Here is a 144,048-nt window from a genome sequence, read left to right on the forward strand (position 1 = left end):
TTAGTTGTATCATTTTTTGAAAACATTGTTGCTTATCTTATTCAAATAATCGACACTATTTGTGTTTTTTTTGTAAATAGTATTGTTGAGACCCTAACTGAGCTTATCGACATTAGTTGTATCATTTTTGTAAACATTGTTGATTATCTTATTCAAATAATCGACACTATTTGTGTTTTTTGTAAATAGTATTGTTGAGACCCTAACTGAGCTTATCGACATTAGTTGTATCATTTTGAAAACATTGTTGATTATCTTATTCAAATAATCGACACTATTTGTGTTTTTTTGTAAATAGTATTGTTGAGACCCTAACTGAGCTTATCGACATTAGTTGTATCATTTTTGAAAACATTGTTGCTTATCTTATTCAAATAATCGACACTATTTGTGTTTTTTTGTAAATAGTATTGTTGAGACCCTAACTGAGCTTATCGACATTAGTTGTATCATTTTGAAAACTATTTGTGTTTTTTTGTAAATAGTATTGTTGAGACCCTAACTGAGCTTATCGACATTAGTTGTATCATTTTTGTAAACATTGTTGATTATCTTATTCAAATAATCGACACTATTTGTGTGTTTTTTGTAAATAGTATTGTTGAGACCCTAACTGAGCTTATCGACATTAGTTTATCATTTTTGAAAACATTGTTGATTATCTTATTCTAATAATCGATAGGTTACATCATTGTCGTACATGTAATTGCACATAGTTATATTAACTTGAATGTACGACTTAACAGAGATTAGGTGCAAATTAAACCTTTTATAGTTAAACAAATATAATTCTCAAATTATCTTTTCTCAAATTAATATCAGTACCGAAAAATAAGATATTGAGATAAATTATAATTTATTCATCTGTTTACATTTCAGTTTTAGAAGATATGATACATAAAACACAAAAACGATTGTGTTGGAATTAGTTTAATTCAACATTGATATCGGAATAAATACAAGAGGAAATGAAAGTGCAAGGTTTTGGTATTTTATACAACTGCAATAGGATACAGGTTAGGTAAGCCTCTGTTTATATAGAGAACAGGTAGAACAATCATTCGAAAGTACAGCTATTTTCAACAGGAAGCAACTATTCGTTTTTACAGCTATAGTTTACAACTTTTATTAATAATCACTTGTAATCACACCTTTCTTAAGAGTAATATAAGACAAAAATTAACTTTGCAATAGACAACAATAAGACGGCTTTTCAGCAACGACTGTAAGGCAAGTTTAATACAAAGTGTGATTACAGTCAGATAGCACAAGCCATAACTCTGTCTTAAGTACCACACTCGGTTGGCAGCGCTGATAAACGTGTTATGAATCCATCGACTAGTTTATCATAAAATTAAATACTGGTAGATAAGTAACCGTGACACATAATTAGCTATTTAAATGCATTATTTGTTTCACAAAGGACTAACATATTTAATCGTTTATGAAGAGTTATAATCATAATCAATCATTGACTGCATTTAAATAATTACGAACATTTGAAAACCTAAAAAAATAGAAGAAACAGAATATTTGAAATAAATTACTGTCATGAGGTATTTGGTAAAGATCAACATATTTCAGATAAATATTTAAAGCTGTGTGAGATGTTTCGTTATAATGCGATCAGTTTTTTAAAATGCGAGTCGTATACTCGGTTCCAACAACAACAATTTCTCTCATGAATGTATTTTACCTTACGCTAAGTTAAAACAACAACAACGATTTATTGATGGGTAACCACTAGGTTTTCACTACCTTCCTTACTGCGTTTTTATGGACCCGTTAAGAATTTTATGCAATTGTGGATTAATAAATATATATATACCTTTTTTGTCTTCTCACAAAATACCTCGGTTTGACTGCTGTAAGTCAAGACTGAGCCTTTACCTATCAAAACACTGCGTGTTTTCAAATCGACAATATTTTTAGTTTTTACTGCGTGTTTTCAAATCGACAATATTAAGTAAAATATAATCTACTAATAGTGTTACAATTAGCTAATAAACACCTTCCTTACTGCGTGTTTTCAAATCGACAATATTAAGTAAAATATAATCTACTAATAGTGTTACAATTAGCTAATAAACACCTTCCTTACTACGTGTTTTCAAATCGACAATATTAAGTAAAATATAATCTACTAATAGTGTTACAATTAGCTAATAAACACCTTCCTTACTGCGTGTTTTCAAATCGACAATATAAGTAAAATATAATCTACTAATAGTGTTACAATTAGCTAATAAACACCTTCCTTACTGCGTGTTTTCAAATCGACAATATTAAGTAAAATATAATCTACTAATAGTGTTACAATTAGCTAATAAACACCTTCCTTACTGCGTGTTTTCAAATCGACAATATTAAGTAAAATATAATCTACTAATAGTGTTACAATTAGCTAATAAGCACCTTCCTTACTGCGTGTTTTCAAATCGACAATATTAAGTAAAATATAATCTACTAATAGTGTTACAATTAGCTAATAAACACCTTCCTTACTGCGTGTTTTCAAATCGACAATATTAAGCAAAATATAATCTACTAATAGTGTTACAATTAGCTAATAAACACCTTCCTCACTGCGTGTTTTCAAATCGACAATATTAAGTAAAATCTCGTTCGCTATTGTCTGGTTTCTATAAAGAACGCCTGTGAAAACAAAACTGGACTCAGAAATGTTAAAAATATACATACAATGATATTTTTTCATAACATAATTTTTTATACTTCAGTAAATGTATGCATGTTGATACGTTTTAATGCAGTTATTTGAAAAGTATCACCGATATTACAGACAAACAGAAGCAATCAAAATAATACATCCTTACGAATCTATTTTAATCACTGTGAACAAGACAAGATAAAGTGATTTAGTAAAGGCCTATATGATGAACAAAATACACTCGCTGACTAGCTGCAAAGAAATTGAGATTGTGAAACATGTAACTTCTTAAAGCACTTTATCCGTATATCAACTCGCCTTGACTTGCTTTATCATAATTAATCTTTAAAACTATCTTTCTTAAGTCACTTCTATCATATTTGCTAGCGCTATTGTACATTTTGACGAAACTAGATTGACACTGATACCGCAATCATTGTTTAATTGGAGCCTCTACTAATGACTAGTTCCTAAAATTAGTACTAGAGGTTAAATATAAGGAGCAAATTTCAGTAGATTTCACAAAAAAGGTTCCGAACACCATAACACAACAATTTAACAGGACAGTAGGAGAACAGTAAACTATGATGGTGTTATTTGAATAAAATATGTAACACTCACTTAAAAACTACATTTTTTTGTATATATTTCACAAAAATGGTAATAGTAGGTTAAGTTAGTCCAAAAAACATCACTAACAGCGAGGCTACTCAACTGATAAAACAGTGCATTGTAATTCTCATAATTTAAAACAGTATACAAGCTATTTTCACTGCTGGTTTGATTTTAGTTCTGATCTATACAAGCTATATTCACTGCTGGTTTGATTTTAGTTCTGATCTATTTATGAAGTTCGCTATATATGAATCGCAATAAACTATGAACATTATAGTAATTTAGAAATTAAAGTATACATAAAAAAAAATGAATGAAGTTCAAAGTATTTAGTTTGGCACTTTATTTAAGTTATGTAAACACACGTAATCTGCAAGGAAGTGACGAATACATGGAAACTTATATATGTGTTCTATGTTAAGAACTGCAAACCAAACAGCAGATTAGTAGGAAAACTTCGTTATTAAAAATAACGATTTGGATGGATAAAAAATATTTAATTACGTTCTATGTTTTTTTTTCAGTAAAAAATGACATTGTTAGATTTAATATCATTCTCTATGGAATGTTTTATAATAAGTTACTTGATGTAAATGTATTTTAATCGTGTTTAAAAAAAATAAGTCCGGATATGAAAAGAAAGCGTATGATTCTTATCTGTAAAACCTACGAGAAATGTAACAATATATTGGAAGTGAGAACTATTTTTTTTGTAATTTGTTTTTCCTGTGCGATAAGGCTTAAACACCTACTCAAGACTATTTCTTAACAAACAACAACAAAAAATGAAACACTATCAGGTACAATTGATATTAAATAAATATTGAGCTTTGAATAAAACGTTTAATCCTGAAAATGTATATCAAAGGAATGCTGAATGACTAGCATGAACAGTAAAAAACGTAACATCATAAATTATTCATACGCAACGGCAAAGAGCCAAAGAAGCCAAATAATAATGTTATAAAATCAGGGCTAGCAGGCTAAGAACCACGTGGTGGATATAACAGAAAACAAAAATGTCTGTTTTTGATTTCTACAGCACAGAATTTCTAATAGTTACGTGCGATACATCCATATATTTATTAACCTTTTACACAAACATATATATATATATATATATATGTGTGTGTTTGTATATATACATATATTTCAATACATAATTTAAATGTGTTGTATTTATTGGCTTTTAAATCTGTCTATACACTTACTTAAATAAAGCCTGAATTACACACTTAATATACATGTGTTTTTACACAATTACAATGATGGTAAATGTAAGTTAGAGAAAATATAGCAGGTACGTTAAACACAACAAACTAGATATCTTATGTACACACACGTGTTTATAGACATTTAAAGTTCAGTGTGTAACAAGTATACTAGCCACAATTAACAACCCTTTCACATTCTTCATTCATCTATATTTTACAGAGTTTCCCAAAGTAAATCTTTATAATAAATATGTGCGATATGCTTATATATCCTGCTACAGACGAGATAACATTTGAGTGACACGCAAAACTCTGTACATTTTAAATATCACCACATGAAAGAAATATATATATTACCTTCAAATATGCCACAGTATCAGATGTAACATTGTATCAATAAATTGTGTTGTTTTTTTAACATATGAGCAAGTCAAGAAAGATGTTGGATATGAGATGCAGGTAAAATTATGACTTTTAATTTATCCAAATTCATCACTTTTTACTTATTACTTCTAATTATCACCCTTTGTCCTACGACTAACACACACACACAAACAGTAGCCCATTTAGTACTGCGTTGTGGAATGGTACACAGTTTACTTCGTTCTGATGTCGTGGTTTCTTTTGTTATCAACTGTTCTCTCCAAGATTCCGAAACACTTATTGAAGTCATTCTGTCACATTTCAGTTTACTACTTTTTCCGTGACTACTACTTAAGTTCTCTCTTCTGGGAATCTCTACGTTTTGGTCCTTGGTCTGTAAATGAGGAATGTGTGTTTGACCTTTAACGTGTTGGAGTTTTTCTGGTGTTAGAATATTTCTCTGACGGTGCCGCAAAATTTTCCGTATCCACTGCTTTGGTTTAGCGAAGGTACGGGTGAGACTTATGTAGAAACTTTACCTGAAATGCTTATGCCTGTCCGTAAGGGTAAAATCGCTGTTGCTAAGAGACTTGTCATTACAATTAGTAGTTTGCACGCAGCATAGCTGTCTGGCCTGATAAAGAATTGAAAAATAAAACTGTTTTTAAACATGTGCAATAATTATGTTTATACAGAAATACACTGTTAACACAGATTAGTCGTTACATATTATCTTCAAATACACTGTTAACACAGATTAGTCGTTACTTATTATCTTCAAATACACTGTTAACACAGATTAGTCGTTACATATTATCTTCAAATACACTGTTAACACAGATTAGTGATTACATATTATCCTGATGTTTGACTTGGAAATAGATCATAAGTCTAAAGAAAGTAAAATAACTCGTTCATGTGTGTTATTTTAGATTTATTCTATTATTGGAGTTATTTTACAGTAATCGAAATAATACAAATTCATTCAGATTATTGTTACATTCCATATTCTTAAGTCAATGACATATCTTATGTAAAGAATTTACTTAAATGATACATTTTGTTCATGAGTTGCATAGGTAATACAGGCCTAGGCATGTTAATTTAAACTTCATAAACATTGTTTTGGTTTCAGTAACAAATTTTTCCATGAAAATTCCGAAAATAATACAACGCTAAAATCAGGGGTTCGATTCCCCTCGGTGGGCTGAGCAGATAGCCCGATTTAGCTTTGCTATAAGAAAAACACCTAAGAAAAAAAAAACACATTTTATGACATGAGGATTTTTTTTATATAAATCAGTGGCTTACATGCATGTTTATTATAAATTATTTTAATAATTTTTACAGTAAATAACCTTCTACTTTTTATGCCATTACGATAACGTTTAAAAGAACATTAAACTTTACAAAGAAATACGACATTAGGACACAAAGTAAAGAAAAGAAGCAGAAGGAATAGTGCATGCTACTGTATTTATGCTGGTTTAATGTCTGGTTAAGTGTTTAATAATAGTTTATAATGAACAGACCGTTATGTTTAACTTTGTTTAACGCAGGAGTTTATTACCTTAATAGAAATGTATTGTAATGAACAAACGTTGGGCACAATTAAACGCAAACAAACACACAGACACATACACAACAAATATAACAGCCATGACATGAAACAAAACAATAACATTTTGCCATTGTTTCACACGAGAGTGCACGAAAAGATGTTTATTGTTTTCATTGTTTGATGCGATAAATTTTATAATAATTGTGCAACAAAGATTGAGTTCTTATTAAATCTTCATGGTAAAAGATAGTGAAAAAAATCTATTGGGATTTTGTTTGTCTGGAAATTGAAAGAACTACAAGCAAATATGTTTTTTAATGTAAAAGTTTGACAATTTATATGTTTATGTGCAAGAATTTTAAGGTTCGTTGCGCCCTCTATTAAGTAATTACTCTGTTAAAAAAAAATGTTGTACATAATTTCCAAAGAATTTTTATCCTCTCAGTATTTTCGTTGATAGTAGATCACATAAGAAATTAATTGAAAGCTCTGTTTGTGATGTAATTAATAGGTTTATTGGACATGAAGACGTTTCTTTCACCTCTAGTATGTTGTTGTTGTTGTTTTGAATTAAGCAGAAAGCTACACAATGGGCTATCTGTGCTCTGCTCACCACGGTTATCGAAACCCGGATTTTAGCGTTGACATACCGCTGAGCCTTTGGGAGGCCTTCTAGTATACCTAAACTAGACCAAAAGTAAGGCATCAGGTAAGTACAAAACTGTCTCATTCTCAGTGATCAAGTTCCTATTCATTGTTTACAGAAAACAGGATACGTTCAGTTATCTTTGGGATCTTGTTTGTTTTACAGAAAACACAATAAGTATTATACTATATATATGGGTTGCTTGCTATTTGTACACTTATTCATTGATAACACAGGCCTGCGAATTTAAACTTCATAAAAGTTGTTTTTACTTTAATAATGGATTTTCCATAATTTAGCTAGGCAGATTTTAAAAATAATATTCACTTTTTTCTATCAAGTAAGGAGTATTTTTTTGTTTTACAAATCGGGATGAAAAAAATTCTTACTTAGATCAAATTATTATATCTTTTATCACAAGGAATACGTTTTGTTCTTTTTGTTATGACTGGGTTACAGAACGACCGATAAGACTCTCACGTCGCGATTGGTCTGAAGAAATCTTGATATAGTTTTCGGATTCAGTGTATAGGGATTACCGTACACCATGTAAAAATACCAAAACAATAGAATCATCGCAAGCCTGTGTATAATTGATTATGTCAACTCCTTACCTCACATTTCTCTCATCATTGTATTCAGTTAGTAACACCACTTAGGTTAAGACGTACCACTAGAGGGCACTATAATTATTATTAAATATTGTTAGAGTTCCTTCCATGCATGGATAGGCATCATGTCTTGGTGGTTAGAGCACAAGACTTGCAACCTGCGGGTCACGGATTCGAATTCATATCAGCGAATACACCAGGGGATCGTCATAACGTAACGGTCAATCCCACTATTCATTAGAAATGAAGATCAGATCAATACTTAACGGCAGGTGGTATTAGTTAGCTTCTTTACTTCTAGTCTGTCACTACTAAATTACAAACGGTTAGCGCAGGTAGCCTTCAAGTAAATTCGCGCGAAATTCAAACCAGACCTTTCCCTCCGCAAAATACCATAAATAATAAAATACATTTTTGCGTAAAAGTATTGAAGAAAAAATATACAAAAAAACAAATAGTAAACAGATCTTGTAGGAAGCGGTTTTGATATAAAATGCCTATACTATTGTTTTTAAGAGTCACGGCGTAGGTAAACTGATATGTAGATTTATACACGAACTGTTCTTTACTCGTACGTTAAAATACTTTTCTTGTATATGCAGGGTGGTGGCCATCTTGAATTGGCATTGTCAAGTGGTTAGGGCGCTCGACTCGTAATCTAAAAGTCACAAGTTCGAATCCATGTTCCACCAAACATGCTCGCCCTTTTAGCCGAGGGTGCATTATAAAGTGGCAGTCACTCCAACTATGAATTGGTAAAAGAGTAGCCCAAGAGTTGGCAATGGGTGGTATTGATCAGCTGCCTTCCCGTTACTTGGTCACTGCTACGTTAGGACAGCTAGCACAGATAGTTCTCGTATAACTTTAGTCCTAATTCAAAACAAACCAAACTCTCAGCCATCTTATCGGAGCCTTCACCTTTCAACAATGTTTTAAGTAATACAAATTCATTTGTCTGTGAAACACTGCTCTTAAACAGTTGTGTAGGCAGCAGTCGTAACAATAACTGACGTGTGGTATTAAAGTTATTTACTATATAGAGATGTCACTTAAGCGAATTAATAATGCTCAGAGCGTTGTTTTCAGATGAAAACTCCAATAAGATGACCGAGAACTGACAACAAGAAAATAAAAGTATTTTAACGTGGAAAATAAACCGTGTATAATTTTTACGTCTATTATTGTTGTGAATATGAATTATGGATAAGTTGTTTCACAGAAAATGTTGGATATTGTACAGTATTGATTTATTTAAGATTAACAATAGAAATTTACTTTATGTGACACATAGTTGTTGTTGTTTTTCAGATACTTGTAACATGTTTAGTGGTGGCGGTTGTTATAAATATCGGATGTTAAGCAACAATATTATAATACACTAAAAGGAACACGAAAGAAACAGAAAAATATTAAAGAATGCTAGAACATAGAGAAATGAACAGTGTCTGAGGCCATGAACTTAAGATGGAAAGTAAAATAACTGTTGTTTGCCAAACTGATGTCATTGCTTTAACAACAGATGTCAGTAGTTGTTATGACTTTTATCCTATCATCTGCTTTAAAGCAGTGTTTGTGGTATTCGGTATATTGTTCTTTTATGAAGGTTCTGGTAAGAGGATGGACAGCTCATAAATAAGTGTTTTAAAGTAGAGAACAATCAACACAATGTGTTGATTTTATTACAATTATTGTAAGTATGAATTAGGGATTCAGCAGGAAATACTGATTAGTGTATACTATTTATTTATTTTGAGTAACAAGTTAAAATCCAAAATACGTTAACGATACGAAATTACCTCATGTAGCACACAAATGTCTGTCTTCATTTACACTAAAAGAAGTTGCAAGAAGAGAAGAACTAGAAATGGTGCTAAAATATAGAGAAGAGCAGTGTGCAAGTAGTGAAATGGAGATAAAAGTAAAAATAATTGTGCTTTACCCAAGTGATCTGTAAGTCTTACTGCTCACCAAGCGTTGGGTGTTCTTACCCTGTAACAGGATGTCCAGAAAAATAAGGTTTTAGGTATTTAAAAACAGCTTAAAATATGTGCAGTTACGATGAAAATACAAGGTTTACAGGCTCATGATATTATGCCAAGTAATTAATAAATTGTGTGAAGAATATTATGAAAAATGACAATTTTTGTTTTGTTTTTACAAAATGATTAAACTTCATCAAAAGTTAGATATAGGTAGCGCTTTGCAAGTAACCAGTGGTTTAATGTTTTATTCGGTTAGCAGTAATAGATACAGAGATAAATACTATTTATATTATTTGTATACAACGGAATTTATTACGATAAATATTTTCATTGCGTTATATAATAGTAATTAAAGTAAATACTTGAAATATACAGTTATATAATAGTGCATTCAAGTTTAATAAATATTAAGAAACCATCTACGTACTTTCCTTTCCATACAGCCAATAGGAATTAGCTAACATGACGTCAACTAACATGGAACTGAGAAAAAATTATGAACCACCCACGTACGACAGACAACATTTATTATAATCAAGTAGTTTTCACAGGATTACATCGTTACACCCAGTTGTTGAAGAAACAACAACAGAAAAAAACAAACGAAAACAATAAAAGAAATAGCTAATGTGAGAAGTAATTATGTCATGACGAACATTGAAAATGTTTACTAATCCCAAAATCAAAGACACGACAAGAAAACATGAATAAAACATTAAACACAACTCCATAACTACGTTTATTAGAATATTAGCTAATTACTTAATAGCTAACAAAGATTCTCTACTACTGTGGAAAAAATCAAAGGAAGAGGCTTCCGAACTAGGATGAAATAATAGATAATAGATAAAAACTAGATAAAATTAAAGGAAATAGATAAATAAATAGCCTTTCTTTTCTCTTTGTTAACTGAATTAATCATTTCTGTTGTTGAGAATTATCATCCTTTTTAACTTACGAAAGACGTGGTTAACAATGTCATTTATGGAACAAAAAACGATCAAAGTTAGTTTTAAATACAAGCATTTCACTTAGAATATTAGGAACGGCTAACGCAGGCATTTCTCCAGTAGCCTTGAAATAAACTCCACAAACAAGCTAACAAACCCTAAGCATTGACTAAAGATAGACCATATTTATAGTTGACTACTTAGAAGTTTTCTTATAGGAAACAGACAATAAAATAAATATAAAGATCACGTAAAAATTTACCTCATAGTTGCAGGAAATACAGGAGTCGCGATTGGCAGGGACTGGTACCCTTAACTGATACAACTGCTCCTTGTACGTACAGCCTCGACCGTGGTAGACATTTGTTGTGACATTACCACTGCTTTCATCACTAGTGAAAGTTTTTGAGCTGCAAACGTCATCTTCACAACGGAAGCAACAATCACCATCGTATCTAGCAGGATGATCACACGTCACTGGTGGACACTCTTGATCCCAACAGTCAACTTCTCCAAACTACAGTAATAACAAACAAACAACAAATTTTAAGGTAGAGAATGGGATATACACATGCTCTGCTTACCACGAATATCGAAAACCCGGGTTTTAGCGCTATAAGCCACAAAGAAAAAGTACTCTAAATACGGGGTTTACAAAAACAGTGTCGTAGTTCACGATTTTATTTTTGCGTTTTATTTAATAGAAACATCTTAAGAGAAACCCATCATCTTCCTGTTATGTCTTCCTGCATTCCTAAACTATAACAAAGTAGTGTTAACTTAAAATGGTAAAAATAAACGCGCAACAATTTATAATAAGAGTTCAGAGATGGCCCAAAGTACAGCTTTTAGTCTTAACCTCAGTAACACTGGAAAATCACCTTCAGAGCTATTTGTGAACAGAAGGCTGACAAAAGTCTAGGAGACATTTTATTTTGTTTTTTACTTACTAAACATTCGCAAACTTGACATTGATAAACCCAACGTTCTCCATTACGAAATATTCTTGGCACTTCCTGGTGACGACAGAAAGTAGTGACGTCACACTGCGGGCAGCACTCTAGATCAATGTCAGTCCTGCTACAATCACACGTCTGTTTTTGGCATGTGACGACACCACTATTACACGAACACTCCGTGCAAGTCGATCCTGCTGCTGCTAGCCAGGTCTCGCCATCTCGTGTTTCGGTTCCATGATACATACAATCTGGAATGAACATCGCAACATTTTCATCTACGTCATATAAATTTTCTTCTTTGAGCATATCGACTAAAATACAAATGTATAACGGAAGCGGAAATAAACCTATTTACTTACTCGCCTCATTTTAACTCTCAAGTTAAGATATTCTGAATGTTATTCTTAGAATACAAACAATGATCTTCAACTTCTTACGCTATGGATAACAACTCATGTCGTAGCGCAAATCAAAAATATAAATATGCGATAAACAATTATTAATATTTTGCCAAACAAAATTCAATAAGGTGTTGAATTAAATACACTTTTCTGAGAACCAAAACCCGGAAATGTAGGCAATTACAAAAAATAATCATTCGCTCCAAGCATTCTTTAGTTTTCTCTTCGTTCTGACTTCGTATTTTAACGCTCTACCATTTGGCAAGATGTAAACTCACTTAGGGAACACGTGGAATTTTCTTTACAGTCACACTTATAACCTCCTTCTTTATTGACACAGACAGTTGAATGGTGGCACGTGTGAGAGTTGCTGGTGCATTCGTTGATGTCTAAGGAGAGAGATGGTTTAATAAAGTTAGGTGTATGAACATACAAAACAATCTAACACGAACATGACCATACAAAACAGTAAGTAACCAAAACATGACCATACAAATCAGTCTAAGTAAGCCAAACATGACCATACAAATCAGTCTAAGTAACCCAAACATGCACGTACAAATCGGTTTAACTAACACGAACATGCACATACAAAACAGTTTAACGAACCCAAACATTCACATACAAAACAGTTTAACGAACCCAAAACATTTTCAAGATGCTGAGGCTGAAGCCTAGATATTGCTAAGTTTATGATAACACTTGTTTATTTGCAAACAGAAGCTTGTCATACATTTATTGCTACCGTACTGTTATACTTTGTTACTACAACAACACTAAATTTCCAGTAAAGTAGATCACTTCTTGAAGTCACGTACCTTGACACACAACGCCTCGATAATTGTCAGTTAGTTTGTTCTCGTAGCCTGGTCGACAAAGGCAGTAATACCATCCGGGCATATTAATACACTCTGAATCAGGATGACATTCGTGGATTCTCAGATTACACTCATCAATGTCTGGAATGTTACAAATAACTATTGAAGAAACGTTTTCTTTATGCAGAGCTATAGTTTGAAGTACAGTTTATCACTAACCACCGAAAAACATAACTTATGTTTCTCAAAAACGTCCTTTAGTTGCAAATTTTTGAAATAGAACAACGTAATAAGAAAAGTGTTTGTTACAATAGAAGAGTGCTTTTAAAATAGAACAACGTAATAAGAAAAGTGTTTGTTACAATAGAAGAGTGCTTTTAAAATAGAACAACGTAATAAGAAAAGTGTTTGTTACAATAGAAGAGTGCTTTTGAAATAGAACAACGTAATAAGAAAAGTGTTTGTTACAATAGAAGAGTGCTTTTGAAATAGAACAACGTAATAAGAAAAGTGTTTGTTACAATAGAAGAGTGCTTTGAAATAGAACAACGTAATAAGAAAAGTGTTTGTTACAATAGAAGAGTGCTTTTGAAATAGAACAACGTAATAAGAAAAGTGTTTGTTACAATAGAAGAGTGCTTTTGAAATAGAACAACGTAATAAGAAAAGTGTTTGTTACAATAGAAGAGTGCTTTGAAATAGAACAACGTAATAAGAAAAGTGTTTGTCACAATAGAAGAGTACTTTTGAAATAGAACAACGTAATAAGAAAAGTGTTTGTTACTATAGAAGAGTACTTTTGAAATAAAACAACGTAATAAGAAAAGTGTTTGTTACAATAGAAGAGTGCTTTTGAAATAGAACAACGTAATAAGAAAAGTGTTTGTTACAATAGAAGAGTGCTTTTGAAATAGAACAACGTAATAAGAAAAGTGTTTGTCACAATAGAAGAGTACTTTTGAAATAGAACAACGTAATAAGAAAAGTGTTTGTTACAATAGAAGAGTACTTTTGAAATAAAACAACGTAATAAGAAAAGTGTTTGTTACAATAGAAGAGTGCTTTTGAAATAGAACAACGTAATAAGAAACGTGTTTGTTACAACAGAAGAGTAATTTTGAATGGTTGTCTTTTTGGCTTCCAGTTGTTTAAAAAAATATTTTTGTGTAATTTTCTTAATCAGAAATTTTAATCTCCCGATGTGCTAATTAAAATAAGATAAAATAAATTTCTAAAAGTGATTTTGGTATTATTTTGTTTTTTAGTCTAATAATAGGAAACTTACCAAGCTCACAACTAGGACCCGTGTAGCCATGACGACATGAGCAAATTCCTGGTGCCACGCACTGACCACCGTTTAAACAAGTCTCGTTGCATACAGCTAAACAAAGAACAAGTCATTTGATTAAAAACTTAACAATCAGCATGTTCAGTATTAGGTATTAAGTAAAGTGAAGCATGAATGTGACATTCATGGTATATCCATAATAAATAATTGTTTCAACGACCGATTTTTCGGCCAAATATTTTCCTTGTTTATGTTTATTTCAAATGTTTCATTTAACGCCAGATATTCAGTCATAACAATGTTAGTTTAAACTTTAAAGCAACATATGGTTATGTGAAAAGTAGAAATCATTGTTCATTTGAGATTGTCTAGGATTTAGTAAGTTTTCAGAAGAGGAAAAACAATATTTATAAAAGCTTTTTAGCCCAAGAAGTCTGAGATGGAATTAGATTTGTTTGAAACGTAAGACAATTTAATCTAAATTCAATTTTGAAATAGTGAAATTGTTTGCAATATCTAAATATTGTAGTTTAATTTATTGAAATTTTACCCAACGATACTAAAATACACAGTAATGAGTTTATCATTATTTTACGGCCCAGCATGGCCAGGTGGTTAAGGCGCTCGACTCGTAATCGGAGGGTTGCGGCTCAAATCTCCGTCACACCAAACATGATCGTCCCTTTTAGTGTTGAGGTAGTTATAACGTTGCAGTCAATCCTATTATTCGTTGGTAAAAGAGTAGCACAAGAGTTGGGGGTGGGTGGTGATGACTAGCTGCCTTCCCTCTAGCCTTACACTGCTAAATTAGGAACGACAAGCGCAGATAGCTCTTGTGTAGCTTTACGCGAAATTCAGAAACAAACAATCACGGAAAGAAAAAAAAATTCCATTACGAGTATTGGTACGAACCAATGATATGAGCTGTTCTATTTACTTACGTCTGCAGGAATGTCCACTTCCGATGTACCCCTCCATACACTGGCAGTGATAGCTTCCATCAGTGTTCTTGCAAATGGCATTTACATCACAACTGTGTCGACCAGTAACACATTCGTCCTCATCTAAACGGAGCAACCAATTACAATTATTTATGTTACTAAGAGTAATTTTCATGATGTAATATTATATTTTTTAAAAACTTATAGAGTTTTGTTTAATGATTTAGACGAGATATTGTTATCAATAATATAATCATTCAGACAATTATTCTGGTCCTTACTGTATATATTATTATAATTTTCACAACAGCCGTTATATCAAACTTTTTGGTTTTATACGAAAGAACTAGCCAACTTTTCTTTGTGTGTGTATGGAATTAGCAGGATTTGAATCTTCAGTTCTATGGTTCTATATATGGGCACTCTAACCACTTGGCTAGTGGGCTATGATCATTTGGAATTAAGCACAAAGCCTACACAATGGGCTATTTGTACTCTGCCCACTACGGGTATTCGAAATCCCGTTTCTAGCGGTGCGAGTCTGTAGACATATTGCTGTGCCACAGGGAGTCGCCCTATTGACTGCCTATTGGGTCATATCAAGAGAAGTGTCATTTTGTTGCAAGTACAAGCCTTCATAGCTGATTAATGTTTGTCTTAACTTTGCTAGAGAATAATAACACCTTGGGTTTACCTGCGCAGTAGTAATCATCTTCTCGTTTGTAACCAGGAAGACACTCACAGGAGTAACTGCTAGGTAAGTTAACACACCGAGTGTTTTCTCTACAATAGTGGCCTTTGTGTCCACCTTTCTGGAGGCATTCATCGACATCTAAGGAGAAATGAGCTTAGATTTTTAAACAACTGTAAATATTGTGGAAAATATATTATATTAAAGACTGGTTCACAGGAAAAATGTAGTTATAAACTTATTTATAAACAAAAATGATCAAAGAGAACTACAATAAACAAAACAAAGTGGGTTTCTAATATTAATATTACCTTAAACTATGTCTTACAACATTTATATGAATCATACAAGTTGATTTGGTATCTGAAAAATAAATCTAATTAAACGTTTACTTCATCGTTATTGATGTTTAAAAATGGGTGAATTTTAGTGTTCAAAACAAACGTAGTAGCCTTGAATAGTGTTTTAAAATAGTGAATTCAATGTACTTTAATAACACTATATGCAGGAAATATGAAGTAACTATTTAAGTAAGTGGATATTCATGTTTGGAAATACGAACAAATAATTTAATATGTAATTTAACATAGTAACGTGTGACATGGTTATACGAAGTAAACATTTTTTAGAATCTAATATCGTTTAAACGTTGAACAAGAAAGAGATACACAAGTTAATAATTTGTTTACCTATAACACACTACCCTCACCCACTTACAAAGCCTTATGAATTTAAACGGATTCTTTGGAGTTATTTTTGTTCCTTCCGTTTTGGTCTATTGAACTTATGGCCCGGCATGGCGAGGCGGGTTAAGGCGTTAGACTCGTAATCTGAGGGTCGCAGGTTCGAATCCTGATCGCACCAAATATGCTCGCCCTTTCATCCGTGGGGGCGTTAAAATATGACGATCAATCCCATTATTCGTTGGTAAAATAGAAGCCAAAGAGTTGGCGGTGGGAGGTAATGACTAGCTGCCTTCCCTCTAGTCTTACACTGCAAAATTAGGGACGGCTACCGCAGATCGCCCTCAAGTAGCTTTGCGCGAAATTAAAAAAAACAACAACAAACTATTGAACTTTGTTATGTTATATAGTTTCATCACTACTTCCAATTTATAATAAATGCTTCTATTTTATTAAAATACAAACTTTAAATGTTAAAAAAGACAAATAAAGTTTGAAGCAGTTCACGGTAAAAAATACACTAAATGTAATGCCTTGATTATTCAATATAAATAAATATGTTCGTCAGTATACCTTCACAATCTCTTCCATTTCCCTGGTATCCTTCATTGCAATAACACGTGTAGTTCGTATGTAGGTTAAAACAAGTGGCATTCACGTGGCAGTCGTGGCCTTGTGAGCAGTAGTCTGTGTCTAAATTTAAAATAAGAAATCTGCTGTCAGAACCTTAACTGAATCTGCAGTCTGACGCTATAGAGCTGAAACCCAAACTTTCGAAACAGTAGTTTCGTTGTTACCAAAACATGTTATATAAACACCTAGATTAAACATTAGATTTCAGAGGTTGACTTGCATCCATTTACCATGTTAACTAAAAATCTGCAGTTTTAATTATTAATGGTTCCACAAATACCACTCCTACGTAAGACAGTTATGATGAAAATATCTTGACTTTAGTAGGTTTTAATAATTCTCTGTCTTATAATAACAAACCTTTGCAAGTTGGGCAACACTTCCCTTCTATGTAAATATAATCTTCAACTAGACAAGGCAGTGTTGGACATTTCTGAAGCTTTTCGCAGTTCATGTTACCATTCTGTAAAGACAAAATCGAGCGAAAAAGTTTAGTTTAAAGTGACACACAAAGTAACAACAAACATTAGTGACACAAAGAAATGTCGCATATAAATTAAAATTAATAATTGTTAATCCTGTAACCATGAGTAAGCAAAATAACTAATATTTAGATGGTTGAGTGTTTGTAATTATTCACATAATTACACCATAGTTTATCTATGCTCTGCCCAACCATGGGTATCGAAACCCGGTTTATAGCATTGTAAATCCACAGACATACTCGCTATGCCACTGGAGGGTACTAATATTTGAACATTGTTTTTAATAAGTCTTGTCAGACGTTTTTAAGATTATAATATTATTTTTTTTCTTATCTTTCTCATGATTATTTGCAAAGATAGATTATTAATTCAGCCCGTAACTAAGTAAGCATTTAAAACGGTTAATAACTAAATAACACACACTCACACACAGATAGTAGATTACTGTTAACCTTAATACGTCATGAGGCTATCGAAACTGCACACTAACAAACGTGTTTCGATAGGCTTCCATGATTGGAAAGAGGAGAAGCCTTGCTATAGCAGGTGTTAAGTTAAACATGATAAGTACTTACATTGCAATAGCATTTCTGACATGGTCTTCGGTTCTCTTCCTCTCCATGGTCGTACAATTTTCCATCAATTAGGCACTTTTCTTATTGAAAAAAAAACAACAAATATTTCTCGTCAAACATAGTTCAAAATCGTATATTTTTATCTCGCTACACAAAAAAGAATTACTAGTTGCCCACCCGTTATTTATATCTTTTATCTCGTTAGCTAATATCTAGGTTGCGATATTCTGAAATTAGCAGTTAGATTCAACATGATTTAGAAGTTGTCAGGAAGAAACGAAGACGTGACACGAAGTTCCAGAACTCACGACTAACATTTGCTGTGGAAAACAAATTACGGATCTTCATATGACCGAGGCTTCATATGGATCTTCATATGAGACTTTATTGTATAACTGTTTTGTAATATTACTTAAGAATTTCTAATAACGTTTGCTTTTTTTAACTCTCATAATATAATTTAAATTTCAATAAGATATAAACAATGATTGTTTGCACTCATTGTTGACCGTCTTTACAATAGCTGTATTATGAGTCTATCACTCAATTAGTTACGGAAAAATGATTTATATTAAAGTACTTACTTAAACACGTGGGGCAACAGTGTCCTGGAAGTTGAACAGGATTTTTACATGGCACTGGATTACAGGACTTACGGTGGCACGTAGTGTTTCCTTTCTAATAAGAACACGAAACAGAAACGTTTCGAGTATAGTGACACTCAAAAAGGTACTTCAAACCTATCGACAATTATATAAAGTCACAGTAGTTCTGTTTGAAATACAATAATCGGGAGGTTCAATATGGGGTTTCTCACTTCACTAATAATTATAAAAATTCGCAAATATATAAATTCTCCATTTAAAAACTGAAACAAAATCTATTGTTATATCTGTTTAGACACTACACTTAACTTTTGTGACAATATTAACTGGGTGCTTCATCACCTAACTTCTTAATGTTTTTACGACAACAATAATATTTCGTTTCTCTGTAAGGTTACTTGTAAAGCACCTACTTCTTAAAAACAAGTAATACGCAATAGAATACACATTGGAAGATTAAATTTTTTTTCTTTGTATTATAACATAATAAACACACACATAGATATCTTAGTATACTACAAATTAAAAAAAAATATTTTCTTGGTATTATAACGTATAATAAACACACACATAGATATCGTAGTATACTACAAATTTACAAATTATTGTAAATTTGTATTATAACGTATAATAAACACACACAGATATCGTAGTATACTACAGATTTACAAATTATTGTTTTCTTTGTATTATAACGTATAATAAACACACACATAGATATCTTAGTATACTACAAACTTACAAATTATTGTTTTCTTTGTATTATAACGTATAATAAAACACACATAGATATCTTAGTATACTACAAACTTACAAATTATTGTTTTCTTTGTATTATAACGTATAATAAAACACAGATATCTTTGTATACTACAAATTTAAAAATTATTGTTTTCTTTGTATTATAACGTATAATAAAACACACAGATATATCTTAGTATACTACAAATTTAAAAATTATTGTTTTCTTTGTATTATAACGTATAATAAAACACACAGATATATCTTAGTATACTACAAATTTAAAAATTATTGTTTTCTTTGTATTATAACGTATAATAAAACACACATAGATATATCTTAGTATACTACAAATTTAAAAATTATTGTTTTCTTTGTATTATAACGTATAATAAAACACACATAGATATCTTTGTATACTACAAATTTAAAAATTATTGTTTTCTTTGTATTATAACGTATAATAAACACACACATAGATATCGTAGTATACTACAAATTTAAAAAGGCAGTTATTTAAAGATACGACCAAAACTAACAGCAATCTTAAAAATTAGGTATCTCGTGTGGTGACATAATACTGAGAAATAAAGTGTGGCTATTAAGCCTCATACGGTGCGTAGTCTGTGTTATACGTTTTGTTAATTAGAAATAATGGAAACATGGAGAAAGAAAATGGCCGAGTTTAACCAGGACTTACCACACATGAACAACTTTCACAGTCCACTTCCCATGAGGAACCGTCCAGACGAACACTTCCATTCACATGACAGTTTATCCTACATTCACATTCCTCCACAGCTGAAAGCCTCGTTTCTGCTTGGACTAACTGGAAGAGAGTGGATAATGCTCTGAATACAACATAGAATATTATTATCTAAGCAGAAGTAAATATAAATGTCTGGACTTCAAATATTTTCTGAAGAATTACCATACGTTTTAGACAAAATATATTAAAAAAGTAATATATATAGAGAGAAAGAAACAAAATTAAGTCAAATAGTGTTACATTAAATATTTGTACTCCAGTGAAGAAACACAGTGGTTACAATTGGACAGCAAGGGTTTTAAAATACCTAGCTTAAGCCTTGTGTACAGTTGTTAATTTAAACACACGTTTATTGGGGAAAGAAACACAAAAAAATGGAATATTTTTTACTGTAAGTAGAACCAAGTGACTAGAGAAGTTTATTATTTATAACTTTATTTTTTACCGAGTATGAAGAGGGCTGAGTTATCAGTATTATTTCCAATTGTTAATTTTATAAATGAACTTATTTGGTACTATGGTTTTTAATTTTGTGTTTCATTGCTTGTATAGTTTGATTAAGATACATTAAGTTCACTATTTTAAAACAGTATCCAAGGCTACTACGTTTGTTTTGAACACTAAAATTTACCCATTTCTTAACATAAATAACATAATTAACATTAAACATAATTTAGATGTCTTTTTGAGCTAAACATTTAATTAGGTATTTATTTTTTGGATACCAAATCAAGTTATAGAATTAATATAAATGTTGTGCGAGGTAGTTTAAGGTAATATTAATGTTAGAAATACACTTCCTTCTATGGACATCATTATAAAAGGGAAAACATTCTCGGTGATTTCTGGGAAATATATATATATATATTATAAAATAAAATAAATTATACTTAGAACCTACTTTTTCTTCTAATGTTTTCATGTGCTTTTCTAAGTTCAGGACCGACATCTGTAGCTTTCTAAACTGGCCACAAGTCGGACAGTCTGGTAAAAATAAAACAATTGGGTAAAAGGAACCATCTGACCATGACCAGTCTTTCAAATGACTTAGTTAGCTTGAAGTACATCAATTTTCCATTTATAAATTGTACTAACATTGAAAGAAAAAGTGATTTTCACCTTTATCTATCAAAAATTCTGTTAAGAAACATCGATGTATCTTCAGGTTATAAAATAGGATTTGAATCTATTAAGAAGTTTAGGATCAACGAATAACTAAAGTTATTCCATTAACAACTTTCAATCAATTTTGTAATGTGATGTTTAATCTGATTTTCTGATGTCATTGTTAAGTAACGAGCGTAGTAAAAAACGTTCTTTTCTTCTATTTGTGACTTAATTTTACTATGAATTATTTCTACGCTTTCGCTATTTTTTAAAATGATTAAAAAAGATATAATAATTTGTTTGTTTATTAAACAATTCCATGACAAGAAAAACGCTACTTGTATTTTGAAATAATGTGTAAATATAGACATGTCAAAAAACAAGTGTTAACGTGAATACAATAATATATATGTATAAAATCACAAAAGAAATTATAAAGACAATGACCGCCAACTGTAAGAGATGATAGTAAGGAAAATGTGGTACGTACCACCATCAGATAATTAAACAAACTAATGTGGTACGTACTACCATCAGATAATTAAACAAACTAATGTGGTACTACCATCAGGTACTTAAACAAACTAATGTGGTACGTACCACCATCAGATAATTAAACAAACTAATGTGGTACGTACCACCATCAGATAATTAAACAAACTAATGTGGTACGTACCACCATCAGATAATTAAACAAACTAATGTGGTACATACTACCATCAGGTACTTAAACAAACTAATGTGGTACGTACTACCATCAGATAATTAAACAAACTAATGTGGTACGTATTACCATCAGATAATTAAACAAACTAATGTGGTACGTACTACCATCAGATAATTAAACAAACTAATGTGGTACGTATTACCATCAGATAATTAAACAAACTAATGTGGTACGTACCACCATCAGATAATTAAACAAACTAATGTGGTACGTACTACCATCAGATAATTAAACAAACTAATGTGGTACTACCATCAGGTACTTAAACAAACTAATGTGGTACGTACCACCATCAGATAATTAAACAAACTAATGTGGTACGTACCACCATCAGATAATTAAACAAACTAATGTGGTACGTACTACCATCACATAATTAAACAAACTAATGTGGTACATACTACCATCAGGTACTTAAACAAACTAATGTGGTACGTACTACCATCAGATAATTAAACAAACTAATGTGGTACGTATTACCATCAGATAATTAAACAAACTAATGTGGTACGTACTACCATCAGGTAATTAAACAAACTAATGTGGTACGAACTACCATAAGATAATTAAACAAACTAATGTGGTACGTACTACCATCAGATAATTAAACAAACTAATGTGGTACGTACCACCATCAGATAATTAAACAAACTAATGTGGTACGTACTACCATCACATAATTAAACAAACTAATGTGGTACATACTACCATCAGGTAATTAAACAAACTAATGTGGTACGAACTACCATCAGATAATTAAACAAACTAATGTGGTACATACTACCATCAGATAATTAAACAAACTAAATCTAAAACTACATAGTTCACTATACCTGTATCAAGATGAGGACACTGTACAATATATCCATGAGATTTTCCAATAATTTTGGCATCTTGTAAAATTCCCTGAAAAGCAAATTATTATTATTATTTAGCATATTTATCTGCAATATTTCCTCTAATGTACGACATTTAAATTAAAACGAAAGATACTTGGGTTTTGTCTTTGTTTATAGCATTACATCAATGTTTCACTACAATACGAACACCTCCTGTGTATAATAAAACAACTGTTGAAAACAGATACACGTTTTACGTACAAATTTCATTTAATTCATTAAAGTATAATATAAAGAATTAGTTTACGGTTCACTTTGTGACATTCAGTATATTTCTATGTACGTTTTATTAAACGCGACTAACATTTGAACAACATGTAAATTACGCTCACATATCTGCTATGAATTGTAAAGGACATTACGGACAAGCGTTCTTTACTTGTACTTGATAGATTAGTGGAAACATGTTTTTCTTCGTCCTTTCTCATAAATGAATACTAGTCATTAATTATCGAAACTAAACTTAATACACGAAACATCTGGAAGGTTTGCAAAGTAAAAAAATGTATATGTGTATATTTTCACTACGAGGTAGCGCTTAAACTGAATACTTACGTAGTGGCTTATAGATAAAATAAACTGCTTTCGTTTGCGCGTTTCCGAGACACAATGAATTAATAAATCGTGATGAATAATTAATTTTAAATTAATCTTAAGTATACACGTATAAGAAGGTTATATATACTTTTAACAACAGATCACAGTACTAGGTATTTAATGTTTTCCAACCTGGAATAAAAATTGGTGTGAATTTCTTTGCCCAAGCCACAACGAGGTGTTCCTTGAGGAAACATTTCGATCAACATCAGATATGACCTGTTTATAAATACGATTACAATCCACAAACAAATCGACAGCATTGCCACTAACTGATAACGCCACCTGATGCCATTTGTCATCAGCTAAGCGGTAAGGAAATGTTTCAACATAAACCATATTATTGTTGGTATAATGTAGTCGTATTTCGTCTTTTCTTCCACTGCTCTGTATTTCCAGAAATCTAAGACAAAAAAAGAAAAACTATTAAAAAAACAAACAAAAGTTGAAAATAGTGCTTCTCGTCATCTATACATTTTGATAAATTTGGAATTTTGCTTAATATTTAGAAAAATTTATTTGAAACTATAAAGTGATATCCATACAGTGAAAACGATGAAATTAACCAGATTAGGCTTAAATTATTAACATCATAATACGTATAACGTGAAAGGTAAGTAACGTATTCTTAGATTAATTGTTTAGCGAATGGTGAGATATTGTTAAAACTTGACATTTAATTCACAAACTGCCATTTATAAGATCAGCCAATCATCTTCAAGGTGTGTGTTTTCTTCTTTATCCTGCCTAACAGTCAATCAACGGATCTATATACATCACTCACGTTTATGAGTATACGTCATTATCTGAAGCTAAAGAGCATACTACATGTACTGAAAATTAATTATATATATCTACACTGGTTGGGTCTTATTGAAACTTTTTGGAATATATATTCTTGTTGCAGCTGCCTTACTTTATAATTCATGAGATTAGATGTTTTTTGAAAAAAGATTCAGAAATTCCATTTTTAAGTATTTGATATAAATACATCAGAAATCATGTTAGGTTGAGGTTAAATGCTTCAGATAGATTAAAATAAAAGTTAATTTTTGTACAGTGGTTCTCATTTTTTCGTTGCCAAAAAAAACCCAAAAAAAAAACAACAAAACATCAGTGGTAAAGGGAAGATTGGTGTTACTTTTTATGTGACTTGCATTTTGTACCAGTCTGTGACCACGTGGAGGATCCTCGTGGACCACACTTTGAGAACCGCCAATTTATTACACATATAAACTCTTTATTTTGGGCTTAACTATTTTTATTAGAAACAATATAAGGAAAATATTTGTAAAACTTACAAAACCTTTTGGTGAGAATGAAGTTAGAAACAGGCCATGCATGGCCAGGTGGTTAAGGCACTCAACTCGTAATTCGAGGGTCGCAGGTTCGAATCCCCATCACACCAAACATGCTCGCCCTTTCAGTCGTTGGTTAGTTATAACGTGACGGTCAATCACACTATTTCTTGGTAAAAGAGTAGCCCAAAAGTTGGCGGTGGGTATGGATGACTAGCTGCCTTCCTTCTAGTCTTACACTGCTAAATTAGGGATTTCTAGCGCAGATAGCACTAGTGTAGCTTTGCGCAAAATTTAAAAACAAACAAACCCAGAAACGATTTCTTAGATCGACGGTAAACCCAGTAGAGGGTGTCTTCAAATTTAGTTTGTTTGTTAAGCACAAGGCTACACAATTGGCTACCTGTTCTCTGCCAACCACAGGTATTGAAACCCGGTTTCTAGCATTGTAAATCCGTAGGCAAATCGATTTTTATTTTCGGATTTAACGCTTATGTATATTTGTCAGATGTTTTTTATGTCGTTTCCCTCAGAATCAAATTAATGGTTTTAACCTTATCTGTTGTTTCCCTCCGAATCAAATTAATGGTTTTAAGCTTACCTGTCGTTTCCCTCCGAAAATCCAAACAACGTTCCTGTATTTCTTCTTTCTTGCTTGAGTGTAACCATGAACGTAAATTCGTTGCTTGTAGCAAGAAGTCGAGCTGCCTTCCTGGAAAGTTCTTGCGACAGAATGAGTTGTCTAGAAACTCCTGGATCAGTAACAACAAAATCAGTTACGTAGAGAGACTACTACCAAGTATCAAAGTTAACCTGATTCCGGACAAAGCAAACCCACAACTAATATTAGTAATTAAACGATGAAAGTTAGTTTGTAGATTTTTTTAAAAAAAATCAAGGGTTACAATGATTGAAAATTCGAAACTTGTAAAATGTATGAACATTATACAATCAAATTAAGGACTTTGATAATTTTAATTCCACACCAATTACTTAAAAGTAGTTTTAGTGGACTTTGATAATTTTAATACCACACCAATTACTTAAAAGTAGTTTTAGTTAATTTTATAAATTTTATCATGTAAAAAAATGAACGAAAATTAAAGATTTTCACTCTGCTGTCATGGTGCGCAAACAGTTGGGCGCACCCTCTATAGGAGCATATAAATAATACCTGAAACTACAAATTTAGAAACAAAGGCATTTTATACACTACCGTACAGTACTAGTAAATAATACAGCAACAACAATTAAAATAGGGAAATGACATGTGCAGTGTACACACAGAGAAGTTATATAGGGCGTAGGAGGGCGACACTAAATAAAGGTTTGCGCACCACTGGTCTAATGAGGTAGATCCTGGTAAACATACGATAAACTCGAAGTATCATTCACACTGTTTTTTATTATATTTTTTTACTTATTACAAACCTGTCAAAAGTTTATTCTAATATCTCTGTGTACATTAGCCATTAGTTATAAATCAGATAGAATTACGTAGCAAATATATATATGTATGCATATATATAGGCTTTGGACAGAATATACTTAAATTTTATACGGACTGAATGAGGTGTGGAATTAAACACGTTTCGGTCTGTCCTACAAAGTGACCGAAACGTCGTGTGTGTTTATTCTCCATGCAGTCCATAATAATACTGTATCAAGGCTAGGAGATGATAGCTATTTCTGAGTCATTACTTTTCGAAAGTTAAATAAAAAAAAAAGTTTCTCGAATTAAATATTTCATTAAATCACAAGGTTTAATTGAAACATGCAGCGAAATAATTACCTGTCAGTTTGACCGCTGGAGTTAACCTATGAAATCCTTCAACCACAGTTAACCCTGCGTAAGTGGCGTTGTAAACATCGAGTCCATTAACTAGATCAACTTCATACCTTTGTTCTATCTGTATACTAGTAGCTGTATGAAAAACAAACAAAAAAGATATTTGAGGTTAACTAAATCCAGTCTCAAAAAACGTATTTGAGGTAAACTAAATCCAATCTTTTTCAGGTATAAATGATTTTCGTAATTTATTTGTTTTTGTTCTTACACAAACACGAAAGATCTGTGTGTAACATTGACATCAGCCTTGAGATATAAAACGCTTAATATTTAACACTGGAAGGGTACTGGTTCGAAAACCACGAATGGCAGAGAAATATTATTTAATTTTTCACAATATGTCTTCTACGATTGGACGTCCAAATTTATACCGTTTCTTCTATGGACTAAGATATTTTTCATTTCGTTTTTTAAATAAAAGGAAAGAAATCGGTAAAAAAAAGAAAAATAATTATGATAGAAATATTTTGCACTCATCGAAATCAAAGTCACTGTATTATAGAACTACCTGATGAGAATTATCGAACTTTTACATTACACTGAGTTCACTCATTTCTCATATAATACAAGCGTATAGCAAAAGCTATAAATATCGCTTTACACGCGAACATGTTTGAACGAAGCTGGTATGAATGCAACAACTGTTTGAACAGAGCTTTAAAACGTTGCGATCCTAAGAACGTCGTTTCGTTGCATTTGTGCACATTACAGTTTCTAGAATTTCGCTAAAGCCCCACCCGAGTTGATCAGCGGTATATCTGCGGACTTACAACGCTAAAAACCGGGCTTTGATACCCATGGTGGGCAGAGCACAGATAGCCCATTGTGTATCTTTGAGCTAAATTTAAAACAACGCTAACATTTCGCTAAAGAAACGTTAATTTAAGATTGTTGTAATATTTTCTTTTATGATCTACTTTTTTACGAATTTTCCATCTAATATTGGAGAAACCAATGTCGAGAGGACGCTTTACGGAAAAAAAAAGGTTAGTATAAAAAATCGGTGTAATGAAAAGAATAACATACGAAAATACTTTTTAAACTTCATTAAACTGTGCAGAACTGAGACTAAGAGCTGGGAATTTCGTATCACATCACCATGTGTAAAGAAAGCGTGGGTGTGTAGAGAGTATTATGTATTTCAAAGAGAAGGGCATTTGGGAAATGGATTTGCCATCCCTAAGGGTTCCATTTCAGACAGCTGTGTTTGTGTGTGAAATTGTTTATAGACACTTAAGGTACCCGTGCCTCCGCACTGTTCTGTTTTAATACTTACCTCTGATACATTGGCTTCGAAAGTGTCGCTAGATCTGGTGTCTTTTACTATTTAAGTCAGTGTCTCAATTGTTATGAGACTACTCAGCTTAAAATGTCTTTTATACTAGAGATGTGTTTTGAGATAAATTTAACCTCGCAGTCATTAAGACCATCAGATTCGTTCAGAATTCTAAGCATTGACCTCGCACTTAAACAAAATAGTCCATGGAGGTCACATCCCTGGAGGGCTGCAATATTTATTCTCGTTGGTTTTACATTTTATTTAAAAACGTTTCGTAAGCTAACCACGAGATTGTCTTTAATAAAATATTAGTAATCCACTGATCCAAACATCATACTTCGGCAGCGCACGAAACAGCTGTGGATTTCTTCTCTTGATGTGCCACACTTAACAACGAAACAACTGTTAAATCAGAACTGAGTGTATAACAAGATGCATAACTAAACACGAAGGCCCGACATGGCCAGATGGTTAGGGCACTCGGCTTGTAGTCCGAGGGTCGTGGGTTCGAATCCCCGTCACACCAAACATGTTCGGGCGTTATAAAGTGACGGTCACTTCGTTGGTAAAAGAGTAGCCCAATAGTTGGCGGTGGGTGGTGATGAGTAGCTGCCTTCTCTTCAGTCTTACACTGCTAAATTAGAGAGGGCTAGCGCAGATAGCCCTCGTGTAGCATTGTCCGAAATTCAAAACAAACCCAAACAAACTCTCAGTTGGCAAGGTTTGCTTTTATTTACATAATAAATAAAACGTCATAACAGTACGTAATGAATAGTTTCAAACTAATTAGGAATTAATAAGTCGTGTTTAAGCTCAATCGTCAATGCTCGCTACCTTAACCATTCAAGTTTTCTTCAATCATCGTTAATGATCCTAACCAAAGATTCCTGTGTGTAGTATGCGCATGCGTGTGTAGTAAAGTCTGTTCAGATAACATTTTTTCTCACTCTGAAAAGGAAAAATAAACAAATAAGGATATACCACTGCTCGTCTTGTGAAAAACTATGCAGGTAGGTACAAAATTGTCTCAACTTTCATTCAAACTTTCTGTGAATCCTCTATGAAAAAAAATCGTAGCTTATACTGTGCATTTCATCTGCTCACTTCTAAGAAGTATTGCTTTAGTAAAATATGATTTAAAACCGAAGAAATCCCCTAAACCTAACATGAATAAAGGTTTATAAATGTTATGAAAACTGGACATCTACAAAGATAATTACAGAGGTGTAAGTTGTTAGGGACTTTACCCCAAATATATGAAAAATAAAACACTTCGTTTATATTATAAATCGAATTAGAGTTTGAAAACATTTAAAACTACTCGTGTTTTACAATTATGTGTGTACAAGCTGTTTCATATTTATTCATATTAAATAATTGGTTGGAATTGCAGAAACAACAATATCTTTATATTAAAAAGTGCAGCATAATTTTAGGGGTTTTCCACAAGTTTTTCTATTCATAGCGGTTAGCGTCAAGAACTGTGACTTTGATGATTCATGGTTCACGTACTGTTGCGCTGTAAGTTTTACGATCAAACCTCACTATACGGTTATAGTAGCCCATGAGTTTTGTGAACTAACCGCTTCCCTTTTGTCCGTCAGTTTAAAGTTAGGGACAGCTAGCATCTGCGTAGCTTTGTATGAACATCCAAGACAACCAGTCAATTTTTTTATAGTGCTTCATAATACAATATAAACGTCAAACATAAGGTTTATTAAGACATAAGACATTCATCGTTTTATTGTTATGCTTTATATCTTACAGTGTCTGATCCTACAGTAAAAAAGTGTAAATAGTTGAGTAATTGTGAGTTTTACCTTAAACTTAAAACGAAAATTAATTTAATTTATTAGGAAGTGAAGTTAAAATTAGATTGGTCAGGTTTAGCCCTTGTAGGCTAAAGTGTGGAACTCATTTTATGAGGGTGTGTATTCTTGTAAATAAGTAAAATATATGTATATATACTCACATGTGATGGAAATCAACATTTGCAGGAGAAACCATTCATTCCATGGTATCCTAACCATCCTGTTCAACGTCGACGACTTCAAAGAACCATTATCGAAATTTCTTCGCAAACGCTTGTTAACAGTAACCAGTCACTGACGCATTAATCATTCCAGTACTCTTGTTACAGGTGTTTGTCTACAACAAAACACTCACTTTTTCCTTCCTTCAACTTTAACGGGCCGCATTTTCGTCCTGTATTATTATGCCATTCAATAGAATGTCTAATTTCGAAGAAAATTTGACGTCGAGCTACCAGTGTAATGTTAGGGTTATGAAAAATATGGAGCTGTTGTTTTTTTTCTTTATAAATCCTACTAGTAATATCTTTACAGCTACTCAGCACTACAGTGGTATTAATAAACTACGTGGCACTTGTTGAACGAATACATTGGAAGCGACAAAACATCCAGTTCGAGTTTTTCACGCATCCCAATTCATCTGTACCAAATTAGGTAATTACGAAAAGAAGCATCTCCCATTTCATTTCCTCTAGCGACGAAGTTTTAAATAAATTTCAAAAGCTATAGAATGAGTATCATCTTGACGCGCGACATGAATACTGTACGTTGCGGACGGTCGTCGTTTCGCGTATGTAAACAGAGATCACAAATATCACGCTGTTGTTTCTCCACGGTTTGAGACTGCTCTACTTAGGATGGGAAGATCCAGATTAAAAGTGGACTGGGATTACCTTATTCAATTTCAAGTCAGCACAACCGACCGTTGCCACGGCTGTCACGGATCTGAATGGCCTTAGCAGCGGATACTATAATGTTGTGTCTATATACTCTTCAATAGTAGATCCGCCTTCGTAACACAGGTGTGACAGTGGATATGTGAGTAATTCTGAAACACCTACCATTGCCGACAACCAAGCTACATTGTACCATTTCCACTCTCCCTCATGGCATTCACGTGACAGCTGGTCTCCAATAATTTCGCTCAATCGGGATGTTTGGATGTTCGACTCCTGCGCGTGCGGCTACTCACTCGAAAACAAGAGAAATTTTGTTCTTCACATTCTCCTTTCCGTCACTGACTATTTCACTGTAAAGCGCAAATAACCACTGTGTGCCCTAAGCGTTTTTTCCCCGTGAGGTGGTTCACACAACTGGATGGTACACACGTGCTGCCCACTGACGTCTCTAGGACGCAGGCAAACTAATTGGTAAGCCGTTGCAAGTGAAAGGTTAGTGTAGCGAGTACCGTTTGGTCTTACCACCTGTGTTGGGCCGTAACGTCAGCTGCTTCCGCTAGGAGGCGACTGTATAAGCGGTGACCACAGAGCGTGACACGGATTCTGGTTGAAGCGGGTCATTAATTTAACGTTGGATTGATTATCAATGAATTCCGTACGAAAGGGGGTAAGAAAAATTCTTAGTACTCGCATGGCTTCTTCATATTTTGAAAATTGCAGTACAAACTTCTACCGCTAGGAGTCTAGTGAGGTTTTAATAAATACAAGCTTCGGGGGAAATATGACCATCCTTTATCTCTGAAGAGAAAATAAACCTTTAAGCGTTACGATATTTCTTTATCTCTAAAACATAAACATTTAAATATTTACAGGGTGTATTTATTTATGGAGAAATAGAAACTTTCCGAAGCTTCCCCGGATTTGAAATTAATAAAAATTAAAAAACGTACTTTGTAAACACGTTTCTTCAGTTTGGATAAACAAATGTTCCTAACTTTGAACGACTTCCTCAGCATTAACGAGAAAAGGAAGATACATAAAACAATATGATTTATATATTTTTATTCATAAATAAACGATTTCTGGGAGACTCTCTCTAGAAATTTCGAGCTCTAAACGATACGAAACATGATTATAATAACTATAAATCTTATAACCGTTAGGTTTAAAAAATCTTCCCGGACATTCTACACTTCTCGTACAAAATGTTTTGCTGTGGAAATTCCAGCTTTAACTAACTAACACGTGCTTTTCACGTAAACGAAGACGGAAACACATTTATAACTATAAATCTTATAGCCATTTGGTTTAAAAAATCTTCCCGGACATTCTACACTTCTCGTACAAAGTGTTTTGCTGTGGAAATTCCAGCTTTAACTGACTAACACGTGTTTTTCACGTAAACGAAGATGGAAACACATTTCGCAGATTTAATTACGTGACCTTATTAGTGATCCAGAAAGGTAAAACTGTTGATTCAATCCTATCATGGCAACTAGTTCCATTAGTTTTGAATTTTGCGCAGATTGCGAATTGAACGCCCTAACCACCTGGTCATGCCAGGGCCTCCCACCAGTGTTACAAGGACGTTACTGTATTTCATCTTGTCTCTATACGCTTGTTAGTGTATATAAATATGACATTATACCTGAAGTTACATTTTAATAGAAGAGCTTTGTCTATTATAGAAAAATTGGAGTAATAGAAACAGATCATTTTTGTGAAAACTGTATGATTGTTTATTATTTAGCAACTCTTAGCATATTAAATTATTAATCGCTTTAAAACCGAACAGTTAAATACCGTTTTGTCAAGACCATTGAAATTTAGTATAATTATTTGTTTGTCTAACCGTTCGACATATCAATGTTTTACACTTTACTTAAGCCTTCTAGGGATTTTGATTGTCAATTGGAGATATAAAGGAGACTCCTACAGGGCTTAATGCTAGGCTGCACGCGGTAAGAAATGTTCTCAGTGAGCCCACTCTTGCTCTCAGAAACCGATAGGTCATTTGCCCCTCTATCATTGCAGCTGATCTCCAGAGTTCCCGGTGCGAGCACTTCAAGCATGGTGATAACTCCACATGTGCAGGAAGCTGATACCGGATGACATCACACCTGGTTATCACGGCACTTCAAAGAGTGATTGAAAATTTGCTTTTTTCAGGCAGAGTAAACTAGTCTTGCTACTTTATTAAATACGCATAAAGTCTTCAGTCTATTAGTGAGCCATTGAGTTTCATAGAAGTGCGGAGTTTGTTTTTAACCATCTTCTCTTTCGAACATCCTCGAGCAGGTTAAAGGAAATGTTATTTTGTTGTACGAGAAATAAGCTTCTTAAGTTGTTTTTACACTAGTAGACTTATCTTCATACAATACTGTACTAAAGATGTCCATTTGGTTAACACTTTTAAGTAGCTTTACATTTTGTGACGTTAATATCTTGCTTTATTGGAGCTAAATAAACTTATCTTTAAGAAATCATCGTATTATAAACATTTCTACACTGGAAGATAAAGCTTTTTTCTTGTTTTTATATATATATATATATATACACACACACACACACATACAGGCACACGTGTTTATTTAGTTATGTATTACGCAAAAAGCTACACAATGGACTATCCGTGTTGTGTAAGCCATGGGTATCAAAACCTGGATTTTAGCGTTACGAGACTTCTGATTTACTGCTGTTCCACTGAAGCTGGTATAAATACGTGTATATATTAGAAAAAGAAAGAATGTTAAATTAAACCAGCGGGACATAAAACGAGTCTGTAAACATAGTAAAGTGTAGTATGTGGAACTCCCATTTAAAACGTGTCTGTAAACGTAGTAAAGTGTAGTATGTGGAACTCCCATTAAAACGTGTATGTAAACGTAGTAAAGTGTAGTATGTGGAACCCCCATTTAAAACGTGTCTGTAAACATTGTAAAGTGTAGTATGTGGAACCCCATTTAAAACGTGTCTGTAAACATTGTAAAGTGTAGTATGTGGAACTCCCATTTAAAACGTGTCTGTAAACATTGTAAAGTGTAGTTTGTGGAACTCCCATTTAAAACGTGTCTGTAAACATTGTAAAGTGTAGTTTGTGGAACTCCCATTTAAAAGTGTCTGTAAACGTAGTAAAGTGTAGTATGTGGAACCCCCATTTAAAACGTGTCTGTAAACATTGTAAAGTGTAGTATGTGGAACCCCATTTAAAACGTGTCTGTAAACATTGTAAAGTGTAGTATGTGGAACTCCCATTTAAAACGTGTCTGTAAACATTGTAAAGTGTAGTATGTGGAACTCCCATTTAAAACGTGTCTGTAAACATTGTAAAGTGTAGTATGTGGAACTCCCATTTAAAACGTGTCTGTAAACATTGTAAAGTGTAGTATGTGGAACTCCCATTTATGCTCTAATATATAAAACCAATCCGAAATTGTATCCAAGAGTTAAATCAAAGCACACATTAAAAGTTCAAGGTATATCCAACCAGAGGGAAGAAAGTTAGGTCAGTAGAGAAATATTAACTTTTAGAATTTAGCATTTTGAGGTTTCCAAGTCACAGCTCTATCTAAGGTTGCGTTGGATTAATAATTCAAAAATGTCACGCAAGAAATCTTTTTAACTGAAACACTAAAAATATAATTAAAATATATTATTTTGTCTACATCAAAGTGTCATTCATCTCAATGTATTTAGTTTTTCTGTTTTATTTCAATTTTTGGTTCTAACTTTTGGTTAAAATTTATTTTAACTTAAGGTATTTTTGTACAATCGCTCTAAACGCAGATTTTGTAACGTGTTAAAAAGTCGAATACGTCCACAGACATTGGATGTAATAGTATCAAAGTGGAATACAACGTGCAATCCATCAGGAAGAAATTCAACACAGACTTCTTAAAATTTTCAAAACTCCCAGTGAAATCCAAGTAATTTGCTTAAGAAAACAGAAGGAGAGGGAACGTTCCCCCTTAAGTGACTATATTTCTTATTATAAATAACAGTAATAAGTTATTTCTGCGTATAGCATTGTAGTGATTTTTCTGGAAATTTTTGTAAGAAAGTCGAATTATTGCAGCGCTTCAAAGAAGAATTGAATTTGTTTCGGCTATTAACATTTACAAAACTCTGGTGCTAAATGGACCAACACGCAGCTTGCGTTGGAGCTGGAGTCCCACTTTTTGAAGATATGATGTAATCTTACGAAAGGCATATGAAACGTTTGTGTCGAGAACAAATCTTATACAAAGCTGTTCTCCATTTGAAATAAGAGAAAGTTTCTATCAAAGACAGACCAGATGGAATCATGACAAAACTTGCATGGATACCAGCTGGCTCAACTTTCTTTAGTACACTCATATCTCTCCTAAGTTGTGTGGTCAGCTCAAATGCTGACCGCAAGATTCATAGTGATTATGGACAATCAGTACAGCTTTCTCCCTAGACTGGCGGGGGTGTTTTCTATTCACATACATCACATGGTCTTTTCTTTCCCGAAAAACACTCAGATAAATAACAAAAGAAGCACGTGGCCAGCACGCGACTATATCCACAGGCGTAGGTAGCCTTTATCCTTCTCGTACCTCTGTGCAACTGTGACCAGAAGCATTCTCTTCGCAGGTGGTGCGCGAAAGGTGAACGACATCGCTGGTGCGCGCCAAAAATCAGTAGGTCAGGAGTTCTTTTATTAAAAAAATAAACAAAGAAATAAAACAAACAGAGAGCCCAATAATATAATATTCTTTACCAAACACTTAATCAGAAACTAAGTATTTCTTAGACATACTTTTACAGCAGTCGCGTAAAACAAAATACAGAAAATAAAACCTCATGTTTACTTAAAGCATTTATAAAAGAAAACAAAAACAACTAATTATCGTATATGATGTAATATACTTAACTATTAAACACACTATTGGAAGCTTAAGTTTCTTTGCGTAATTTTTATGAACATACGTATTCCCAATAGAAACGCTCTAAACAAACGTATGATTTAACGTACTAGATCTAATCGCTTTTTAAAATCTGTATGGTTTATTCTCTCTTTTATTCGCTATTTTTGATATTATTTCATGCTATTACACAAGATCGTTAAACATCTTTAAACTTTATAAAGTAATGGGAACGATAAGTTATTTTTAAATTGGTTTTCAATTCTTAAAATACACACGTACATAAAACACAAACATATTTTTTTTACGACATCGAAGATATGTAAGGTGTATTATCAACCACAAGCAGCTAGGAAATTGTATGCCTCAGTTCCAATAAATTTATGTGTGAGAAAAATTTTAATTATCTGATATATGCACAATAGAAATAAACGTTACCAGATAACCAGTCAACTCATAAATGGATGTAAATTGTGAATGACAAAGCCATTCGTATAGAAGTTTGAATACGTTATATTAAAACTATTACAAATATGTAATTTAGCAAGCCACTTTACAACCCCAGCAAAGATAAAGTATCGGTGGACGGCATGTATCAGAATTACAGTGTATCATTGTTTGATTCTATGTAGTTTCCTTGACTCCACAAAAATTAATCGATTTTAAGAATGGTATGAAACATCCATTTCTGACGTGAAATATTAAAACTCACACACACAGCGACGATGTATTCAGATTACAGATCTAGAACTTCAAGGGCAAGTATTCTGTTATACTTAATGGTATTGTAAATCAAAGAAATGTGGAACAACTTGGAGAATCAGAACCCTTCACGAAGAGACTTGCAATAAGTCATACTCCAACTGTAGCTAGCAAATTGTGGTGTCTTATTAACTGGCGAGATGCTACAAACATAAGGGTCAATGATAAAAAATCATGCACGCGCCCCAGGCAGCAGTATCTAACATAATCAAGACAGATTTTAGTCTGGAAGCACGACATAAATTGCTTTCATGACGTATCAGTTCGACCGTCGAATATCTAAAGTAGATGGAGAAAAGAGCGAATATTCCTGCTATTCCATACGAAGACATACCAGTTAAGTAACAAGATGCAGTGCTTATGAATTACTGTGAAATAAACGATTTCCCACGTTCCCTTGGTGGATTATGGAAAGTCTGGTGTGCTTTGGACATGGCAAGCTTACCACTGATCCTTTTGCAACAGAATTTATATATAAGGACTATTGTCAAGATGTTCTATTGTCAGACAGATCTTGGATTGTAACAATGTGTTGATGTTCCCAAATCGTTTAATACAATGCGATCAACCTCTGTATTTTAAATCACCCCAGTCTAATAATGTGTAAAGTTAAATACTACAACCATTTCTCAAATGGAAGGTGTAATGTATATTTAATGTACAAACCTTTGAATTTAGCTACTGTGACTAAAATGAATGATCCCTTAAGGTTTTGCTGATTTCCTGGATAAGATTTTGAAATAAAAAATATGTCTGGAAAAATTTATAAAGGGTAATAAAAAAAAAGGAAAAATAATTAATTACTCACAATAAAATACCTTATAATTACAGTTAAAAATCATAAAAACATGGTAACTGAATGATATTTTACTCAGTTTTTTCCCCCCAGTGGCTCAGCGGTATGTCTGCGGACTTACAACGCTAAAAATCGAGTTTCGAAATCCGTGGCGGGCAGAGCACAGATAGCCCATTGTGTAGCTTTGTGCTTAATTCAAAACAGCAACTCAGTTTTAACCTTGTTTAAAAATTTCGTTCAGAATAATATTACTTCTTTGCTGTAGTGTAAAATACTTAAGCTGAAGTAACAGTGAGGGATTTAGGCTTAAGAAAAGTAACAGAAATCACGCATGGCTAAAGATGTTTATTTATTCTCTATCGATTACGAATGAGGAGTGTGTAATATAATTTCAAACCTTCCTTTTATTCATTACAAATCACTTATAAAGACGTCTTTCCATCTCTAAGTATCAGAATTCATCAGTTGGTCTGGACCTATGACAACTAAAAAGTACGTATAATGCTATATTTTGTGCGCTACCGTTTGTTTTTGAATTTCGCGCAAAGTTACACGAGGGCTATCTGCGCTAGCCGTCCCTAATTTAGAAGTGCAAGACTAAAAGGAAGTCAACAAGTCATCACCATCCACCGTCAACTCTTAACGAATAACGGGATTGATTGTAACGTTATAACGCCCCAACGGCTGAAGGTGCGAGGATATTTGGAGTGACGGGGATTCAAACCTACGACCCTAGTTTACGATTCGAGTGCCCTAACCATCTGGCTTTCCCGGGCGTGTTTAAGCTGTGTACATTACATTTATTAATTAAGAATATACTTCAGTGAAATGTGTATTTAAATTGTCGAAGAAATTAGGTTTTAGGCTTAGCAATTTCTCTTTTCTGCAATAATTCTACAGTTCTCTTAATTAGTCCATTACAGAGGAAACAAGATGCGTCTGTGTTCCAGTGTATAAGTGACTCTACTGTTATACACTATATTCAAATATATAATTTAACTTTAATTATATTTATACTTGTCAATCACAGAGTTTGGTTTACTGACACAAGCAGTTGCAGAAACCGTAAACATATTTTACTAAATATGAAAACGTTAAACTGATTTATTTTTGTTACTTTTATTGTTTCTCTGTAAATTATAATATGGAAAATCAATCAATAGCATTTTTATTTAAATGAATTTTATTTACTTTAAAAATTTATTCCAGTAAAAATTAAAGTGATTTTTAGATCTCACAGAAAACCTTTAATTATCTTCTGTGCAGTTTTCTTATTGTAAAATTTTTGCGTAAAGCTACACAAGCTACATCCGTGCATATCCATATCTAATTTTGAACTGATAGACTAGAGTGAGATTAGCTTATCAACAGCACCCACCGCCAACTCCTTGAATACTTTTGTCTCACCCAACAGTGGAATTTGATCATTATCCCTTTATCATACCGATGGTCCCTAAAGTGCGGAACGCGTTATGTGGCAACAGGATATGAAAAACCCCAGGATTCACAGTCTCGGCAGGCTAACCCATGGGCTACGCCCAGTCTTTTTTTTTTTCTTGCACTTCAAAGACATTTTTGTGTGTATGTATATATGTATTACACAGTTATGTAATAAAACACTTCACTAGAAAACGTACACAGATAAGTACTTCAGAAATAGTTAAATCAGCTCATCAGAAAACATGCAAGTCATTGTACTTAGGATATAAACATTAGTGCACTTCACCAGAAAACATAACTGATCTATATGCTTTAGACAAAGATATTAGAAGAATTCGTGAGAATAAATACCTGGTCATGTATTTAGCTAAGTATTAGAGCAATACACCAGAAAATCAACGCTTTTATGTATTTCAAAGTTATTTATCAAAGCATTTCAAACGCTTCCACAGACTGATAAAACCAGATCCATATATTTCATGTCACCCACCTGATCCAGGTGTGACTTACCTGTTCATTTCTCTATGTACAGCTGGATAGTTCGAGCAAGACAGTAGTATTTTTGTATGGCGAACATGAATTGAATCAGGTCCTTCCGCTTTGATTCTATTAACGGCCGAGTGCAATTGTTAGAAAGACGAACTAACAAACAAAGTGTTATAGCTTTTATAAGATTGCCAGTTTGGTATATCTGACAGTGTTTGCCAAAAGGGTATTTACTCTTAACGAGTACAGTTGGGTAGTTTCAACATACCGTATTAATACGCACAAATAGTAAAGTCCGTTAGGAAGTTCAATGATACGCAAGGCAACAAAGGGCGTTAGTTATGCTTGTTCAGTCTTATACGTGCGCCCTTGAATGTACAAAAGAAAGAACAATATAACAGAAAATTTTATTGTTCATGTGGCAGTATTTGTTCAAACTTTGAACTGATTTATTTAAACATAGAATGGCAGTTATGCGTTTTAGTCTGAATTATATTTCATGAATATTTTCAAATACAATTAGAATCGGCTCAGATTTAGTTGTACAAGTTTTTGCGGAGAAGCAAAACTGATTTGAACTTTGGATGTAACTTGACAGTTTCTACTTGAAAATCTACACAACAGCAATTTCAGATTATCAGTTCGTGTTTGTAACTGGATCAGTGTGCGCGTTTTCTTATAGTAAAGCCACATTGGGCTATCTGCTGAGCCAACCAAGGGGAATCAAACCCCTGTTTTTAGCGTTGTAAATCCGTAGACATACCGCTGTACTTGCTGGGGGCTTTTTTAAAATTTATATTTATAACATATATGCCATACTTAACGTTGTTGTTTTGAATAAAGCACAAAGCTACACAATGAGCTATCTGTGCTCTGCCCACCACGGGTATCGAAACCCGTTTTTTTTGCGTTGTAAATCCGCAGACACACCGCTGAGCCACTTGGAGGGCAACTGGATCAGATTGTATTGCATATGAGAAAGCTCGAATTGGAATTTGTTGCCACTGGGGGGCAACTGGATCAGATTGTATTACATATGAGAAAGCTCGAATTGGAATTTGTTGCCACTGGGGGACAACTGGATCAGATTGTTATACATATATGAAAGCTCGACTCGGAATTCGTTAATTTGACGGAATTGTTTTTTCGAATGAAATCACTCATTTTACGGAACTCGTTTTTTTCTTTTTCATTTCGATTATAAACGACAATTTTGGTAATAAGTTTTAATTTGTAACAAAACGTTAGAAACTTTCTCGCACGGTCATATACACGTTTGAACAAGAAACTATTAAACACGCCCTCAAGCAGAAAAAGGAACTTGATTCAGATAATCGTAAAATACATCAATACAGAGATAAATACATATAACGCGAATGAAGAAAATAGAAACCCATCATGAAGATGCTCCGATTCAAATTTATTGTATTTAAGAGAAGAAAAAAACTAGAATCGTTTTTACGAGTAATGTTTAATATTTTCGTTTTGAGATTACCGCTTACTGATTGATTATATTTTAACACAAATAAATATTACTTATCGTAAAAATTAGATTAGTTAATATAATGTTTATTTTTATTTTTGAATATTTCCTCACTCTATCGTAGATTATTTGAAGTAATTAAAAAGTTTATAAACTGATATTATACGTTTTGGTAAAGGATTGATTATTCACCGTCTTTAATTTTTCTAGCTTCAACTTACGTCCGCTTTCATCTACAGCAAAAATAAAGCTTGTTCTGATTATGTTATTGAAACAAAAACTTAAATGTACTTCCTCCATAAAGTATGTAGCGTGTATTATATCTTCTTTTACAAATACGTTGCTCTGACAAATAAATATTTACCTTCAATTCAGATGTAATAGACAAATGTGATGTTGATAACAGTAGAGTGAAATCCAAGGTATACAAAAAACTGATTATGAGGGAAAAAATGTAATGTAATGTAATGTTGTATAAATACGTTTTTTCAATCTGGAAATGACGTCATTTATTGACATGTAAACTCTTAAAAAGTAATGTAAATAACAAAAATGTGACTGTAGTAAAAATTACTGAGTCAGGTCTCAAATGAACACAATGTTCCATGTCACTTTTTTGTTAGATACAATTGGATCCACAATTTAAAACTGATCCAGTACATGAAGAATTTTCAGTAAAACATTAGTCTCTGAGTTAAGCGCAAAGTTAAACGATGGGCTATGTATGCTCTGTCCATTACGGGTATCGAAATCCAGTTTCTAGTGTTGTAAGTCAGTTGACATACCAAGTTTAACTTTGCGCTTAACTACAAACATTCAAAGTATTGTTCGTTTTGAATTTCGCGCAAAGCTACACGAGGCTTATCTGCGCTAGCCGTCATTAATTTAACAGTCTAAAGCTAGAGGGAAGGCATCTAGTTATCATCACCCACCGTCAACTTGAGCTGCTCTTTTACCAACAAATAATAGGATTGACTAACACATTATAACGCCCTTACTGCTGATAATACGAGCATGTTTTATGTGAAGGGGATATGAATCCGCGACCCTCGGATAACGAGTCGAGTGCTTTAAACACCTGGCCATGCTGGGCCTCATACAAAGTAAACCATCGAAATGTTTTTAGATTGTTTTAATGTGATTGAAAGTCATAAAGTTCCCGGTGTGTGACAAACATCCGGGCATTAAAATATCTTATTTAAATTTTCAAAATATTATTTAAGTATGGAGCTAAATGGAATCGGTTCAGTAACGTTACGTTTTTTTTTTATAAATTTGCTTTTACAAACATTGACCCTTAAACAAGGAAGATGTAGATATTTTTAATTACGAACACTCATTAGTACACAATACGTAGTAAAGTCAAATAAACATTAGAAATGTTACCTACATTTCGTATGAGTACATCAAAAATGAAATGATACGTGTATTTAAGTTTTTCTGCCTAAAATTACAGAAATAATTTTGATATCGGGGAATTGCTTTCGCTATATTTGCCTTTTAGAATTAAAACTTTCTATTTACAACCGACCTTTTAGTTTAGTTGTTTGTTTGTGTGTGTTTTTTTTTCAGATATTCGCGCAAAGCAAAACGAGGGTTATCTGCACTAACTATCCCGAAGTGTATGAGAACCAACCAGATCAACGTAGCAATTTGAAAGTGATTTAAGCCTACGAGTAAGCTTATAAGTGAAGCTGGGTCATCGTATACGCCCATCTTTGTTTCACCATAGCATAATGATAAATAAGTGTTAAAACTGATATACCTAAATATTTACCTATCCTCAGCTATTTACGTGAAAGATAACATCATAATTATGATGGCAGAACTTTCCTGGCGAATGTGTATTCATTAGTATTTTATCTGGAAATATTTCAAAACGGCTTCTGTTGAGAAGTTGTCTCGTTCACAATCAGAGGCTACGACAATACCATGCGTGAGGGCTATGCCTTGCGTGGCTTCTTCCACCGCGTGTTGTTGTGTATCACATGACACTGTTGTCATGGTGAAAGATTCCATAATATATATACTTTGTTTGTTTGTTTTGGAATTTCGCACAAAGCTACTCGAGGGCTATCTGTGCTAGCCGTCCCTAATTTAGCAGTGTAAATTCCGCTAGAGGGAAGGCAGCTAGTCATCACCACCCACCGCCAACTCTTGGGCTACTCTTTTACCAACGAATAGTGGGATTGACCGTCACATTATAACGCCCTCACGGCTGAAAGGGCGAGCATGTTTGGCGCGACGGGGATGTGAACCCGCGACCCTCAGATTACGAGCCGCACACCTTAACACGCTTGGCCATGCCGGGCCATGATATATATATACTTGTCAAAGTCTTGTCAAAACAATATTAAGGATTTATCACAATGGCTGAAAACAATGAATTATTTTAACAACGACTAAGAAAGAGATTCTTAACAAATATTAAAAAAGAATCTAGAACAGAAAAATCGTTATAAGAAACATATTAAGAAACTTGGCTCCATATGCCAAGGAAAGTTCTCCATTTCGCATACGTATCTTTGGCATACGTAAGAGTTCACAACTTAATAATTGAAACGAATCTCCGAGAGTATAGGCTGAGGTGACAATTTACAAAATGTTCCATAAGTTATGTATGTATAACGACCACATCTTAGAATTATATTTCTACAATACATGTGTAAAGGATCGCAAGCTTTAGACACAATGGCCATCAAAAAGAAATTGAGAAATGTCTCATAACATAAAAAAAAGAATCGATAAATACATGGCTTAAGATATGGGTTTAGAAGTGTTAAAATTACTTATAGGAACACCATACACAGTACTTTAGACGTAGTACATCGACTCAAGTCTGTATCTAATCCTCATTTTGAGAGCAAACAATTCATTCGGCACATATAAGTAACAGACCCATATCGCCTGTTTCTAAGACTCGCTTCGAGAGCAAACAATTCAATTGGCACGTGTAAGTAATACGACCATGTCACAGAAATGAAACAGACAAATCCAAATCTCTTGGAATTGAAAACAACAACGTAAACAAATAAACTCAACAACGCTAGTATTTCAAAGTGAACTAAACAGGAATTTTTCACACACGTCCCTTATAAGTGTACAAAATATATTTTGTTTCACTGGTTGCTTATACAGAAGGAAATCAACGCTATCTTCGTCGGGGCTTAAGAACAGAATAATGACCAAACGTGTAGCTCAATCAACGCTGCAAGCTTCAGGAATAAAGAATAAATTATTCAAACCTGGATAAACAGAAACCTGCTGTCTTGTTAATTAAATATTACCATGTGCTTTACAGATACCTATGTAAACCTACTAGAAATAATGTAGCATACGGTATGCAAAGGAAGTACTTCGGAGAAAATCGAAAGCTAATGTACTTGATATGAGAGTTAGGTATAGTTGGTGTTTACTAGTGTGTGGCAATAACGTAAAAGCACGTGTACGGCGCTATTCAGTGTTTGAAACTGTGTTCATAAATCTAGAACACCCGAGAAAAATTTAGTTCGTAGAAACGCGAGTAGAGCCTACATCTCATGTATTGTGGTCATAACTTTATATTCATATATTTGATGAACTCCACGTTTTTAATGTATAATATACATATAACGTTCACTGATCATAAATATATATTAAGCCTTCTAATTTATCATAACTGGTGGCCAGATATTTTCTACACGTACTTACTAAGATAAACTGAAAAAGATACGATACCTTAAGATACGGTGTTGAAACGCTAATGATGAAGTGAATAGCTAGGCACATGTGAACTTTACTGTGAAGAAAAATAATGTTTATATATACATATATGTTCTTCCTTTCCCTGATGGATTGGGAGAGACTTGTATTAGAATAATAGTTTTAAAGTATTACGTATTTTACCTTTCTCCAAATATCTTAGCGTAAGACGTGTTTGGTAGCATTTTCAGTATTATAATACGATTACGAAAAAAAACACGAAAATATATAAAGTGCTGCTTTTTCTGCAGAATTACCTCAAGTGGAATACAACTGAATCCATGAAGCGCACTTTTAAAATCGATGTTTCTAAATAATAAGAACATTTCATCACAAGGGAAAGCGAGTACGAGAAAAGTAATTCCGTGTACTAAATAAAAAGTTCGTGAACTTCAAAATGTAAAATCAGTATTTTCCTATATAAAACTACATTGATTAAGCAGCATATTGTTAATGGTTCAACGTCTATCTATGGCTAAGCATTACAATGATTAACTTCAACAAAAGCAGTAAGTTCTAGAGTTTCTTAATATTGTAAATTGTGTTTCGTTTTTGTTTCTAGTTTCGTTGTTATTATGACAAGGCCACATATGGCTATCTCATGTGTCCACCGAGAGAAACTGAGCCTTTGATTTTAACGTTGTAAAACTGAAAACTCACCGCTGTGTCACCAGAAACTAACTTTCTGAATTATTTTATCGATTAAAGGTAACTCCACAAAATACATTATAAAAGAAAATGCCTTACAGATAACACAAGACAAATTACATGTGTATTTGTTCCTAAGCCTAGATTTCACATGTTGCTTCTTTTTCAGTTCACATTTACAATAATTTTAAAGATGAAATCCACGAAACTTGACATTCTATTGTGGTGGATAGTTCTGATTGGTGGTAGATTGTTTGGTTTTCTATATGTAACAAAAGAGAAAAAAATTCCTACGTATGATACTTCAATCTTCTCTCTATTTGTTCTGGGGTTTGAATACCTGTTAAAAATGAGAATATGACATCATATCCTCTCATTTTAAGAAGTGCATTCGAACGTTTGACTATAATAAACAGTAGGAAATTGCATGCGAATGACAGCAATAATTTCCCAGTAACATTTCAAAGTATTTCAGTTTGAATGGTGGGGCTCCCGCCAAGTTGGCGGCTACCGGCTGGACTACCAGCTTTCGACCGTAGGGACTATTTAAGGGTAACAGTAATCAGCATCAAAGTGGCACACACATCGACTGCAGCTGTTGGAAAGATCGCTTCGGGCAGCTCAAAAGATGGCTTGAGCTAAATAACCCCCAAGTTGTATAAAGTTTTTGCGAGATGCGTATCAAATAACGTTCTCACGAAATAACGAAACAATGTATTTCTCCCAATAATGGGAAAGCAGAATGAACAACTGTAATTACTTCTAACGTAGAGATGAATTGCAAATGATGAAATAAAAACTACTTTTTATGAAAAATTAATTTAAATATTCAAATAATTGCATTGTGTATTGTATATTGCAATACAACTTCATAGAATATATTTTTACTAAATTAAGAATATTTACTAAATAAATATTTAAAAAGTAAAAGTGTAGTTACAGATAAAATAAATAATTTTGAAGAACATTGCTTGTTTCGTTTTTGAATTTCGCACAAAGCTACACGAGAGCTATCTGCGCTCGCCATCCCTAATTTAGCAGTGCAACACTAGAGGGAAGGTAGCTAGTCATCACCACCAACCGCCAACTCTTGGGCTACTCTTTTTACCAACGAATAGTGGGATTGACCGTCACATTATAACGCTCCAACGGCTAAAAGAGCGAGCATGTTTGGTGTGACGGGGATTCAAAACCCGCGACCCCCAGATTACGAGTCGAACGCCTTAACCCACCTGGCCATGCCGGGCCTAACAACATTTGTCTTTGACACGTTGGCTCCAACATGACCCACCCGTGGGTTTTGATAGTCTTCTAGCAAGACCCACATAACCCACCAGTGAGTCGTACTCTATTTCTTCATAAAGATCCACTGACTGACTGAAACAGAACGGCTACAAATACACTCTTCCTAAAATAAGTAATTGGGACCCTGGAAAGTATGAGCAAAATAGGCTTGGGAAGCAACCTCTCAATGACATAAATTAAAAGTCCCCCATTAATACAGCGGTATGTCTATGGACTTAGATCGCTAAATTCAGGGATTCGATTCCCCTCGATGGACTCAGCAGATAGCCCGATGTGGCTTTGCTATAAGAAAACACACAAATAAATTAAAAAGTAAAGGTAATTTTGGGACTTTTTCATTTCAGTGGTAAAAACGCAATTGTTTTAATTTTTTTTTTTTAATTGAGACATTATGTATTAGAATAGCATTCAATAAAGGTTGCTAGTGAAATATTAAACCTTATTTAGTGGAAAAAACATTGAGTAAGTATGACATATGAGAGAATAACACGTGTAATCTCCTCCAAAAGCCTGAGAATTTAGGTCTCAAAAGTTTAAAATTTATAGTAAAAGTAGAAACTATTTTTTTTTCAGACTCTACTTAACTTGGTAACTGTTTACTTAATGTTATCCAATCATAGTTTGAAATTGGATCATATCTAAATTATCTTGTATTATGGATGATATTTGTTGCGCCACAAAATTTATCTCCTAATAAAATTTTTGCGAATGAGATATCTTGCGCGACCTGTTGGTGAAGCCCGGCATGGGCAGATGGTTAAGGCACTCGACTCGTAATCCGAGGGTCGCGGGTTTGAATCCCCGTCACACCAAACATGCTCGCTCTTTCAGCCGTAGGGGCGTAATAATGTGATGGTCAATCCCACTGTTCGTTGGTAAAAGAGTAACCCAATAGTTGGCGGTTGGTGGCGATGACTAGCTGCCTTCCCTCTAGTCTTACACTGCTAAATTAGGGACGACTATAGATGGCCCTCGTGTAGCTTTGCGCGAAATTCAAAACAAACTATTGGTGAAAGGAATGTTTGGGTTTCCTTTCTTAAACCGTCTGTTTCTAACGACATTAATAATATATTTGTATGTTTGTATGTTTGTATTTATATGTTTGTCTATATATATATATATATAGACATAAACACACAATAACTAATTTGTCTGTAGTAGTCTCATAAGTCAATATACTGACAACGTCTAACCACGTGCTCATCACACTAAAAAATTAATGCCCTTAAACAGTATTTAAATAAACCTAAAATGTCTATTACAAGTCCTGTCTACTTTCCCGCGCATTTTGACCTGGTGACGGAACCTTCCGTTTCTTCTGATGCGTGTAAACTAGAACACATTAGAGATGCTCGTGCAGAACCAAATATTCCGAACACGATGTAAATAAAGGAGTAGAGGGCGCTCAGTTAATGTTTAGTTTCCAACTTTGAGCTCAGCACTTTATCATGAGTTAATTCCAGCAAAGCCAAATAACTTAAATTGTGCTCCCCCCCCCCAAGTGGCACAGCGGTATGTCCATGGACTTAAAACGCCAGAATCAGGGTTTCGAAACCTTTGGTGGGCAGGGTACAGATATAGTTCATTGTATAGCTTTTGCTTAAAACAAATAACCTCTTACTGGTATAAATTATCTATTACTAAACGATAACTCTGTTAAGAAATTGTGAAAGTGTGAAATATGACCTGCATTGAAAATAATGCTTCGTTCGTTTCAATCAAATGGAAGGCAAAATTTATTACCACTTATGAACACTAATTTAGATTTACTGTTCAGTACGTGCATTTTTGTTTTACCGTGATACAGATTTTTTTACGTTAGATGCCTCATCTATTAAAAGTATTACAGCTTGAACAAAAATACTTAAATATTTTGGACAAAACCAACTAAAACTGTTGGAAAAGCATCTTACTTTAGTAAAAAGATTTCTCGGTTGGCGTGCGAGAGTTGGTTGATTTGACCCCTTGAGAGTGAATAGTTAAACTACAACAAAGATGCTGGTAATTCAATATTACAAACCTTATATGTTTCTAAGTTTTCGTATCACACGAGTCAATCAGTCATAAACAAAATGTCTCTCGAAACCTTCGCTAACCGTTCAACCTTGGTAATAATATTATAGTTCATACTGCACTACGTTTTCTAGATGAGGCATCTAAGTTAACAAAAACTGAATTATGGTGAACCAATGGTGCTCGTACTAAATAGAAAGTGGGTTGGAGAGTGAACCTAAATTAGTTTCCATAAGTGGTAGTTAATTTGGCGTTAAATTTGATTGAAGAGAACGAAATACTTTTTTCATTGCAAATCAAAGTACACAATTTCTTAGCACAGTTATCGCTTAATAATAAATCATTTGCGCTAGTGAAACGTTTGTTATTAAGCACAGAGCTATATAGAAGGCGATATGTATTCTGCCCACCACGGTCATCGAAACGCGTTTTTGGCAGTATACCGCTGTATATTTAAAATACGGGTACTTTCTTATGTATTGTCATCTCAACCTCGTCTTAAACTCGAAACAAGCATTTCGTTCGTGTATTTATATAATTTAAAATGATTTTCTATTGTTTTCCTAATGCGCAAGAAAATATTTCAAATTATTATAGGCAGATAAAACTTTCATAATACTCCTGTTAAGAACAGACAATTAAGTTTTATCTGTCATATATTTTACATTGAAAAACATAAATAATTACAACTTTTTTTTAGAATTATTCATTTCATTCTTTAAGTTTTGCAAATATCATTGTAATTACAAAGGAAGAACTTAAGACTATTCGGTGATAGAAAACTTGGTGAACTGGTTTTCTTTCCCACAAATGTTTTCTTTCTTGAAGTCCTAGAAAGGAAAGCTAACTTTAAATGGAGTGGCTTATGTGGCAATTTAAGTCACTTCTTATTAAGTAGAGAAAATACGTCGCTTTGTTATACAAGTTAATTTATTTTGCAGTGTTTAAGTCACCCTTACTATGAATACTTAAAATACAAGCACAAGTTTTGGTTTGTTTTGAATTCCGCGCAAAGCTACACGAACATTACCTGCACTAACTGTAACCTAATTTAGCAGTTTAAGACTAGAGGGAAGGCAGCTAGTCACCACCACCTATCGCCAACTTTCGTGATACTTTTTTTTTTTTTTTTTTACAAACAAATAGTGGAATTGACCGTCACATTATAATGTCCCAACGGCTGAAAGGGTGAGCATCTTTGTTGTGACGGGGACTTGAACCCACGCATAGTATAAAGAACGTAATCATAGGTTCTCTAAAGTAAGTATCACGTGTACAAGAATAGACTGGAAATTGAACATTTCACTGGCAGTATTTGCCGAATGAATTCAACTTTTAAAAGGAAATAACATTTTATAAAACAATAAAGTATATGAAACAATAGAAACGTGCCAAAATTTGCTATTGTGTTAAACTTAAAACTCATTTGAACGAGTTAAGTTTACTATTCGAAAATAGTCATGAAAATGTTAAACGCAAAACATATCTTACATTAGTTAAACGTATTTAAAACAATCAGAATTCACCAATAATCTTCAAGAAATCTCTAATGTAAAAACGTCTCGAGAAAAACAACTTCGATAATTTTCCGAATAATACACATAACCATATAAATATAAAAATAAATATGTAAAAATAGCTCCAATAATTTTCGAATAATACACATAACCATGTAAATATAAAAATAAATATGTAGAAATAGCTCCAATAATTTTCGAATAATACACATAACCATATAAATATAAAAATAAATATGTAAAAATAGCTCCAATAATTTTCGAATACACATAACCATATAAATATAAATATGTAAAAATAGCTCCAATAATTTTCGAATACACATAACCATGTAAATATAAAAATAAATATGTAAAACAATTATATAAGGTTCGGGTTGATTGCAAATTTCTATATCATAGTCGAAAACAAGAGCTTTGATATTTAAAATTTATATAGCGGTATCATGGATAAACAAATGTGCAAGTTGATAAAACTTTCGTTTTTTAACACAAGTTTTGTATTTGTATTAGTTACGTTCAGTTTTCTTTTGAGTTTCAGGTGATTTAATTTTTTTTTAGTTTACGCTCAAAATATATCACTTTTTTAAACAGTGATGTGCGTTTCTTTGGATCTTAAACGAGTCTCTCACTAAACATTATTTAGCACAAACATTACGTATACCAGATCGTGTTGAAACAACCCATTGTTTCTCACAACCAGCATTTCGTGCTTTACTGAAAAAAAAACAACGTAAAACTGTTTTAATAAAACGATTTATTAATTATTGTTTTGTTGCAACCCCTTTTTTCCAGGTGACTAAACTATCGTGCAAATCTATTATTTTCATACTTCCTCCAGGTGGTGTGATTTGCGCTATTGTTCATTACACGAACGCACGACATGTAGTTTAGGGCGGGAGGACAGCTTAAAACCATCACATCAGAACTATTATTGGATTCGACACTGATTTCAAACACGTCTAGATTGTTCCGTTAGAAGTGGGCTGCCGAATTTCCGCCCTTCCGAGCAGATTTCACCGCAGGAAGAGACAAGGAATGGGCTTTTAACATAAGCGGGCAACTAACTCTATAGTGAATGGAATACTTCAATAAATCACTAAGAAGCCTGTCTTGTCTTCTATTACCTAATTAAAGATAACGAGAGACAGTTTCACAAGGACTTGGCAGATCTGGCAACCAAAATGTACGACGCTGCGAAGGGACGGTAATCTTCCCGGAAGTTTGTTAGCGGCATGTGAATAAACAACTTTTATTGGATACATTAAAGTCCAGGGGTAGTAAGGCTTAGATAAACCTAAATGCCATTCAATGAAGATGAGCAGATAAATAGTTTATATCTAAGATGTCTCTGAACGGTCAGGTGGTTAGGGCGCTCGGCCTGTAATATGATTCTCGCGGGTTCGAATCCCAGTCACTCCAAATATGCTCGCACTTTCAGCCGTGAGAATGTTACAATGTGAAGGTCAATCCCATTATTAGTTGGTAAAAAGAGTAGCCCAAGATTTGGTGGTGGATGACGACTAGCTTTCACTGCTAAATTGGGAACGGTTAGTACAGATTGTCCTCGTGTGAAATTTTGCGTGAAACTCATAAATGCAAACAACCAAACAAACTGTCTTTAAGAACGATTAACTGTGCTGTCAAGGTCCTCCTTTCCTGTGGGACAATGACAAGTCTTTGGACTTGTAACGCTGAAAATGAGGCTCAATTTCCCCCTCCGTGGACACAGCAGATAACCTGATATGGCTTTGTTATAATGAAACACACAGCTGCTCTAACCAAATGAAAAGTGGTTTGTTTGTTTGTTTATATTTCGCGCAAAGCTACATGAGGGCTATCTGTACTAGCCGTCCCTAATTTAGCAGTGTAAGACTAGAGGGAAGGCAGCTAGTCATCACTACCCACCGTCAACTCTTGGGATACTTTTTTTATCAACGAATAGTGGGATTGAACGTAACTTTATAACGTCCCAACGGCTGAAAAGGCGTGCATATTCGGTGCAACGCGGATCCGAATCCGCGACTCTCAGATTACGAGTCGAACGCCTTTAACCCACTTAGCCATGCCGGGCTTATGAATAGCGGTAAAATTTATTTCGCTCCATAAATATATATATATATTTCCAAACAAATCAAGTGCATTTCTCTTTTTTCTCTTTGTCTTCCATATTTCTGCCTGAGTTATAGCTTGTTATTGTGTACTTCTGTGTGGATAACTATGGAGCAATTACTGCAATTACGCATTCAAAGCAACTGAACTACTGGGTGCAATTTTGATCAACGGTCCTTTTTTGACAGAAAGTCAATTAGTTAAATAGGCAAGCGTGTAGCAGTCCGACATGAACGGTGCCTACTACATGACATCTAGTAGAGAAACGTAATCGTCACAACTTCCGCTTATCAATGCACTGTTTGTTATGTACGTAATTAACAAATGATCAGGTCAAGTTAAGTGAGCGTTAATGTCTAACAAAAAGTATACGATATACCTTGAGCCCCATTCAGAATGCATATCGATAAACACAGCATTATGTAAGCTCTTTCTCTTTCGCGCGGATGTATTACGGAGTAGTGAAAGTTTGGATAATTACTGTCAGATACGCCTCCCACATTGGTTTAACGAAGTCTCATGGCACTAAGAAACGGGTGTCAATACATATGGTGGGCAGAACGCAGATAGTCTATTGTTTAGCTATGCGCTGAACTTTAGCCAACCAGACAATTTCTTGGACATAGTATGACGTTTGTTATTTGTCAAATTATTTGAACATGTAGCAGAAGTACGTCATTAATTAATTAATTTCCAATAAAATTTAAAGGATTAAAATAATTCGCGGCATTTATTGCTTTATATGAAAAACACATTATTCGTTTACAAATTCTAATTCAGTTTATATTTTAATATTTTGATATAAAGAATAATCATGCGCAGTTTGTTAATAAAGTTTAAAGTTCTTCACTGTAAAAGTCGTAAATTCACTAGCTTATGATGTTAAAATTTGTGGATAAATTCTCCATAGTGGACACAGCAGATAACCATTGAGGTTATACTCTATAACAAACAATAGCTCTTGCAATAATATATACATTGTTTTCCCTATAAGACACAACAGTGACGAATATTTCCCCCCCCCCTCGAATAACAGCTGCGAGTTTTCCAACTTATAACGCTAAAATCTTGGACTCGATTCTCTGCGATGAACAAAGTAGTCAGCCCAATGAGACTTTGCCGTGAGGCAAAGAAACGAACTGCAGTGAATAATTACAAAACTGTGAATTATATAAAAAGAAAGAGTAAAAAGGGGCTAGCCAGATATTAATTGAATCAGATAAAAATGAAATTATACGTTTCTCACACATTGTTAACGTCAACACGGCTGTGTTGAAGTTAAAAGACACTTTATACCAAGAAACAGGAAATTTTAACCCCATAAACAACCTATCTAACCTCATCCTTATGAGACTGGACACAGTATTTTCAAAGATTGTTGTTCTTAATGAAATCTTATTTAAATGTGCTCTAATTTAAAGACGGATAACCTATACTCTCAGACACATTCTGTTTCCCTTAATTTTTCAAAACAAGTTACAATAGAAGTCAAAGCAATATTGATTTCACCCAAATCAGTTCCGTAATCCCACCAGAGTGACCGGAAAGCTAATTCTCTGTTATTAGCGTATCGAAGGAGATTTACGAAATTCACCGTATTTATTTCAGGGTTGGTATTGTGGAAGGAAATCGTTGAATGTTTTGATATATATTACACAAAATAATTATTTTGGTCGATTGTTTATCTAGTTTGATCTGCCGTAATGTTCGTTTCGTTGTTTAAACAAACAAAAAACAAAGTAAATGTATGGATTGTAGACTTGTATGTTCGAAACGAAATTTCTAATTGTGAACTAAATCATAGTTTATTTTCAACACTTGGTACAAATATACAATACGTGTTAGGTATGAATATGTTATACATTTTCAGCACATGTAAAGATGGGCTATATATTCGAGGTATAAGCATATTTATTTTCGACACTTGGTATAAATACAGAATAACCCTAAAATATAGGCCTGAAGGAAGAGTTACTTACAGTATTTTCTTAAAATCAAGCAACGTTTCTGTTTCTTAGAACAATCAGTTTTGCTTCTAAGTGTTTTTATCATGATCCGAAAAATACAGCTTACATAATATAGTCAGACATATAATACCTAAGTGTTTAGAATTTCCAGTATAACTAATTTAGTTACAACTTCATAGAAAACATTAAAAACTAAACTAATAATTTGTTTCTTCCCATTCTTTTCGGTCAACTTTGTAAGAATTAAAGAATATGTGATTTCTGATAAAGGTAAGTCAGTGTTGCTTGTTTGTTAGTTTAGAATTAAAACACAAAGCTACACAATGTGCTATCTGTGCTCTGCCCACCACGGGTATCAAAAACCCGATTTTTAGCCATGTGAATCCGAAGATATGTCACTATGCCACTGAGGACAATACAATCAAACTTCTAGAAAATATTTTTTTTTATTGTTTGATGATTGTTCGAATAGTTCACACTCAGAATTATATGTTTAGATTTCAGATACACGTAGCTGGGCCTGGCCAGGTGGTTAAAACACTCGACTCGTATTCCGAGGGTCGCGGGTTCGAATCCCCGTCACACCATACATGCTCACCCTTTCAGCCGTGGGGGCGTTATAAATGTGACGGTGAATCCCACTATTAGTTGGTAAAGAGTAGCCTAAGAGTTAGCAGTGGGTGGTGATGACTAGCTGCCTTCTCTCTAGTTTTATACTGTTACATTAGAATTTCTGTTTAGAAATTACATTTGAATTTCGCAGATAGCCCTCGTGTAGCTTTCCGCGAAATTCAAAACAAACTAAGACAAACCAAACTAGATTACACGTAAAACGATCTAGAAGTTGAAGAATAACCAAACATTAAACTAAAGTTTGCTGTTGTTACTTTCTCTTTAATACCAGTTATATCTGAATGTTATGTATAGTTCTGACATATATACATCTATGTACTCTTAAATTGTATAAACTGTTATTTATTTTTACACGGTTTGACAAACACCAATATATTTACCACACAAAGTATAAATAAAGAACGGGAACGTTGTATCAAGTGACTATTTGTGCGCACTATGTCAACGGAAGAGTCACCCACGCACAGCGATAAGGTTCGGGTTGATAACAGCACACCCTTGTTTGACTTTAGGTGTGGTCTATACCCAACGCACACTTATTTGTATGTAATATTTTACAAGCACAATGACACTGATGATTTGTGACACTGATTACACTTTATATGAATAAAACTCCGAAAACAATTCACGGATTACGATAACAGCGGCATAAATGTGTGTGCGTGCGTGCGCGCGCGATAATTTTGAATTATATGAAATTTCTGTTAATGGAGATGCTTATGTTTTAATTACTGTCTTTAGAGTTGTTAAACGTTACATTCATTTAGCAACACGTCCGGTTAAGTCTCGTCTACGTTTTTGTAAAGTGAAATGTGAAAACCAGAACTCAACGTTACAACACTAACATTACAATAAAAGGATTACAAAGAAAGTTAATAAACAATTGCATGTGAAAGTTGTTAATTAAATTAATTATCTCTACAATATGATAGGTTTATACTTCAGTTCTGTTCAATACAAAAAAAATCTAAATATTACTTTATCTCAAACATTATCTGATTCATGATGAACACTCAGAAAAATGTCTTCGAATTAGTGACATTGCATCATTCCAAGCATGTACTTTCAATCCAAATTTATATCCAGTTTGGATCCTAATTCACAGAGGAATAACACGTTTTCTTGGATGGATTTCACCTATTTTTGTTTCTTATATCAACTAAAGACACTCACTCTAATGACCATTTTTTTTTTTCCTAAGACATTACTAGAGACACAACTCACGCAGGGAAGTGATTTATAGATTAGGATATTACCAATAGTATACACGTTATCAGCTCGATTACGTTGGATCATAAAACATGTTGCGTTTAAGGATGACAACACGTGAGAAAGAGCAGGAAACATTAGTGAAACCAGGTGGCATTCTGGTTCTGAGCAGATCCATGCGAAATGTACTCCTGGAACTGGAGTTACCTGATGAAAGAAGGGTGTGGGTTTTCTTGTAGCAAAGCCATATCGGGCTATCTGCTGAGCCAACGGAGGGAAATCGAACCCCTGATTTTAGCGTTGATATATATATATATATATATAGAAATTTCATCGCCCCCCGCTAAAAACAGATAAATATTTTTGTCAGTCGATGCTCTACCTTGTTCACCACTAATCTGGCATGATTTCGACTAAAATAGACGCAGGTTGATTATATGCCCGAGTTGCGTTGAAATGGAAAGTGTCGGATGACTTATATTACTTTCTAACTAATGCTTTTGACTTGTCATAGCTATAATGTTATAAATTATGACTGTTCCATAAGTGGTAAAATTCCGTAAAATAAATTTGAAGTATTTCTTTAAGCTGTATAATTCCCCTGTTTTTGTTTCTTTTATATTAAGTTATATTTCATAAAATCTATCTAAGCCTATTGGTATGATTTTGCTTAAGTTAATCAAATATATCATCAATATTGTACGGGTAAAAATAAAGAATCTGTGAAAAGCCTTAAATAAATGTGTTCTTGGGTTTGGATTGTTTTGGTTTGTTTTTGAATTTCGCGCAAGGCTACACGGGGACTATCTGCACTACTTTTTTACCAACGAATAGTGGGATTGGTCTTAACCGCCTGGTCATGCCGGACCCCTTGGTATTTGATATTTTTCAATGCGACAAATATGCTAAACGGTAAAGTCCGAGATTCAAGGGTTCAGACATACCGTTTTTAATTTTAATATAACGACCAAAAGAAGGGTGTATTTGTTTGTTTTGAATATCGCGCAAAGTTACTCGAGGGCTACTTGCGCTAGCCGTCCCAAGTTTAGAAGCGTAAGACTATATAGAAGGCAGCTAGTCACGACCACTCACTACCAACTCTTGGGTTACTCTTTCACTAAAGAATAGTGGAACTGGTCGTAACATTATAACGCCCTAACAGCTGAAAGGGCGAAGGGTGGCTGAACGACAATATCTGCTGTCAAAATAATTACTCCTAATTGAATAACGCGATTGAATGTCATAGTTATAAGGTCCACACAGTTTAAGGGGATTCAGTAGCATATTGTGGACTTTCCGAACCACAGCCCAGTCCGCTAACCACTAGACTACCGTTACAACTTAAATAACATTAGTGGTGTAACTGGGAGCTGTTGAAGAACATTGTCCCCTAACCCAGTGGCAAAACGACATGTCTGCGGACTTATAACGATAGAAATCAGATTTCGATACCCGTGGTGGGCAGAGCACAGGTAGCCCATTGTGTAGTTTTGTGCTTAACAAGCAAGCAAGAATGTCTTCTTGGGTACTAAGACACATTTCAATCTCTGAATGTTTTTTTGTTTGTTTCTCGTCATTGACGTAATACGTATAATGAACTCTGACAAAATAATGAGATATCATTACGTAGTCTGCCTTAACTAACCAGACTAGTAAAGTTCAACTCCAACAGTATTTTGTTCATGAAACATCATTGGTTTTGTCGTTGCACTGAACAATGACTACGGTCATATGCTGAATCAGCACACTCAAATTACATCCGTACATGTTTGAAAACGAACTAGTCACACACGTATAATTGTCTTATTAAACGTGACTTGTAGTTAAAACAAATATTTCATTGAGATCACTAACGTGTAGCCAGTGAGACTTCATTATTCAAAAATCTTTAAGCATGTACACGTTAACCATACTTTGGAATTCACATGTATTCTTTAGGACTATCCATTTAATATTTATAGTTCACCGGAAGCTCGACATAACGTGTTGAGTGTTAGTAGAAATCAAGATAAGCTATTAAACATGTATGTATACTAAAACTCCTAAATAAATATTAGAATATTAGTGTTATTACTTCTACATAATACGTCACTGTGTATTCAAATTACCAACAATTTCCGGAAAATATTATCGTACATTAATAATACTAGAAATCCCTATAATTTATTGTTGTAAACACAGGAATTAAATATTTTTAACTCGCGATTATGCATCAGCATTATCGGATATACTTTAACTCTATTAAATATTTATTATTAATATAAATTTCCATACTCCTAGCTCTATAGTGACCAAAGTAATTGTTCTTTACAGCTATCATTGTCTCGCGAGTCAAAAAGAAATCTAATACGTCATATTAGAATTTCATTAATTTTTTAAAAGCTCTCCTAGTTCATGAAATATAAAGGTATGAGTTACATACGGGTATGAAGTTTAATATAACCTGGTCAGAAAATTCAAAGTAAATTTATGATAAGTACCTTATTTCAGTAAATCATTCATAACTTTTTTGAACACGTCAAAAGAATAGTATGAATTCTCTCTTTCTTCGTCAGAGGAGTTGACTGTTTTGTAAACTCAGACTAAATCTGTCATATTCACGAAAAACCAGAGCTTCCCAATACATCATTGAAAGGATTCCATAAATTAATCTGTACAAGTGATATCCCATTACATGGAAATGACGTGACTAGTCTGAGATAGAACATCTCAACCGATCATGTGTTCTTTGTTTTAGGACTTATACGACTTTTACATCATCACTTGATAACATTGTCACTTCAAATTGAGCATAGAAAAGTTTTCCACAGCATCACCAAACTCACAGATGAGTATTTTTTTTATATTTTAGCCCCCTTCCCAAGTGGCACAGCGGTGTGTCTGTGGACTGTGGACTTTTGAAACTAGGTTTCGATAACCTTAGTGGATGGAGCACGGATAGCCCATTGCGTAGCCTTGTGCTAAATTCTAAACAACCAGTCAATCGATATATCAAGTTAAATACATATATTTTGTTCAGAGTAGGTAAAAAGGTTTACTTGGATATTTTCACAACATAATTGCAAATTCAAATGCAAAACTGTTTGTTGAGTTTCGCACAGAGCTATTTGAAGGCTTCCGATTTTCGAGTGATGGACTAGATTAGTGTTTCTCAAACTTGGAGCCACAAGTCCCCTGGGAAACGTGAAGTTTTTATTGGTGGGCACCAAAAATGGGCTGAAAACAAAGATGCTGATTATTTCTAGTTCTAAATAAACAATAAACCGATACAAAATTATGTTGAATTAATTACATGATAATGTACCCCGAAAGGAGATGCTATTGTTTTTACCACAGCATTGTTTTTCAAACACCATACTGAAGTTATAGGTTGGGGGAAGGGGTCTCAAACGTTTCTATTTACATTAAGGGAGCCTCAGCTTGAAATATTTTGGAAACCATTGGACGAGATAAAAGGTAACTATTCAACAGCAACAACCCGCAAGCCCTTGGTGACTCTTTTAATAACGAATAAGGGGCCCGACAGTCATATTATAATGCCTCCATGACTAAACATGCTAGGCAACTGGATTTAAACCCACAGCCCACTAATCGCAAGACAAGTATTTTAACCAACAGACCATTTCAAGTCTCACTTAAAGACTGGGAAACAGTGAAATATAAGTAAATCATGATATGTAGGCACAGTTAAGACAGGTATGTTAAAACGTGTTTGGTGAATTTTGGTTAAGATAGAGTTCGTTCAATAAAACATTGAGATAACTTGTGAAGCCAGTCGCATGCGTTTGGTTGTGTTTTTGTGTTTTTTCTGATAATGCTAGAAATGTACTGTTGTTTAACATACCGCGAGTGTTTGCTGTTTACAAGAAAACAAAAGTCGTTTATCAGGTCTTTATGTAGTACACATGTATGATAAATGACCTTAACTTTCGTCTCCCGCTAGTACAACGATAAGTCTATGGATTTACAACACTATGATCAGGGATTCGATTCCTCTCGGTGGGTTCAGCAGATCGCTCGATGTGGCTTTGCTATAAGAAAACACATACACCTTAACTTACGTACTGGAAGAAACATTATAAATCATCTACTGAAAACTTTCTTTTTCCTTTAAAATATACAGTCGAATTTGGCTAGTTACTACTGTTTCATTGTGATGTATTCAAATAGAGTTATTACAAATTACACACTGTACAGTATGCAAGAAACGTGGAAGTCAAAGAACTAAAATGAAATGCTTAAATAAAAATATCTTACTCCAGCTATTCAAAAGAATCATAAAATTACGTTAAAGTTTGAATTCATATATAAAACCTTTAATTATATACCTAATATTCAGTACGATTCGTTGTCTTCATAGTTCACGATATATAACACGTTCTATTTTTACTGCGAAATCTGTCGGAAGGAAGATTGTGATAAAATAGAAAACAGGTTTCTACATAAATATGAAATAACGACTTTCTTAATATATCTCATTAAAAATGTTGTTAGATCAGAAAATAAACTTGCAATACTTTCTGTACTTAAATAACAACGAGAAACTTGTATGACAGTATTTCATGGTTTCCAGTTTTTTTAGCTGGGTTGATTTTTGTTTCTTTTAAAAGTTCGTACATAACACATTCAATGACATTTAGATTTTTTTTTTTTTTGGGGGGGAGGTAGTACGTTTCTCAACGGTTATGCATAAGAACACATTATGTTCAAATTTCTTAGAATTGTTGACTGCCTAATGAAAAAAATTCAATTTTTATGCGTTATTAACGAATGAGACGTTTTATTTCAGTGACCGTATTTTCGAGCAACTGACTTCACAGTCATCACCACATGCATCACACGTGTTTCCCACCATTCTTTATTTCCGTATCCGTTTTCGATTTCGCTGTTTGCAGACTGAAAGTCTAACAAAGTTATCTTTAATATCTTTGATTGGTTTTGTTGTGAATTTTACGCTATTTGTCCTAGTTATCCTTCATTTAGCGGTGATTCTTGGCTGCTTTTCAATAGTAAGATTGACAGTCACATTAAAACACCCCCATGGCTGAAAGAGCGAGAATATTTGGCGAGGAAGAGTGTAACCCGTGACCCTCACATTACAAATCGTGCACCCTAACCATCAGACCATGTTATGACTTGTTCTTGAATAAATAGTAATAAACCTATGAACAGAACGGCATAAATATAATGCTAATGCTTCCATAGCAATTTTGAAAATTCTGTGACATTGGTGATAAATAAAAGCTACTGCAAAATGTAACCAGTATATTAATCAATACTTACACGGGCGTACTAATAAATTAAAATTATTAGCACTCAACATGATGGCACTTTTTTAAATGTCTCACTGAAAGAGGAAACACGCATCTTTATTGTTTTTGAACGTTGAACAAAATACTGAAATTAATTTTCATATATAAGGCATAATTTTAAGACTGGATTGTAAGTCTCAAGGTTCGCTGTTCGCGACCCTTTGCTGCAAAAACGTGCCTTTCCGCTTTGGGACTGAAAACACGTTATAACTGGATCGAAAGAACTGCTAAAGTGACTAGTTTGTTTTGAATTTCGCGCAAAGCTAAACAGCTGATATCTGAGCTCGCTGTTCCTAATTTAACAGTGAGACTGGAGGGAAGGCAGGTAGTCATCACTTGAGCTACTCTTTTACCAACGAATAGCGGGATTGACCGCCTTGTTATAACGCCCCCACGGCTGAAAGGACGAGCGTGTTTGGTGCGACGGGGTTTCGAACCCGCGATCGTCAGATTGCGAGTCGAACACCTTAACAAACCTGACCAAGCCAGGCTCTAAAGTGACTAACCAAGTAATTCTGTTTTAATATGAATTACTCAATTAATTAATGTAACCATTAAAATATACAAAAACATCAGAGGTAAAATAGTGGTTTTGGTAACACTGACCTCATAGAGATTAAAATTATTGTAAACTATAATCTAGTCAAAAATACCTCAGGTGTTAAATAAAAAGTGCGACGAAAAAAAGGATGAAATAAATATCAGCAGACAAACTGGTGGCTTCACTTAGAGCATTCACAAGATTTTACAGCAAATATCCATTCATTCGAACCAACTGGTGGCTTCACTTAGAGCATTCACAAGATTTTACAGCAAATATCCATTCATTCGAACCAACTGGTGGCTTCACTTAGAGCATTCATTAGATTTTACAGCAAATATACATTCATTCTGACCAACTGGTGGCTTCACTTAGAGCATTCACAAAATTTTACAGCAAATATCCATTCATTCGGACTAACTGGTAGCTTTACTTAGAGCATTCATTAGATTTTACAGCAAATATCCATTCATTCGGACCAACTGGTGGTATCACTCAGAGCATTCATTAGATTTTACAGCAAATATACATTCATTCTGACCAACTGGTGGCTTCACTTAGAGCATTCACAAGATTTTACAGCAAATATCCATTCATTCGGACTAACTGGTAGGTTTACTTAAAGCATTCATAAAAATTAACAGAAAATATTCATTCTTCATTTACACAGACGCGAACTTTTCTCAACTTGGGGTTCCGACATGGCCAGGTGGTTAGGCCACTATACTCGTAATCCGTAGTTCGCGGGTTCGAATCCCCGTTGCTCCAAACATGTTCGCCCTTTCAAACGAGAAGGTGTTATAATATTACATTCAATCCCACTATTCTTTGGTAAAAGAAAAGAATCACAATTTGGGGCACGGTGATGGGTAAAACGAAATATAAACTTTCTCACTTAAATTATTATATCTTTTACCACAATTAATATATATATTTTTTTTTATTATTATATTTGGGTTCTAGGGCAATCGATAAGACTATATAAAAATCTACAGCTAGTGGTTGTCAACATTTTAAGCGTAACAAAGTGTGATACGATTTCAATAAAAATGTGTTTGTTTTTGAATTTCGCGCAAAGCTACACGAGGACTAACTGGACCAACAATCAATAATTTATCAGTGTAAGACTAGTGGGAAGGCAGCTAGTCATCACCACCCACCGCCAACTCTTAGGCTACTCTTTTACCAACAAATAGTAAGATGGACCGTAACGTTATAACGCCCCCACGGCCGAAAGAGTGAGCATGTTTGGTGCGACGGAGATTCGAGCCCGCGATCCTCAGATTCAAAGAGTGGCACGCCTTAACCCACTTGGTCATGCCTGGCACCAATGAAAATGATTCACTTGTGTAAAAATAGATATGACGCTTCAGTCAAAAATCTGTACATGATGGATATCATTTTCGGATTCGGCGTACAGGAAATACTGTCGAACGTGTACAAGTTCTAAAACAATGGAACAATAGTAGGTCTGTGTAATCTCACGGTTTAACTAAAACCTGTCAACAGTAATCAAAATTAGTCTCCGAGATGATATTTTATCAAGGTATATTTTCAACAGCATATGTTTGTGCATGATTGATAGGACCACCATATGTCATTAGGATATTTGAGCATGGCACTTTCGGTGTATCGTAGACCATTTATACATGTCGGTTATAGTTTAAGATTAGAAAATGATAATAAAAGGTTTAAAAGTGACAACTGTTGTTTGTTTTAAATACAATCATTAGAAGTATTTCCCTGAAGCACATTTCATTTTGCATTCCTTTGAACAAATAGGATATTTTAGATTATAAAATTTCAAGATTATGTGACTGATATCATAATGTTCTAGATATAAGAAGGCTGAAATTAAGTTTTTGTAAGGTTTCTTGTTGCTAAAATAGAAGCGCTAACATAGATATAAAATGGCGTCAGAAAATCGCTAATGTTAGGAATATAAGCAAACGTTTCCTCATGCCAACGAAACTGAATTGAAAAATAACTCATAAATTTGAATTTTAATGAAATTTGAAAGATACCGTATATACTAGATTTACTAAAAATTTGAAAGTACTTCTTTTTATGCGTCCAGGCCAGGAATGTCCAGGTGGTTAAGGCATTCGACTCGTAACCTGAGGGTCGCGGGTTCGAATACCCGTCGCACCAAACATGCTCGCTCTTTCACCGTGAGGGCGTTATAATGTGACGGTCAATCCCACTATTCGTTGGTAAAAGAGTAGCCCAAGAGTTGACGGTGGGTCGTGATGATCAGCTACCTTCCATCTAGTCTTACACTGCTAAATTAGGGACGGTTAGCGCAGATAGCGCTCGAGTAGGTTTGCGCGAAATTTAAACCAAACGAAGTGATGTGTCCTTCTCGGGGAATCGAACACCAAATTTAAGCGTTATAAGTTATAATATATATACGCGTCATTTCAAAATTTATTGAATTTTCTTTAGTACAAAACTACGTTCAACTATCTGCTTTCTACAGCGGGAAATTGAACATCGGTTTTTAGGGTTATAAGACTATAAATTTAGTGCTGTGCCGGCGGGTGACAGATGACTTATTAATGAAAAAGTTGAACTATGAGCTAGATTCGATGCTCTTTGAATCATAAAACAGCTCAATATAAGAAATCATTGTTGAGATTGTAAAGTGTATTTTCAGTTGTGTCTCAGTAATTTGTATAAACAAATTTATTTTTCGGAATTTTTAATTAAGAAATAAATTCTACTTTTATATGAGGTTTTGTTGAATTACGAAACTAGCTTAAAACTTAATCCCTCTGAGTTAAGCGCCCCCTAGTGGCTAGTGAACAGGAGTGGGGATTCATGGTTCTCATCCTATTATCTATTATAAATGCACGTTTCGCACGTTGGGGCCTAGGATCGTTATACAAATAACTGTCAAATTTCATTATTCAATTAGAATAACTCATGAATTACCGATAGGTGATACTGAATGTCTGCCTGCCTTCTAGTTTATAACTTCAAAATTAGGAACGACTAATTTAGGTAATCCTCACATGGCATTGCGTGAAATTCAATAAACATCAATTTAACCCTCCTGGAGTTTCAGATCCAGTTCTATAAAATCCGGTCTTATTTAACTACAAATCAATATCCCACTCTTGTTAAAATGAGAAATAAAGGGTGAACGTAAGCCTTAATGCATACTATAAAATGAACTGTTTATTGGAGTATAGTGATTTGTGTAATTAGAAATATGCAAATATTTTAAACCAGAATGTTTGCAGCTATCGAAACTAATGGTTAATTACCTTGAGATAAAATATTGAGTAGTTTGAGGCAGGTTCCCATCTAAACAAAGCTAAGTTTATTTTCTGTTCTCTCATATTAAACATCTGGTGCAAGTTTAGCTGCACATTTAATATGCCAGAAACCCTTTTCCAATTTCAAGCTGAAAATAGGTATATTACAAGTGAAGCTGGTTAGCTCTGAAATGCTACATCGAAGTTAAATAACATTTATATAGCACCATGCCTCTCTGCACAAATAATAGTGTAATTGCATTTCGTACTAAATAGATTTGAAACAGAAAAACTCTAGAAAGACCAGGATTAATTTAGTTTTTCCGCATTTGTAACGACAGCAGATAAAGACTAGCCAGTGCCATATGAAAACGTTAACCTATCATTATCCCACAGTTCGTAACGTAAGTGTATAGGGAGAGAGCTTTACCATGCTCACAAAGACAAAATATTTCGTTCATTCTAGTGTTTATTTTTCTTTTCAGGCTGAATGATGCTCGCTTGCAGTAAATTAAGCTAAGTAGCAGCGCTACCGTTTCCAGAAGACCCTTGACTTACCCAAAGCACAGCTTTTGACATATTTATACAATTCTAAAGCATCCGGCAGATGTCGCTTTCACACTAACACAATGGTTTGACACACAAAACGATTTAAACGAAACAATTGTATCTGACGAAACATAATCTTAGTCAGAACTGTAATTTCCAGTTTTTTTTATTTGTATAATTACACCCTGCACAGTTTTACATTGTGCAGGAACATTACTCTGAACAAAATTAGTGTTATGTCGAAACGTCAGCTCTATTGATTACCTATTTGATATCATTCAACATCTAAATTCTATGCCAGTGGTACTGATTTATCATTTGACACTATACTTACGTTGAATTCAGGAATAGTTTGTTATTAAACTTCCTGTAATCTCCTTAAACAATATTATCCACTTGTAGCCCGAAGTTCCTCTCACTTTAACAAATATGATACCAAAGTCTCTTTCTAAACACCCCTCTCGGAGGGTTTCTTTATTTTTTTTTAAAGCAAAGCCAGTTTTATTTGTTGTGTCTGTTTTTTGTTTTGTTTTTTAATTTCGCGTAAAGCTACTCGAAGGCTATCTGCTCTAACCGCCTTAATTTTGCATTGTAGAACTAGAGGGAAGAAAGGTAGTCATCACAACCCACCGCCAACTCTTGGGCTACTCTTTTACCAACGAATAGTGGGATTGGCCGTAACATTATAACGCCTCCACGGCTGAAAGGTCGAGCATGTTCGGTGCGACCGGGATTTGAACCCGCGACCGTCAGATTACGAGTCGAACGCCTTAACCGACCTGGCCATGCCGGGCCCTGCTGTGTCTGATGCAAGGAAACGAACACATTTTAGCATTGTAAATCTGTAAACTTACTTCAGTCCGACCAGGAATACCCCAACAAAATGTTTGCGGACTTGCAACTCTAAAATTCGAGGTATGATTCCTGCTGCGGGCTGAATGCAAGAAGTCCATTGAGTTGCAGCTTCACATTAAAAAACACTTTTGCAAATGTAACTGTAAAAACGACATACTGGAAATAATATATATTTCTTTTAATCAATGTAATTTTATGGTTTTTTAAAATTATTTTACAAATAATTTCACATTTTTATTTTTTCATAATGAGTCGAATTTTATGAAATTTCGAAAGTAAAGCACGTAATTAAAATAGCGCTAATTTAAGAGATATTAATGCTTATAAGACTACAAAACAAGTTTACTATTTTTACCTGTGTGATTACGTACAATAGAAACTGAGAAGGTGAGCTACAAAATATTAACTTGAAATCAAAATACTGAGATAGATTCTGAATGAGGAGCACGTGCATTGTTTTATCTCATTTAATTCAAATAGAGCCCCGGCATGGCCAGGTGGTTAAGGCGTTCGACTCGTAATCTGAGGATCGCGGGTTCAAATCCCGGTCGCACCGAACATGCTCGACCTTTCAGCCGTGGAGGCGTTATAATGTGACGGTCAATCCCACTATTCGTTGGTAAAAGAGTAGCCCAAGAGTTGGCGATCGGTGGTGATGACTAGCTGCTCCCTGGTGATCCCTCTAGTCTTACACTGCTAAATTAGGGACTGCTAGCGCAGATAGCCCTTGAGTAGATTTACGCGAAATTAAAAAAAACAACAAACAAATTCCAACAGTTCAGGCAGTTAATAAACTATGAAATAATGGCAGATGATGCGAGAAAGTATACCGTTGTGTTATATGAAAAACTATCACAATAAAATACTGAAAAAAAATGTGAAAATACGCTCCGGATGCTTTACACAGACTGTATAACCTTGGTGAAAAATGGATTCCATAAGGAAAGCTAAAGAGACAAAGTTTCAGAGGTCTTACGTCTTCTAGACAAAAAAGAAAAATGTTACCACTTCGTTTTAAGGTGTTTGGTGAAGATGAATTGATGCGGGTAAAGGTAATGGATTTTTATTGGTTAATGATGTTTTTTTTTGTTTGGTTAACAACTGTGTTTGTAGTTGCTGGTGGTAGCCATAGACAAACAACCTACAAACCGTTGTCTGTGTGGATCGTAAATATTACTCGTTTATCAGAAACCTTCCTTGATCATTCTGATGTTTGATATCTCGCTCGAGTCAACGAGGGTGTAAGTGATACAGTTTATAGTATGACTTGTTTTGTTTTTTTGTAAAGGCGGAGTTTTATTTGTCCGTTAGTCGTGTGTTATCTTTCCAGTCTTGTATTTGTACACCAGACTCCTGAAATGAAGTTCAAAACAACAGTAAAAACCGTGCAGACTTACAGTTTCATAGGTTGTAATGTTATCCAAAAGTCATCAACGTTTCTCACCTGGCATATTTAACCTACTAACAACGTTTAGCTCATTAATTGCGTCAGTAATCTTTAGCAGATTTGCTATACATAATAATTACTCTGAAAACCAAAGACTTGACTTTTGCGCCCTCTTTGCATTGACACAATATTGTTATCTAATCAACAAAATATCTTTCCAACAATAACGACAACAATATCTACAATAACTTCCAGAATGTACAGTTCCCCACCCGTTTTGCAACATTCGCAGTTAGTTATGCAACGACTTTTATAAAGAAAGAAAACAAAAATACAATACGAAAATTTGACGTGTATAATTTTTATTGTGGACAAAATTCTTTGTTTTTCATGTATCAAAAATTGTGAAACATGTTCAATTATCGAATCTTTTTCAACTATGAATTAAACTCTTAGGTCATTTTCTTATTCCACTATTATGGAATGGAGGGCTCAAGTATCAGTATTGATTAATGAAATTATATTTTATGTGCTTTGCAAAGCTAAACTTGTAGGTATCCTTACTCGAACGTATCCGTCTGTGAAGCCACTGCCAGTACAAATACCATTATAATTAAATGAACTAACTCCTATTCTACCTTCTAAATTAATAATGCTTCTGCGCTTGCTCGAGTTCATAATAACAACATAGGCTAGATTCTGAAAGCGGAATATGTCATATTCTTGGTTTGAAGGGTTTGAATTTGAGGATATATTCATATTCATATGTTATTAATAAACTCTTATACTAAGGGAAATTGCACTTTCTAAGAAAGATATACCACGTTCACAACTGCATTTGGAACAACTCTCTATTGGCCACTGTACCCAGTGATTACATGACATCATAATTTCTATAAGGGGCAAACTTTTATAAATGATCTCGAAGTCAATTTCACAACACACATCATGAGTAATTCACATCAAACCTTCAATGTCAACTAGAGGTCAGTTTCTAAGGCTACATTTAAATAGATCAAAACTACATAATCTAGTGATGCTGCACATGGATATAGGATATGTTATAATGTTATAATATTGTTAAGATACCACACAGCTTCTTCGGCAAATTTTCTCAGGAAAATAACCACTGATTGCTTGGCCGATCTGGAATATTATGAGTTTTTTGGTTTCAAATCTAAGTTAATTATCTCGTTAAAACTTGTACACTTTAAGTTTATCGAGGCTACCAGCATGTTCTCCGTTGTTCCATGATCTCCTATCATACCAGCATGCTCTCCTTTATTCCATGATCTACTACCTTACCAGCATGCTCTCCTTTCTTCCATGATCTATCCTACCAGCATGCTCTCCTTCCTTACATGATCTCCTATTCTACCAGCATGTTATCCGTTGTTCCATGATCTCCTATCCTTCCAGCATGTTCCTCGTTGTTCCATGATCTCCTATCCTTCCAGCATGTTCCCCGTTGTTCCATGATCTCCTATCCTTCCAGCATGTTCCCCGTTGTTCCATGATCTCCTGTCCTTCCAGCATGTTATCCTTTTGTTCCATGATCTCCTGTCCTACCAGCATGTTATCCTTTTGTTCCATGATCTCCTGTCCTACCAGCATGTTATCCTTTTGTTCCATGATCTCCTATCCTACCAACATGTTCTCAGTTGTTTCATGATCTCCTATTCTACCAACATGTTCTCAGTTGTTTCATGATCTCCTATTCTACCAACATGTTCTCAGTTGTTTCATGATCTCCTATCCTACCAACATGTTCTCCGTTGTTCCATGATCTCCTATCCTGCCAGCATGTTCTCCGTTGTTTCATGATCTCCTATCCTGCCAGCATGTTCTCCGTTGTTTCATGATCTCCTATCCTACCAGCATGTTCCCCGTTGTTTCATGATCTCCTATCCTACCAACATGTTCTCCGTTGTTTCATGATCTCCTATCCTGCCAGCATGTTCTCCGTTGTTTCATGATCTCCTATCCTGCCAGCATGTTCTCCGTTGTTTCATGATCTCCTATCCTACCAGCATGTTCTCCGTTGTTTCATGATCTCCTATCCTACCAGCATGTTCTCCGTTGTTTCATGATCTCCTATCCTACCAGCATGTTCTCCGTTGTTTCATGATCTCCTATCCTACCAGCATGTTCTCCGTTGTTCCATGCTCTCGTATCCTGCCAGCATGTTCTCAGTTGTTCCATGATCTCGTATCCTGCCAGCATGTTCTCAGTTGTTCCATGATCTCCTATCCTGCCAGCATGTTCTCAGTTGTTCCATGATCTCCTATCCTGCCAGCATGTTCTCCGTTGTTCCATGATCTCCTATCCTGCCAGCATGTTCTCCGTTGTTCCATGATCTCCTATCCTGCCAGCATGTTCTCCGTTGTTCCATGATCTCCTATCCTGCCAGCATGTTCTCCGTTGTTCCATGATCTCCTATCCTACCAACATGTTCTCAGTTGTTTCATGATCTCCTATTCTACCAACATGTTCTCAGTTGTTTCATGATCTCCTATTCTACCAACATGTTCTCAGTTGTTTCATGATCTCCTATCCTACCAACATGTTCTCCGTTGTTCCATGATCTCCTATCCTGCCAGCATGTTCTCCGTTGTTTCATGATCTCCTATCCTGCCAGCATGTTCTCCGTTGTTTCATGATCTCCTATCCTACCAGCATGTTCCCCGTTGTTTCATGATCTCCTATCCTGCCAGCATGTTCTCCGTTGTTTCATGATCTCCTATCCTACCAACATGTTCTCCGTTGTTTCATGATCTCCTATCCTGCCAGCATGTTCTCCGTTGTTTCATGATCTCCTATCCTACCAGCATGTTCTCCGTTGTTTCATGATCTCCTATCCTACCAGCATGTTCTCCGTTGTTTCATGATCTCCTATCCTACCAGCATGTTCTCCGTTGTTTCATGATCTCCTATCCTACCAGCATGTTCTCCGTTGTTTCATGCTCTCGTATCCTGCCAGCATGTTCTCAGTTGTTCCATGATCTCGTATCCTGCCAGCATGTTCTCAGTTGTTCCATGATCTCCTATCCTGCCAGCATGTTCTCAGTTGTTCCATGATCTCCTATGCTGCCAGCATGTTCTCCGTTGTTCCATGATCTCCTATCCTGCCAGCATGTTCTCCGTTGTTCCATGATCTCCTATCCTGCCAGCATGTTCTCCGTTGTTCCATGATCTCCTATCCTGCCAGCATGTTCTCCGTTGTTCCATGATATTCTGTTTTTTGTTCATTGAAAATTTCTCTAAGGTTTTTCAACTCATTTTCTGCCAGAAATTCCAGGATCATCAGTTTCCTACGTTTTATACATCGAACATTTTCTCTCTCGTTTCATATTATTATAACTTCTTCCTTCTGTTTTGTTTTGTTCCATTAAGTAACTACATAACTCTGTGGACAAATCTGTAGTTTTTACCCTTTACGCGGATTCATCCTTTTCAGTTATCTTTGAGTATTTCAAACTAAAAATATTCTTAGACTATATTTTCGAAACTGGATTTTTTTTTCACAAGGCCTGGAATATTTACTTTAACATTTTAATAGTTAACTTTCGAGACTAATAAACCTAAAATCTGGAAATCGATTTTTCGTGGTAGAGAGAACGTAGATAGCCCGTTGTGTAGCTTTACGCTGACAAGCAATCAACTACAACTAATTCTTTTGCGAGAGTTCGTGTTAATTGTTGTTAAAACCTGTTTCCAAATTATTAATTCATGTATATAAGGCGTAAAAGTAACCGAAACCTCTCAAAAGACGTTTCGTTAGAGTGATTTGTTTTCTGTTTTGTTGCCCATCCTAGTGGCATAGCGGCATGTCTGAGGACTTAGAACGTTAGAATCCGGGTTTCGATATCCATGTCGGGCATAGAACAAATAGCCCACCGTGTAGCTTTGTGCTAAATTACAAGCAAACTAACAAACTGTTTTGTTTAAATACAAGTTGTGTCTCAGTACTTCTAAATGTTAGTCATTGTAGCTCTTCAAGAAACCCGCTCAAGTGTGATAAGAGTTATGATAGAGCTCATAAAGTTAATTAGATATATCCTGTTGTTCATTCAACTGGATTACAAATGTTAAAAAAAGATAAACCTGCAGATGAAATAAAAATCAATATTTAATGATTTCCTTTTGACCAGTTTTCCAACTCAAAATGCCAACGTGTGGCCTTATGTTATGATATTCAGACTGTGAATCCGAAAGTTCATGGTTTCCACTAAAAGCGTTCTGGGCCCGGCATGGCCAAGCGTGTTAAGGCGTGCGACTCGTAATCTGAGGGTCGCGGGTTCGCATCCCCGTCGCGCCAAACGTGCTCGCCCTTTCAGTCGTGGGGGCGTTATAATGTGACGGTCAATCCCACTATTCGTTGGTAAAAGAGTAGCCCAAGAGTTGGCGGTGGGTGGTGATGACTAGCTGCCTTCCCTCTAGTCTTACACTGGTAAATTAGGGACGGCTAGCACAGATAGCTCTCGAGTAGCTTTGTGCGAAATTCAAAAAACAAACAAACAAACAAACAAAAGCATTCTGTAACTTAGAGCTTTGGTTGCACTATAAAATTGACAGTCAAATCCCAATACTTGTTTGTGGTGGTTGGTTATGAGCTCAAAATTAAAGATGTCTCTGCATAGATATTACTTTGGGCAGCCTTGCGTGAAAATTTTGAAACACAGAAGCCTTCTGAGAACGATATAAAAAACGTCACCATTATTCTACAACCTTTTACTTGCAGTTTAATTAATAAAAACTTAGTGATTTTTCGGATCGTAGCAAATCTTTGCTTTTCATAGGGTATCCGAGTGTAAGGAAGACGGCTTTTATTTGTTATTTTTTCTAGTAAAGAAACTGTTTTAAAACAGTTTATTTATATGTGTAACTTGACAGTAACTCCAATAATGTACGGACGGAGCAAGGAATTAACCAAAATACTAAGGTGATATTTGTATTATTATTATTATTATTATTATTATTATTAGTAGTATAGAAAAAAAGTTATTTTAGTTTTCCGAATGGGTCGGTTACCGCCTGGAGGAGTCACCCGTTTTAACTACTCGCAACACAGTACAATAGTGTGTTGTCTGTACTGAAAACGACGTCACATAAGAGACGCTTAACGCTTCATTTTGTATTGTTGTGACGTAAGTAAAACGTGCGCATGCTAAAAATCGCGTGAAGAATTGTGTATTCTGTAGGCTAGCAGCACAGCATGACATACATATGAACTTCAAAAGCAAAAATACAAATATTTGCTACTCTTAACGTTGGTTTTTATTTACTTTTGAAACAGAACACTTTCAGAGACCACGATGAGATACATATAGCATTTTATTTCCTTGCTTTCCGATGCATTGAAACGCCTATCGATTTGTTAAGTCGAATCTTATTACAGATTAAAATTTAAAACAAGTTTTTTACAGAGTAAATCCTCCTTCATAACGGTTTTCACTCTCCATGACGCGTTTATTGTATGGTATATTCTTCAGGTAGTTTATTTATAATCACATAAGTAACAAAACATGATAAGATATGGTAATATCTCACCCTGAAGTGTGAAGCTACCAATATAGTATTATAAATTACTTTATATCACCTATACATTACATTATACATATATACTGTCAATAATTTAAGGGTAGTAACAAAACCTGGATGAGGAAAATGAATAATGTTCAATAACAGAATGTCAGAAATTATGAAAATTTGTGAGAAGTGAAAGCTTGGCCACAATACAAGGTGCCATAGAACGGTGCTGAAATAAATGTTCATTTATCACAGTCGTAAGATAATGTCGGAAAACGCCGTTGAAGCCAACTCACGGTGACTTAGGCGCATCCGAGATGGTTATACGTGAACGTGCGCTACCTGTTACGGATGAATGTGTCAGCCCCCTCACGGAGCTGGTTTATTTGTGAAAGTTGGGATACGTCAACTATAAATCACCCGGAAAAAAATACTCGATACAGTTTTATTTGGATACGTCTGTTAGCACTGATAACCTGATATATTTTCTAAATTGATGGGACCTGCTTCTACTAGTTTCAAATTGGTGGCAAGTAGTTAGATAGTTATTGTATCACACGAAGTATGTGTTTCTTATTAAGCTACACAAACGGTTACATAGGTTCTGCCAACCGCGGGTATCGAAATTCGGTTTCTGGCGTCATAAGTCCGCAGACATACTCTGTTCCATCGGAGTGCATACTAAGTATGAAAGTTTGATAACAGATGAATTGGTGTGGTATAGTTTGTGCGTTAGTGATGAAACCCGTTTGTCAGGAGTCTGCTCATCTAAATGCAGATAACTATTAAATAATCTTGCTGAAATCTGTTCGAAGACCAATACAAAAATTATATTATATTATTCCAGCAATATGATTGGCCTTGTCACAAAGCATTGCTTTCTTTTATTTGGAACTGATACACCAATGCGTGGCTTTTGGGACAAATTCTCATTTTTTTTTTACTGTCGTGCTGTCGTTATGACTTTGGAAGCGGTAACATTTTAGGCATGTTTTCTAAAGGTTTACTGCCCCCAGTAGCTCAGCGGCATGTCTGCGGACTTACAACGCTAAAAACCGAGTTTCGATACCCGTGGTGGGCAGAGCACAGATAGCCCATTGAGTAGCTTTGTGCTTAATTCAAAACAACAACAATTAAAGATTTACCACTGACGTTGAACGGTGTCATTGGCGATGGTGACTGTCCAGCTTGACCGTGTTGTTAGATTTAAGCGGGTCATAGGACTTTATAAATTCTGTTTATTTTTACCCGGTTTTATTTTAAATCCTGTTTATTTTTACCCGGTTTTATTTTAACTTGATTTTTTGTTTTTGCATTTCGTTGTCAAGTTGCTTTGCGCCAAAAACGCCCAACAATTATAAGTCACACGTATAACTCATTACAGGTTCCATATTAATCAATGTAAACGTTTTGGAGTAGCTTTCTAGTAGCCCAGATCTCAACCCTACTGTATATCTTGCAGGAAATTCATTGAAAATTAGACCAGTCGCCATCATCTGGCTTTTCGAACAACATAACAGACCAATCGTGAGCAGCACACGTCAGAACCTCTAGTAAAATGTGATACCTTATTAGGAAAACGATTACTATAAATGTCCTTTTTACATGAGAGGATGGATACATAGATAGACTAATTTATGCAAAACTAGCAACTGTCAGAAGTTACACAACTTTTGAACACAGAATTTCAGAGAACGTTTCACGATAGATAATAAATGAACTTATTTTCTCGAAATTCAACACGTTTCCTTTATTACCAGTGTCCTATTCTATGAATTAATTGAAGTGTATTTCAATAACCCTAACATTTTCAATTTCGTGTTGAAATACGGAAACAACGACTAGTGCCACGATACATTATATATAATTCTGCGAATACAAAACATTTTATATGAATATAATTAATTATACAAGTATTGCTCACGTTCGACACATAATAAATATTCCACTTTGCGGGAATATACTATAGTTTAATACTTGAAACAGCAATCTAGCTTTAATCTGTAGAAATACTTTCTAATATTAATGAAGTGTTAGATTTTAGAAATCTTTCGTTTCTTTTCCAAGCCCTATATTTTATAGAGGTTTTCAGAACGAAAATCCAATATTTAAGAGAAAACAACTACGCTATAATTTATAAGAAACGTTGCTTAGCGAGAATGTGAAGATAATTATATAACTTCAAATATTGATCTACTTTCATATGACAATAAGGATACTTAACTGCCACCTCTATAACGCATCGAGTATCAAAAGTGCAAAAAAAAATTATTTATTATTATTTTGCTTTGTTTAACGTAATTAACAAAATATCTTATAACTACGACAAATATCTTCCAAATAACCACTGTTAAAATAAACACTTTATTGAGAACGTAAAATAATACAATTGTTGTATAATAATAATAGCTAAACGATCACAGATCAGTCGGTCTCGATAACAGTCTGGGGACAAGTGGAAGTCGGCTGAGGCTCCAGACAGTCCACATCAATCTCCTTCACAATGTGCTTTACCCTTCACATTTATTATTATTTTTTGTATTTGTATATTTGTTCAAACACTTATGAAAAATGCCGGTAAAATAATGTAAACCTCTACTAGTTTAGTTTCTTTCCACAGCTTGTTAGAAGTTTCAGGAAGCAGTGTCCTTATGAGGTATATAAAATAACAAAATAAGTTTACTAATTGGCTATCTGTTGGTCATTCCAGAATCACTGACCTCCTGACACAGTAATAATAAGTAAATCCAATAACGTAGCTCACGATGTTTCTAGGTTTATTAGCTATTCTGGAATGCATTGATTACCAGGCCTATTTCGCTTAGATTATCTTGTTTGTAAGATATAGTTTATTTAAAGGAGACATGAACTGTAATTGAAAGAAGTAATATTTATAATCGTCTTATTTTGCTAATTTTATATCTCAACTTACTAAACCATTACAGAACATTTGATTGTAACACTAACGTATTATTAGGTTGAGAACGAAAACGAGACTAGTAGAATTACAGTAGTAAATAAATATTCAATAACTGTGTCAAAAGATTGGAAATCGGCCATAATGGTAAGAAATCAAATCGATTTAACAAATTTACTCTAGGCTGGATGTGGCCGACTGGTTATCAAAATCAAATTCTGAATCCGAAGATTCCTGATTTGCGACCCGTGTACCACATCTTGGGGCTGTGGCTGCACCATAAGCTCCTGGTGGCCAGGTCGGGCAAGTCTGTTAGACAAGTGTAACCCAAAAGCTGGTGGTGAGTAATGTCAACTGACTGCCTTTCTTCTAGTTTATCAGTTCAAAATTAGAGACTGCATCTCGCCTTGTGTGTGGCTTTTCAAACAAACTATTGGCTTGTCCACTTCTCGATATGGTTCACTATTTGTCAACTAGATGATAATTCGTGATAAGTTTTATGCGAACACACACTGGTAAGGAATAAGAACCAGCTAACCGGTTTCCCAATTTTATTAGCCATACATAGCCAGGTGGTTAAGGCACTCGACTCGTATACCGAGGGTGGCGGGTTCGAATCCCCGTCATACCAACATGCACGCTCTTTCAGCAGTGGGGGCGTTATAATGTGACAGTCTATCCCACTATTCGTTGATAAAAGAGTAGCCCAAGAGTTGGCAGTGGGTGGTGGTGACTAGCTGCCTTCCCGCTAGTCTTACACTGCTAAATTAGGGACGGCAAGCGCAGATAGCCCTCGGGTAGCTTTGCGCGAAATTCAAACCAAACCAAATTGAATTTTATTTTATTTTCGCGCAATTAGTGAGAACTGGTATATATCATTGGATTCAGGATAGTGTAACAAATGCAGTATACGAGGAGAATGTACATTATAACAATCTCTGAAAGTAAATTGTGTGTTTAGCTAAACAAGTCAAGATTGAAAAATACTTTAAAAAAAAAACTAATTTTAAATCATGGTTTCAATTTCAGTGATATCTTGATTTATATAAAATATGTTTTCTCCAATGGTTCAGCGGTAAATTTACGATCTTACGACTCTATACCTCGTGGTTCAATCCCTTGGAAGGAAATAAGTTCAGATATTTCGCAGTGCAGCGCTGCTCTAAAACAATAACAACAAAATACGCTTTCGAACACAACTAAAGTAACTGAATGAACAATCCACATATGTCATACAACACACATCATTTGGTAAGATTTTCTAATACTTTATAAGGCTTTTTACTACAGACATATTATTTTACATATTTTGTTTTACTTATATTAAGGCTCGGTATTGTTAAAAAAAAAATGCGAATCTCCAGTGGGCAAAGATGCATTACCTAGTAGCTGCATAAATCCTTATTGGCTGTCATTTTAATACTAAACGAAAAAGACTTGTATTACTTAGCGTTCGTCAAACGCCGCCAGCACACAAACTTTTCGTGTCATTCGTAAGCCTGCTTCGAACAAAATTGTTTTTTTATTTCTATGTCAAAATAATTGGAATAAAGTTTGGCGCTATGGTTGAAAGAAAATTGTTTTCTACTTCTCTCAGAATTTATCAGAAGTTTAATTTATTTGTATTCGTATTTTCAACTTCTTTATGAAGAACATTTTAAAACTGAAATTTAAACCATCGTCCGAATTATTTCGTTATTTATCTGTGGTCTTTCAAAACTGAGTTATTGAAAAACAAATAATTATTTTACAAGTTTTACTTTTTTCATATAAAATTATGTGGATATTTAGTAACATGTCTCGTTTTTTATAAAACTAACGTGTAAGTGAAATGTATTATTTTTCATTTTTTTTTTAATTGTGGGTGTCAGTACAAGTCTAGTACTGTAGTATTTCAGCTTTCGTTCGTTGCTGAAGTATATATTTCAACTTTACTCATGGCCTAGCGCGTAAGGCGTGCGACTCGTAATCCGAGGGTCGCGGGTTCGCGCCCGCGTCGCGCTAAACATGCTCGCCCTCTCAGCCGTGGGGGTGTATAATGTGACGGTCAATCCCACTATTCGTTGGTAAAAGAGTAGCCCAAGAGTTGGCGGTGGGTGGTGATGACTAGCTGCCTTCCCTATAGTCTTACACTACTAAATTAGGGACGGCTAGCGCAGATAGCCCTCGAGTAGCTTTGTGCGAAATTTCAAACAAACAAACAAATCAACTTTACTTTTATACATTCAGAAAATTCTCGTATTGGAAGAAGTACAGTACCTCAGTTAACGTTCGTGTGTTAAGGTCCTGTAAAGTGTTGTATACTAAATAAATAATAACCTATTTTTTTACGGTTTGGAGCACTAACAAAAGAAATAACATCTCCAAAATTGGAGATTAATATAAAATAATGTTACACTCGTTTAAAGGGGGTTGGAATGGTAATTTCCCATGGGAAATTAAAGATTCCATTAAAGAATATATGCAATCAGGGATAATTTGTCGTGCACTGAACATTGTTGTGTCTTTCACAGTACTGATGAAAGATATCATAATTATACCAGCATTTCTATTATAGTTTGAACAAGTGTAAAAATGCATGATGTATAAATAGATGTATTGATAACACTTATATAACACTTGTGCATTTTCGATTATTGTGAGATGCTCTGATGATTCTCGATCATTATTTGTGTATGGTGCCCCCTAGCGGCACAGTGGCACAAACTGCGAACAATAACAGCAATTTGTGTACGACTATGCAGCGAGTAAACTGTAATATTGCCTCAGTGTTGTCTTCTCTGAAGGACATTAGAGAGTTTATTGAATAAAACACACATTCACAATGGGATATCTTTCTAACAATCAAAATTATAATATTTCAGTTACTATTTGCACAATAGCAATTGTCATCTCGTTGCGACAAGAGAATACTTTAGTTTAAAAACGGTTATAAAACTGTATTGATACTTTTAAGTTTCATATTAAGTATATGTTTTCACGATATGTTTGAGAGTTCTGGACTATAACATCAGTTTAACAATTCTAACAGTACAAGACTTTTTGAACTGTAGCAGCAGTAATTTGCATATAAAAAATTTAAGAGTTTTGAGCCTAAACAAGGTAAATAAAATACCAGAGGGCGCTTCCGTTAACATGAAATTCCCAGGTAAGTATTTTTTGTGTGGGAACGCATATTGAATGTAACTAATAATAAGAAGTTTGTCTCAGAATTTCGCTCAGAGCTGCACGAGGGCTATGTACGCTAGTCGTTCCTAATTAAGCAGTGTAACGTTAGAGAGAAGGCAGCTAGTCATCACCATCCACCGCCAACTCTTGGGCTACTCTTTTACCAACGAATAGTGGAATTAACCGCACATCATAATATACCTCCGCGGCTGAAAGGATGAGCATGTTTGGTACGAAGGGGTTCAAACCCGCGGCCCGCAGATTACGAGTCGAACACCTTAACCCACCTGGCCATGGCGTGCCTATTGGAAGAAGAGACTGTGAGAAAGACTATGGTTATAAGTATGAATGGAGCAGTAACTAATGAGAAAAAACAAAAGAATAATAACAATAGTGTATAAAAATCAATGCAATTAAAGATAATTACAAATTAGCTTATTTAAAAAGAAATGTGTTTAACAATAATACAGGGTGTTCGGAAAGTCACTGTAGTTTTGTAATCATATACATATATAAGTGCACAGTGACTTTCCGAACACCCTGTAGTAGGCTAATTCATTTAGTTTTAAAATCTGGTTAATCATAATAGCAAATTAGCTTACGATAATTAATTTTGATATATATACTACCGGTAGAATACCTTTTGGAAAGAGGTGTAATGAAAATTATTAAACTAACTAGCCAATGAGAAATAAATACAACTAATACGTCATAGCGGAGTGTCCAATAAGAACGAAGTGTTTGTTAACAACAAAGCACCTTAAAATAAAAACAGTGATTAAAATATTTATCATTTATTTTTGATCAAAGCAAGCTACTTAAGTAGATTGGATCAGAACTAAACATTTACACGTTAATAAATATGTAGTTAAACTGCAGATCAAGTCTTGTTGATTCCAGAGCGAGTCTTGCTACAATATCAACAGGAGACTTCTGGAATACAGTTGTTATTAACTTCTAATCAATGTAACTTCCCTACGTAGATTGAAATAATTAAAGAAGAAACGTACGAGTAAAACTTAGAACTAGGTTGGCTTATGGAGCGTGAATAAAACTTATATAAGAGTAGCTAGCCCATGGGGAATGGTTGTATTAAAATAACTGCCGAGTTGCGAATAAGAAAGAACACGTGCATATATTGATATTTAAATATGGTTAATTTATTCTCCCATAGCGAAATTGCAACTAAGAATCAAATGATTTATACTGGCACAGAAACCTGTAATTATGATGTTATAGACATGAGAAAAATTGACAGTCGGCGTCACAGGTTTGACTTATGCTGTGTCTTAACGAATCACCCTTTACGAATACCGTCTTATAAAGAGAGTATTAATAGCTACTACGAAAAAAAACAACATTAACTACTGATTTAAATCATTTCTGCCATTAGAAGAATTATAGTCTTTTCTGGTTGATTTTAAGCCTTTTCCTTATGGAATTCTAATTCGTCTCAATCTATAGCAAGGGTAAGGTTAGTGTTGGTTATAAGATCACAGCTATTTTATCAGTTTGTGGTCGCTGTCTTGTACGCATGCATGTGTATTTGAAAGCTATAGGCAGGAAACAACCAGGCGTATTTCTGCATTTGTATTGATTATACCGCAGGGAGGTGAAGTGTGAACTATTTTTACTATCTGACTATCCCCTGGGATGTGGTCGGTCTGTAAAGTAAGTAAAGGAAATTTCTACGGATTCAGAAACTTTTCAGCGGATGTTAACCAAATTTGGATGTCACCTCAGAGGAGAGTAGCGGGAAATAATTATTTCATTTGTTTATTTCTTGAGGTGGGGCAGTTGTATAAGGTCACCGAAAAACCCACATATGGATTTACTTACCATGATATTTTTGCATGTACTAAGAGAGTATCAGAAGAATACAATACGCGCAAGATATTTTGCGATTTAGCAGGTTTTATTGTATGTATTAACGTACAGCGTTAATACCGTTTAAAAATATTTATTATGATAATCGTGTGTAATGTTATTTAAAATTGCTGTTGGCTGATAACAGTATTTCAACAAACATTTTTTTTAAAAACAAAAATGATCATAAATCCTAGTTTTATTTAAAAAAAACATAATATAGTGAAAGAGTACGTCTTATCTATATTCGATATAATTTCATATGACTTTCTATGACAAAAATCTACAGCTTCTAAAGTTTACTGGCTCAGTAGATCAAGTTTATCTGGTTTCTACATTTTTAAGCCTATTACATGAAAGTTGTTCCCAAGCTGTGTTTTTCTAAAGGAGGTTTATCAATCCTGCACAGTCTATATAACTGAATAATTGTTATAAGTAACTTCACATCATATATAAGTGTTAATCATTAGACTATTTAACTGATTCGTGTCTCTTGCGATCAGCAACGCTACTTTAAGATATATATAAATATTTGATATTTAGTGGGCTTTGTTTGAAATGCACCCGTACCAGTTTTTATGTGCCATCCTTTGCAAAAATTAGACTAACAATACGAAACATTTCTGCTCTTAAACATGTAGGAAAAAAAGGAACATTATATAAGTGTCACATGGTACCGAAGTTTCAAACAAAGCTATGACACAAAAAATCATTCTGTGATATGCTTTACTTGCATATATTGAAAATAAAAATCATATAAAAACTGTTATGTCTTAAAGAATTTCTTGAACAGTATGGAACAAAAACATGAATATTCCTCTGCTGTCACGCTTACAGAACCAACATAAAGGTTTGTGTGTTTGTATTGAAGTTCGCGCAAAACTACACGAGGGCTATCTGCACTAGCTTTCCCTAATCTACAGTGTAAAACAAGAGGGAAGACAGCTAGTCATCACCGCCCACCGCCAGTTCTTGAGCTACTCTTTTACCAACGAATAGTGGGATTAACCGTTACTTATAACGCTCCCACGGCTCGAGTCGATCGCCTTAACCACCTGGCCATGTTGAGCCTGAATCAACATAAACCTTTTAAAGTTAATATTTCCTTAGAACCTGGATGATACCGCAAAATATTTGTTCATGATTTAAAACACTCTACATGTTTTACACACACATTTAGAGTACAGTAATTAATCAAGTAATTATCGTACATTCAGATACTATAAAACTGAATTTAGGAAAATGAGTCTACAATAAAAAATTAATTTGTGTACTTCTTAACTTTTGACCTCCAGGGTGGATTTAGGGTAAATTTACCGACTCACAACGCTAATGTCTGGGGCTCGATTCTCCCCAGTGGATACAGCAGGTAGCCCAATGTGACATTGCGCTAAAACAATTAGTAAAATAGACAAAAACTTAAGCCGTAAAGAAACATTTCGTGAATAGTTTTAATTTAAAAAAGAAATCGTCTTAAGCAATCTTTATTAAAAGAATTCAAGAACAAAACTTTGCACCTCATGAATTATAAATAACTCTTAAGAACAATACGAGAAAAACGACAAAAATAAAAAACAAAAACATTCTTTCCTTAATTAGTTAATGAAAACGGTTAAGAACAGTTTAATTAACTACAGTTATTCTGGTTAATGGTTATGAAGAGTAAGCACTTCAATAATTTTAACTTGGTAAAATCACTTTTTAACAAGTATAAATGTTAATGAATGTTTTTAACCTAAACCAATACTCTAAATGGAATCGTATCAAACTACTCCAACTGCAAGAAAACTGGCATATCACAGTACCAAAATACACACCATTCTTGAATGTAACTTCAATTAATACATAGCTTTCTGTCGTAAAACACAAAGCTACACATTGAGCATCTGTGTTCTGCACAGTGCGGGTATCGATACTCGATTTTTAGTGCTATAAACCCACTGACTTACCGATATAAACTGAGTTATTTTAACCAAAACAGGCTATTCCTGATATTTCTAAACGAATCGTGTTTTTGCAAACATTAATGGCGATAAACAATCTAGAATGATTTAGTTATAATGACGATAAACAATCTAGAATGATTTAGTTATAATGGCGATAAACAATCTAGAATGATTTAGTTATAATGGCGATAAACAATCTAGAATGATTTAGTTATAATGGCGATAAACAATCTAGAATGATTTAGTTATAATGGCGATAAACAATCTAGAATGATTTAGTTATAATGGCGATAAACAATCTAGAATGATTTAGTTATAATGGCGATAAACAATCTAGAATGATTTAGTTATAATGGCGATAAACAATCTAGAATGATTTAGTTATAATGGCGATAAACAATCTAGAATGATTTAGTTATAATGGCGATAAACAATCTAGAATGATTTAGTTATAATGGCGATAAACAATCTAGAATGATTTAGTTATAATGGCGATAAACAATCTAGAATGATTTAGTTATAATGGCGATAAACAATTTAGAATGATTTAGTTATAATGACGATAAACAATCTAGAATGATTTAGTTATAATGACGATAAACAATCTAGAATGATTTAGTTATAATGACGATAAACAATCTAGAATGATTTAGTTATAATGACGATAAACAATCTAGAATGATTTAGTTATAATGACGATAAACAATCTAGAATGATTTAGTTATAATGACGATAAACAATCTAGAATGATTTAGTTATAATGACGATAAACAATCTAGAATGATTTAGTTATAATGACGATAAACAATCTAGAATGATTTAGTTATAATGACGATAAACAATCTAGAATGATTTAGTTATAATGGCGATGAACAATTTAGAATGATTTAGTTATAATGGCGATGAACAATCTAGAATGATTTAGTTATAATGACGATAAACAATCTAGAATGATTTAGTTATAATGACGATAAACAATCTAGAATGATTTAGTTATAATGACGATAAACAATCTAGAATGATTTAGTTATAATGACGATAAACAATCTAGAATGATTTAGTTATAATGACGATAAACAATCTAGAATGATTTAGTTATAATGACGATAAACAATCTAGAATGATTTAGTTATAATGACGATAAACAATCTAGAATGATTTAGTTATAATGACGATAAACAATCTAGAATGATTTAGTTATAATGACGATAAACAATCTAGAATGATTTAGTTATAATGACGATAAACAATCTAGAATGATTTAGTTATAATGACGATAAACAATCTAGAATGATTTAGTTATAATGGCGATAAACAATTTAGAATGATTTAGTTATAATGACGATAAACAATCTAGAATGATTTAGTTATAATGACGATAAACAATCTAGAATGATTTAGTTATAATGACGATAAACAATCTAGAACGATTTAGTTATAATGACGATAAACAATCTAGAACGATTTAGTTATAATGACGATAAACAATCTAGAATGATTTAGTTATAATGACGATAAACAATCTAGAATGATTTAGTTATAATGACGATAAACAATCTAGAATGATTTAGTTATAATGACGATAAACAATCTAGAACGATTTAGTTATAATGACGATAAACAATCTAGAACGATTTAGTTATAATGACGATAAACAATCTAGAATGATTTAGTTATAATGACGATAAACAATCTAGAATGATTTAGTTATAATGACGATAAACAATCTAGAATGATTTAGTTATAATGACGATAAACAATCTAGAATGATTTAGTTATAATGACGATAAACAATCTAGAATGATTTAGTTATAATGACGATAAACAATCTAGAATGATTTAGTTATAATGACGATAAACAATCTAGAATGATTTAGTTATAATGGCGATAAACAATCTAGAATGATTTAGTTATAATGGCGATAAACAATCTAGAATGATTTAGTTATAATGGCGATAAACAATCTAGAATGATTTAGTTATAATGGCGATAAACAATCTAGAATGATTTAGTTATAATGACGATAAACAATCTAGAATGATTTAGTTATAATGACGATAAACAATCTAGAATGATTTAGTTATAATGACAATAAACAATTTAGAATGATTTAGTTATAATGACGATAAACAATCTAGAATGATTTAGTTATAATGACGATAAACAATCTAGAATGATTTAGTTATAATGACGATAAACAATCTAGAATGATTTAGTTATAATGACGATAAACAATCTAGAATGATTTAGTAAAGCCTAAAGTAAAGCCTGAATAGCTTTCCCTGAAGAGTTCTAAGCCTGAATAGCTTTTCCTGAAGAGTTCTAAGCCTGAATAGCTTTTCCTGAAGAGTTCTAAGCCTGAATAGCTTTTCCTGAATAATTCTAGCCTGAATAGCTTTTCCTGAATAATTCTAGCCTGAATAGCTTTTCCTGAATAATTCTAGCCTGAATAGCTTTTCCTATATAGCTCCAATGATAAAAAAACAACAACCTAAGAAAGAAACTTTAATGAAAACAGATCACCCTCTGGAAGAAACAACAAATAACAAATATAAACTGATGTATTTCAGGAATTTATGCGACCACTGACTATATACATTCATAGATAAATGTAATTTACTCTGGTTGATTTTTAACTGTGGAGTTTGGGGCTCGATCCCGTCTACCGAAGTATTTCGTATGATATCTTGTGTCCGCGCTAAACCGAAAGCTCTCTGGGGAAATCCGTCATTTATACGTTTGACTGACGGATATGCTTACGTTTTCTATTTTCATGTTTTTACAGAGACACTTTCGACATTTTAACATAATTTCATTGCGTACTTTGAAATCAGTAATGAACTCTTTGTTCGTTTGAGTTTCAGCTAGGCTAAATACGTACATCATTCAATATTTTCGCCAACGTTTTGTTTGAATGACATGTTACATGTGACATAAAAGCCTATAGTGTCATTCAATCTACACACGAAATGAATCCAAACCAGTCTTCGCGGTATCAATTAGTGTAGAATACACAAAAGATCCATTCACAAAGTTTTTTTTCTTTCTCTTTTACTGTCTGGCGATCAATGAAATCTGACTAAAAATAACCAACTTGCTGTTCTTTTATATTCGGTTAGGCTTATATTAACACACGCTTTATGTCGCTGCACAAAACAAAGCTTCATTGATGGTCAAAACGAGTCAGTCTTTCAAAGGAAGTTCACGTGAAATAAGCCTACTTTACAGTTAATAAACAGAAATTGAAAGACAGTGTTGGTTACGTTACAAACAAACATCAAATTCTGTGTTCTAAAACTACGACAAATGTTCCGAGTCATTAACTGTATTAAGTAAACTCTGTTTTTATAAATTAGATTCACATATAACTAGTTCAACTTGTGTTTTTCAAACAAAATACTCTAAATAATTATAACAATTTTCTCACTCGTATCTATGTATATGATTAAATAATACTGTTTATATCAAATGCACTCTTATCTCTACTTTATATACCTCTCCAATAACTCCTATATACTTTATATACCTCTCCAATAACTCCTATATACTTTATATACCAGAAGAAGAAAATTATCTGAATATTTTTTATGTTTAATTTATACAGTTACTTATTCCAGTTTTAGTCTCTTGCTGGTACATCGGTAAACCTATGGATTTATAACGCTAAAATCAGGGGCTCGATTCCCCTCGGTGGACTTAGCAGATATCCCTCTGTGACATTGCTATAAGAAAAAACACAAACACGTTCTGCCAGTGTTATGTTTTCTTTATCTTTTACTAAAACACAAATGTTGTAACATGGTATCCCTAAGAAGATAGAACCTACTGTTTTCTTGCTTTATTATGATGTCTATTTTATTCTTATTTCACGATGTTTATGGCCAAACGCAATGTTGCAACATATGTTTATAAAAAAACAACTAAAATGACCTAAGTGGGTGCTTATTCACTATAAGAATTACTTGTGTTTATTGTTTTGTAATAAAACAATTTATGTAGCTTTTACAAGTGTTAAAAACGTCACATGGCACTAAATTTTTGCTTGACGAAATGTTATTATAAGTGTGTATTTGTGCGTTTTGTATTGAAACATGACCATTCTGATCCTAAAACTCACATTTTAAGTCATACTAATTATTGTAATTAGAAAAATTACCGCTATATCCATACAACATGCACTAAAAATTCTGAAAACATGGTATTACATTACTTGTGGCGTTACATTAGTGACACGTTGAACAGGTAGCAAAATTTAGCTCTGATATTAGAGTAAAATAACTTATGTCTACAAAAAAAAGTTACACAATCATTCAATCGGATTATATTCTACGTTTACTGTAAATAAGATGGTTTAATAATTAGAACACCAAAACAAATGTTTGTTGAAAATCAGAGGTATCTTAAACTAGTATTAAAAGGGTTATTATAGAAAGAGAGTAATATTTGGAAATAATAAAACACAAGATTAAAGTTCAATTACGTCCACGTGAACATTACCACGAGAAATTATGATAATTGTGCTACAATTATGGTACGAAAACTTGTGCAGTTAAGTTGACAACCCTTACCTGTTCTTAGGACAGTGACATCTACCATAAAATACAGCCACATCAAAGGAAACATTGTCAAATATCATGAACGAGTTACGGTACACAGAAAGGTTTGTAGTTCGCGCTTTTAACATACATTCGTGTAATTTTCTGTAATGAATTTTACAACAGATTCCATGTTTCTCCGTTCGTAGCCAGAACTAGTGACTGAAACGGACAAATGCCGCTCAAATGAAGTTGAATGTGTTATTATCGAGGATTGTTCGAATCATTCATCAAAAATTGTAAGAAATGATGCTTTGTCAACTTGGACCATAGTTACCTCTTGGAAGGAGTTGTCCTTCGAGATTCGTGGATGATTCTTTACAACGGTAGTATACTATCTGGGTAAAAACTTACAGGTTGGTCTCACCGTTCACAAGCGCACTACTGCTCTCACGTGAAGGTCGTGCATAACTCGAGCTGTCCCAGTCTCGTGAAGCAGGCGAAACAGCAGCGCCTCCCTCCTAAAGTATTATTCGCTGATTATATCACACGCTGAATCACTGGTAGGGTATAGACTTTCTTAGCTGACTCCCAAACAGCCGAAAAGAGATTGTAAAAATAAAATAAGTAATAACAGTCAGTGTAATAAAGTGACTTTTAACAGACACTATGTTTTGGGAATAAATCTTTTGTATTAGTGATAAACGTAGCAAAGTTTTGGTTTTGTTTTTTACTATACAGATGTCCAACTTATGATTTTTATGATTGTGTTTTAACTCACGATGTTCAATGAAAAAAAAATGGCATTGAACTTACTTAGGAGATTAGATGAAGTAATTTAGATTTATATTCCTGAATGAAGTTGCGAAATAAATTCTTAAGAATTTTATTATAAGTGCACGTGGGAACAAGTTATCTTCTTTTCTTTTCATTGAAGGAGAAACCACAGAACGTTAAGAGAAACATATTTCATGCTCAATTGTTTTTCCGTGTTTTGTTTATACATTTTAGAGGCTGGTCTAGTGAGCACGAACGTACAGAGTGGCCGGAAGATGTAATGACACATACTTTATTATTCATTTACAAAACAACAACAACAAAAAAAAACATCAATTACATTGGTAAATGTGTAGGTTACAAACAACGTTCTTTTTCCATTCCTTGATATTGAACATTCTATGAAGGCTATAAAATAGCACGTAAGATTGTATGTATGCATGCAGTTTCTTTATAAACAACATTGCTATAAATCTTGAAAGTAATTGTCGAATCTAGCTCTTTGTTGGAGGGTTTGAAAAGTAGACTTTCTTGGTTAAATGTGTTCAATAATTCGAACCATAGTCGATAATCCGAAAATTAATTTATCTGTATATGGAGTTTGTTGCATGTATATAAAATCAATCTGTACTTGAAACAGTTAAGTACTTCTTATTCTCACACGTTTCATAGTGGTACGTATTCACAGAGATTTGTTTGTTTGTTTTGGAATTTCGCACAAAGCTACTCGAGGGCTATCTGTGCTAGCCGTCCCTAATTTAGTAGTGTAAGACTAGAGGGAAGGCAGCTAGTCATCACCACCGATCGCCAACTCTTGGGCTACTCTTTTACCAACGAATAGTGGGATTGACCGTCACATTATAACGCCCCCACGGCTGAAAGGGCGAGCATGTTTGGCGCGACGGGGATGCGAACCCGCGACCCTCGGATTATGGGTCGCACGCCTTAACACGCTTGGCCATGCCAGGCCATTCACAGAGAAAACAATTATCCCAAGGTATCTCCGATAAGTCAAATAATTTTACAGTGAATCACCAGTGAACTCCAACTAGTCACACCATTTTACAGAGCATCTAATATCCAATTAAATATATCATTTTGCAGTGAATTATAGAGAATTCCGACTAATCAGATCATTTTACAGTGTCATCACAGATTTAGGAGGGAAATAAGATTACTACATACGATTGTGTATGTGTTCTACAAACCGTATAAATTATTTCCTGACAAAAAAAGCTTTACAAAACCAAAACTCTAGTCAATTACAGACCTCCCAATAAAGAAACAACAATAAATTAAATATAATTTTATTGTTTGATTACAACAATACGTTAAAGTGAATTTATCACAGATTTCTACTAAATGGGTGTGTGTGTTTTTTTTTTTATAGCAAAGCCACAAGGGCTATCTGCTCAGCCCACCGAGGGGAATCGAACCCCTGATTTTAGCGTTGTAAATCCGGAGATATACCGCTGTACTAGCGGGGGGCCTGCTAAATGGTGTTAAGATTGAAGTATAGTGTGATAACGTTATTACAAATAAATCAACTCGGCAATACGGTGCTAATACAACGAATACAAGCTGGTTTTACTATAAAAATATGTTAAGGTGACGGTATTGGATCAATATAAAAAAACACATTATACAACGTGACACGTACTTTGGGTACAAGGTGAAAGCGTTTTATGATTATGGCCGTATAAGTTGTGGTTTCATAAACTTCATCATGATGCCAGTACGTGTAAGTTCAACCAATACACTAAGGTAGTGGAGAAATGGCACGAATGTATAGAATATGGCAAAGTAGCATTACGTTATGTGTAGAACAAGTGGAATATGTGATGTGATTACAACAAATGTTAATATTAGAACACAGAACAATAACACAGATAAAAATATATGTAAAAACAGCTTGTATGGGTTGATAAATTTTTTTTTATGTAGAGGAGCGAACAACTCTTCGACCTTCTTCGGCCATTGTCAGGTTCACAAAGAAAGAAAGAGGTAACTGACCGATAGCTGACCGCATGTTTGAAGGGGGTTGTGTAACTGAGTGTAGGAATGCAGAGGGCGTGCTTGTTGTATAAGTAAGGCTTCTTTAATTTTACGTTTGTTTATGTTTATTTCTTTATTTAGTACTTGGATGTTTTTCATACAACTCAAGCCCAAAACAAACCAATTCAAAGGAACACCTTTGTACTTATATTAATAAATATAATCAAACATCAAGCACGCCATCTATATTCCTACACTTAGTTACACAACCCTCTTCAAACATGTGGTCAGCTATCGGTCAGTTACCTCTTACTTTCTTTATGAACCTGACGATGACCGAAGAAGGTCGAAACGTTGTTCGCTACTCTACATAAAGTTTTTCAACTCATACCAGCCGTTTTTACACACATATTTTTCTCTACAAGTGGGTCATCACGAATAACACAGATATATCAAGATCACATTGTACTTGAACTTGTTGAGAGTATTATAGGAATTCATCAAACACATTAATGTAGTAAAGTTATATGATTACCAAAAACTTAATTAACATGTGATTTCGGAAGTAGAGAGTGATAATGTTATTAGCATTCCTATTTAATAAAGAGTTCTTCACGATAATAGTCTGGAGTCAAGACACCATAAGCACAACGATCAATTGTAGCATTATTCTTAAGGTTTATGTTTCCAGATGATTCAAATATATCAGACAACAGCATTTGACAGTGACACTTCGTTGTTATTTAGATGTGCATCCAATACATTTAATCTCTGAAAAAGCTGACGCATCAGAAATCTCTTACACATTTTATTGCAGACTGACCATAACGTGACTACGTCCTGGCATTGATAGGCACAAGTAACCATTTGATAGTTTATTTTGCATTTGAAAATACGTTGAGCGTCCTAAATATATGTTTAAGTTTATGTAAGTCTAATAAAATGGACTGTCAAAGTATTTGAATGAGATATTATGTTGTAAGTAGAAGAGAAATATTATGTGACTGTAAAAACAATAATAGGTATAATAGATTAAAGAGATATATTATTGACTCTAGCAGTATAGTCCATATATGTTGTTACCAGAGAAAAGGCCCTACTCTGTGCTTGTAACTTCCCATAAATTTCTAATGTTGTGATACAACTTTTGCATGTCTTCAATTGAGGAATTCCTAATAACTTTCTTTTAAATAATTCATACCACACAATAGCTACCATATTGCTGGTGTCAGAAAAATAGAACCAGCCTAAGGCTGTCGGGAATCAATTATTCGTGCACGTTTTGGAATTGAACCGGTAGCTCTCTAGTACTTGCTGAATGCTTTAATATCTGAGTCAAAATGTAAGTAAACTCCATAGCTTCTCGTAAAGCCACGTTATAACAAGTTAAACGAATAGTTATTAAACGCGTTCATCAATGTAACTGAGTGATATTTATCCAGATGAATAAACTGAAGACAGGCCGATCTGTAAATTTTTCTTTTTCAATTCGACAAGAGCTATTTAACTGCAACAAGATACACCATAGATCTTGTATCAGACTTAACAATGTTTAGTATTAATTGTACAGGTTGTTTTATGAAACAAAAATGCCTATCACAAAAAACAAAATACTGATATTATTAAATTATCTTAGCATTGCAAAAAGTCCATAACGTGTAGGTATTTACCGTTTAAATTTTACTTCAATTTTGTATAACTTTATATAACTGTATTTGTCATTCGTCCTTGTCTCTAAAATCAGGGGTTTGATTCCCCTCGGTGGGCTGAAGAGATAGCCCTTTGTGGCTTTGCTATACAAAAAACACCTTGTCTCTATTTTTATATCTGTCTAGCTAGATGTTGTTGGTTATCTTAGAACTGTTCTAGTTAAAGACATAAAAATATTTGCGAACTGTAAAATTGAGTGGTGGAGGTTTTACCTGTCATTTCGTCCGACAAACAAGAATTGTTATTTCAGATATAAATCTATTGGCTTAAAATGTCATATGATACATTTTACAAGGTTTTGAAGTTAATCAAAATGATCCAGGCTTATGCATGTAAAGAACACTCTGATCCGTTTAGAAACGTAAGAAAACAAAGAAAAACACTGTGTTCTCCTATCTCTAGAGAGTTACGTTTGACTACTGAATTGTGGCTCGATACGTGAAGGCGTGCTCTTCATGTAGAATAGTTTTGTGAAGAAATGTTGAAAATGTCAAAACACATCTCTAAACTAAAAAGTATTTTATTACTTGCAACATTTTGGGCAAAAGCTCTTTGTCAGACAGTTGTCAGCTGAAACTGCCTAGAGAAAGGTTTGTGCCCGAAATGTTGCAAGTAATAATAATAATAATGTTTTTATTATACGCTCGTGGTTTAACGTTTTTGAACATTTTTTTATTATGGAAGTAATGAAGAAAAGGTAACAGCGGCCCAAAAAAATTTGTGAAAATAGTGTTAGATGAAATAATAGAAACAAGTTTGTAAGTTTGTTGTGAACTTCGCACAAAGCTACACGAGGGTTATCTGTGCTAGCCGTCCCTAATTTAGCAGTGTAAGACTAGAGGAAAGGCAGCTAGTCATCACCACCCACCGCCAACTCTTAGGCTACTCTTTTACTAACGAATAGTGGGCTTGACCATCACAATATAACGTCCCAACGGTTAAAAGGGCAAGCATGTTTGGTGCGACGAGGATTCGATCCCGCGACACCCAGATTAGGAATCGAGTGCCTTAACCACCTGGCCATACCGGGCCCAGGTGTGTAAGGATAAAGTTAAATAAAATGATGGAAACAAATTTATGAGAATAATTGTAGGTGAAATAATGGAAAAAAAAATTAAGAATAAAGTTAGATGAAATAGTGGACGCCATTACTTTGTAAACTTGAGAATCACACCTTAGATGAAGAGTTACTTGTGTTCGGTAACTTTCCTTTCGGCCCGGCATGGCCAAGCGTGTTAAGGCGGGCGACTCGTAATCTGAGGGGCGCTGATTCGCATCCCCGTCGCGCCAAACATGATCGCCCTTTCAGCCGTGGGGGCGTTATAATGTGTCGGTCAATCTCACTATTTGTTGGTAAAAGAGTAAACCAAGAGTTGGCGGTGGGTGGTGATGACTAGCTGCCTTCGCTCTAGTCTTACACTGCTAAATTAGGGTCCAGTGGTCCTCTAGGCAATGTTGAGTGTCCGTCTTTTATGTGATACATGACTCTTGGTATTCGAGCTATTTTTGTTCAGTAATTTATTTTGGGAATGGGGTGAGAACAAGAGTACATTAGGGCTTCCAATGGTTCTCTATAGGGTGAGAACGAGAGTACATTAGGGTTTCCAATGGTTCTCTATAGGGTGAGAACGAGAGTACATTAGGGCTTCCAATGGTTCTCTGTGGGGGACAACGAGAGTACATTAGGGCTTCCAATGGTTCTCTATGGGGTGAGAACGAGAGTACATTAGGGCTTCCAATGGTTCTCTATTTAATGGTGTATGGCTGTATTCCAAATGAAACTTGTTTCTTCACCTATTCCACTTTACCAAATTAGTCCCACCCAGTAAAGGATATATATTATGCACAGAAAGGAAACCATTATTTCTTAAAAACAGGAAACTTACGTTTGTTAAAGGTAAGGAATATTTGAGAGCCCAGTATGACCTAGTGTGTTAAGGCGTTCGACTCGTAATCTGAGGGTCGCGGGTTAGCATCCCCGTCGCGCCAAACATGCTCGCCCTTTCAGCCGTGGGGCGTTATATGTGACATTCAATCCCACTATTCGTTGGTAAAAGAGTAGCCCAAGAGTTGGCGGTGGGTGGTGATGAATAGCAACCTTCCCTCTGGTCTTACACTGCTAAATTAGGGACGACTAGCGCAGATAGCCCTCGAGTAGCTTTGCGCGAAACTAAAAAAAAAGGAATATTTGAGGTTTACTTTTTTAAAAGACACACTGAAAAAAAACCGTAGTCGTGTTCAAATAACTATCACTATTTTGCTTTAGAACGTGTTGCAAGTTCTCACCAAAAGTCGTAATGGCAAAACTTAAAGGAAAGTAAGGAAGTTTGTTTCCGGAAGTAAAATCGTTTATATTTAATTAAATAGGATATTTATCTTTTAATATTATTATTATTTATCTGTCCCTTTTAAACATATAATTTCTTAAATGCATTGTCTTTCAAAAATAATAGTTCATTTCTTTTACTGTTGTAAATCTTGCTAGATGCTATTTCCACCTCTATATCTAATCAGAAACAAGATAAATATCTGAATATTGAGAAATAATAACAACATATGCATACGTAAAAAAAAAACTAAATGAACAAGCAAGGGCTTCTAAAGTTAATGAACTACTTCAGAAATGTATGAAACAATTTCGATAATTTAGAAATTCCCGGATATAGTTTGCTAATTGCTTACACGCAGGAACAGTTGCTATGGAACAGTTGCTTTGCACTCGCAAAATAGGCTTAGTTTTTCATAGAAGCATATTAACGACACGCAATTCTTCACATTACAGTGAACACTGGACCAGAACTGACCAGCAGAAACATTGTTTTCTAATCGACGACGTGATTCATGAACGGTTATTTGTAAAGTTTATCTGCAGTAACATTAGCGAGTACTGTCGTTCAGAGTAAATATCAGGGTGGAACTCTGTATACGTCAAGATAAAGAGTGCTTTGACTGAGCTTAAGTCAGTGAATACGTTGAAATGTACCACACTGTGTTTTTTTTTTTTTATATATTCGTTGTTAACAAGGTATTGCTTTTATTTTAATCCAATGTACATTATATGTGTGTGAAGATAAAACAAATTTGTAAAATAGCTTTATAATAAAAATGGGTTTATATGCGATAAAATGAACTCAGAAATGCTATTTAGAATATAGGGCGCCATCAACGTTAGGTGTTCGATTTGTTTGTTACTCATAGCGATGAGTGAATCACGTGGGATATACAAAACTCCTGGTTAAAAGCTGACCTAGAGTACAGTATCTTTGTTTTGTTTGTTTTTGGAATTTTGCGCAAAGCTACACGAGGGCTATCTGTGCTAGCCGTCCCTAATTTAGCAGTGTAAGACTAGAGGGAAGGTAGCTATTCATCACCACCCACTGCCAACTCTTGAGCTACTCTTTTACCAACGAATAGTGGGATTGACCGTCACATTATAACGCTTCTACGGCTGAAAGGACGAGTATGTTTGGTTCGACGGGGATTCGAACCCGCCACCCTCGGATTACGAGTCGAACGCCTTAACCCACCTGGCCATGCCGGGCCGAAGAGTACAGTAACACAAAGATGTGCTCACTAACAGTATCTATAATCCTATAGATGGCTTTTAGAGGATTCGTTTTTACTGTATTCTCAGTAAATATGGTTTTAGCCAGAGTACAGGGTCGGTGAGTTTATGCTCAAAACTATCGACAAATTAAACAATGAAGAAACTTATTAGTAGTTTAATATTTTCGGTGGCTTTACGAAATTATAGGTCTTACTTTAGTTGACGAATACATATATACAAAACTGTGTAAACTTTTGTCAAAAAGGGTCTTGAACAGTAAAGAACAATAAACTAATTTCCCTAGCAACTTGGTAACCTTGGTGACTGTTCACAAAATCGTATATGTGCATTACTATACAAAAAAAACAAACAAACATTGGTTCTATATTTCCCAAAATTCATGGACTTTAAAAAAACACTCTTTAAATTTCTTTTTGATGTAATTTATAGTATCTGTACTATTTATTTACTTACATATGTGTGTGTGTATATATATATATATCAAATCGATTCTTTCTTTACAGCGTAAAAAGCAATTACTACGTTGAAAAGGACAACTTGAAACGAAGTAATCATACGTTTCGTTAGCAGTAACAGAACACGTGGTTCAAACGAATGCATAAACGATTACGTCGCTAAAACGTCTTCGCGGTCACTTACAGAAAGCGTTCAACACATTTTCACTAAATAAGCATTTATTTATTACGTTAAAGAATGAAGTCCTTTCAAGAGAGACAGAGAGAGAAGAACACAGACATTTTGCTCTGTGTTAACGATATTTCTGGCTTCTTTGTGCTTTTGTTCTTCAAAACCGTTCCGTCTTGTGTGCTCGCCATCTGCGTTAAGCCCAGTATAAGTTACGCCAATTAAGGACAGCCCTGCCGTGCTACTCTAAACACGTTCCGCATCAGTTGCTATTCAGCACGTGCTCCCAGTACTTCCATTCACGGTTTTGTACAGTTAACAGTAAGGTCATGTCTAGAAACTTCATGGCATATGTCACAAAAATTATCACATTAAACGTTTGACTTTTGAAATTAAATATTTAATTGAATTATCCTGTGTGGATATACGCGCACTCACACGTATATATCAACAGAAAACAGAGAGGGTACATAAATATATTAATCTGTGTGACACTGGATAAATAAAGCGATATACACACTGTACCAACAATACACACCATTGTGAACACCATCATGTACTCAGTGTAATAAAACTGCACAAGGTGTAGAAATCTGTGGAAGAGACATGAGTGCAGGTAGAAAATATTCAACAATTTTAGAAAACCATTTGTCACGGTGAGAAGTTTACGGATATAAAATGCTAGAATCCGAGTTTCGATCCATCACAGTGGACACATGAGATAGCTAAATGTGGCTTTGCTTGTTTTTGAATTTCGCACAAAGCTACTCGAGTGCTCTGTGCTAGCCGTCCCTAATTTAGCAGTGTAAGACTAGAGGGAAGGCAGCTAGTCATCACCACCCACCGCCAACTCTTGGGTTACTCTTTTACCAACGAATAGTGGGATTGACCGTCACACTATAACTCCTCCACGGCTGAAAGGGCGAGCATGTTTGGCGCGATGGGGATGCGAACCCGCGACCCTCAGATTACGAGTCGCACGCCTCAACACGCTTGGCCATGCCGGGCCCATGGCTTTGCTAAACTAAACCACCATCACCGACAAATAATAGTAATTGTTACGAATATTATGACCAGCAGTTTCTACCGGCATGGATTTATCTGTCTATCTAATATGATTATTTTTATTTTTCCAATAATCCTTTGCAAGAAAGTTACGAGAACCCTTTTATAGAAAGAGATAGGATTTAACATCATATAGGTAAAGAAGGATAACAAAAAGCACTATTCTTAAATAGTTTGATTTTCAACAAGAACTGTATATCTTTCACTTAACACAGGAACTAAAAACTCAGTCTGCGAAAGACGAGAGTTATATCTAACAACTTATTATATCTTTTCACTTTTTATTCAACACGAACAACAAATCGGGATATTTTTTTTGAGAAAACTTTGATACCCATTTACCGCATTTTGTGAATGTTACATTTTTCTTAAATTAGTTTTATTTTAATTTTCGTTTTATTCACAGCTATTGTTTCGAATACACGTTTGTCTACCTAAAATTCTAAATCAGTAGATTATTTTTACAAATAGTTATCTAAAGATTTATGTATGTGTAAAATATGCTTTTCAGAGTTGAGAACTGTTTGTCAGTCTGTCTCTGACATTCATGTAAAGCTACACAAGGGCTATTTGCATAAGTCGTCACCGGTTTGGAAATGATATATATAAGAGTAGGAAGCTAGCTAACGACGTCCACCGCCAATTTTTAGACTACAATAACTGAATATTCGAGTTTTAACTTCACTTTTACAAAACATTCTCGGCTTAAAACTCTGATACTGATTATGCAGCAACGAGATTCAACACGGAAAAGAAGTCGGTTAAATCCCAATTAACAAACCGGTTTTCAATACATTTTCAACGAAAGTAAACGCTGTTTTCGTTACTGAATTAAAGCTTTCGATTCAACTGGTATGCGGTTTTTAAAACGTTAAGTAGCTGACTAATTCTACCGTGATGAAAGAATACGGTACTTAAAGAATATGGTACTTAAAGCATAGTATGGAAATCAAACCTCAGTACAGGATACGTTTGTGTCTGTTTCAGTGTGGAAGACCTCAATAATACTGCACAACAAAGTGTTTGCTTCTTGAACACTGTTCGGTGTTCCTTATAGATTTTTGGCTGTTGATCACAAAAATAACATCCAAAAATAACAGTAGTCAGCAAGCATTGACGGATTCCAGTTGCCCTGATATCATTTTTCCATTGTAGCAATGTCCTGGTGAAACTGAAGATTTTGATGAAACGGTACGTGATGCACCGGACATTGAATGCAAACGAAAATCAGGAGCAAAACACTTTTAATTATGTTGAACTTAATTGTGTATTAGAAACATAAACGCAATTAAATACGTTATTGCCGGTAAACAGTTAACTGTCTATTTCTCAGAGTTCCTACGTGATGAAGCAAAACCAAAACCATATTTGTGCATACCCACCAGGTACCTGTCACAATCAACAAAACTTTTCAGGAAGCAAAACTTTAAAAAAAAATTGTTGTGCAGTGTAATTCTACTGTACATTAAGAGTTTACTATTTCTAATTTCAGATATTTAAAACATAATCAAATCATGCTTATAACATTAATGTGTCCAACATGTTTTCAAACATGAAATGTTAACTTTGCTACATACTCAAACCACGTTTTTTTTTTTAAAGACCATACAAGTTAGAGGAAGAGATGGGTTATAAATTAGCAATAATAATATCTTTTAGATTATTGATTATTCTACTAATTAGGCAGGTGAATGAACATGATATGCAGTTTATGGATGCTTAACAGTAAGTAAAGGCTGATGTTGAACCATACTAACTGGTTCAATTTATTGTTGCAATTAGTTGATACGAAACGTTCTCATGAACAATTATTTTGTTGAAGGAAACCTGTTGATATGTTAATAAGCGAAGCAACTATTAGAAGTACACATTTTACTGCAACATGGTTAATACGTCGGATATAAACTACTGGTTTTCATATTAGAAGTTAAGAAAAAGCGACCTCTACACTCCAGATAAATATAATATATTTTTAGTTAGCCTAATGGCTTCTTCAGGGTTAGTATACATAACTGTTTGATATTAAAATATTCGTTAAGTTATAAAACTGCTTGTAATGTTCTATTTCTCGAGTCTGTCGTAACGTGTGTGTGACAGTAGATGACGCCAGTGTTGAAGAGTCATTGAAAGCTCTTATCTTAATGTGGTAAGAATACATATGATATGCAAACTTTTTTCTATAAATCACATCTATAAGCAATAATTTAGAGAAATAGTTAATGTTTGTATCATGACTTGATAACTAGTACTTGTAGTGTTCTAGGGTTAGGACGAAACAATTTCTACTGTGTAGTTGTTTGCAGTTGAATTTTTTAAGAAAAAATTCCTCATTAATTTTATATTAAAATATTTAATGTATCAGAAATCGTTTATTGAAGTTTCAAGCATATTTTATACAATATAATTGTCGCATAACTTATTATTAGCTTATATCTTGCAATTTCATCACATCGTATCTTGTTACAATTAAGGTAACCTGTATTCTCTTCTTTAAAGTTAGTTTAAAATGTTCATGATTCCTGATAGTTTTGGGCCTGGCATGGCCAAGCGCGTAAGGTGTGCGACTCGTAATCCGAGGGTCGCGAGTTCGCGCCCGCGTCTCGCTAAACATGCTCGCCCTCGCAGCCGTGGGGGCGTATAATGTGACGGTCAATCCCACTATTCGTTGGTAAAAGAGTAGCCCAAGAGTTGGCGGTGGGTGGTGATGACTAGCTGCCTTCCCTCTAGTCTTACACTGCTAAATTAGGGACGGCTAGCACAGATAGCCCTCGAGTAGCTTTGTGCGAAATTCCAAAACAAACAAACAAACAAACAATCCTGATAGTTGTGTTCACTGTCTAACAAAATGTTCTGCGAGAAGTAAGCTGTGCAGGGGCTCTTGAAAGTCCATACACTTATTACTTCAATTGAGAAACGTTCATATCTATTTAATGAAACTTGTAGAAAATCATTGGTTAAAAATCGAATTAGAATATATTAGAAAGTACAGAAACATACAGGCAAGTAAAGTGAGTCACTTTAGGCTAAAGTAGTCTAGAGGGAAAGTATCATAAAAATAACTGTTTGTCTAACGAAAAACGTAATTATACGTGTATATATAGTTTAAAACATTAAAAGACCATGGAATTAGAATACCAAAGTTGTTAGTTACTACACTTTCGTGCCACAGGCTTTCTTTGTTAAAATACTTTGATAATTAAATGTAATGACTTACTGTAATTCTATGAAGAGGGAGGTTTCGCACATATTTGAGGCTTTAATTAGTAATGACTTTATTTGTATATATTTAGTAAGAAAACATGTTTATCACTGACTGTGAATCAACTGGACATGAAAATATACGTTGATAACAAAGTAAAGTGACGTATGAAATCGTATTTCTCCTGTTAAGTTGAATTACCACACAACATGACGTGAGGTTCTATTTTGTTTTCCAAATCAACTCAAAACTGTTGACACGACGAACTCTGTCAATATCAGGGTTAAGTAGCAAATGGCTTATTTACAAGTTATTTTAGTGTCCGTAAATTTTCAGTAAAATTTTATCATTTTGGAAGATGAAAGTGGTCAATAATATTTGTTGGCGACATTACATAATATGTGTAGTTTTAAAAAGCTCTCTCAGACAGTGAAAGGTTACATTTACGAAGTTGAAAGGTTACATTTACGAAGATGATACGTTGTCCTACCGTCACATTTTTCAGCAAAGGTGAAGTAACTATAATATTGTGTCGCTGATTCTTAAAGTAATAATGTTTGTTTTGATAGAAAGACACGGTTTTTACAGCAGAATCATATATTTTATTAACCACATGTGTTTTTCTTCAAGGGCATTTAAAAAAAAGACAAAACTTTTATTTTATTTTTTATAACTAGTATTTTATATTCTAGTCAATTAACTAATGTCTATTCGCTTCTATCAAATAAAGTTGTTAGAACACTCATACAGTTTTTCAAGTTTAATAAGATCTGTGTAGTTAATTTAACGTATTGTTTAAGTTAACTGTTCTGGTTAGCTACTGTAATAGAGTGTTCATAGTTCAATGGAATCACTTAAACTGACTGTTTAAGTTAGCTGTTCCATGTAAATTAATCACTATATCTTGAATTTGTATTTTTTTTTTCTAAATTGAATCACTATACTGTCATAGCGATATTCCTATTTAATCATTTTATTTAAAAATATAAAAACAAAAATGTATTTAGCTTTGGTTTCAGTTTTGTTTTTTTTACGCTGCTCTAAACAATGTCTGGTTGATCCGACAGAAACTAGCCTACATCGAGAACAAACTTATCAATAAATAACAAAGTTTGATAGAATATTTTTTGATATCGTAAAGAATAATATTTGGATAGTTGCCCAGAGGAGTTTAAACCTGTTAAGTATTATAGGAATGCTGAATATACGTTTAATATTTTTAATAAACAATAAGAGGTGAATTTATCTTAGAATATTTAGACCAACAACATGCGTGTTTCAAGTTTTCGATGGAAGAAGATAAAACAAATGAAAATTTTTTTTTGTTTCATCTTGCTACTTCTAACTATGAAATAGGAGCTAATCAGAAATCAATGTATAAAGGGTCGTATGGTGGTATTTATAGTTTTATGCCTCTTAAATAGATGACCAATTGATATGATATGCTTATTATCATATAGCCAAAAACTATACTTTTTTTCATTCAAATAGAAAATGCGAATTAATGTTCTGTTGAAAATTGGTTTTCATTTGTTATTATTTAACTACATCTCAAGGTGTTTCTCAAGTGCTGTGTACACACTTCGTAAACTGAATTAAGACGTTTGAAACATTTAAAGAGATTTAGGCCAAGAATGTGACGGGACTTAAGACGAAACGAACTTTGAAATTACACGAAGTTCCAACAGTGAACAAGACGTAATAATAAAGGAAACATTTAGCTATAAAATAAAAAAAAAACAACTGAAATAACAGTCAAGTATTGATTAATTGGCAAACATTTCTCAAAATCAATGTAGAACTTTATTTAATCGTATTACATATCTTATAAAAAATTAATTCATTATAGAATAAAAATCGTTACGAATTATTGTCACGACTAACAGTTGCCATTAACGTGAATCAAAACCCAAATTTTAAGGTAACCGCTATTATCACTATGTTTCCAATATTACAAAAAAACTTTAAAACAACACTTTTATTAATATAAACTGGAACATGCCATAATATTTTTTTGAAAACAGTTTTCTATTTTACTAACGTATAACAAACGTATCTTAATGTTTATTTTGTTTTTCTTGTTTCGATTGTTATGGTTCATTTCATTTTTACAAGAAGTAAGATGAGACTTATAGATTCTGTTTTTATGTATTATCGCTCTTGTTGCCGGATCTTTGTAAACTGGATCACGTAAAAGATTATTGTATCACAGAAGAACAAAACTTAAGACTGGAAACAGAAAGAATTATATTGATTTGAAGAAATGTACGGGCGTAAAAACGCTACCCTTGGCTTATATATATCACGCAAATATGATTTTTCAATGTAAGACAGCTCATAGATTTCGAAAATGAGTTCTTTGTAATACTACAAGCATATTTATATGAAATAAAAGAACGTATTTTACCTATGATAGGCACGATAGCAATGTTGGTATAGTGCTAAGGATTTACTTTAAATACAGAGATGGTCATACTATGATAAAGTGTTAATCGTTATGGTGATGTGTAAGATTCTATATAGAAGCATTTTCTCAAGGTAACTGATGATAAACCTCATTCGTCAGTTTATAACTTTATAAATGTGTTTCAGGCATTTGAAATGTGTAAATTATCACGCACGACCCTTGTGTTTCTCCAGTGTAATTCTAAAACACTTTATAATAAGTCTATACGCCTTTAATTATGATAAATTGCAAAATTGTTGTGGTTGATTTTCAGGGGACTTAAGCGATGGTAACATGTTTCCCGATCCAAGGTAATTCAGAGTTTATAAAGCACGTGTTATACTGTCGTAGTTTTACCATAACGGTTGCCTATCTAACAAAAGTTCTCTAATCATCTTTAGATTTTTTTAAAGTTATAATCTTGAGTTTATTATGTTCAACTGTATAAGTAGTCTTCAAAACATCATGTAACGACATGAGTTTATTGTCTTTGTCTTTTCGTTGGTTGATGTAGCGTTGTGGTAACCCTTGCATATCACGAATCTGTAATGTGTATGGAAAGATGAAGTAGACAATAGTGTGTTTACTTTGAACACGATTAAATTAACAATAAACTGTCATGTTCTGCGTTGTGTTCATTTTTGACAAAAATAGTCTTTTAGTCAGCACAACAAATTGTTTTAGAGCATAGCAAAGTTTACAGTAATGTCTGATCTTAATAAATATCGACAAAGATGTTTAAATTGTTAGTCCTATGATTACATAGTGATGAACATCTGTTTATATAGAGTTATTACTATATCATAAAAATAGGCTTAATAAACGTGGCTTTTCTCTATTGGTACCTCACCTTAGTATGCATATTGTTTTCATTTTCTCTCCACGTTCTACCTCTCTAGCTAGATCTTTGTGTTTCCACACTTGCTATTAGGGTATCAAGCCTGCCTGTTCTTATTTTAGTTACTACGAAATATCCAACAATAACAGTGAATTAATAGTGACTATTCTCTCTCTATTTTTTGTTTCGCAAAGATTTTGAATCCTAATATTTCTTTTCTAGTGTCAAACTGTTATATTTTATTCTATTACTGCTAGATCAAATAAAGTAAAATAACACCTATGTAAGAAAAATTCCTCACTGCACGTGTATTGAATGAGACCTTTAAGATTCGTTACGTAAGCTCCAATAACGTATGTCACTGTCAGTTAAGAAAGCTTCTAGTTCAAATTTCATGTAAGACATATATCTTTATCTCCATTTGTGACGTACTGAATGTCGTTGTTTGTAGGTATTAACTTACAGATTCTCAAACCACACTTATTTTGTGAAACACCATGTGGAGACCGCAGTTGGTTACTACGTTCTTTTCAAATCTTACAGATTACCATGGTAACTGCCTAAGAGTTATTACTGTCAGTACTTTTCTTCGGATAAAATGTACCTGTACCCATCAGAGATGCCTTGTATAAGATGTTTATTTGAACCATATTAATTCATTGTTATCCACGATACCTTTTATTAAACCAGGTGTCACCTAAAGCAGTTTCATTAACTAATTTTAACGCACACTCCTTGACATTTTATTCATAATTATAACAGGAAATATAATGCTGCCCGTTTCTTTAGATCATACTTCGAAAATAATAAAGGTAAAGTCATTGAAATTTATATAAGTTACTTCTTCCTTCAATAAATAAAAACACTATTTAATTTACTATGATTCCAATAAGTCAGAACACATTAGTAAAACAGATTTTCAAACATATATTTTTTAACATCCGTGAAACATGTTGTGAAATAGATGTGTATCAGAGGACTGTTATCGTACGATAAGAATATTGCGCATGCGTGATACCAATATCCAGAATAACATTCCGTATAGTTTCTGATAATGGCGGATCTTCAAATTGGTGTGAAAATAAACAATAGTTTGAGATGAAGAATATATATAGTGACCACTATCATAAAATATCGGTAGTGTCTTTTCCAAGGTTTGTTTATTTGTAATTAAGAGAAAGATACATCATGAGCTCGGTTTCTAACCATTAAGTCCGCAAACATTCCGCTACGCCATAGGTGGGGGATTTTTCTAAGGTTTAAGGTTTCAAGTCAAAAGAAATAAATACGTTAGAACATGCCAGGCTGTTTTATATGTTTTTCAAACTGAAATAATCTTGTAAACATTATAGAGGTATGTTTAAAACTCACTTCTCGATAAGATATCAAATAAGTTATAAAATATATCTTATACCTTTATAACATAGTTAGCTGTAAACATGTAGTTTATATCATATAGCTTGTAACTGTATAAGATGTCTTATTAACTTTGAAAGGTTTTTTTTTTAAAGGTTTATCCTAGTACAATTATGAAATGGTTTGGGATTGGACCATAGTTAATACAACAAGCCAAAGATTATCAGGCATTTCATAATTAAGTTTGCTTGTTTGGTTATTACTAGTTAAGCAAAAAAAAAAAAAAAAAAAAAAAGCAGAAAACTTTACAAAGGGTTGTCTATGCTTTACCCATTTACCCACAGCGGGTATTGCAAACCGGTTCCTTGCTTTATAAAAACCACTGCTGAGCCGCTGGGAAAGGCTGTCACAATTAATAGGTTGCAGCATCAGTGGAAATACAGTACAGAAAATGTAATGTTTTTTATATTAATAAAACTGATAAAACTATATTGATGGCTTTGCGTATATTTAAGAATTGTCATTATTGACTGTTTAACGAGTCTTTCTTGGACTTTCTTTTACTAGTGTACATAAGGCTATGACTCTTGTATATAGAGAGATAAAATGGACTGGACTATACATTCCTTGTGACTCAGCACATGAAACAAAACACAAACTCAACATGCTTAGAAACCAAATAAACACAGTCATAAAACTATGCTCACCAGATAAAATTAATGACAAATTAGACAAAATAAAACAAACCTCCACAAACCGTAGAAAACATTATACACACACACCAAGATAAAAAGTAAAATCAACTAACAAAAGTAAATATATCCCACGATTTAAAAAATCACGAAACCATATACTGCTGCATACCATATTTTCCTGACATCAGCAGAAAAATAACCAACATTTGGCAAAAACTAATAACAAAATATGACATTCCAATTAATACCAAATTTATTCAAAAACCAGGCACAAAACTGAGGTTTATACTATGTAAAAACTACACTGACAAACACCACACCAACATTGTTTATAAAATACAATGTGATAACTACCACGACTTCTATATTGAGAAACAAGTAGAAAAATGGAAACCAGATTAAAAAAAACATAAAAAGTCACCTTCACACGTTTATAAACACTGCAAATCAAATGGCCCGGCATGGCCAAGCGTGTTAAGGCATGCGACTCGTAATCTGAGGGTCGCGGGTTCGCATCCCCGTCGCGCCAAACATGTTCGCCCTTTCAGTCGTGGGGGCGTTATAATGTGACGGTCAATCCCACTATTCGTTGGTAAAAGAGTAGCCCAAGAGTTGGCGGTGGGTGGTGATGACTAGCTGCCTTCCCTCTAGTCTTACACTGCTAAATTAGGGACGGCTAGCACAGATAGCCCTCGAGTAGCTTTGCGCGAAATTCCAAAACAAACAAACAAGCAAATCAAATCAACACAATATAACCATAGAAAACACCCAAATACTAAATAAAGAAACAAACATAAACAAACGTAAAATTAAAAAAGCCTTACTTATACAACAACTCACGCCAAAAATAAACCAATAAAAATATATTTACACATCTAAGCACGCCCTCTGCATTCCTACACTCAGTTACACAACCCCCTTCTAACATGTGGTCAGTTATCGGTCAGTTACCTCTTTCTTTCTTTGTGAACCTGACGATAGCCGAAGAAGGTCGAAACGTTGTTCGCTCCTCTACATAAATATTTTCTCAACCAGAACCAGCCAGTTTTTACATGCATAAAATGGGAGCTGAAAATGATTATAATTTAGAAATTAACAAAATTACGACAATGAAACAGTCATGTTGTAAAAACAAATTAGAATATTGCAAGCTTGTCACTGTCACTTAATATTTAACTCACACGTAAAATTCACCTTCAGAACACGAAGGCTATAAATTTAATACATATAAAAGATTGGTTTTCATATGCTAGTATGGAATACTATGATATAAGGTGAAACAGTATTGTTTTTGGATTCATATGAATGAATATTGAACTGAAATCGGAGATTTTTTATTTTCACATGATAAAACTGGGAGAAATCTTATTGTTTTGGGATTGGGTGGATTACGTTACCTGCTCTTGACTTCTGAACATTTAGTCTTTTTTGATTACAAGTTCTACTGAATGGATTTCAACCATGTTTTTGTTTGTTTTTGAATTTTGCGCAAAGCTACTCGAGGGCTATCTGCGCTAGCCGTCCCTAATTTAGCAGTGCCAGACTAGAGGGAAGGCAGCTAGTCATCACCACCCATCGCCAACTATTAGGCTACTCGTTCAGCAACGAATAGTGGGATTGACCATTACATTATAACGCCCCCACGGTTGAAAGGGCGAGCATGTTTGGTGCGACCGGGATTCGAACCCGCAACCCTCAGAATACTAGTCGAACGCCTTAACCCACCTGGCCATGCCAGGCCTCGAATTTCAACCAAGATTTATATATATTTATATATCACGTCACAATTACTATTCTTATATTACTGATATACGACTTAACCAGATTAAGAATATATCACTATTGGTGAAAAGATTTATGAAAGTTGAATAGTTTTAGTATGTTAGCGCCATACCGTATATCAGAAATGGCTCTTTCTGCTTCTAGAATGTACTTTTGTTTTCAAATTATGTGTTCAGAATTCTTGAACATCTCAGTTTACAAGGCTCTATATATGTGTTTAAGTGCATTTTTAAGCAATTTTGTTACCTATTACTGGAGTATACTCAGAAACTCGTAACTTCCTTATTGATGTATAACGTGAAGGCTTACTTCTTTGTTTCCCTTATCAAAAACTGTTTGATCAAATACCTTAAAGCTAGGATAAATTTAATTCATAACTGAGCTATTTTTTATCTCGCTGGATACATTGTTTATTGTTTATCTACCAACTGAACATTCCGTTTCAACGTTTAATACGAAACTAGGAATATTAGTTATATCATAGTTTAACAACTATCTGAGAATTCTATTTAAGCGTTTCATACACATCGCTCGGAACATTAGTTGTAGTTAATAGTTAGCATAGCACAAACAATACATTGTAAGGCTTTGTGTTTAATTTTAAAACAATTTTGTTCCCCTGTGCCAGAGCGGTATGTTTGCGAACTGACGCTGCCAGAAACCGGGTTTCGATATCCATGGTGGGCAAAGACCAGATAGCTCATTGTGTAGTTTTGTGTTTAATTTCAAAGAATCAATCAAAACACTTGATGCCTTGCTGGGAATATTCCTTACAGGTTATTCATTGTTTTAAAATTATTTTCTGATATTTAAGGGCGTTTAACTATTTCATAGTGCACATATCGCTCATAAAAATTCTTTTATTAGATTTCCGAGCTAACAGTGAGTACAAAGCATAGTTTTAGTAGCCGTTTCAGCTTAATATATGCTTTCATTTAAAAAGTTTTTAGATAATGCCCCACAATATTGAGATATCATATATCATACATATTTATGAACCCTCGTTACGGGATTAATTGTGCGACGTTTTCGATCCAAAATGGTTGAAAACGACTAAAATCTAATGTTTATCTGTAGCAGAATATATAGGAAATAATTTCTCAGTTGATTATGTCTCAAAAGAAAATGAATGAATAATTAATTAGGGGTAAATTAACTCGAGAAGGAGTAGATTAATATTTGATTTTTGTTCCATTATTTTTTTTCACTTTAACTTTGGACGAAACTACGTTGATCTAAACTTGTTTGTACTGCTTGTCATAAGGGATATGCCAACTTAATTTACTCTAGCATGTACATTAAGACCAAGACAGAAATAAACACTAATATATCTGTTTATATTCAACATCCAAAAATCAATATTTTCTATCTCGTGCTGTTAGTAACACAAGACGTAAATGATAAAAAACGTGTATTAGACTGGAATGTGTCAGATATATTAGTTTGTAAAACTAGTTAGATTTGTTTTTAACGTTATTCGAAGTTGAAACTAATTTTTTTATTAAGAATTTCAAGTCATTTATGTCTTAATTCTAGATACAAAGAACAGCAAAATGATTACATGCTTTTTATTGTATATATATATATATATATGCTGTAAAACTAAAATTATTGTAAGATATACAAGTGTTTGGACTTGAAGTTGAACTTCAAAATAGATTTACTCTTTGAAAATAATTATTGGTTTGACCAAGCCAAAACTACCTAGTTTTAGAGTACGCCTAAAAACAAAATCAATATAAAAGAAATTACATTTTCCCTCGGAAGACGAACGAAAGGGTAGCAGTAATAAACAATTAGAGCACATAGATCTTGTAAGCTAATGAAAGTATCTAATTACCTTTACATTGGTATAAAAATTCTAATAAATCGATGACTCTATAAAAAAGTCAATAGCTTAATGATTTGGAGTTACCACACAACTGTCTGGAGTTTTTGCTCACGTACACTGTTATTCATACAAAATCTACAGCTCTGTCATCCAATTAAAGCTGCAAAATCATTTCTTTCCATATACTTTAAGGTAATTATTAATCCAACTGTATGTATGGAGATGTTATACTAAATGAACATAGACCGATGTGTGTATATATCTATAATATATATATCTATAATATAACAGTATATAATATATATATGTGTGTGTGTACTATTTTGTCACAATAGTTCAAAATAAATTAGGTAGGAAAAAATGTTCGTGGTATAACCATTCTTCCCCAAAAATGGTTCAGTAGTTATAACTTACTTTATTAGAATGACAAGTTATAACTTACTTTATTAGGATGAAAAGTTATAACTTACTTTATTAGGATGACAAGTTATAACTTACTTTATTAGAATGACAAGTTATAACTTACTTTATTAGGATGACAAGTTATAACTTACTTTATTAGAATGACAAGTTATAACTTACTTTATTAGAATGACAAGTTATAACTTACTTTATTAGGATGACAAGTTATAACTTACTTTATTAGGATGACAAGTTATAACTTACTTTATTAGGACGACAAGTTATAACTTACTTTATTAGGATGACAAGTTATAACTTACTTTATTAGGACGACAAGTTATAACTTACTTTATTAGAATGACAAGTTATAACTTACTTTATTAGAATGACAAGTTATAACTTACTTTATTAGAATGACAAGTTATAACTTACTTTATTAGGATGACAAGTTATAACTTACTTTATTAGAATGACAAGTTATAACTTACTTTATTAGAATGACAAGTTATAACTTGCTTTATTGGGATGACAAGTTATAACTTACTTTATTACGATGACAAGTTATAACTTACTTTATTAGGATGACAAGTTATAACTTACTTTATTAGGATGACAAGTTATAACTTGCTTTATTAGGATGACAAGTTATAACTTACTTTATTAGGATGACAAGTTATAACTTACTTTATTAGGATGACAAGTTATAACTTGCTTTATTAGGATCACAAGTCATAACTTACTTTATTAGGATGACAAGTTATAACTTGCTTTATTAGGATGACAAGTTATAACTTACTTTATTAGGATGACAAGTTATAACTTACTTTATTAGGATGACAAGTTATAACTTACTTTATTAGGATGACAAGTTATAACTTACTTCATTAAGATGACAAGTACTAATCTCTTGGATGGCTGTTTATTCTCTGATGAAATAACAAAGTTAAACATATAGTGTTTTGTTGTTTACTTATTATTTTAATTGAAGCTAGGATTGATAACACTCATGGCCAAGTTTACGTATTTAAATAACGTAACACAATATGATTGGGCTTTCTAGATTTACGTTTTTGTAAACCAAGATAAAGTTGAGTTTTTTAAAGCTTTGCCGCACTGATTCTATAGTTCTTTATAATGCCATTAGTAACAAATAATATTAGACATCTGTTGGATAATTAACGTCATTAACTGCTTTTGAAAGTCAGCTAGTCTAAAAACCATATGGGAGACAACTGTTAGCGTAGTGTTCAGTCAGAATAATTTAAATATATTGGAACTATGACCCTGAGTCGCGACCTGGTGGGAAAATGGGACTGGTATCACGAAAGTCACTGATTTGTACAAGACCGTGAAGGCGTCGGTGCCAACTGAGATAACTGTTTAATGACACGACATCTGCGAGTGGCCAGAAGCAAGCTTTATGACGCAGCTTGTTTTTTATTGTTCTTTTGAATCTAATATTCACTGATTTAGTATGTTTTTTAACCTTAAGCCGTTAAGTCACAGTCAAGGGTAAGAGTTGCTGTCCCGGTGCCCTGATTGTCCAGTGTTTTGTGTGAAATAATGGAGTAAAGCAGGTGGGCTGGACAGACAGTTTATTCTAACATTTGACGTTCACGATTGGTTAGTGTGCTCAGAAGTGATAAATCCTTTCACAGCGTTGTCAATAATTCTTTAACATTAATATGCTTGTATGTGAAAAAAAAATGAACAGCTAATCGATGAAATACAACGGCTATTAGAGGTCGCTCCACATTTGTCATAAAGAGCTGTTTTTATATCACTATCGGCATTATTTTTTTACATTAACAGCTGGTAATCTTACTGAGATTCAGTATACGTGCATGAATGTTCACATAGTTGTCAAAAATGTATTCGAGTTATCATATAAACTTGAAAAACAACGTAAGTAAATAACGGCACGGAATATTTTATGTTTTTCTCTTCACCCATTATTTACCGAATGCCTCAATCAACCAATAGGTTCATAACTTCCCAGAAAGATAACAGAAAACTTGAAGATTTTTTTTTTGAAATGAAAAACAATTGTACATATTTGATGCCATATATAAATAGCTTCAAACAAGACATTAAATATTTGATGGTCCTTACGATCGTTCTAAAAGTAATTATTCAGGTGTTACAAATGTTACTGTTTTATATTTATATTTTGCAAAATAGTTTAAGTACTTAATATGTGTTTTAAAAAGGCTGTCACTTGTAAATGAGATACAACAATACATATAAAGTAAACCACAAGATAATAATACATAAACGATTTTATTATATAAATAAATTTGTCGAATACATAAGAAAAACTAAAGCACGCTGATTTGAGTTCTAACCGAGTCTTAATGTAGTAAATCAAAAGCATATTTCTTACGCAAGGCTTATCTCGTCCACTGGGAATACACAGAGCTCATCTTACAAAACCAATATAAATTCAAATCGTGTCATATTGCTTTTACAACTGAAAACATAGTTCGATATTTTTCATACTACAAACAAATGAGCATGAAGTAATTTATCATAGGATTCCATCACAGTGGAGTAGAGTGGTTTCAGAGGACATCCTTATGTTTCTATTACAAACAAAATAACATTCACTCGTTGTTACAGAAACTATTTTTATGTTTTGAACCATAGAGTAGTTGGCTGTTCCAGAGGACATCCTTATGTTTCTATTACAAACAAAATAACATTCACTAGCTACTACATGAACTATTTTTATGTTTTGATCCACACAGTAGTTGGTTTTTCAAGAGGACACCCTTATGTTTCTATTACAAACAAAATGATATTTACTAGTTGTCACAAGAACTATTATTATGTTTTGAACCATCGAGTAGTTGGCTGTTCCAAAGGATATCCTTATGTTTCTATTACAAACAAAATGATATCCACTACTTGTCACAGGAACTATTTTTATGTTTTGAACCATAGAGTAGTTGGCTGTTCCAGAGGACATCCTTATGTTTCTATTACAAACAAAATGTCATTTACTCGTTGTTACAGGAACTATTTTTATGTTTTGAACCATAGAGTAGTTGGCTGTTCCAAAGGATATCCTTATGTTTCTATTACAAACAAAATGATATTCACTAGTTGTCACAGGAACTATTTTTATGTTTTGAACCATAGAGTAGTTGGCTGTTCCAGAGGACATCCTTATTTTTCTATCACAAACAAAATGATATTTACTAGTTGTCACAAGAACTATTTGTATATTGTGATCCGTACAGTAATTGGCTGTTCCAGAGGATATCCTTATGTTTTTAACTGTAACTAGTAATCTAGGCTAATTAGTAGGATATTTAAAATGTTTTATAACAACAGTTTCTTACACCTGCTCAAGCCATCCTATGATATAGTTTTTTAAACATTCTAGTTGTACATTATTTAAGAATAAAGATGGTCAAGTTTAAACACAGCGATTTACTACACAACACATTAGATTGTCATATGGGTTGTCCTTCACGTTCTCTGACTATAGAAACAGTACATCAAACTCACATGGTGGAAGGAATAACATATATATTAGTTCGTAAGTTCTTCAGATGGATAAATTAAAGCAAGGAAAACAGAACATTTCATATGTGCCTTGTTAAATACTAATATTAGCCAGCCAATAAAAATTGTGCTTTAGATATTTGAAATAAGAGCGTCATAATTATTTAGGTTTGAAATTATTTTGACTCTAAATTGTCTTCCATTTGTCATTAATACGTTTAATTACATAAAATATACTTCATTAGTATAATAAATAAGTTTTATTATCCTATTTCTAACTCAGAACTTTGCAGAAATTCGTATTTTTGAAAATCTCCATAACTTGTAATCCGATTGTATTTCCTTTGTAGTAGATAATATATAGTTTGTTCCTTTTTTTTTCATATTTTGATGACTCACTGCACAGAATACTAACATGTGTTCAATCCCACACACTCCACCCACCTCGTATATTTACATATCTATTGAATAGAGATCAGCTTGTGTACTGCGAATAAGTTATTTAATTGCTTGGGTTAAATTTATTTCTCCTAGTGACCGAGCATGCACTTACCGCTCCCTGATTAACGTTATTCTCTGCACGTGTGTTTGTTCCCGGAAACAATAAATACAAAGAGCTGCTATGGGAAATTAAGTGCTTCTATACTTGTGAAGTCAAAGGCATTTTCATTGAAAATGAATCTATAAACAGGTCTTTAGCACGTATAAACATACACACACGTACAAATAGAGATTTGTGCTTTTATTTTCTGCACTTATTTAATATATCTGCACACTAAATATTGAACTGTTTAATTGATATATTTTCGGAACGACCGGTATTTCACTGTACTCCTTCGAGTCTATCTTCCGGTGTGTCAGCGGTAAGATTACGGGCTTGTGAAGCTAGAATCCGGGGCTTATTTTCCCTACAGCGGACAGAGTGGCGTTTGTTAAAAATGGAGCTTTGTCCTAAAAAAGTAACAAAAACTCTAACTTCAGATCGGCACAATTAATAATTCCATTTCTGTAATTTACTCGAGAAACTGACTAAGCAGCAAACATTCCAAGTTATTTGTAATTTACGGGTCAGTCCATATATACAGACCCATAACAACAGCTGAAGCTTAAAGTAAACACTAGCATTCTACTTTATTAGTAAAGCTACTCTGTGTGTAAGAAATATAAATAACCCAAACAGTACAATAAAAAAGGTTAAATAAATAATACAAAAATACTATTAACAAAGCTATTTATTAAATATTCTATTTGATATAAAAACCAAATACGTATAGTGATTTCAATCTTTAAATGTTATTTCAGATTTTAAATTATAATTTAATAAAGGTTAGCTACTTTTCTCAAATATAAAGACCACACTCTACGATTATAATTCGCGCTGTATTTTTTTTTTTTCCCTTAGTTAGTATAATGTGACGGTCAATCCCACTATTCGTTGGTAAAAGAGTAGCCCAAGAGTTGGCGGTCGGTGGTAATGATTAGCTGCCCTTCCTCTAGTCTTACACTGCTAAATTAGGGACGGCTAGCACAGATAGCCCTCGTGTAGCTTTGTGCGAAATTCAAAAACAAACAAACAAACATCCTTAGTTAGTAAAAAAACTCACATCGTAATATTTGTATGAATTTAATCAATTAATTCTTTAGATTATTTCAGCTACTATGTCATAATTTTAAGTAAGCAAACACATTCAATTTGGGATCCAGCACTGAAACCTCATTTTTACACCATAGAATCTATGAATTTTATCACCAACTTGAATTTTGTCTATATAGTTTATTGCTAGCTTGAAGAACCCTAAGTCTTGCTGTTGTTTGCTTTCAAAGTGGTCTTAAAAGAAATAATACATATTAACTACAAGCAGTTTTTCATAGTAAATTTTATTGTAAATAAATCCATATTATAACTCAAATGGTTGACGGACGGCGCTTTAGATTAGTAACTGAGAGGATATGCGGGTTCGAAACTTGCCTGCGATATATCGTCGTACCCATGGGAATACTGAAAACCTTCAGTCTATGCAACTTTATAATGCATACCAACATGGTATTGGAGATTAACCTACGATGGAATAGTATCTCATCCAGAAGGAATGTGTCACCATTCTCAACCGTTTGCGCCAAAGAAAATAGGAGTTAAGCATCGGCCTTATACACCTTTCAGATGCAAAAAAGGTTAACTTAATTATTAGATATTAGCTCATTGGCTGTAGCAAGAGAATTAGCTGAAAATTTAAAGTTAAATATTTGTTTTCTGTTAAGTACATATGTTCACAACGAGCTATTTTTCTTCAAGTTTTTGTTAAATGTATTTGATTGAAGTTATATTCGCATACTAATTATATTATAATAAAATCTACTCATTTTCCATTGCCACATTAATTCAATTTCGTGTTCCTACTCTAAACTCAGTATTATATACAATCTCTAAAAAGAATGAAAACAGAATTTTGGAGCTTAGCATCTGCTAAGAGACTGATGTAGGGTGGAATATCCCTCCCTGGAAGATGAATGCCTTCGATGATGTAGTTATGCAGAATAGAGAATTCTGATTGGATGTAACATGCAGTCTGGAGTCGTGACTTTAACAGATTAATATGGAAATTTTATTTGGATTCTTTGGTTGTATAATTTATTATCATAATTAACAACATTCAAAAAGTAATTGTTATATTCTGCATTTTTACACTCATAATTGATCTATTTAAAACTATTGTAAAGTTTCCACTTCAATCATTATTTGAAATTCGTTGTATTATTTTTCTCTCCAGTCTGCCAATGTTTCCAGCTTTGTTTCAACCAGCAGTGCAGTAAAACAGTAAACTAAGTAACTGGTATTCTATAGTTACGTTAGGTGACTTTACATAAAGCCATCCACCACGCTTACTTAGTTTGAGAATCGGCCTGGCATGGCCAAGCGCGTAAGGCGTGCGACTCGTATTCCGAGAGTCGCGGGTTCGCGCCCGCGTCGCGCTAAACATGCTCGCCCTCCCAGCCGTGGGGGTGTATAATGTGACGGTCAATCCCACTATTCGTTGGTAAAAGAGTAGCCCAAGAGTTGGCGGTGGGTGGTGATGACTAGCTGCCTTCCCTCTAGTCTTACTGCTAAATTAGGGACGGCTAGTACAGACAGCCCTCGAGTAGCTTTGTGCGAAATTCCCAAACAAACAAACAAACAAAAGTTTTAGAATCGTTGAGCGCTTGGGCGATATGTGATCTGCTTTTACATTATATCAAAAATCTAAATAAAGGCAACAGTGAATACATTTTATACTGGTATAACAATACATAATACCCATATTTAAAAATGTGGATTTTGGAAAGAAAAGTGGTAACTCTTGATTGATAAATAAGCACTTAGAGATTAGCAGAAGATCGCATAAGACATCAGCCTCGAAAACAGAGTGCACTCTAGTAACGTAAAACCATAATGTCATACGGACCCCTGGTGTGAAATGAGTTAAAAACTTTCGAATAAAAATAACTTTGAAAGGGCAAGATGTGAGAAGAGAGTTTTAGGGCTATATAAGTGTTATGTTAAATGACAATATAGGGACCGAAGAACATTTAAGTGATTTTAAAAGATAGTCAGAAAAATAATCAACATTTTCTTCATATTTCTTATAGAAACTTGTTTATAACCACAGAAAAAAATAAACCATTATGCGACAGTTTTTATGTATCTAATTCATCTCACTCTGATATGTTACAAATAAACTGGAGACTTATTTACTATATTTGTTTTTACTTTTCAATGTCTAGTAAATGTTGTACTTCGAACATTAACTGTTTGGTTTCAAGCGATATCTTAGTTGTTATATGTTTTATTACACAGCTAGGAGCGAGATTACTCTTGTGTTTCATATTTTCAACAAAATGCGATGTGGTGTGAAACAAAGAATGGCAAATGCGTTATATTATTTTCCTATAGCATTAATAAACTGTCTAAGAACCGATTTAATGAAACTTTTTACGTTTCTGTCATAGTTGATCAATGACTAGAAATACATTAATGTGTTTACGTACAATATTATTATTTATAAGTTTATTCTTTATTGTATTTTAAGCACAATGAGTCCAAGATCATACATTTAAAAACAACACATGGTTTTAATTTCCTTATTAATAAATTAACGTACTGTTACTTATAAAACTTAAATTTCTGAAATAATTAATTTTTCGTATATTCAAAAACAAATCGAAATATCTCGATGTTTGGTACGCGGATCCATTAATTATGATATTTCGTTCATTATTGGAACATCCAATGATCACAAACGTATCAAAAACGTAATTAACTCAAAACCAAAGTTGGACGTTAATATTTTATGGGATAGATCCAATGATACTATTCTCATTCCAAAAGATTTTCAAAACGAATTACAACAAAAAAATGCATGCTATATTTTAATAAGTAAAGTTTTAATCAAAGTTCCCGTGCAGGTTAAAAGACAATAATAATAATAAATAACACTTCATTAGAGATGATTAGACACGTAACAGAATCAGATAAAGTAGCTATAAAAGGTACGATATGTAAATAAACTGAGAAAAGTGAATATGAAAACAATATTTTTAACATCAATACCTAAAAGCGAATATCTAGTAAATAAGACACACGAGTATGTTGGCTTTAAGTTAGAATAATGACACGACTGACTGATAGGTAATAGAAAGGTTTACGTTTCACCTCATGTCTATACCTTTCATTTTAACAGCATATCTGTTTTTAATAAACAGATACTTCCCTAAGCTTTTCTGTTTACAAATAATACTTTACAAACGTCAGAAGAATTTGTGCGGAGTTCAAAGGTCCCTTTCTTATTAACAAATTGTCCCCAGAGTACCAATCAAATTCTTTCATTATTTTCAAATTCTTCTATACCAACCCCGAAGGATAATCTGTACCCCAGAACAAACCTCATTAGAAGACCCATGTGAGACACGAGTACACGTGTCACGTTTGATTCTGCTTGGTTGTGATTCATTGATCTTGATTGATGTTTCTGGCTCGTTTGACCCAGGAAGGTCAGGTTTAACCTCTTCTATGACAATGCTATCTCTTACACGTACTCGAACATTTTTCCGTTATCATTTCCATGGTTGACTTTCCAAGTATCTTTTACCATGTGAAGTTACTTAGTTTTATTGTGCATTGTTTTACTTAACCAAACAATTCCTTCATACGCACACATTAATATAGATGCTCTTCTAAGAATGTATTTACATATACACTGACCTTTACTTAAACGCAAAGTTAGTTGAAAATCTATAATGCACGTTGGTTAGCATTAGTTGGCCTCGCAGTTAAATTTGTATGTTGAATTGCTGAGTATGCCATTCACATATGATCATAAATATGGGATAATAGAGTGACGTGTATCTCAAATATTTCAAATAATATAGGTATTTTAACAGGTATTAATAAACTCGGTTATATAATCCACGGATATATTCATAACTGTCTTTGTTTGTTTACTTGTGTTTTAATCCTTCGACTTGCGACCGTTGTGTTCTCAGTATTGTATCTGTGTTGTAGTTTTCTATACGGTTGTCGGTGTTATAATCTCTCGTTTTTAGGAAGGTTTGGGGTTATGAACATAGTTTCAAACACGGCCCCTTTATAATCCAGAGTAGGACTAAGAACATAAACTCTGACCCCAGATATGGATTTGGTGACCCTGAAAACTTACTTTTAGACCCCATCATGCCTCTCTGACCTCCCAGACGCGTTATATTTAGCTCTTGTTAGTATAGTCAGATAGATAAAGAAAATTTTGGAAGACTTCCGAACTTGCCAACAAATTACTAAACAAGACTGAACAAAAAATATCAAAATATTGATCTAAATTGTAATTGTACTAAACATATAACAACATTCTAATTCAGCAAGATAAAGTAAATGTCAATCCTATTATGCAGATAGAGTAGTTTGTGGAATAAATAGGACAAAAATAATCTACTTACGCTATCCAGGAGCAGGGATTCAGAATATAATGGAACCAGAACCAGATCGATAATTAAGGGTACTAGTAGTGATGCAGTTTTTATGTTAGGGCTAATGATGTAAGGAAAGATAGAACTGATGAGCTTATTACTAGATATAAAACACTGAAAAGGACACTTAAAGAAATGAAACACCGCTTCATTTTGTCAGAATTATTGCAAAGAAAAATTGAGGGGACGAGATTCTAATCATGTCACTATGATTGAATGCCAGACTTTGATCAATATGTAGGAATGAACAAATAAGTTTGTTAAATTTATAGGATAATTTTAATGGAAAGGTTAATCTTTGTGAAATGTATGGCTTACACGTAAAAGCAGGCGCTAGCATGTTAGCAATGACTATTAGCTCAGCTCCAGTGGCTGATTTAAATTAGGGCTAGACAGAGATGAGGACTATCATACTAGTAAAATAACAAAAATATGATTGACAGGAAATCATATACAACAGACATAAATTAATTGTTAGTATTATAATGCTAGGAGTGTTAGAAATAAAATTGGTGAGTTCAAAGCAGTTGTGGAAACTGAGGATTTTAATATTATTGGTATCACTGAGACATGTTTGAATTTGAACAATGCTAATGACAGTAATGTTTTTGAAGTATCATACTACAGATAGGTAACTGAAAACAGGAGAGGAGTAGCTTTAAATGTGAGGAATGAATTGTATCCTCTTAAGTTTGGACACTGAGGTTGAGTCAGTTTGGGTTGATGTTAGTGGATATAAAGGGAAAAGTATTGTAACTGGGATTTATCATAGATCACAAGATCAGAATGTTGAAACTAATGAGGAATGATATAATGAGATCAGAATTTTAGGGGTATTGACTGGGAAATTTTGAGACTGATGGTGAGGTAGATATATTTTTAAAATTGTTCACGATAGTTTTGCACACCAACTGGTGAGAAAACCTACAAGAGGTTAAGATATATCAGATCAAGTATTAATACACGATGAGAATATCATAGTCAGAGTTGTGGTTGGTGAGTATTTATTTACAAATGCACTATTACGATGAGATTTTACTACATGCAAATAATAATAATACCCTGATTCCAAAATTTAAAAAAAATAATTAATTTTGATGGAATGATACATAATGTGGCTACTATAGATTGGACTAAAGACTTGGGAGAGAACCTTGAACAGATGTGGAAGTATTTATGGAAAAGGTGATATGTATTCAAAACTTGCATAATCTTTACATAAAAAAAATGTCAATGGAGTGAACGAAGTCAGTGTGGTTTAGTAAAGGTCCAACAGATCATATTAAGGATAAACCTAATGAATCAAAGAAACTTAAACTTGGTGGAAATAATAAGGATTTGGATGACTATGGGAAATTAGGAGAACTGGTTAAAATGGAAGTTAAAAGGGCAAAAAATATATATGAAAAAGGGTTGACTGAGAGAGTTTATTTATACAGTAAGACTTTCTTTAGGTATATGATGGGTTAAAAATTATAGTGGGAAGTTGATTTCAGAATATTATGAGATGGTAAACATATTATATTATATGCTCTCTACAGCTTTCACGAAGGAAGATGTAAGTATTATGTCTCAACCAGAGCACTCAATGTGTGGGGAAAATATTGATGTAAAATAAGTCATTTTAAATTCTGAAATTTTAAGAGAAACTTAGGAAAACCTGAAAACTGACAAACCTCCTGGACCAGACAACCTTTATTCCAGAGTTTCAGAGTAACTTAATTATTTTATTTGTAAATATCTAGCTAAAATTGTTTATAGCTCATTGAAATAGAGGAAGGGTAGAGAATGTTAGTTCAGTATTTAAAGAAGGTGATGAACATTTATCCAGACAACTGTAGGCCAATTAGTTTTACATCAGTAGTTGGAAAGACTTTGGAGAGTGTAATTAGAGATACATTGCAGAAACACTTACAACAGTTTGATATTGTGTCAAAGAACCAAATAGTTTTACTAAAGGAAAGTATTGTTTAACAAATATGACATTCTTTGATGATGTTATTGCAAGAGTTGATGAAGGAAATACTGTGGATTTGGTTCACCTTGATTTTCAGAAATCATTTGATAACATGCCTCACAAAAGACTCCTTACAAAATTAAATTTGTGGATGTGAGGACAATGTTGTTAAATGGAAAAGAAAATTTGCTAAAGAGTAGAAAGCAGAAAGTAGTTAGAAACTGAGTTATATCTGACTGGATCATAGTTACAAGCTATATACATCAAGGCTCTGTGCTGGGACTTCTGCTGTTTGTGATTTATGTTTATAATATTGACTATGGACTGACTAACAAAACTTTGAAGTTTGCAGATGACACTAAGATGCTATAGACTTACAGTGAGATTAAGGTCATTTGATGTATTGAACCAGTATATAGCAGATACTGTTTAATTATTCAAAATGTAATGTGATGCATGAGGGTTTTTACTATTTAAATTACTGTTGTGCTCTAGATAGGAATACATTAATTACTGTAATTGAAGAAAAAGATCTTAGCGTTGTGACTGAAAAATCGCGCAAGCCATTTAAACAGTGTACTGCAGCTAAGAAAAGGGCTAATAAAATTTTTTATAGCTCCATAGGAATATAAAATACAAGACAAGGAATATTATTGTTTCACTGTGTAGATCACTCATAAGACCACATTTAGAATACTGTATACAGTTTTGGACAATCTTTCTCAAGAAGGACATTGAAGTGTTGTAAAGTTTCAGAGAAGAGCTGCTATGAAACTATCTGGGAGGGTTGGATTTAATTATTGGTGAAACTATCTGGGAAGGTTGGATTTAATTATTGGTGAAACTATCTGGGAGGGTTGGATTTAATTATTGGTGAAACTATCTGGGAGGGTTGGATTTAATTATTGGTGAAACTATCTGGGAAGGTTGGATTTAATTATTGGTGAAACTATCTGGGAAGGTTGGATTTAATTATTGGTGAAACTATCTGGGAAGGTTGGATTTAATTATTGGTGAAACTATCTGGGAGGGTTGGATTTAATTATTGGTGAAACTATCTGGGAGGGTTGGATTCAATTATTGGTGATTGATTATGTTAAATGGCCAAAATAATATATATTTAGATTATAGTTAGAACGTAAGTTGTAATTTAATTACATACATCCTGTAAATAAAACTTATTAGAAGTTATACATTTTCAAATAAACAGAAATAAAATAAAATAATACCTATAATAATTAGAATGTTCAGATAACAATATTCTTAACTGTAATCCCAAGAGTATCTCACAAAGTTTAACCAACTTAGTTGATTTAGTTTAGTCCTAAATTTATGCTTTAACTTGATAATTGAAAGTCACCGCCACTAAAGTAAATGTCAAATTGCAAATAGCAAATACCCTTTCCATTGGTCCGGCATGGCCAAGTGTGTTAAGGCGTTCGACTCGTAATCCGAGGGTCGCGGGTTCGAATCCCGGTCGCACCAAACATGCTCGCCCTTTCAGCCGTGGGGCGTTATACTGTGACGGTCAATCCCACTATTCGCTGGTAAAAGAGTAGCCCAAGACCTGGCGGTGGGTGGTGATGACTAGCTGCCTTTTCTCTAGTGTTGCACTGCTAAATTAGGGAGGGCTAGCGCAGATAACCCTCGTGTAGCTTTGTGCGAAATTAAAACAAAACAAAACAAAAAACATCTAATATCCATACAGCTTACCAACGTACCTCAAACTAATAATGGATTTCCAGTAGTAACCACCGAAAAACAGAAATTATTAACTAATTTCTCTGATGTCTTATAATCGATTTCTTAGAAGAGCTGTACTAGTCTTATTTGTATATCATACAATCAAGATAATCTGATACAACTTTATTCAATTTTACAGACATCACGTGCTGATAAGTTCTTTCTTAAGTTTATGACTTAACAAAACAAAATACCTTTTATTTCTCATCATTTTTGTTATTCAATATTTTTGAATGCACTTAATGTTAAAATTATTCTGTCCTTTCCATTTATCGTTAAACTTTACAAGTTAAGATATTCTTTATAGCTGCCATCAGTGTACACTATCTTAGTTTTTCTTCCTGTTTCTAATTTCAGATTAGTAATTTAAGCCATCTGTGCCATTATGGTTCCCCGATGGATCTACAGTAAGTCATGGGTTTCTGGTTTGTTTTGAATTTCGCGCAAAGCTACACGAGGGTTATCTGCGCTAGCCGTCCCTAATTTAGCAGTACAACACTAGAGGAAAGGCAGCTAGTCATCACCACCCACCGCCAACTCTTGAGCAACTTTTTTACCAACGAATAGTGGGATTGACCGTCACATTATAACGACCCCACGGCTGAAAGGGCAAACATGTTTGGTGTGACAGGGATTCGGACACGCGACTCTCGAATTACGAGTTGCGTGTTTTAATCACTTGGCCATGCCTATGGTGGGCAGAGCACAGACAGCCCACAGTGTAGCTTTGTGCTTCACAACAAAGGATAAAAAAAGTGTCATTGCATAGCAACAGTATGTAGCTTTCTAATAAACTTCTTCACTTTATAAGTTGTTCGTTACAACTGGAAACACTTAACTTAATTTTCTCATTATCATGCAGAAAACTGTGAAGGAGTTATTTAAAGTTTGCCATTTCTTCATTCTCTGCTGAGTCGTTAACAAATCTGACTTGGTAATACAGTAGATGTTTGTCAAGTTTATATTCCAGTTCATGAAAGGCTTCAATCACGTTCTCTGTTTGGTCTCCATTTCCCGTTCTTATTTTGCAAATCAATTTATTCTCAAGTTTGAGAAGGTAATAATAACTTATAACAAGATTTTTCACTCTCACATTTACAACATATTCATTTACCCATTGTTCTCATCAGGAAGCCAAATAGTAAAACAACCTTCTTGGTATTCAATTTATTCTGTAACTAAGAAAATAGTCATATTATTTGCCAAAGTCTGGTTTATGTATTCAAAAGCCTCTGACATTATAGTCCATCGGATTAACCTTACAACTATTTTCAATCTCTTTGAGACTATTAACTGAAATTCTGGTTAAGTTGGTGGATGGGTTTAAGTAATTCACAACTGAAACCCCGTAATATCTATGTTACGAATGTTGTTACGTTTATTGAAATGGTAACGTTACGTATACCCACAGATTTAGCGTATTATACACGTTCTCGATTCACTTGGTGTAAGAAAACAATTTTTATTGTAATAAAGTTTGTCAGACTTTTCCAGTCTCACATTTCCGACACATTCATTCATCTATCGATTATTTTCCGTTGGAAACCAGAGAAGATAACCAATCGTCTTAGGAAACTAACAAACAGTTGTCATATAGTCTTACACTGCAAAATTAGGGACGGCTAGCACAGATAGCCCTCGTGTAGCTTTGTGCGAAATTCCAAAAACAAACAAACAAACGTGTTTCTTTGTTTTGAATTTTGCGTGAAGATGCACGAGAACTATCCCGCTAGCCGTCCCCAATATAACAGTAAAAGACTAGAGAGGAAGCTAGTAATCACCACCCACAGCCAACTCTTAGGTTACTTTTATTCCAACAAATAGTGAGATTGACCGTCACATTATACGCCCCCACGGCTGGGAGAGCGAGCATGTTTAGCGCGACGCGGGCGCGAACCCGCGACCCTCGGATTACGAGTCGCACGCCTTACGCGCTTGGCCATGACAGGCCGACAAAGAAACACAATGAATCGAAAATGTTTCATCGTAATATATGTATCATATGCACGTGTTAAAGACATACATTAACAGAAAAATACTGTAGACCAATCATTCTAAAAGACTATATAAAATAGATAAAAAATTGGAGACAGCAGTTGTAAAATAAATAAAAGATTTAAAAACGGTTACAACACATATCAGCTCTCTTAAGAATTTACTGTATTAGTCGGAAACTACAAAAATGTACCAAGTAATAACTAGAAAACTTTGGATTTAATTAAGAATCATTGTAAGTAAAACCCAAGAGAAAAAGAAAAGACATAAAAATTAAATTATTTTAAAATTAGCTGTTCATGAAGTTTCTGAGCAAAAAATTAATTTAGGTGGACCATGAACTCCCGGGAAATGCAAATTACATTAAAATTAGAATATTTAATTAATTCTCTCAATTGTTCTGTCTAATATATTATGTATATTACTGACGAGTTTTACAGTAGTAGAAAGAATTTATAAACCTTATAACGTCTAACATTAAATCTGTTTATATTTCTTTTTACAACAACATCTCAAAAGTATTACAGATGCCAAAAGCGTAAATTAAAATAGCTTTTGTTTGTTTTTTGAATTTCGCACAAAGTTCTCGAGGGCTATCTGTGCTAGCCGTCCCTAATTTAGCAGTGTAAGACTAGAGGGAAGGCAGCTAGTCATCACCACCCACCGCCAACTCTTGGGCTACTCTTTTACCAACGAATAGTAGGATTGACCGTCACTTTATAATGCCCCCACGGCTGAAAAGGCGAGCATGTTTGGCGCGACCAGGATGCGAACCCGCGACCCTCAGATTACGAGTCGCACGCCTTAACACGCTTGGCCATGCCGGACCTAAATTAAAATAGCATAAAACTAACTCATTTTGACTGTTTATTATTAAGCACAAAGCTAAGTAATAAACTATCTGTGTTTATAGGTTCCCAAGCGTATATCTGAGCCGCTGGAGACAATTCGCTATTCAAAAAAATTTTCTAGTTTGTTAGAACTTTAGAAAATAATAAGACCTTGATATGAATTACAGTAGGATAATAAAACAGTTTTCATAGAAGATGTTGAGACTTTTCTGTATGTTTCAAGAAATTGTGTGCAGTTTGTTTGGATCATAAATATTAAAACTTTATGAAATAAGTAAGGTTAAGCAAAAACAACAAAATACTGATCTGAAATTTAATTGGATCAAACGTAGCAATTGGAAGTAACAAGACAAAAACCAATAAAAAACTCAATTTATAGTGGATTTTGCATAAGTGAAACAATAATATAAAGCTACACTTTAATGCTGTTTATCAGTTCTAGCAGTTATCAGTTATCAGTTCTAATATTTCAAGAAGTCCGATCAATCCCATTATTCGTTGGTAAAAGAGTAGCCCAAGAGTTGGCGGTGGGTGGTGATGAGCAGGTGCTTTCCCTATAGTCTTACACTGGTGAAGTAGTGACGGCTAGCGCAGATAGCCCTCAAGTAGCTTTGTGCGATATTCAAAACAAACCAAACCAACCCTCTGTAGCTCAGCGTTAAGCCTACTTGTTTATAGCGCTAAGATTTTGTTTCTGATATACGCGTTGGGCAGAGCGCTTATAGCCCATTTTGTACTTTTGCCCTCAACAACAAACAAAATTAAGCACTGAAACATTAGAAAATGAAACTTTATATACGTTTAGAATTTTGATAACCAATTAATATTCTAACATTTGGTATGAGCAATATTACAGACCACCGATAGGACAGCTGTAAGTTCACGTAGCTATAACTTTAACATTCAGTGCTCGATTTCCTCTGTTGGAGACATCACCTAGCCCTATGTGGCCATGCTCTAAAATACGAACAAAGAAGCAATATTAAGAGTGACTGCTGGATCCCACATTTCTAAGATTTGTTCAGTAGCATTTTGAGAAAATAAAATCAGTACATTAAATGTCAGTCCGTTACGATGTAAATTCGAAACCAAATAATAACGAGTCCACTATAGTTCACATTATTAGAAGTTTCTTTTGAAGTAAACTACATGTAGTTTTGAGCAAACCTATCTACTGGACGTCATACCTTATTCTCCTATTAGTCATGTTATTAAGGAACAATCAACACTTATTGTAGAAGCTCTTTAAGTCTCGAACGAATGATAAAACCTCGTCGATAAAAATGCTTTTAAGACAATAAAATCACAAGATAGAAATTCTTCAGTAATGGCGTGATTGAAATTCGATCTTTTAGATACAATCCACGCATTATTAATTTGTCTTGACCTTGACTTGCGTAGAGGTTTATTTAATGATATTTTCGAGTTTTATAAAGTGACAATAACCATGCGTTCACAAGCTGACGTTCAACAGTGCTCTGTAAATCCATTTACGAGGCGATTCTTAGTGCTCCGATGCTAGCTATAAACATAATATATATTTTGTTCTTATTTCCTGTGCATGAAATAATAGTGTGCCCCCAATCCTTATCTCGTAAATTACCGACACACCATAGTTGCTTAAAAGTATTTAATGTCAAACTTTTCTGGGTTTGTTACGTGGATAAGTTTAGCCCATTTGTTTGCCCATATATTCAAAGGAAATTTTAGCTGTATATCTGCATACGAAATAAAATAAGTATCCTGTTCATTCTCCATCTTGCTTGAGGTATGTAATAGTTGAAGGAAATATATAACAAAAAACCAATATCCCGTTGGCTTCATTTCCAGAGAGTATTCTTTATGATTACGTTAACTACTGTTGCCTGAAACGTGTGGTCGGTTTCTGCTACTTTTCTTTGTGTTCATGCATTCTGATCTGTTACCTTGCTTACTGAAACCGAAATACGATTTTTTGTAAGTCTCTTTATGGTCTTGGAACCCCTGTGTTTTGCAGTGATATTATATATAAGGTGTATATATATATATATGTGCGTGTTTGTGTATTCCGTCCTCAAAATCTAACTCCACAATCTAAACACATCTTTATGATCTAAAGGTATGATTATTTTGTATCGCAAAAGGTTGTTACAAGCACATCTTAACATCAGTACATTTCCTGTGGCATCACACTGCCAATAAATAATAATGTCAAAGTGTAGTTCTCAAACCTGTCGTTTCATTTTACATGGCTCAATTAGAAATGAAATTTGTCACTCGTTGTCCTGAAATACGAATATGAATATCTGACAGTGTGTGTGTGTAGTTTCTTACAGCAAAGTCACATCGAACTATCTGCTGAGTCCACCAAGGGGAATTGATACCCTGATTTTAGTGTTGTAAACCCATAGACTTCACAGTATGAGTATATTTAAACGTTACATAAATATTTATTGATGATGTATTTCAATATAAAATTACCATAAAATGCTTGATCTTACAAGGTTCTCAAGTCACAAGGAAACTGGCCCTCAGTGGCTCAGTTACAAGTCTGAAGGCTAGTAATGCTAATACACAGGGTTCGATACCCGTGTTAGTCATAACATAGGTAGTCGATTGTGTAATCTTGTGTTTAATGAAGCACAAAGAAGCTAGGATATAACTTTAATTTTATTTCAGTAAGTTAATTTTAAAAATATAAAAACGACCAAGTTCACACGTACACTGGATGTGTGTTTGATTTTGTTTAATAAAATAGTTCTAACAGTATACACGTATATAAATTACTGACCACTGCTGTTCTTTATAACTTAATCAAAGAAGTGGTAACAGCTGTTGTCATAATTCACCTGCCTGGCATCAGATTTCAGTTTTGCTAATAAATCTACCTTAATAAGGAAGAACTGTTATCATTTTTTTAAACATACTCATTTAACTATTATTTATTTGATCTCGACTTTTAGCACATAGCTACTAAAAGATTATCTGCACTGTCAGGCCCTAATTTTGAACTGGTAAACTAGAGGAAAGGCAACTATTTAACAGTACCTTATTCTTGTTGTTTTCATCTGACCGAGTAGTGGGATTTGACCGTCTCACTTATAACGCATCCACGGCTCAAAGTGTGAAGCGCAATCTCTCTTATTTTTTGTTGTTAACAGAACACGAATATTAGACCTGTAGACCCAAAGCACGGCATACTGACCATTGGATCTGTCTATATCCAACCTGTTAACTAATCAGCAATACTGTAATTGAGTGATTTAACACACTGCATGTCTCGGGTAAGGTTCAAGACGTGAAATGTGTTAAATTACTCAATTTCACTCTAGGATAAGGTTCAAGAGTGATTGTTGTTAAGTACAAAGCTATGCAATGCGTTATCTGTTCTCTACTTTGCAAGGAAACCAATACTCAATTCTCAGCGTTGTAAGCTTGTAAATTTACAGCTGATCCATTCGGGGACAAGCAGAAGAGATCTTACTGCTATATAAAATAAAAGCCAGAGTGAGTCATTAGGGCTATAACATTTATTGGAAAAAATGCTAATTATAGTTTGTATGGTAAATCTACTTTCATGTTTTGTATTTAGTTGTCATATTTAAAATGTAAGACGAAAGACGATGCTAATTAAAAATGTAAGTTTCATCCGTTGGTGATTTGTTTAACTTCAGTCCTTACCTCTCATCTGTCACTAAAGTTACCGGTTTCAGCATGACTATGTGTTTAGGAAGCTTTAATCGCAATATGAGGATCGCGAATTCAAATCCTCATCCTACCAAACGTGCTCGCCCTTTCAGCATTGGAGGATTATTATTTAAGTCAATTCCACTGTTTGTTGGTAGAGGAGTAGCCCAATAGTTGGCGGCGGGTGGTGATGAGTAACTGCCTTCCCTCTAATCTTTCACTACTAAATTAGGGTTGTCTAGCTTTACGTGAAATTCATACTGAATCAAACCAAGCTTCTAAAATAAAACACAATATCTTCGTTAAGCCTTGAGCTAACTGTTTTAATCAAGGACTTTGAACCATGTCGAACCACGTGCTAAAAATATGGAGCAGAGCATTTCTTACACTTGAAAGGAATATAAGATAAATAGTGTGAAGACGTGTACCAAGTACTGCCCTCTATGGTTTTCGAAATGAACAAGATTTGCAACTGATTTGTTTCGTTTGGAATTTCGCGCAGAGCTATTTGAGGACTATCAGCGCTAGCTGTTTCTAATTTAAAAGTTATAAACTAGAGAGAAGACAGCTAAATAACATCATCCACTCTAACTCTTTTATCAAAAATTAGTAGGATTAATCGTAACATTATAACACCATCGCAAGCTGAAAAGGCGAGCACGTACAGTGAGAACATTTGTAATTCAGAAGGTAAGAAGAGAGAAGTGAAATACACATATACGATCCGTTTTATTTATAGTGGGCACTTGATACTCTCGATAAAGAATAAAACAACGAAAACAGTAGAAACAAAGTGAAATATTATTACAGGAACACAACAAAAAAGTAAAATAATATACGGAGCGTAAAGGTAGAAAAGTAATAAAAACCACAACACAATAGATAGTAAATCATTTAAAGATGTGGAAGGTTAAAAAACAAAAACAACATAGAACATTTAGAACATTCCTTATTAACGTAGTCCCCGGGTATATTGTAGACACAACTAAGATAAACAGAAATGAAAACAGTAGCGAGCGTAATAGATGTAGAGAACTTTGTAGTGCTGATATATAAGAATAGCGTATGGGATATTATCATTATAATGATATATGAATAACACAGAGAGAGAAAAGAAACACATTGCATCCACCTAACTGATAACGTAATCAGTTAGCCTATCAACAAATAAGTTTCATGTGTCAGCTGAAAAGAAAAAGCAGTCGAGTACATAACCATCCTTTCTACCAAGAAAACCAAGGACTAAATCCTAGTCATCATTACTATAGAAATAGTCCTTCTCTAAAACTTAGAGTAAATAAAAGTAGTAATTACTATGTTGTGACTAAATACGTAGACATAGTAGAAATTACTCAGAGGAAATCGTATAAGTTACTAACCTTGATAGCGACTAATGCCCAGTCATAAGTTGATATTATTAAGATTTAAGATATTAATTTGTCTCGACTTTTTCGTATTTTACCTTTCAGCCGTGGGGGCGTTATAATGTTACGATCAATTCTACTATTCGTTGGTAAAAGAGTAGTCCAAGAGTTGGCGGTGAGTGATGATGACTAGCTGCCTTCCCTCTAGTCTTGTCCTGCTAAATTAGGAACGGCTAGCGCAGAGAGCCCTCGTGTAGCTTTGCGCGAAATTCGAAATAAAATAAACTTTCTTATTTCATTCAAAATATCCGTCCTCTTATTTGTGATCACGATTTCTAATTTCGCCTCTCAAAGAAGTCTGACAAAAATAGTTTAACAAAAGTTTTACTGCATATTTATAATGTTATTGACCTGTCTACGACATTTTAAAAAATGTATAATATATCAGTGGTAATTAGGATAAGACAGAGTATAATATTACATGAGTAAAGAAAAAACAGGCAGAGACTTTTCTTACACGTTTAAAATCTACACAACACTAACATCAGTGAGATGAGCTATCGAATGGTACAGTGACATGTTTGCGGACTTACAACGCTAGTAATTGGGTTTCGATACTTGTGGTGGGCGGAACACAGATAGCCCATTGTTTATCTCTATGCTTATTTACAAACAAACTGTAAGATAAAATTCATAGCCGATTTTTTAAACCGTTCAAATAAAATATTTGTATATCCTTTATTTAGAAACGTGTAAACGTGGCTTGATATATATTGGACTTCGAAATAGGAATATAAATGTGGGCTGTGAGGAATAATAGTGTTCCAGTGTACAAATGCCTTTAGTATTTATTATGAATTTAACAGAATGAATTTTTCTTTATTTGTATTTCCAACACCTAGCTCCGTATACACCTTGATACGATTAGTGTTAAAATATCTGAAGTTGAAGTATTGACAATTGTCAATAGAACTGTGTTCCACTTTTAAATTCATTTGCTAACGTACTGTATACATTGCGATACGCATAAACTGTGAACCATAGCCTTTTGTTTTTATACTTTCCTAAATACATACATGACCAGACATCAAAGTACGGCCCTTCGTACCTCGAATGCTAGTAAGGTCACGCTTTGGACATATGTCACACGTTACGCTATATTTTCGCGTTTTCCATATGGCACCACACGATGCAAGTTACACAGTGAGGTAGAGTTGCGAAAGTAAAGTACTTTACGGCTTCAGTTATCGGCCCCTTGCAGCTGGCCGAGAGGTTGTTGTTACTAGATATGACGATCACAACCAAGGCCACTTAGCTAAATTACAGGTTACATATTTTATCGGTTATAATTAAGTCCCTACATTAACCCACACTATACGTTAAAAGGGCATTTATGGTGTGTAAAACGTAGATAAATAGTTGACTGCGCATTGTATATAACAATTAGAGGTAAATCTACATATATTAGCTTAAAGGAACATCTGTAATATGGTAATCGTAAAACAACTGCGTTACCTTCTACTTAATACGCAACGTTTCTTGACTGTTTGTCCCCTAAAGATTATTATTTATTTTACAGAACTGACGAGGTAAATATAAACAAATACGTCTGGAGATTTAATTTTAGAAATTGTTACAGAAAACACAATTATTGCTTTCTAAATATTTGGGCTCTTGTAGATAAAAAAATATCGGTTTCTTTAATATTTGAGCTCTTATACTGAAATAATTATCAGTTTCTTCAATATTTGAGCTCTTGTACTAAAAATATTATCGGTTTCTTTAATATTTGGGCTCTTGTACCGAAAAACTATCGGTTTCTTTAATATTTGGGCTCTTGTACCGAAAAACTATCGGTTTCTTTAATATTTGGGTTCTTGTACTGAAAAAGTACATGTTTCTTCAATATTTGGGTTCTTATACTGAAAAATTAGCGGTTTTTTAATATTTGGACTCTTGTACTGAAATATAATCGGTTTCTTTAATATTTGGGTTTTTGCATTGAATAATTATTGATTTCTTACCGTCTTCTTATTCGTGAAAAATAGTAAGGTTACCATACAATATAATACATGATAAGTGTCCTGTTAAGATTAGTAAGTATTAAAAATAGTAAGGTTACCATATAATATAATATATGATAAGTGTCCTGTTAAGATTAGTAAGTATTAAAAATAGTAAACCTATCATATAATATAATATATGATAATTGACCTGTTAAAATTATTACATATAATTGTTTACTAAGAACAAATTTCTTTTCTTTATTGACCTGTAAGTGTTTAATCTATCCATCTGGGCCAGACATGGCCTCATGGTTAGCGTATGAAACGACGGACCGTAGGACTCGAGTCTCGAGACGTGATGTCATTGAATACAACTTTCATTTTTAATTGTGAATGGATTGTAAATGTAACATCTAATCCCATTATACAGGTCAAAAGGTCGAACTGTTGGTCATAAATAGGGCAGTAACCGTTCCCACAAGAAACGGCTATAGGTGTGTTCTTGGATTCTCTGATCTGGCCATTTCACCCACCTGCGCTTACGATGCCGTTAAGGCTGAAAATACGTATACCAAACATTTATCTATCTGTTCTGCCTGCGAACTGAGGGAAGTCAAGTATATACATTGTATGCTGTTTATAATATTTCTTATTCCTCAAAAATAGCGTATTTGTAATTACAGTATATGTGAAGAATGTGTAACATTATTGTTATTTATCACTTATTTTGTGTTGTTCAGGGGTGGTACTGTGTGAAAGAATCTAGCTCTCTCTTACTACCAGAATGTTGCTGGTAGTAACATTAACCGTCGTTTCGGTTCTAGAGGTTCAGAATTACTGTGTAAGTAGGGTAGATTCATTCAGACAAGATAAAATTCATGATTTAATTAGACGACTTTACAAGATCACTTAACGTCGCTCAACGTGATTGGTTATTGTTTGATTTTTTTATTTCGCACAAAGCTACTCGAGGGCTATCTGCGCCAGCCGTCGTTAATTTAGTAGTTTAAGACTAGAGGGACATTAGCTAGTCATCCCTACCCACCGTCAACTCTTAGGCTACTCTTTTACCATCGAATAATGGGATGGACCGTTACTTTATAACATATTCACGGCTGAAAGAGCGGATATGTTTTGTGCGACGGGGATTCGAACCCGCGACCCTCAGATTACGAGTCGAGTGCCTTAACCACCTGGCCATGCCGGACCCAGGGTTATTTTTTACTTTTCTATAACGGTAATGCTTACGGGTATAATACCAAGAAAGATTTTTTTCTATAATCGATGAAAACATAACTATTATCTTAAAGAGCCTATTAGTGATGCCAGTGTTTTAGCTGTACCAGAAAATCATATAGATCTATATATGTATGTTTATATATATATTTCCTTTACGCGATTTTCTTCTTTTTTAGCCCGACATGGCCAAGCGTGTTAAAGCGTGCGACTTGTAATCAGAGAGTCGCGGGTTCGCATCCCGGTCGCGTCAAACATGCTCGCCCTTTCAGCCGTGGGGGCGTTATAATGTGACGGTCAATCCCACTATTCGCTGGTAAAAGAGTAGCCCAAGAGTTGGTGATGACTAGCTGCCTTCCCTCTAGTCTTACACTGCTAAATTCGGGACGGCTAGCGCAGATAGCCGTCTTGTAGCTTTGCGCGAAATTCAAACAAACAAACAAGCAGTTTAGTGAAGTCACTGCCGTATACCTCAATGTGTACGTAGGACTAATTATGTTTAATATTCATGAACCGTTCATTCAATAACGTTTCATGAAATGAGAGTGTAATTAAGTTTACAACATGAAATACTGTATCCTGATAGCTAACAATCTATGTTAGATATGTATGCATGCTGTTGGTTCATTACATAATTATCATTAACAGTTTTGATTTCTTCTTAAACGTCACACATTTTAATAATAAGGAAAAACAAAAGATGGAGTTCACACAAACACACATTTGTTTATGCGTTTTTATGTTAAAACTCCTATGAGAATCGTGTAGTGTAATTCCTAATTTTAGATTTTTTAAACTGGAAATAACATTGATTAAAAAATTAGTAATATAGAAAACCTACTTTTTGTAGTAGTAAATAATAATGGTTGCACATTAAAAAAGTGCACATCCCTGTCTTGTTGAGGCATGCTAAAATCTAATTAATGTGGATGCATAAAAAATATGGTTCAAGGCCGACGTTTTACTGATTGCATTTCGGACGGACTTTAGCTACTGTATTTCGTCGACAGTTAAGAAATTGATTGTCTGAGTAATTTTATACATTAATCGTGTCTGCGTATAAGAAAGAAATTCCAGTAACTACCTTGCAGGTTTGTATTTATTACTTACTCAGTAGACAAGATTAGTTTCGAACTTCCTTAATTAAAAAATATCTTCATTTATGTGGACGAGATATTTCCATTTTGTTTTAACAGGTAGAGTGAAATTACAGTTTTACACTAATAAAAATTCGTTTTTTTTTTTTTGTATTTTATTTCGCGCAAAGCTACACGAGCGCCATCTATGCTAGCCGTCTCTAATTGTGAAGTGTGAGACTCGTCATCACCACCCACCGCCAACTCTTGAGCTACTCTTTTACCAACGAATAGTTGGATCGACCGTCATATTATAATTCCCCCACGTCTGAAAGGGTGAACATGTGTGGGGTGACGTGGAACCGAACCCTCGACCTTCAGATTACGAGTAGAGCACATTAAGTACCAAGCCATGCCGAACTGTGCAAATAAAACACCACAGTGTAAAACCAGAAAAAAAATGCCATATCAAGTGACTCTGTGTGTAACTAAACACGACATTCACCAGCATTTACACTAAAACTAAACTAGTGTTACATGTTTAAAACAAAATAATTTTATCATGTTGCTTAAATACTGTTAACTGTAGCTTAATTTCGTTTAATCACATAGCAAGAATAACGTATTGTTTTATGCGTTCGAACAACTTTGTCAATGGAAGAAATCAGATGCTGTATTTTCTATTGTTTGAAACGTTATTAGATCATGTCATTTAATAAGCTGTGGACTAATTAGAACGTTTTGTTTACAGGATATTGCATTCAGTTGATGACATAAACTCAAATATTTTAATACTGAGCAAGGACAAGTGTTAATTAGGACAGATATGTTTAACTATTTTCCAATATCACGAGGGGGATGTGTAACTGACAAGCAGTAGACAATATGGACTTAATAATAAGAAATTTTCAATTAAAGTTCGAGACATTTCTGGCCGAGCATGGCCAGGTAAATAGGACGCTCCATTTTGTATATGTGGATCGCGGGTTCGAATCCTCATCACACAAAACGTGATCGCCCTTTCAGCCGTGAGGGCGTTGTAATGTTATGGTGAATCCCACTATTCTATGGTAAAAGAGTAGCCTAAGAGTTGGTAGAGGGTGGTGTTGATTAGCTGCCTTTCCTCTAGTTTTATACTGCTAAATTAAGAACGGCTAGCGCAGATAGCCGTCTTGTAGCTTTGCGCGAAATTCTAAAACAATCGAAACATTTCTAACAACGTCGAATGAAAGTAGCAGCAAACAAAACTTAAACTTGAAATAGTTGAAAGAATCATTTAGTTTTTGAAGCAGAAAATAAGTAAGAAAATGCACATAAAACCATTATGCTTCGGTTGAAAAAAACGAACAGCAGTTATTTGTTGTAGTGCCATCTTTTGGATAAAGTTAGAATAATACAAATATATCAAGAAACACGTATTAATTTAAACGTTTTTTTTTCTCGGAAGGTGACAAGACAATATAATTTGATTCACACTAGGTTATTAGGTATTTTTTCTTTATTTTGTATTTCCTTAAGCGCAAGTCTGCACAATAGACTATATGTGTCTTGCCCATCGCAAAGGTTAAAGCTGAACCTTACCGTTGGACGACCGAGGGTGAGGTAAGTTATTAGAGCAGGACATTTTATGAAATGTAAAAAAAAAACAAAAATCAAAATATCGAAATACGACCCAGCATATGGAATACTTAGACAAGTGACTTAGGCCAAGATAAACGGATTAGTTGGTTTACTTGATTAACAATAAGAATTGGAAAAGGAAGATCTCGTGAGTCAAATATTTGAGAGACTAAACTCTGATCCACAAAGTCACGTTTTTGACAAATTTTTAACTTTGCCACCTGAGACTTTTAAAGGTGAACCATAAGAAATCACGAATTTGTTAGTTAGTTTGTTTGAATTTCACGCAAAGCTACACGTTGGCTCTTTGCGCTAGCCGTCCCCAATTTAGCAGTGTAAGACTAGAGAGAAGGCAGCTAGTCATCACCACCCACCGCTAACTCTTGAGCTACTCTTTTACTTACGAATAGTGGGATTGACCGTCGCATTATAACGTCTCCACAGCTGAGAGGGAGAGCATGTTTGATGTGACGGAAATTTTAATTCATGGAAGTGACCAACTCGTTCTCTCCAGTTTTGTTAACAATAAATTGCGATTTGTATTTTTTAAATAAATTCCATTTTTTGATTTTTTGTTGTATTTAGATTTTTTTTAAAACCAATAATAATTATTATTCTTAGAAAACGATACGTCAGTGTTCTGACGTCACTGAATGCTACAAGAAAATATTTTTGGATTATTTTATGATTTTTTTCCATTTTTAGCAATTTTTTTAAAAATTTTACAACAGGCAAAATTTGTTAAAATATTTGTCATAAAATATGAAATAATAACACAGCTCTGAAATGAACAAAAAAGTTAAGATTTTTTTTGATATAGGAATCAGTTCATTCATGTTCGGATTTCGTTCAGGTTATCTGATTAATTTTTAAAACTAACACAGACTGAAATATGGATACACACATAGCGCAATTAGAGCTTTGGACTTTTTTTCGGATGAGGAAAAATTATATGAAAAATTTGAACAATACGTGCTGCCATCTATCCGTCATAACTATATATATATTTATTAATTTGCTAGATTAATAAAACTAACATGTTTTATTAATACCTCTTAAGTATTTAAGCTATCTAATATTTAACCTCTTTATTATATATTTCTGATTAGTTTTTTATTTGGTTAATTTTCAGAGTGAGCGCAGTTTGATTGTTATTGAAGAAAGAAACTCATTCCATTTTTGTATTCAAGCAACAGATTATTTGTATTTTCTACAAATAATTGCATTTTCAAAGTTTATAAACATTGCTGAAATCATTATGTTTCCATCGGATGGAAGAAATTGAATTCAAAGGGCATTATTCCAAAGCGTTGTAACTGCCTGATGATTGAATTGTTTAAAACCTTACGACAAGCAATACTCGTTTATAGGAATACTTGAAACATTATCATGTAGTTGTCCAACATAAAGCGTAATTCTCATTAGATATAAATAGTTACCTGTCCCCTTTACCATGAAAGAATGCCTTAGTGATTGATTGGTTGTCGGTGAAGAGAGATAAATGGATAATGATGAGGGTTGTATATATATATTTATATATATAGTAAAATATTATTGATATATTCAAAGTACTTATCTGTATTACAACTACCTCTCAGTTGTTTATTATTTTAGTATCGTTTTTACAGAACTAAATATATTCATCTTTATATTACATACATATAACGTTACATAATGTTATCCCTGAATATTTTTCATATTTTACACTTTATTTCATCGAGTATTATTTCAAAACTATATGTTTTTCGACATAATCATTCTTAATATTATGGATATCCACTGTACCATAAGACATTCTCCATTAAGTTTGAAATTCTTCACGATGTGAAAGATGCAGAGACTAAAGAGATAATTGATTTCGGAACTGACTAAGTTTGAACAACAATAAAAAATTTTAAATGTGTAGTATCATACTGTTAATTTATTTTTGACACAGTAAATAAATTTTTAAAAAAGATATATAATTTAAAATCGTTTCGTTTTCTAGTTCAGATTACCTGACGATTTGTTTTGAAATAAGAAAAATAAATGAAAGTATTAAAACATTGATACAAATCCACTTATCTGTATTATACTCAATTCTTGAGAGCACATTCAGTGATGGTGTCTCAAGATATTCTAGTTACAATACATTGTATTCAACAATGAGTTATATATGGACCTTAATTGTTCATATATGACTCATATATGACTTAAGGTCCCTCAGATGCGGTTCCTTGTATCTTTAACGTTTAGAATTAATATACGTCAAATTGAATTTAATGGATTTCAAAAACAAATAAAACTGATAACATTATATTCGCAACATTTGATTTTTATATAAATCTGACAAAGTTCTGTTTGTTTGTTTTTTACTTTTAAAAAATGCCAGAAAATGTTTTAACGTCTTATATAACCACAAATGGTCATGTTAACAATATTCTCATAACTTGAACATAAGCACATTGGAACAAAAGTATGCGCACTAAATAAATTATCAGACACACAACACCTCATCTGTAAAAACCTGTTTTTGAAACAAAAGGAAATAATTGGTTAATTAGACATTAAGTAAGTATTTTAATATTATAAATAAGCGATCCGAGGACTTCGCTTCTTCATTTATATTTATGGACAAAGTTTAAAATCATGGTTTTGTCTGCTTCTTTCTTATAGGCACATAGCTGATTGCTCAAAGTAGATTGAAAATAAATAATGCCAAATAATTTGATATGCTTGACAAATTCTTGTGCATTCTTACGGCATATCAAATATTTTTTGACGAATGTTGGTACATTAGGCTGAATCAACATTTAACTATGTCACTCATTGTGTCACATCTAGTAATTCGATAATACTATCCTTAAGCACTAAACGTTGGATACAATGACACAGTTTTGCTCTAGTTCTTTACATGTGCACTCTCCTCTAAAGACAAATCTTACTGTCCTGCACGTGTATGTTTTTGTTTTTTGAATTTCGCACAAAGCTACCCGAGGGCTATCTGTCTAGTCGTCCCTAATTTAGTAGTGTAAGACTAGAGGGAAGGCAACAAGTCATCACCACCCACCGCCAACTCTTGGGCTATTCTTTTACCAACGAATAGTGGGATTGATCGTCACATTATAACACCCCTACGACTGAAGGGGCGAGCATGTTTGGCGCGACGGGGATGCGAACCCGCGACCCTCAGATTACGAGTCGCACGCCTTAACACGCTTGGCCATGCCGGGCCCTGCACGTGTATCACTGACTTCAACACTGTTATGTAGCCACAGAATCCTGCATCTATGCACAATCCTAGTACTGGTGACAACAACACGAACTGTTGTAGTCCACTTTTATCGTGTTTCCACCACCGTATATACAGAGGGAAGAGTATTAATTCTGGACAGTTGGTCTGTTTCCAGACTCACTTCTGTGGACAAACAAAGAGCATCATTCTAATGCTTCTGGTAGTTGAAAACGCCTGAACAAAACGATTCGTGTTTTATCACTTGTGGCAAGCCACATATCTTACAATCAAACTTACCAGCACATTTCATCTTGTCTAAGCCTGGGTCTAAGGCGTGCTAGAACATGATAGTGTTACTGACAAACTATAAGTTTGCAGTCTTCTTCTGTCCAGCAACGAAAGAAGTTATACTACAAGCAGTCAGAACGTGGAATAGGTTAAAAGACTTTAAAACACTGGAGAAATATTGTTGCTTCTCCCAAATGGCAAGAATAGGAAAGTACGTGGGTTCCTTTGGTATGCTAGCTTTATCCACACGTATTTGGTATTCACCTGCTGTTTTGCTGCAGCAAGTCAACAGTTATAGTAAATCCCCTAATGTCCCTAGCTGACCATGATGACCCTATTGCTATGGACATGATATAAAGTCATTCCTTTGTCTGCTTCTTTATTATGATAAAGAAATAATAGTTCACATGTTCTTAAATAAAAGGCTGAAAACGAATTTCGACAAAATATTTGCTGACAAGTTTCTTTCACACAAACATTTATGTTGAATGATAACATTTATGTACAAACTTGGATATTCACGTGCACAAACTCAGATTGGTAACAACAACCTTCGAAATCCGCAGGTTCAAATTACGTTAGGAAAAGCCTCGAGGCCACTTAAAAAGTATCGATTTTAATATTTTTTGTCTAGTCTATTGTAAATTATACCCTCTTTGTACTATAGTAACACAATACATAATGCTTATCCAAACTTGGACATTTTTCAACAATGCATACAGGAGGTGTATTCTGAAACTCAGTGCATAATTATTTGATACAATTTTATAAATATACAATCATTAATATAATACCGTATTAGAAAATAATAATGCTACAATTTGTTTGTCATATTCAGTGTCAACTAAGCTTTCGCTCAATGCCAGGACTGATCACGGATACAACAAACAGAGTAATGGTCTAATCCCTTTATATATATATATCAATAATTTTCGCAATGAGAACAACAACGACTTAACAACAACTGTTAAGGCGTAAGTTAGATTGCACACGTGAATTATAATTATTACAAATTTTATTTAAGTTATTTACAAATCAAGTTTTTGAGTAAAAATCAACAGTAGAACATTACTTATTTTTGACACTGTTTATTTCAAGGCATGTAAAATATTGTGTGTTTCAAAATCAATAGAATGTTTTGGACTGAGTCAGCATTTCCAAACTGAGTAATATAACAATACAAATACACTCCGTGTAAAGATGAACATATTTTATGTTCTTCGCAAAAATATAGCCTAACCTTTTAATACATTTTTCTTTAACGCTTTTTAAAGAAATTTACTATATTTTAAACTAACAGAAATGAAATATTTATCTTACATATAGAAATATATTAAGGCTTTTTCTCTGTATGATAATATATATATATAATTTAGTAAATCTCTAAATAATTTAGCTCTAACGTTAATTGTACGTCTATACAACAATACTATGATTCTGAACAAAGCTGTTACAGACAAGTAAAGTGAATCTGATAAAACAATACTATTTTCTACATGCGCATATAAGTATGCACATTAATTGGCAATTTATTTACAATATTCTGATATGCTACAATATTCAATTCGATAGTCGATACCAGTCTTAAATATTTTTGTTTTACTTATTTTTAAGCCATGAATAATATTTTTAATAACTACTAGGAATGTCACACTCATAGTTCGAAGTTTGAGTCGTGACGTTTTATCAGTTTTAAATGTACCTATGCTGTTAGGGTTCGTGAAGTCTAGTAACAGATACTTTAGGAACACAGAAACCTTACTTTAGGTATTTCTTCGATACTCAAATGAACGCAGCGTTGGTTTGTGCCAATAAACCACGTTCAATACCCAAACGTTCTTCAATTAAAAAACACCTTACGTTGCCTTTCGTTATCTGTTACTACCTATTTAATGTTTCTTTTTGTTGTTTTTTTTTACTTTCATGGATTCAAGGTATTCGGTAGGAGTGTGTGTGCGTGTTTTCTTACAGAAGAGCCACGTCGGACTATCTGCTGATGTCCAGCGAGGGGAATCGAACCCCTGATTTTATCGTTGTAAATCCGTATACTTACCGCTGTACTAGCATTGGACTTTAGTACAACACAAAATAAGTAAGACACTTCAGTACAAACACAAAATAAGTAAGACACTTCAGTACAAACACAAAATAAGTAAGACACTTCAGTACAAACACAAACTAAGTAAGACACTTCAGTACAACACAAACTAAGTAAGACACTTCAGTACAAACACAAACTAAGTAAGACACTTCAGTACAACACAAACTAAGTAAGACACTTCAGTACAAACACAAACTAAGTAAGACACTTCGGTACAACACAAACTAAGTAAGACACTTCAGTACAAACACAAAATAAGTAAGACACTTCAGTACAAACACAAAATAAGTAAGACACTTCAGTACAAACACAAACTAAGTAAAACACTTCAGTACAAACACAAACTAAGTAAGACACTTCATACAAACACAAACTAAGTAAAACACTTCAGTACAAACACAAACTAAGTAAGACACTTCATACAAACACAAACTAAGTAAAACACTTCAGTGCAACACAAACTAAGTAAGACACTTCAGTACAAACACAAAATAAGTAAGACACTTCAGTACAACACAAAATAAGTAAGACACTTCAGTACAAACACAAACCAAGTAAAACACTTCAGTACAAACACAAACTAAGTAAAACACTTCATACAAACACAAACTAAGTAAAACACTTCAGTACAAACACAAACTAAGTAAGACACTTCAGTACAACACAAAATAAGTAAGACACTTCAGTACAACACAAAATAAGTAAGACACTTCAGTACAACACAAAATAAGTAAGACACTTCAGTACAAATACAAAATAAGTAAGACACTTCAGTACAAACACAAAATAAGTAAGACACTTCAGTACAACACAAAATAAGTAAGACACTTCAGTACAACACAAAATAAGTAAGACACTTCAGTACAAACACAAAATAAGTAAGGCACTTCAGTACAACACAAAATAAGTAAGACACTTCAGTACAACACAAAATAAGTAAGGCACTTCTTTCACGTTAGAACATTTTTTATGAAAACGTTTTTATTCTGACATTTAATAGTTTGGAATTATTGCTATAGTCTTTAAGTAACACTTAGACTGAAATATAGATTTAAAATCATTATTATATAAAAAGTGTTTTCTTTTAAATTAAAACACAGAAAAATACGCCTATAAAAATTCATTGATATATAACTCTAAACTCCTGGATGAATGTATATTCATATAGAATATTGAAAAATCTATTCCCATTACTGTCACAGATGAATGTATATTCATATAGAATATTGAAAAATCTATTCCCATTGCTGTCCTAGATGAATGTGTATTTATATAGAATATTGAAAAATCTATTCCCATTGCTGTCCTAGATGAATGTATATTCATAGAGAATTTTGAGAAACCTATTCCCATTGCTGTCATAGACGAATGTATATTTATATAAAATATTGAAAAATCTATTCCCATTGCTGTCCTAGATGAATGTGTATTTATATAGAATATTGAAAAATCTATTCCCATTGCTGTCCTAGATGAATGTGTATTTATATAGAATATTGAAAAATCTATTCCCATTGCTGTCCTAGATGAATGTATATTCATAGAGAATTTTGAGAAACCTATTCCCATTGCTGTCATAGACGAATGTATATTTATATAAAATATTG

At 33.8% G+C, this 144,048-nt stretch overlaps 1 protein-coding gene across 4 annotated transcripts; it reads right to left on the minus strand.

Moving 5' to 3' along the window:
- Positions 1-3,795: 3,795 nt before the first annotated feature.
- On the minus strand, positions 3,796-88,068 carry LOC143256605 (protein kinase C-binding protein NELL1-like). Of its 4 annotated transcripts, none has more exons than XM_076514023.1 (20): positions 87,566-88,068; positions 26,620-26,751; positions 25,429-25,579; positions 23,662-23,932; positions 22,867-22,939; positions 21,101-21,183; positions 20,131-20,259; positions 18,669-18,762; positions 18,085-18,164; positions 17,385-17,487; positions 16,965-17,084; positions 15,712-15,849; positions 15,018-15,140; positions 14,074-14,169; positions 12,789-12,929; positions 12,249-12,359; positions 11,561-11,817; positions 10,873-11,127; positions 9,618-9,667; positions 3,796-5,494 (listed from the first exon to the last, which is right to left on the minus strand). In XM_076514023.1, exons 1-20 carry the CDS (start codon positions 87,618-87,620, stop codon positions 5,383-5,385), a joined length of 2,574 nt encoding a protein of 857 aa, XP_076370138.1. In that variant the 5' UTR covers positions 87,621-88,068; the 3' UTR covers positions 3,796-5,382. The 4 variants fall into 4 exon arrangements, with proteins under 4 accessions (XP_076370138.1, XP_076370140.1, XP_076370137.1 ...); XM_076514025.1 differs by having other exon boundaries at positions 87,870-88,066; XM_076514022.1 differs by lacking the exon at positions 87,566-88,068 and adding an exon at positions 29,928-31,049.
- Between the last annotated feature and the right edge of the window lie 55,980 nt (positions 88,069-144,048).

Source organism: Tachypleus tridentatus, chromosome 7 (genome assembly GCF_004210375.1).
Source record: "Tachypleus tridentatus isolate NWPU-2018 chromosome 7, ASM421037v1, whole genome shotgun sequence".
Taxonomy (NCBI): domain Eukaryota; kingdom Metazoa; phylum Arthropoda; class Merostomata; order Xiphosura; family Limulidae; genus Tachypleus; species Tachypleus tridentatus.

What these genes read in the sequence shown, in the direction of transcription:
- LOC143256605 (XM_076514022.1), bottom strand. Translation starts at nt 29,985, where the DNA reads ATGGTTAGGATACCATGGAATGAATGGTTTCTCCTGCAAATGTTGATT. An exon ending in GGGTCCTAGTTGTGAGCTTG is followed by an intron (nt 12,930 to 14,073) that starts GTAAGTTTCCTA and finishes GTAACATTCCAG; the next exon opens with ACATTGATGAGTGTAATCTG. An exon ending in AAGACTTACAGATCACTTGG is followed by an intron (nt 5,495 to 9,617) that starts GTAAAGCACAAT and finishes ATTCTTTATCAG; the next exon opens with GCCAGACAGCTATGCTGCGT.